The 117,952-nt window shown below is 48.0% G+C and overlaps 1 protein-coding gene and 1 long non-coding RNA gene across 2 annotated transcripts; one reads left to right on the forward strand and one right to left on the reverse strand.

The window, feature by feature from the left end:
* Window positions 1–23,432: 23,432 nt before the first annotated feature.
* Window positions 23,433–24,492, forward strand: LOC118605556. Its single transcript, XR_004952205.1, has 2 exons — window positions 23,433–23,684; window positions 23,868–24,492. It is a non-coding gene; the product is annotated as an uncharacterized LOC118605556 (long non-coding RNA).
* A 9,052-nt stretch (window positions 24,493–33,544) lies between these two features.
* On the reverse strand, window positions 33,545–98,751 carry NOL10 (nucleolar protein 10). Its single transcript, XM_016127106.2, has 21 exons — window positions 98,595–98,751; window positions 96,667–96,712; window positions 94,695–94,793; window positions 92,726–92,803; window positions 91,495–91,532; window positions 90,486–90,622; window positions 89,706–89,771; window positions 88,411–88,471; window positions 85,524–85,609; window positions 83,595–83,673; window positions 82,230–82,379; window positions 79,758–79,824; window positions 76,944–76,996; window positions 52,688–52,814; window positions 49,454–49,533; window positions 49,170–49,268; window positions 48,076–48,165; window positions 40,960–41,133; window positions 40,450–40,697; window positions 34,853–34,955; window positions 33,545–34,353 (listed from the first exon to the last, which is right to left on the reverse strand). The coding sequence occupies exons 1-21, from the start codon at window positions 98,658–98,660 to the stop codon at window positions 34,234–34,236; spliced, it is 2,067 nt and encodes a 688-aa protein (XP_015982592.2). The 5' UTR covers window positions 98,661–98,751; the 3' UTR covers window positions 33,545–34,233.
* Window positions 98,752–117,952: the final 19,201 nt, after the last annotated feature.

Raw genomic sequence — 117,952 nt, forward strand, 5'->3', positions numbered from 1 at the left:
AAAACAAATGACCAACGAAGAAACAATTAAGAAAGCAGTTCCTCACAATGGCATCAAAAAGAATAAAGTACTTACGAATAAATTTACCAAAAGAAGTACAAGTCTTGTACACCAAAACATTATGAAACATTTTGACAGAAAGTAGAGATTTAAATAAGTGGAAAGACTTTCCATGTTTATAGCCTGAAAGACTCAGTACTGGTAAGATAGCGATTCTCTTCAAAGTGAACTGTAGATACAGTGCAATCCCCATCAGAATCCCAGCAGGCGTTTTTTGCAGAAATTGACATGTTAATCCTAAAATTTATATGGAGATGCAAAGAATCCAGACTAAGCAAAACAGTTTTTAAAAAGAACAGAATTGAAGGACTCATGCTTCCTGATTTAAAAACTTATAAAGTTATAATAATTAAGATAAAACAGTACTGGAATTGGCTATGTATGTTAATATCTAGATAGATAGATGGATAGATAGGTAGATGATAGATATATGGATAGATAGATGATAGATGATAGGTAAACAGATAGATAGATAGTTAGATAGATAGGCAGACAGACAGACAGATGATAGATAGAATGGAACAGAATCAGAAGCCCCTAAATAAATCCTTAAAGTGCAATCAATTTATTTTCAACAAAGTTACCAAGAGAATTCAGTGGTTGGAAAGAATTGTTTCTCAACAAATGGAATAATTATATATACATATGCTAAAAGATGAATTTAGACCCTTAACTCACACTTTATAGAAAAATTAACTCCAAATAAGAGTCTAGACATATGGAGCTTAAACTATAAAGTTTTTGGGAAAAAACACAGGATAAATCTTTGTGACTTTAGGCTAGGCAGAGTTCTTAGATAGAACACCAAAAACACTAGTAGTAAAAGAAAAAAATTGATAAATTGGACTTCATCAAAATTAAAACTTGGTGCTTCAAAAGACACCATTGGGGAAATGAAAAGACAAACCACATACGAGTAGAAAATATTTGTCAATAATATAGTTGATAACGGACTTGTACCCAGAATATATAAAGAACTTTTACAACTTAAGACAACCCAACTTACAAATAGACAAAATATTTGAATAGCTATTTCACCAGAAAAGATACACAAATGGCTCATTAGTAATTGGAGAAATGCAAATTAAAACCACTTCACAATGTGATAATGACTTCACACTGACTAGAATGGCAATAACTTTAAAAACTTGAAATGCTAAGTGTCAACATGGCTGGTGGGAATGTAAAATGGCAGAGCCACCTCAAAAACAAGTTTGTCGGTTTCTTAAAAAAGTTACACGTAATTTTACCACACAACCCAGGAAGTACCCTATGGGAACCTACCCAAGAGAAATGAAAAGATATGGCCATGCAAAAAGTCGTGTGCAAACTTTCGTAGCAGCATTATTCATGATAGCCAAACATGGCTATTACAGCCCAAAATCCAAATGTTCATCAGTTACTAAATCAGCAAACAAAATGCGGTATGTCATAAACATTGAGGTAAGTGCAATAACCAGATACGGAAGACTCCACTTCGTATAATTCCATTTACATGAAATGCCCAGAAAGGACGGATTGACAGGAAGCAGATGAGTGACTCCCTGAGGTTCGGGGCGCGAACGGGGCTTGATGGCAAACAGGCACGAGGCCTCTTTCGAGGGTGACGGAAGTGTCCCAACAGGATGGTGGTGATGGCCGCATGACTCCGTAAATTTACTGAAAGTCATTAAATTACACACTTAAAAGAGGCGACTTTCACTGCGTGCAAATTATACTTCAATAAAGCTGTTAAAATGTAGGAAATGTAAGAGTGTAAAGAAAGACTGGAAGAAAGCATGTCAAAATGATAACTTCTTCTGTCTCTGGGGCGTAGGGTCACGGATCATTTTGATGTTCTCTGCTATGATGGGCCTGCTCGGATAATTAGAAAAACAGCAGGCGTGCCTGTGTGTGTGTGTGTGTGTGTGTGCGTGCGTGTCACAGGATGTGAGGCAAACTTGCTGTTGTTTGTTTGCTCTGGTGAGAGAAGCTGTCATTTTATGATTACCAGATGCTTCTCCCGCAGGAAAAGCAAAGCACATCCTCGTTACTGAGCGGAGGCCCCACCTGCGGAGCTCTGCACACGGAAGGGTCACGGGCACGCCTCGTCCCGACAGGGGCTGCTCCTGGAAATAAGCCTTGAAACGTGGAGCTCGAGGGTCACCAAAGGGGTGAAGGCTGAGGGGGCGGGCACGTTCACAAAGAGTGGGAGACTCTCCTGTGGCAAAAAGGGGCGAAGACCTTGACCTTTCATATCTTTAAGAACTATTTTCATTGACCATGACCTACATCAGAACTGTGCACAAGCTGTAAGTGAACACAACTCGACGAACTTTCACAATGGGAAACTAGCACCCCTGAGCCAGTAGCAGAATATTCCAGAAGCGGCGCCATGGGCCCCCTCCCCCAGTCGCCTCGTCGGCGTTTTGCGCTTTGCCCGGAAGGAGAGCGGGTGGCACGACCTTGGCGTCTCTTCTTTGGCTCAGCGTGGGAGTCTCACGCACGATGTTTCGAGAAGCAGCAGTTGGTCTCGTTCCTGGGACCTCCCGCTCGATCACGGGACGAGACCTCGGTTTGTTTCCTGATAGACGTTGGGGTCGCTTTCAGCTCCGGCTCCGTGACTGCTCTGCCCCGTGCGTCCGCAGACGCGCCCTTGGTCAGAGCCACGCATCGCGGGCAGGTCCCCCTGCGCGGCGCCTTTCGCCCTCCCCACGGCGCCTCCGGGGGGTGGCGGCTCCTCCTCCTAACAAAGCCCGACGTCCTCGTTGTCTCCCTTTCCAGTCGGCGCTTTTCGTGTTCCGGTTGAGACATCCTTGCCGACCCTCAGGCCACCAGGACGTTCTCCTACTGTTCCCTGCTGAAGGTTTTGCTGGTTCTCCGTTCACACTTAGATCTCCGGTCCCGCGGGCACTGCGACCCGAGGCAGGGGAAGTTCCGCATCATCGGAGCTGCGGAGGTGGGAGAGACAAGGCCCCACACGAGGGGGGCGCTGGCCTGGCATGGCCGGGCAGGGAGAGCTGGTTCAGCTCTACACGGGCCTCCGACTGGACACAGCCTTGACCTGGCCGCTGCCCCGTGGGGCCGAGGCTGCGAAGCGGTGGGGAGTCTGGGACCCGGGGAGCCAAGGGGCGCTGGCACGGGGCACCCTCGGTCTGGCGTACCGCTGGGGGAGGGGCTCATCCTTCGGTGGCTGCAGGGGCCGTGTCAGCAGAGAGCGGAAGGTGGTCGCAGCCTGGTGGACATAGGCGGAGACCCCTCCTCCTCCCCAGCACCCTGCCAGGCCAGCTGCAGCTCCTCATGATGGGGCCCGGAAAAGCACCGGACGGCGTGACGCCTGCGCTTGATAACGACCCTTCGAGCCCCCGAGGTAACTGCTGCGGAGGGAGCAGGGCCGGCCCGTCGCGCCTCGGCAGCCGGAGGCAGAGCGGCTGGCCCTTTCGGAGTGAGCCTCCGAGGCCCTCAGGCAATGGGATGTATGCGCGTTCGGCTGACTGATTTGAACATTAAAAAAAAGTACGTGGGTCATACCCGAGTGGATATAAATAAGTGAATTACTCTTCAGGCCATCAAGATAGCGCGTTTCTGTGTGGCTCAGCTGGAACTTCCTGAGGAAGAGGTAGTTCTCCCCACCCCGCCCGCCAGGGGAGCAGCTGTTTTGAAAAATATTATTCTGGTTGAGTTTCCACTACGTGGTACAGGCCCGAGCAAGGGATTGGTGGGAGACCGCATGCAAAGTGCTCTGCATCTGTGTTGAATAAAAGGTTGCCTTCTAGAACTTTCCACATGGTCTACCAAAGGAGTAACAGATAGATTAAAGCCCTGTGGTCCACTGAACAAAAAGCTATTGTCCAAGAGCTGTGCCTGGTTGGCTCGGCTCGTCTCAACGATTCTAATCTAGAGAAGGGGGATCCACCCACCACACAGCCGGGAGAGCAGCTCCTCTCCGTTCCCTCTCCCCTCTTCCCTGTGACGACCACTGCCGGGGGCTCTGCCTCTCCCTCCGGTCACAAGGGCCGCGGGAGGCCAGAGGAGGCCTTCCATCCCAGTAGAAAGAGGGCGGGCTGTAGGATGGACTTGCCTGAGATGAATCCTGCCTCTGTCAGTCTCCACTAACTGGGAGGCTCTGAGCAGGCTCTTAATCCTTCTCAGCCTCCTCTCTGCCATCTGCAAAATGGGACCGTGCCTGTCTTCTGAGTCGTTCTGCGGATTAATCCGCATTACAAATCTCGAGAGTTCAGGTGACTTTGTGGAACACGGGAGGCATTCGATAGCATTATTATTACGCCCGAGCTCTCGTCTCCCTTGGGTGCAAGTGCCGAGCCCACCCAGTAGAACAGTCCAGAGATGGAGCACGAGGCTTCGGTCCAGCCGCCTTCGGAAATTTACACCGCTTGTGAAGCTCCGTTGTGCAATATCAAAACATTGATGTGGAAGACAAAGCCCAGACTCTGAATCAGCCGGGAGGCGTAGCGTTCCAGAGACTCGGCGGAGGGCGGGCCCGTGACTCACCACAGCCCGCCTTTCACTTTTCCTAGTGACCAACCTGATTTTTCCATCACGCTGCGATGATTCACCATTTGCTGTCGTGGTTATGTAACTGGGGTTGTTTTGATCTGTTGGGGTGTCTATATCTGTGTTTCTATGTCACCCCTGGAAAGCTCTGGGGAATCTTCTTGTTCACACACCCTGCTATATGCTCTAACAAACGATGGTTGCAACGCCATCCCAGAGAATGGCACAAGCCGCCTCCTCGTTCTCTGAGAGCAGCCACATGGCGGGTCGCGCCCCGGGAGGGGAGTCAGGCCGGCCCTGATGCGGGTCCCCCCGTGTTTCCTACGTTCTCTGGCCTCGGTTTCTCCATCCCCAAATGAGACCCTCAAAGAATTTACAAGATCGGACTTCTCCTCACGAGTCTTTTCTCTAGGCACGAGTTCCCAGAGTGTATGCCATCAAACCCTAAAGTGCAGGGCGCTACAAAAGTGGACGTGGAGACTGATTATAGGGCGAGTTGGGGAAAACCATGGGTTTCTGCCTGGCTTCTTAATACTAAACCAATATAGCCTCGGAGGAGCGGGGTTTCCGTCATGCCCTCCACCCCTCTTGTGCTATAAATAGTAAACAGAAAGAAGATCACATAAACCGGCACCTGGGCCCTCACCTTGACCATGGCCCTCGGCAGCACGAGGCCGGCACAGAGGGGGTGGGCTTCGCGGAGGCCACGATTGCCCTCGCACTTGCCTTGCTCATCTCTGGACAGGAGTTCCGCGCCCCGGGACTGATCGAGCGAGATCAATGTCGTGCGTGTATTATGGGCCACCCACACCAGTAGGAGAGGCCCGTGACGGCCGCGCAGAGTCTGAACGGCCTTCGCCCTTTTTACTCTTCATCCTCGGCGTGCGCTGGGCTTCTGATGTCTGCGGATGGGCACTTTTCATCAGTTCTGAAAAATCGTCAGACGTGGTCTCTTCAAATAACACTCTGGCCCCTTCTCTCTCGCTGCTCCTTCCGGAACCCCCCTGAACCATCTGTGGACCTCCTCACTCTGCCCCTCAAGTCCTTGCACCTCTTTTTCCATGATTTTCATCTCTTTGTCTCTTTATGCTGTCATTTGGGTAATTCCTTCTGGCCTATCTTCCAGTTTGCTTATTCTTTCTTCGTCTATATCGACTCTCCTATGAAACCCATCTACTGAATTTTAAATTTCAGTTAATGTATTTTTTAATAAAAAATATATTTGATTCTCTCTAAAAATCTGCCAGGCAGGACAGTGTTTTTTATAGTTCTCTGTTTCTTGCAGATATGTTTAAGCTTATATATTTTTTCTTGGAAAATAGTAAGCAGTTTTATAATTTGTTTCCTATTATTCCCTTATATTAAGTATTTGGGGATCAGCTCAGCTGTCTAATTTTTTCTGCTTATTCTTGCTCTCGTTGCCTTATTTCTTTGCGCATTTCTTTATATTATTTGTGAAAAGTTTTTGAGGCCTGGATGTGACTTCTTCCAGAAAAGATTTACCTTTGCTTCTGCCATGCACCTAGAAGCACTTCAGGATCTCCTTAATCTAAACTCAATTTTCGATGTTTTCTGGCCCCCTGGGGTGATGTGAATTGGGCTACCAGTCTGTACAAGGATTAGCATGTGGTTACAACGGCCGAGAGATGAGCCTTTCCCCAGACACTCGTGGTGCCGACAAACCGTTGCTTATAGTCTCTAAAGCGAGGAAAGAAGGACAGGTTTACTTCTGGTCACATTAATCCCAAGTGTGTTGCCCTTCAGAGCTACAGCACAATGGGCTGAAGATTCTCCAGCAGGTTCCCCACCTGACATGGGTCCTGGGCTTTGAATTCCGATAGGTTAACTTCTTCCAAGCGTAGTGATGAATCTACTGGTAATGCACGAAATCTTGGAACATTACGGAAGAAGACCAGGCTCTTTGAAATAAAACACATGACATTCTTTCTGCCGCGGCAGTTATGAAACTTGCTCAGATTCAACACCTTGGAACTCTAAAAGCTACACAACTAACTTTAGGGAATGTTAGGGGTTTTAGACATATACGATAAATCAGTTAAGAACGCTTTCAAGACATGTAATAGCAACTTGACTAATAGGAGCTTGTTTTTCCTAAAAAGTCTAGAGGTAGATGGTTGGTGGTGCTGGGTCATCTGCTCGAGATGGTCCAGGGGCTCTCTGTATTTATATTCTTGTACGTTGACTTTTTTCCATGCCGATTATCTCATTCTTATAAAACGGCCACCATAACTATAGACATCATCATATCTATGTGTAAGGCAAGAAAAGAGGGAAGAGACGGCATCAGTCTGTTTCTATCGGGGAGTCCAGAGCTTCTCCGGCAGACGCCCCATGCCCCTCATGGCCCACGACGGGGTCTCTCCACGAGCCCCGGATTGGAGGAACCTTGAAAACCCAAGTATCTAGCAAGGAGAATGGGACTGTCGTGCTTACTGGGACCCGTCCTGAGTCTCCCCTCTCGCGGAAGGCATTCCTGCTCTGACTGTGGCAGAGGCGAAGGGGAGCCCGGGCGCGGGAGGCAATCTAGCCCTTGCCACACTTGCTGCCCACCATGCCCACCGTCCACCTTCCAGCAAAGCAGCTCGGAGCCAACCTCCTGAGCTGGCCAGCCGCAGAGGCTTCAGAAGTGGGCTTTTAGGCTAAAGGACAGTTCTCCCAGTCATCGTTTTTATTTTAGATCCACAAAGTGCCCGGGAGAGACAACTGCCTTGGGAAGGGTTTCCACTTGGATGCACCTGAAGGGGAAGGATCCACATGCCAGGGAGACACAGCGTGGTTTCCAGGCCAGGCCTCTGGGTGATGAAACCCATTAGGGCTTGCTCGGTGCCAGAAAGAGGTGTAGGCAGTGATACTGGGACCAGGGAGCTTCCTTTCTCTTCGTGGCCCCTTCAGCAAGTCACACCCAAGCATCTTCTCTCTTAGCATAAGCATCAGATAGGGCAAGGGTCCAAGGGGACACACCCGCCATGCTTTGAAGACAAAGACGGATAGGCGTGGGTCCCTGTGTTCACCTTCTGGGTAAAGTATGGGGCCCGCCTTTTACAGCAGGGGTCCCCAATCCCCTGGCCTCAGCCCAGCACCCTCCCTGGCCTGTTAAGAACTGGGCCGCACAGCAGGAGGTGAGCGGTGGGGGTGGGGGGGCGGGGGAGCAAGTGAAGCTCGTCTGTATCTGCGGCCGCTCCCCAGCGCCAGCATCACCGCCTCAGCTCCATCTCAGATCATCAGGCGTTAGATCCTCGTCGGAGCACCGGTCCCTGGTGCCACGAAGGGTGGGGACCGCCGTTTTACAGGATGTATAGCTGGGCCCATCCTCAGAGACGTAAAGCTGGAGCCCACTGGGCAAAGGCACAGCAATGCTCCCTGTTTTGGTACAGGCTCTTCGGCCCTAGGGGGCTGGCGAGTGACGGCGGGGCTTCCCCGGGTGGGCGAGTTGGTGGTGCAGGGCGACGGGGTATGCGGGAGAGCAGAAAGTCCTCCTCGCGGGGCTGTTCTAGGAGGAGGAGCGGGCTTCTCTGCGTTAACCATCATGGCTTCCTTTTTACTTCTCTTATGTGCCCCGCACTTCCCGGCGAGACACAGGGCCTTCGCACCTGCCACTCTGCCTAAAACGTCACCTCCCAGTCGCAACCTGGTTCGGATACGTCCACGAAGTCTTCGCTTTCGACATCAGTTCCTCACAGAACCTCCTGACCAGGTAAGTGCCCCCCCCCAGGGGACACCCCACATTTCTCCTGTTAACACTTGTCATCCTTCAAATGACTTACCGACCACGCAGCTTTCCGGTGGAGGGGACCCTGTCCAAGGCCGGAACTACATTTGTCTTGCTTGCTGCCGCTTGACCAGTGTTTGGCACGCACCTGGCTGGCTCCGAACATGCACTCGTTAAACGAAGGAAGGAGTGAAAAATCAGAACCCACGAATGGAAGAACGGTTAATGACACGCGAGAGGGCTCTTCCACCACGCTCGGCTAAGCAAACCGACGAATGGGAGGGCACGACGTTACAGAAACGGTCCTAGGGCGGGTGCCCGCAGGAAGACGCCAGGAGCACGACGGAAAGAAAGGCGCGAGGTGCTGACCGCGGTTGCTGCTGAGTTGTGCGGCTACAGCGATTCGAGTATTTTGTAAGTTCTAAGTGCTCTGATAAGTGCATTTTTATCCTCAAAATAAAAATTTTAAATAAAGGTGTTTTAAATCCTTCAACAGGCAGAATACAAGAAGACTTGCGGTCACGCCGGCAGCGTTGGGTCATGGTCAAAGTCGCGCTGGGCAGGGGAGCATCGGCCAGTGGGGGGCGGGAAGGGGCGCTGGGCGCCCATGTGACAGCCGCGGGGAGAGAGGGCGCGGAAGCCTCGAACGGTCCCTGACTGTGGTGGCCTTTATGGTCCCCAGGACACGGAGATTCTTCTGCACGGCCGGCCCCGGTCAGTCGCTGACCTGGTCCAGCGCCCTGGGCACCTACCGTGGACACGTGTCCCAGGCGTATCTGGGGGTGCGTCGTACACCCCGAGCGTGTGGGGCCACCTGTCTGCCAGCAGCCTTGCAGCCTCTGTGAGGCTGTTCTCTCCGCCAGGGACACCTCCCCCAGGAACCCGCTGGGCCCCCTCGCCCATCACACGCCTCTGCTCGGCCTGGACCCCTGCGCGCCCACACTGCCCCCGCCACCTTCCGCGGCAGGCCCCAGGAGAAGCGGCGGGCCCGCCCTGGTCGGGCCCTTTTCTCTTCTGGAGTAGTCACTGGGCATTTTTCTGGGGTCCGCCCCTGCTGGAATGGAAGTCCCCAAGGCAGGGACCTTTCTCTGTTTCATTCGAAGATGTAGCCCTGGCCCCCAGACACTGCCTGGCCCGTGATTGGCACTGGTCGAATGAAGAGTCAGGAGACGAGTGATGATGAGTGTGTGGGGCCTCGGCCTGGCGGAGCGGGCGGGATCAGTGCCCTGGCGGGCAGACGGAGGAGCAGGAAGGAGGAGTGAGTGGTGTGGCAGGGGGGCCAGGAAGGGGCTGCACATCACCCAGGGAGGGGCTTCCGGGCCGCAAGGGCAGGAAGGGGGAGAGGACAGGGAGTTGGCAGAGGGAGAGAAGGGGAGTGGAGAGGTAGGGGTCCTGGACGACTGTGCAGAGGGTCTGCCCTGGCCTCAGGGAAGAGAGGCCCCTTTGAGGTGAGTGGAAAGAAAGGTTCCAGGGCTGAGGTCAAAGGTGTCACGCTGGGAGGGCCTGGCCCCTCACAGACGTGCTAGGGACCTCACTGTGGCCCATCCTGCCGGGTGGAGGTACCTTTTCACGCCCAGCTCAGCCTGCCCAGGGGCTGTGGCCAGCTCCTGGCCTATTGCATGCAGCTCCTTGGGCACGGGGTCCGGGTGGCAGAGGGCAAGGCCCCGGAACAGGGGTTCCACCGACGCGGGGCAAGTCCCCGCCCTGCAGCCTGGCTGTGTGGTCCTAGGTGAGTCAGCTTCGCCTCCGGATTCGTTTACTTGTTGCTGCTGTAACAAATCACGACAAGCTCCGTGCTTCATAACAACCCGGTTTATTCTCACGCTGTGGAGGCCAGAGGCGCCCGCGGCGCGGGACGGTTCATTCACGAGCAGTCGTCGGGTCTGGCTGCCTGCCAGCCCATGCTGGCCTGCGCCTCACGCAACAATCACCCGCATCTCATACAGGTGAGAACCGGGCTCAGAGAAGCCGGTAACTTGCCCGGAGTTACATGGAGAATAAGTGGAGGGGGCGGGATTTGAACCCAGGGCAGTCTGAGGTTCACACCCTGCCCCTCTGCCCTACAGGAGCCCCTCAGTGGCCAGGGGACAGCCGTGCCCTCTGGGCCGACACACACTGGCAGAACTTGAGTTTGCATCTCTGTGAGTCCAGGACACCTGCCTGTCCAACCCCGCCCCCGCCCCCGCCCCGCGGGACAGGGACGTGGCAGGCCGGGGGTTCGCATGGAGATTCACATCTACCCAGAGCTTTGCCGGAAGTGCTCCCCACGTGTGGTCCATGCGAGCCACGTGACAGCAACTGTCCACTTTGAGGGTGGGGAAACCGAGGCGCTCCACAGCCCAAGGCACGGGATGGTGAGGACTGTGACCTCTGAGTCCTCATCCTGGCCGCCTTCCTCCGCACCCCCTGACCCTTGGGCGGACCTCCTGGGGGCCGTTGCACAGCAAGTCGAGCCGCCAGAACCCAGGCTGCGGGCACACTGCTGTCACAAGCGCAGGGGTCTGTCCTGGCGAGACGCGGACCCGCGTGGGGACAGCCGCGCAGTGACCGGTGGCCCAGACGGACCCAGCAGCACCGCCTGTGGCACGGAGGGTGGGCTCGGGGGCTGGGCTTCCCCGCGCCGAGCGGCAGTGCGGATGGCGCCTGGATTCCCCGGCCGGCCGTTAAAGCCACATTTCAGCTCCAGTAAAACTGCGTCTGGGTTCCCAACCTTTGAAGATACGGGTTCTTAATGAAAACACCGGGAGAAGCCAATTAGAGTGGCATGAACGGTAATCACTATAATAAGGGTAATTGAGGTGGATTTATTATAGCTGACGATGGGCTTTTTTTTTTTTTCCTTAAGCAGAGAAAAAAAATAATTTACCGATATTAAAACATTTACGTTTTCCTCCAACCCCCTGGGAAATGGCTGGGTTTCCAGAACTTCATCTCAAATGTGAGACCAGCAGAAAACAAGAAGACAAAGTCACCTTTAGTGACTTGACCATCTCAGGTGGGAGCTTGTCTTGTGAGAAGCAAAAATCAAATGAACCCGGAAGGATCTGGGAAGCAGTGAGGGCCGCTGGGAAGGTCAGAGTCGAACTCCGTCATTCACGGTGCGACTTACGTTCCTCAGCCTCTCCGAGCCTTAGTTTCTTCATCTGTAGAATGGGAATAATAATATTAACATTGCAGGGTTGTTGGGGAAATTAAATTAAGCTAATTTATGTGAAATTTAATTTAAGAAGGTATATCATATGCCTGGCAAGTGGTAGGCACTCAGTAAATGTTAACAACGCTCCCTAATAGTGGAGAGAAAGCCCAGGGCCCTATGAGGCCTGCCATGGCTTTTTTTTTTTTTTACATAAAATTCTAAAGTAAGCAGTCCCAGGCCGGCAGGGTGATTCTGTAACCTGCAGGGACCCAAGCCACATCAGCAGGAAGCCCTTACCTCATGGTCCGACACGGCTGCCGAGCTCCAGCCTCTGCGCCTGGTTTCCAGCCAGCAGGAAGGAGTAAAGTGCGCTGTGGCGTTCTCTTCAAGGGACGCTTCCTGGAAGCCACACGCAACACTTTGACTTACAGACCTTGGGACAGAATTTGTCACATGCCCCCTGGGCAACGGGGAATTCTGAGCAAAGTGGTCTTCCCTTATTCCGGCAGCCTCGTGTCCAGATAAAATGGGGGTCCTTATGCTAGGGAAGAAGGGGGAAGGGCACTGGGAGGAGGTAGGCCGTCTCCGCCCCACTGGGCCAGTTGCCGTGTGGGTTGACAGGATGATGACCGCGGACTCCTAACAGAGCCTGCACGACAGCCAGGCTCTCCTCCCCATCTCTGTGCCAGGAGTCAGGCCTCCCGCCTTCTGGAAGGCTCTCTCCCCGTTCAATACGGGGGCCTCCGAATCTCCCGTGTACAACCTGCTCGGCCCACGTCGGACCCTGAGTCCAGCTCTGAGGTCGCGACTGCAGGGACAAGGCCATCTTTATTCAGATGTTTCCTTGGCACTGAGCACTGACCATGTGGACACCTCACTGCTCTAGAAACTTACGTGTAAATGAAAGTGAATTAAAAATTTTGCTTTTGGATGTTTACCGATGTGGGAAAACGCACAGAACATCATATTCGGTCTTTACGAACCCAGCATATGAAGCGCAGGCGGAGCGATCCTGGTCATACAGACTTTCGGAAGTTACATTCACACACCAGGAAAAGCCCAGAAGGAAACGGACCGTGAAACATCCTCTACGCTTCTCAGACGTGTGACTGGGAGGGATTTCTGTCTTCTTCATCTACTTTTCTCTATTTTCCAAGTTTCTCCTGAGTGCGTATTACTCTCATAATGATAAAAAGCAATTCGATTTACAAGGACATGTCAGCGTTTGGTTCCTGTATGTAGGTGGTGGCCAGGTGGGGCAGGTGGGGCAGGTGAGGCAGGTGGGGCAGGTGGGCCGGGTGGGGCAGGTGGGCCGGGAGGATGGGACCCGCACTTCTCTGCCCCGGGCTGACTTTCAGGGCCTGGGACAGACCCTGGGTGACCCCACTAGCCTCGTGCCCGCTGGAAGAGGAACCCAGCTCAGAGGCACCAGCCCGCGGCCGGTGAGAGTTAACAGCAGACCCTGTTCGCACAAAGTCCTAAAGATAAAAACAGCACGATGCCAGTTCAGGGACAGACGAAGCCAGCTGCTGGAACGAGGTGGACAGCTCACGGACGGTTCCGTGTACACCTGGGGACTTGCTGCTCAGGAAAGATGGCCCTACAAAACAAGGGGAGGAGGGCGTGTCTAGTAAAGGGGGCCGAGAAAGCTGGCTCCTTGTGTGTACAAAATTCAGCTGGATTCCTCCACCTTACAGCGCACGTGAAAGGCAGACTCCAGAGGAATTAACGGCTTCAATGTGAATGGTAAAATTACAAGCCTAATAGAAGGAAATGTATTCGAGAAGCTACAAGACCCAGAGATCGGAAAATGCTTCTTAAACCGGCCCCTCAACGCATAAGCCATAAAGGGAAAAAAGAGAAGAGCAGACTCTGCTTTCCAAGCGCCCCCGCCCCCGGGGCCCCCTCCGACCGTCCGTCCGTCCCCCCGGCCCTCAGAGGCCCTCCGTCCAGCGCGCCTCATCCCCGAGCTTCCTGTTCCACACATTCCCACAGTGTCCTCTGCACGACGGGCCTGTGCCACCTCCTGGGACCGGCCTCCACACCCTTGGGACTCCTGAGAGACAGGAGTGTCTTGCGCATCACGGCGAGCCCCTCCGGCCACGCCTGGTCGTTTGTGCGAATGAGGTGACTCGTGGTGGAACCCTCATAGTTTATGGAATCAGGCGACTCGGGACGGGCAGGTGGCTACACCAGAAAGACCCACCATGTGTTTAGGGGGTTGGGGCCTGAGCCACACACGACGTCGGACCCGAGCTGGGGGCAGGGCGACTGATTAGAGATGGGGATCGACTCCCCGGCCAACGAAATCCCAATAAAGCGCTGGACGCCAGAGCCTGGGTGACGTTCTTGGCTGGCCGTACTCTTGGCAAACTGCCACGCTTCCACGCTGGAGGAACGGCGCGCCCCTGAGGATGATGGGAGCTTCGAGTTCGAAACCCACCCGACTCACTCTAGGCTTCTCCTGCGTTTGCTGGTGGTAATCTGCACCGTCTGCAGTAATAAAACGGTAACGGTTTAGCGTAGCACTTTCCTGAGTTCCACGAGTCGTTTTAGGGCATTATCGGAGTCTGGGGGACCCCGAATTTGTAGCCAGCTGATCTAAAGCGAAGGTGGGGACCCCTGACCTTCCTGTTGGTGTCTAAAATGAGAGCTGTCTTGTGGAGCCCCTTAACCTGAGCCCCCATCCTCTCTGCAAAACCCCACAATTCCGGGGCCCCTCCACGGGCTCCCTGCCTCCTGCCTCTCCTCTCTGTCACCCTCCGGCCTGTGGAGAGATCGTCCCCAAACTCAGCATCCCTGACGCCTCCCTTCCTCAGCCCTTCATCGCCTTCGTTACCCTTTGGGTAAAGTCAAATCTCCCTGGCCCTGCACACAAGGACCGGCGACATCACCGTCTCTCGCCGACCTCTCTTTGGCCCAACTCGACCTCGGAAAAGTTCCTTTTTGCCTCATCACGCTCCTAGTTCTTGTTGTCATAACCCTACTTTGACCTTCACAAGAGCCTCTTCCTGTGAGTTTATCTTCGACTCTTTTCCTGTGACTCACGCCTGATGTAGGCGTCCTTGCCCGGCTCACGGCACTGTCGCCCCCGCCACAATGGTCTGTTTGCCCTTCTGGGCCGGTGACCAACCAACCGTGTGCTTCTCAAAGGCAAGAAGCTGATCATTCGACCCCGTGGCTTCGGCAGACCCCCTACTCCCCTCCCCCACCACACACAGCGTCTGGATCCTGCTCAGCTCCCAGTTCATGCTTGCGGGATGAATGGCTGAACGAATCACCGAGACAATCGTCTTCACTGGCTTGGTTATCTTAGGAGAGTAAGGTTTACAAATATTTGTCGGTGGAATGGACGCCGGTCCCCGGGCGGCCCATATGTCAGAAGGTAGCTCTCCCACGCCAAATACGGGGAGCCCTCGCCCACACTTTGTTCCCTCGTAGCTTTTGCCCAGAGGATTCATTACAGATATGTGGATTATATTATACGATTTTCACGAAAGGAACTGTTTTCAAATGGAGCAACATAGTTCCAATACTAAAAAAAGATTTGGTCTTTGTCCTGGTTTCTGGGGCAAAGCTGCAAAAACTCTTGGAATCTCCCGAGTGATAAGAGTGTCCTTTGCATGCTAATAAGATAGCTCACCCGGGAAGATAGGTGTTGAGGTAGGGGCCAGGTAGTTGTTTCGGGGTGGGGGCTGGTCGCTGGAAGGACTCAGCCATGATTAGGGGGTGGGAAATTCTAGCTCCACACCCTGAGCTCCAAGGAGCAGAGGGGGCTGGATATTGAGTTCAGTTGTCACTTGTCAGTGATTTAATGGATCCTACATCATGGAGCTTCTTTAAGGGGTTTGGCGGCAGACTCATGCCGGCAGGGTGGCCCGATTCTGTGGGGACAAGGCCTCTGTGCTTTGGGGCCTTTCAGACCCTGGCCCCATGTTTATATGTACCCATTATAATATACTGACTGTAGGTAAAGCACTTTCTTGAGTTCTGAGTCATTTTAGTGAATTGCCCAACGGGACGGGGGGACGTCTGAATTTGTCAGCAGCGGGGCAGAAGTGTGGGCCACCTGGGGTGCGCACTCGGGGCTGGCGTGTGGAGGGGGGGCGGTCGAACAGGACTGAGCCTTTAATGTGCGATCTGATGCTGCCTCCAGGTAGATGGCGTCAGAATTGAACGGAATCGTTGGTCACCCAGCTGGTGTCAGAAAACGGGAGAGTTGGTGGTCGGTGTGGAAAAACAATGCTCGTTTGGAGTCAGCGAGCACCACGCAGTAGGCTAAGGATCTGGGAACCAGCGATTAAAAACAATGCAGACCTAATGCGGCACGCCAAGAAGCCAGGCATTTAAAAAAAATCTATCAAGACTCTTTGAAATGTGGATAGGAAAATTCCTTCAGAGAATCTTATGTGTCGGGTTGCCTGGTGGCTCTTCGAGCAGCAAGCAACACATTTAAAACTAAGTAAACATCAAGAACCCAAGACAAACCTCGGCACTTGTAACATTTACCACCCTGTTCAATCCAGTTCTTCACAAACTCTTGGACGTTTAACGAAGTGTTTGGAGGCGTCTGTTAAGGTTTGCTTTTTAATAGAAAAAATTCGAGAGGCATTACCATTGGGCAAATGCTTAAAGGGATTCAGTAATGGAATAGAAGATGGTAACACACCAGAACATTCCGTTGTCAACAAATACTGTTGGAAAATGCCTAGAAATCACTAGTGACTATCTGAACGATCCATTGGAACAAATTGTTCAGTGGGAACTTTGCGATACAATTGGATAAAACTACGGATACTGTTACTGGATCTGGAAAAGATTGTATTTCAATAATAAAGTGCACAAAGAACTGTTTTTTTCTTTTTTAATGAGTTGGTAAAGGAAGGACTCCCCAAGAAGGTACTTTCTCAACTGTAAGTGACCTCTTTAAAACAATGCGTTATTGAAAAGCTCTCTTTGCTACTGAAGCTGTATTTTACTTGGAATTTTCTAAAAAAGAAAGAATTCGGGGTCAGGTTACAAAGACAGCCACGCAGAGAGCTCATTCCTTTCACGGCTGAGAAGGGTAGAGGATGACCCCAGACGCGCCATGGACCAGACGTCGCCGACTTTAGAAGACGAAGAGCTTTAAACATAGTAGGATCTTTTCGCTTCTTTGCAAAGAGATGGGAGTGAAGAAAACCTTTTGTTCCACACAGATCCCAGGGCGATCTTGTGACAGGAACTTAAAAGACCCGGTGAGCTGAAACCAAAGGAAAAAAATGAGTGTTTCGAGCTGCGATCCTTTCTCTGATGTAGAACTACTGCCCGGCGGGTACCACACGCAGACGCACGCACACGCACACACGTACATGCACACACACGCACACACGCATACACACACATGCGTACACATGCACATGCACACACATGCACACACATGCACACACATGCACAGTACGCACACACGCGCACACGCACATGTGTACACATGCACACACCCTGAAGACTGGGCGTTGCGTGTCCCTGGCACCCCTGCCAGGCCCCACAGCCGGCTGTGCACTCAGCAGGCACCTGCGAAACAAAGCCGAGTGCGTGGATACTGACACCATCCGTCCTAAGCACGAGCCGCAGGTCGGGCGAGCTCGGCGGGCATCCACTGTGCCCTGCGGCGTCAGGACTGCCTCAGCCTGGGCGGGCACGGCTCGGCTCGAAGCCGCAGAGGCGCCAGGTCAAACTGCAGCTCGGCCACTCAGCGGCCGTGGGACCTTGTCGGCTCGGTCCCTCCATCTGTGAAAGGGGCAGACGCCGTGGGACTTCCAGGGCGCGTGTGGCAGCCGTGGGTCACCACGTATGCAGGGGCCCTCACTCTCCGGCTCTTGGAGGGGAAAGTTCCCTGTGGGCGGGGGACTCGCTAGCCTGAGAGGAGGCACCCTTCCCCGTCCCCCACTACCTGGGGTCCCCCCACGAAGCTCGCCGTGAGGCTCTGCTGTGTCAGCCGTTTGCGATGCAGCCCGACGCCGTGGCCAACGGAATAAACGGAGTGCGGGAGGAAACGGAGCTCGTCATTCTCTTGAGTCTTCTGACTACGAGATGTCCGCGGAGCTCTTCCCGTGGCCTCCACCTGGCTTCACCTCAGGCCCAGACCACGTGGCCCGCCCTGCCACCTGGCTTCGATGTCACGAGAAGAAAAGATCTGGTGACGAAACCGAGTACAGGGCCGGGGGCCTGGCCGTGGGACACCGAGGGAGGGGGTCGGGACGGGGGACCCGCCTCCGGCCAGCGGGCGGGGACCGGAGGCCCTTCCCGTTGGCGTCCACGGCTCCCGCTTCCATTCTGACACTCCCCCGTCCCCCCAAAGTCAAGTCCTTGGGGCAGCTGGAATTCCCAAAGCTTTTCTCACCCGTGACCCTTGCCTGGCTGACCCCGCAGCTGAAGGTAAGCCCGTCTCAGGGGAGGCCGTGGGAGACGTCCCTGGGTTTTTTCGTTTGATAGTTAATGGTTTCTTTCTTAAGACTCTAGTTCGAATGTTTTCTTTTAAATGGCAGAAGTAGGCAAATAGGCTTGAAAAACTAGACACACTAGAAATAGTACAGAGGCGTAGGAAGGAAAATATAAATGTCTCTCTCTCCCCCATCGTCCCCCCCGCCCCCGCGACCCCTGGAGAAGAAGCCCCGGCCCGGACGGAATCGTGGCTGTCAGGAAAACCCACTGCTTTTCCACCCGAACGAGGGCAGCCTTGCGGCCCCCATGCCTCCTCCCTCTCTCGTTCCTGCCGCCTGCATTTCCCCGACGAGGGCTGGTCCAGCTTCCCAGCACTCTCAGCTCTGCCGGGGCGGCCCCCGTCCGCAGGACACACACAGTCCGTGCGCCAGAAGGCCGGCTCGGGCTGCCACGGCCCTGCGTGGGACAGCGGACCCGAGCCCTTCCCTCCAGGAAGCTCTTCCCCGACTCCACCCGCACGTGGCCTCAGGCCCAGGCTCCATCCCGCAGCACGAGGGAACGTCCCCTCAGGAAAGCCCGGGTGTGAACAGCGACACTCCAGAAATTTGGCCCCAAGGGAGCTCAGCATCCCTCAGAAAGGAGGTGGGACCTAACGGAGGCGGCTGTCCAGTGAGCAAGGGGAAGTGTTACTGGACACCGCGGAGGGTCGCAGTCCGGGTTTCGTTCCCGTCCGAGTAACAGGACTCTAAAAGGTTGGATCGAGTCAAATCAAAACATTCACTCAATGCCGAAGAGAACACGGAGAGATCCGGACCGCGATCCGTCTCTCCGGGAAACGCAGTCCTGGTCATTGCTGCCATCGGGTGTATCTGTCTGTCAATCGGGCATCCCTCGGGGGCGTCGCTTGTCCTCACACCCCAAGGCGGCTGCTGGAGCCCGAGCACTGTGCTGACATCCCAGCCGCCGGGGGTGGGGGGAGGCAGGAGGCTGGCAGGGGCGGTCCCTGCTGGAGGAACGCCGGCTCCCGGAAGGGGCGCTCACCGCTTCCTCTCGCCCCCGTGTGCGGAACTTGGCGACTCGGTCGCGGCAGCTGCAGGGTGGCTGGGGGCACAGGCCTCGTCCCAGGGGGCCGTGCGCTGGCATCAGGGATGGCTGCGGGGGGAGCGGGAGCCGAGGCACTGGGCGGCGCGGCCTCGAGCGGCAGCGTCGGGGACACACGGGCGCTCCGGGGGCAGCGGCGTCGGGGAGAAGCCGGCTGTCACGGCCCCGCGTTGCCACGACCACGGGCCCGTGCGCCCCACCTATTACGGAGACCCCGGAGGCTCGGGCTGAAAGGCCCTCAGGGCCACCGCCCCCACCGCTCCGGCCCAGCGGGATGCCCTGTCACGGGGCTGCCGTGTTCTGTTTGGACCGACCCTCCGACAGGCAGCCGTCACCTCCAAGGCGGTTTTCACTTCCTTGACTTTGGTGGTTCTTTGGCTCGGACTTAAACCTGCTGGAACCTTCTACCCAGGCATAAGTCAACGCAGCAGTGCACACCGAGGGCGGGTTCCGTGTGGCCGACCCCTGGGACTGGACGCCACGACTGCCACAGGGTTGCGTGGAGCTCCGGGGCGCCCGCGGGGCCGTGAGGACGGGGCGTGGGTGGGGACGGGCTAAGGGGCCGGGGCTTTGTCCCCAGGGCCGCTGGCTTCCAAACACTCTTAGTAACAGAACCCTTTCCTCAGCCCCAGAGTCAGCCTGAGTGAAAGCCCAACGTGGCAGCTGCTCTGTGAGGGTGGCGGACAGGTAGGGCCCCCGCTTTCTGCGAGCAGTGGGGACCCCTAAGCCCCCTGAAATGATGCTGCCCTTCTCCTGTCAGGCCCTGTCTATAGGCCATCCGGGCGCAAAGGCCCCAGGCGGGGGGCAGGACACCCTCAATATCCCTGCAGAGAAGAGGGTCCCAGGTCCCTGGGGAGCTCAGGCTGCGTCCAGGCCAGTGGCAGGGCGAGCCACACCTCCCAAGGCCAGGCCGCACCTCCTGGGGGGTCAGGCGTCCGCCGCCCGCACCCAGCTGGCTTTTTCCATATTTACTCCCGAGAGTTCCTTCAAACAATGAAGAGGAAACGCTCCCGAGCCCAGCTGTCCAGGATGCACGTGTCTGCAGCTTTTTCCAGGGATGGGGGGCTGCTCGCGGGAAGGAAGCCCGCCCTGCACTGTCAGGAAGCAATTAGGCGGCCCCGCCGCGCGGCCTAACGCAGCCCCCATACCCCCATCCGCGCCTCCACGGCCGCCTCGTCCTTCCGGTCCGTGAGAGAGACGTCCCAGCATCCCCCTCAAACACTGGGCCGGTGGTGGTCCCCGGGCTGCCACCCTGGTCCACCTGCCCGCAAGCAAGACCCAGGCTGCATGCCAGGCCCTGCCGGGCTCCGGTCGCCGACTGCCCTCTGAACCCACGCACAGCCCTGCTCACCCCCACCGTTGGGGGTTCAGACTCCCTCTTGCCCCCGGGCCCTCTTTTCCGCCCTGATCTGTAAAGCAAGCCTCAACCAGCTGTGATCTCTCCTTCCGCTACCCCTGAGGGCCGAGGGGAAGCGGCCACCTGAGCCTGGAGGACCTCACTGCTGAGGCCTGTGGGTCCCTAACGAGGGCTGGCTTCCTGGGGCTTCAACAACAGGAATTCGTCATCTCACAGTCTGGGGGCTGGAAGTCCAAGGTCCAGGTGTGGGCTGGGCGGGTCCCTTTGCGGTCTCTCCCCCAGCCGCGGGGGCTTCGCTGACCGTCTTCAGGCTTCCTCGGCAGGTAGATGCCCCGCCCCAGCCTCTGCCTCCATCCTCGCAGGGAGTTCTCCTGCGGATGCATCTACGCCACATTCTCCCTTGTTATGAGGATACGGTCATGTTGCGTTGGGGCCCACCGCATTCTAACCTGATCATCTGCAAGGACCTCGTTTCTAAATGAGGCTCCCTGCGCAGGTCGGGGGTTGGGGCAGGACTCAACATGTGGCTTTGTGGGGGACACACTTTGACCCACGATAGCAGATCAACGACAGAGTCCTCGGACCCACGCGAATGTCAGTGTGCGGTCCAGAAGCTGGGACGTGCTTATGCTGGGGAATTGTTCGTCTGAGATTCAGACTTCCCTGGGCGCCCTGGACTCTTTCTACGTCCAGGGCTGGGGCACTGCGCGTCAGAGCGGGGAGGACGGATGCTGGAGCCCGTGTGGACGTGTGGTCCCGGAGGCGTGAGGGTGCCGGTGGGCGAGTAGCCCTGCCCCACCCATCCACTCTCCGAGCCTGGGTTTCCTCACACGGTCACCGCTCCGTCCCGAGCCAGGCCGGTCCAGCCTGGCCCCCGGCATTCCGAGCTTTCACTATGGTCCGAGCGAAGGTGAAGTATGCCCGAAATTCAGATTTTCTATTGTGGTGAGCAGCCCTCCAGGGATAATGGCGGGAAGTTATTCGAACAGATGGTGTCAGGTGCGGTCAGAAAGCGCCCCAAGTTCCTTTATGCCGAGGAGCTGAGCTCCGCCACAGCTGAGGTGATATTAAATTGTGGTGTCACTCTAAGGGGCATTATGCAACGTGACTCACCAGCAATTAGACAAGGGCCAATTAGCCGAGGCTTTGAGAGAACAGGGTCCCGGCACCCACGCCTGGTGGCTCAGGGCTGCCTCAGCCCTGGCCTGCTAACGCAGCAGAGGGACGGAGCTGCCGTTGGCGGCCCTGTCATGCCCCCAGGCCGCACTAAGCAGCGCCCTCGGTCCCGGGGCTGGGCCCTTTACGTTTGGCTTGCATCTTCCCTCTGACGCGCTGCTCACTACCTAGTGCTTCCCAGTTCCCGTGGGGTCTAAGGTGAAGCTGAAACCCACTCAGTGACAACAAAGGCCCAAATCCCTGGAGCCGGACTGTGGGTGGCAAACACCCATTAGATGAGGAATTAGGATGTTTGCACAATTGGAGAAATCCGACAAATAAACGGGGTATGACTCACACGGGTAAGCCTCCCATCTCCTTCAAATGCATCATAGCTTGTGTCGTAAGACTGGCGTGGGCTTTGTTCTCCCTTTTCCTAACAATTATTTAATATCACAGTCATTGCTTCCCTGAGTGATGAAACTGCGCCCGCAGAGACCCATCCAGCGTCCCGCAGAGACCCAGCCAGCATTGCAGACAGAGCTCCGGCCCCAGAGCTGGTGGGTGCTGATAGGCACGGGGTGGGGGGCCTGCAGGACGGGGCTGACCCGGGGGTGGGGAGGTAGCTCGGGAGCCCGGGGGGGAGGACTGTGGTGTGGCCATGTCCTCCCTCACCCGCCTCGGCCACACTGGACAGGCCTGAGGACACGGGGGGGGGGGGGCACGTGCTCCAGTCAAACCGTGGAGACGAGCCCCACCACGGGTGCCGAGAGGCAGGGAGGTCTGTAACGAATACCCCCAAACGTGGAAGCGGCCCTGGGACCGGGCGATCGGTAGACGCCGTCAGAGTTTTGAGGTGCCTGCTGGAACTCTAGACGCTGTGGGCGACTCTGGTGAGAGCCGGGGAAGTCTCGGTCACCTGAGAGGACGCTGAGGAGACCACGAACGGAACCCGAGAGGGAATACGGAGGGCGAAGGCCCTTCCGACGAGGTCTCGGATGGGAGCAAGGAGCACGGTGCGGGAGACTGGAGGAGAGGGGACCCTCGCTGAAGGGCGGCTGCGACCGCGGCTGAACCGTGTTCGCGGGCTAGCGTTTGGGGACGGCAGGCCTTCCGGGCCAGGACCTGGGGCCTCAGCCCTCCGCGCGGCGGGGAAGGCGAGGCCCGGCTCCTCCCGACTGCTTTCAGTACCGTGCGAGACGAGACGCATGACTCGGGCACGGCTTCATCGAGCAAAAAGGAACCAGAGCTTAAAGATTTTGAAAATTTCTCAGCTTCTCTGTATTGCGAAAAACGGAAAAACATGGTTGGAAGGCAACACGAAGGGCGTGGCCGAGCGACAGATAAAAAGAGTAGACGAAGAAATTAAGACAGACTGGGGTCTTCTGGAATGTTCCCTTGCGAATGAAAGGCAGAGAGACTTCTGAGGCTGGTTTTTGTCATATTTTTGTTCCTCGGCTCTTGACGTGGTGCTGCCAACGAGGACTTATTATTCAAGCACCTTCAAACCAACCGCGAGTAAACAGAGGCCGCGGGACTCTGAACGCCCTGCTGCTAGGACCTCGCTCGGCCTCTGCACTGGGTCCTTCGGAGGAGCAGGCCGAGGAGGACTAGGGGAGCTCATGCCCAGCAGGGCGACCCGCGCGGCCGAAGCAGCATCTTGGCGGGAAGTGTCCCACAGCCCCGCGACTCTGCGGCGGTGACGGAGCCCCGGCGCCTGCCGCGTCCAGGTGGCGCGTGCCGTGGGCACGGCGTGGTCCTTGCTGGCGGTGCTGCCGGGGTGCCGGCCGAGCACTGAGACTCGTCGCCGGGGCTGCGGGCAGCGCTGCAGGAACAGGAAGACCAGAAAGGCCAGCGGCTTAGAGCAGGAGCCTTTTCTCCTGCATGATGGTCTGGCAGGGGGCGGCCTGAGCCGGCGAAGCGGCCCGGCTGCAGAAAGTCCTTTAGGAGCCGAGGTTCTGCACCCCCAGCGGCTCCGCCACGTCTCCCCGTGCGTGGTCAGAGCTGAGTCACGTTTGCACCACAGTGAGAGTGTGATTGTTGCCATTGGACTACGCACTTAAACGTTGTTAAAACAGCCGAGTCATCCGCCCCCCACCCCCCCATGCAAAGGTCATCGATACTTGTCTGATGACTGGCATTTCTGGTTCGGCAAAAGCCTCCGTGAGCAGAGGGAAGCTGGCTTAGCACGGAGGCCGGGGCCTGGCCGGGGAAGGGCCGGGGTTGTGGTGAGCACGAGGCTGGCCCGGGGCCCCCGTCTGCTGCCCCTTCATGTGCGCAGACCACGCCAGAGAGGACGATGGGGCGGGACGCACGAGGCGAGTCGTCTGCAGGAGGGACAAACCGGCCGGGGCCTCCACGCTTGGCGCGCGTGAAGGAAATGATCTTAATTTTTTTTTTTTTTTTTTTAGACTCTCACGTAACCTGGACACTCAGCTGGGACTCTGTTTCCTATCTCAAGACGTTTCCAAACAGTCGTGTTTGCACAGACCTTCCTAAACACAGGCCCAGGGGAAGGAGCCCGAAAGGACAGAGCTTCTCCGGGCCTGCTGGTCCCCCTAATCTCGCCAGCTTCTAGGGCTCAAGTGTTTTAACAGGAAGGAGCAGCCGAGGGCAGCGTGGACAGGGCCGGCGGGGGGCTCGCAAGTCGCTTTCTGGATCTGACCGCCAGCGATTAGAAAGCAGTAACAGGGCATGTGACTCGAGAGCACCTGCTGAACGCGGAGGCCTCGCTCACCTGGAATGGGGATGGTGGGCGGGGCTCGCCCCCCCACCCCCCGCCTGCCCCCCACAGGCATTGGGGGCCCCTGCACCGCTCTCGGGGGGCTGTTGTTTGCAGCAGAAACTCCACCGTGGTACCACCAGGCTGGTGACTGCTGTGTGGGCAGAACCCACGCTGAGCTGGGTCTCCCTGGGGCCGAACATGTTGGCCAGATGGGGCCAGGACGGGGTGACGGGAACCCCCACCGGGAAACCAGCACTTACCAGGCACTGTCAGGTTCTTCCCACGCTTCATCTCATTAGATGCCCCCAAGCTGTGAGGCAGAAAAAAAAAAGCCCACTTTATGGGTGAAGGAATCCAGGAAGTTTTAGTGACGTCTCCAAGTTTTCGGATGTAGTAAACCCGGTGGTTCCCTGAGCCGCCGTTCGGGCCCCGAGCTCCGCAGGCGGGAGGCCTGGAGGTGGCTGTGGTCCTCGCAACCTGGGGGTTGCTATGGTTACCCGTCACCTGGACGGCACTCCCAATCCACACGTTTGATAACGTTCACGAGGGTGCAGGCCTGCTCGAGGGCCTTTAAGGGCGCTGTGTCCCACGGGAATGAGACCTGTCCCCATGCTTTCCCATGTCCCCTCTGCCTACAGAGGGGGCGGCAGGAGCCAGAACAGGGCAGACGCATGAGGAATTCTGTCCCGCCCCCCTTGCCCTTACCTGTAGGGCTCAGCGGCCTTCACACCCGGCCCCCTAGGACCTGCCGGGGCAGGAAATGGTTCATGGGGTTACCGGCAATGGCTGGCCTCGGGAACTGAACAGCTCAGGTGTAGGATACAATAATAAATGCTGAAGGGCGGAGAGCCAGGAGGCGGGGGAGAGCCCTGGACTCCGGGGCGAAGCGCCCGCTGGTCAATTTTGGCCCCCGAACCTGAGCTTTTTCATCTGATCGCGCGCAGAGCCAGCCGCCCTACGGGAAGGAGCGTGCGCCGGTCTCCTCGCGTGCTGAGCTGGACGGCATGAAAGGCGATGGCCTCCTTGCTCGGCCAAAGCCTGAGGGAAGATAATTACTTTCCAGCAGCTGCTTCTTCAATGACTCTTCCAAGACCCACCTCTACCACCCCCGCCCCCGGCAGGGGGAAATGCCCCTCGGTGAGTGAAGCCGCAGGTCTGGAAGCGGCTAGCGCTGCCTGGCGCTGGCGGGGCAGCCCGGCCCGAGGCAGGAGCGTCCTCCACTGTCTGTCCCTCCCCCCTCTGCTCACGTCTTCTGGCCGCTCGCCGCTGCCTCAGCTGCTTCTCGGCTGCAAGGAGCATCGGCCGGGGAACGCTCCGGGGCTTCGGTCGGCCACAGGGATTCCCTCCCGCGTCCGCTCCGGCCAGCCCAGCCCGTCCGTCTCAGCCCCGTGACCCCCAGGGTGTGGTTATCCTCCTCCCCGTCCTCACGTCCCGGCTCTGCCGCTTACCAGCCAGGTCTCTGTCCCCACCGGAACCTCAGTGTCCTCACCATAACCACCTTCGCAGGCGGGGGCCAGGGCCGCGTGGAGCCAGGTCCCCACGCAGGGCTCGCGCTCGGCACCCAGCCGCGGCCCCCACCTGCCTCATGCCCTGTCTGGCCTCCGTGCCCCTCCAGAAGCCTGTGCCGGTGCGCCCGAATCCTTTCCTTCCTGAGAATTCGGGGCATGTCCCTAAAGGCTTACATTTTTCCAGTCGGTTTATATAAAGTGTGAGCATGAGGTCTGCACCCCCACTTCCCAGAGCACCCTGCTGGGGACTCTGGGCTCTCCCCTCAGTGACACGAGGGCGGGAAGGGCGGAGGCTAAGCGGCCATGCCCGCGGGAAGCGGCCCCCCGGCGTCCTGCAGAGGCCGGGGCCGGGACGGCCACTGCAGCTTCTGTCCGTCCGGGCGCTCTGGGCGGGGACAGCCCTGTGGTTCCGGTCACAGAAGCACGGAGCCCTGCCCGCTGCCATGGGGGCCTCCCGGGCTTGGAGGGGGTTCGCTTTCTCCTTCGAAGTTCTGGACAGACAACACATTTCTTGTTCAAGGAGGGAAGAGAAACCCCGCCAACCCCGAACCCGATTCTCAGGGCTGGAATGCGCCTTGGCCATCTGCTCGCCTCAAACCCGACCTCGTCACATCTCTCCTTACGAGCTGTGTCCTTGGCCACAGTCTCGTCCTCTGATCTGAAGTTTTAGTATTTTATTCCCATCCGCTCCCTGGCCTCACAGCTGGGCCCAAACCTGAAGCCATGCCCAGCGTCTGTGAAGCATTTGGCCGGATCCAGCGGGCTTTCCCATGTCCGTTTGTTCACCGATCCGTTCGACAAGGCTGGACCAGGAGCCCACTGCACGTGGGGTTCCGAGCCTGGCACGTAACGAGGGACAAATATCCACGCGACGGTTAACTTCATGTGTCCACTCGACTGGGCCACGAGGCACCCAACGTTCGGTCAAACGCCACCCTGGCTGTGCCGGTGAGGGGTGTCTCCACAGACCGAGTGGAGCGGAGGGCTGCCCGGAGTGGGTGGGCCTCGTCCGGTCAGGTGACGGTCTGAGCAGCACAGAAAGGCTGCGTCAGGGGCCCCCGGCCTTCGGACTCAGATGGAAAAACTGGCTCTTCCTGGGTCTGGATCCCGCTGGTTCTCCGAGTGGAACCGTCGACTATCCTGGGGTTCCAGCTGGCTGGCCGCAGATCAGGGGGTCTGGGGACCGGCCTCCATGTCACAAGCATGTGGGAGGAGTCCTTGCAGAAATCTCTCTCTCGGATCTCCTGCAGGTTGTTCTCTGGAGAACCCTCATACGATCAGGGTTATGAGTACAGCAGGTCCCCCCTTATCCGTGCGATATGTTCCAAGATCCCCAACGGACGCCCGAAACCGTGGCTGGCACGGACCCCATCCGTTTCCCTCTACGTACGTACCTTTCACTTAGCGAAGCACCTCACGGCTTCTCCGCGGCATATCCGAGTTGCCACAATCTGGGTCCGTGATTAAACAGGATCGGGGTGTCTTGAACACAGGCACCGTGACCCCGTGGCCGGCCGGCCGATAACCTAGTCGGCCACGAAGCGACCCACAGGCAGGGCGCGGGGCAAGAGGGCGACGAGCGCGCCGGGTGGGACGGAGAGGGGTGGCGTGGGCGTTCATCTCGCGACGCAGGACGGCGCTCCGTCGGAAACTTCCGGAATGTTCCACTGACCATTTTCAGCCGTGGGTGACGCCGGGAACTGATGCCACGGGAAGGCGAGACGGCCGGAAAGGTGGGGCCGTCCTGGGACCACGGCCGCCCGCGGCCGGCGGCGTGCCGGGCACTGAGCGCGTTCGTGCGAGCCGCTCACCGAGGGCCGCTCACCGAGGGCCGCTCCGTGCTCGAGAGAAGTAAGAGCACCGTCCCAACCACGCCGCCGCTGGCCCCCCGCGCGAGGCGAGGCCACCGGTCGAGGCTCCTGGTTGCGACGGACATCAGCAAAACAAAGTCGACTGATTGCTGCGAGATGGACAGCCACGTCTTTTCCGCATGTTTTTCAAACAAACCTGTTGTCATGGTAACCCTCTTAAAACAAGATGCAACCTGGTTTACAGACCCTGAGAACTAATTACCACAGTGCTTTACACTTTGTTACGCCTTTTTTTTTTCTGGGTTTAATGGACCTCACTCATTAAACTCCACAAACACCCTCTGAAGTCTTCACGGGACAGATATTATTAAACCCATTTCACAGACGTAGACACCAAGGCACGGATGAGTTAAATGACTTGGCCACGGACCAGCAGCTCAGCCGCGAGCAAGTCTGGGCCGGACCCAGGCCTCCTCGTCTCCTGCTGCCGCCTGCGCTCGCCAGACTCCGTCCTGGGGTCTGGACGCCCTTCGTGAAAGGCCGTTTGCCAGTGCGGTCTGGGGACCCCAGACGCTGCCGCCGGCTGTGTGCAGAAGAGGCTGCGGGGCCAGGACGTGGCAGGGGCAGGGGGTTGGGGAGGTGGTGTGGAGGGCGGGCCGTGCGGCTCCGCACACACCGGGCCTGCAGGGCCAACACGCGGGGGCCTCGGAGATGTTCCCAGGAGAGGGGGGCCGCCGTGGCAGACAGCGGACACCAGGCCTCCATCACGAGAGTCTGCCACTCGGCGCGGCCACGGTGGCCGGCAGGCTGTCGTTCGCACACCCAGGCAGCCTCTGCCCAGGGCCTCTGCTCCGGCCCAGCGGTTCTCAAAGCAAAGCCCTGTGCTGTTAGAATCACAGTTCCTGGCCCCGCTTCAGAAGCTGTTTTACAAGCCTTCCGGGGGCTTCTCCAGTATCTCTGCCCAGAATGTTCCTCCCCCAGAAATCCCGGCCGACTTCCCTTCCTTCCCTCCTTCACGCCTTCGAGCGAGGCCGATCCTGACGCAGCCTGGGTAGTGCAGTGACGGGGCCTCACGCGGCGCTCATCGGCCCCGCACGCTCGTCAGATGCTCCGTCCCCCCGTGTTGGATGCTGCCTCCCCCCCAAACGTCAGCCCCGCGAGATCAGGGCTCTGCTCAGTCACAGGCATGAAGCGCTCAGTGGATGTGGCTACGAACCGCGATTCCTGGCTCAGGTCGCTGGATGAAGGATGTGGTGAGGAACGTGTATTTGGGCGGGTGGGGGCCGTGAGCTCTGTTTTGGGCACGTGGGACAGATGGAAGGTCCAGAGGCTGCTTGGTAGGTGGCTCTGGAACACTGAGCAGAGGCGGCACGGGGTAAGGAAGAGGAACGAGAGGTTTAAAGAAGAAATCTCGGGCCACGTCAGCACCTGCGTGGGGGGCGAGGGGAGGAGCCAGCAGCGAGGCCAAGGGCAAGTCAGTGCCAAGCCGACCAAGGTGCCAAGCAGGGTGGGAGAGGGCTGGTCGTAGCTCTGGCAAAGCGGGGAGACGCGCCTGCCCCCGAGGGTCACGTGCACGAGGGAGTGGAGGGTCAGAAGGTGGGCGCCCACAGGGAGAAAGGCCTGCGCGGGCGGAATGCAGACACTCGCCTTGGGAGGCCCACCCAGCGAGGGAGGCAGGGGGAGCACTGGAGAGGGAGAGGCGGCCTCTCGGCAGCTGGGCGAGCGAGCGGAAACCGGACTGGGTTCGAAGGGAGATGGCGGGGGCGTCCAACCACGTGGGCGCTTCGGCCAGCTGAACTTGCAAGTCCCTTTCAACCCCGAGGGCCTAGGGCTCATGGTTGTCCTGAATCCGAGAGAAACCCCGAGGTGCCGGAGAACACAGCTGGCCACCCTACCGCCCGACAGGGAAGCCTGCGGCCCTACAGCGCCGCAGCAGCTCCCTTTGGGTTTACAAGGCAGGCGCAGAGCCTGGAGCCCACCGCCCTCAGCGGTAACGGCTTCCTCCTCTAAGCCTGCGTACGGGACTCTCGCCACAGGACGGCCGGAGCAAACGCGGGCTTCCGCCCCCCGCGGGACGGCTGGGCGGCTGGGCGGCCGGTGGCCACACCGGCACAGGTGCGCCGTGTCTCCCCGAAAACTCGGCTCTAGGCCATCAGACCTCTCGGGGCAAGAACGGGACACTTTTTAGTAAATTTCCACTCACCTAGTTACATGCTCATGATGACGGCTCCACGTTTTGAGAAGGTAGCACCCCAATTCCCCAAATAGTTCATTCAAATATAACCGTTAAGACTTTTTTTTTTTAATGGCACTAATTAAGTCTGTAAAATGTACATACAAGTGGATGAAAATTGAATTTTAAGATTAAAAATTATTAGGACTGGAATTTTCCCTACATGTTCAATAAGATGTGTAATAGCCTAAATCAAGCTACTATACATGCCTAAATAGCGGGACACTCCAAATATAAGGCAACTTCACATTTTCCCAAGGAGAAAAAGGTAATCCACACCAACTTGGATATATAAACTTATTAGGGATGTCAAAGAAATAATCAAGTATCTACTTGTAGTATTTACTAATATGAATACTTTAAAAATCACATTTTCTAGTACTTTGCTGTCCTCTTTCAAAAGTTTTACGTAGAATTCACTCCAAGACCCAACACATTCGTTACCTCTGGACTCTGTTTGAACTGCACTACATTCCTTTTAGTCTTTTCAAATGCAAGAGACGGACTTCCTACTGAATGTGAAACATGGGAGACAAGACGAACAGTCAAACAAGGCATGTGACTGCCATTACCTACCTTCGCTTAAAAATAATGACAGCGTAAACTCCGAGATTTTGTTTCAGCTTCATGGCTGCCCGGAGAAAGTGAGGCTTGAAAGTCCTTTCAAAACCAAAATCAAGCAAATAATAATAAAAAAAAAATCCAGATTTTTAATGCATTGAAAGTTTACCTAAGAATCACAAAATCTTTTAACCTTCCTGATAAAACCACTAAATCTCTTCTTCTTCTATAAAATCTATTTTATACTTAATTTATGCTGAAGATATAACTTTGGAAAAAAGGGGAAATACCCATCATATGCATTCAGTCAAAAAAAAAAAAATTCTCATGGAAGCTCCAGCAAGTGTCTCACTGTACTCGTAAGTTGTTCGTTCACCTGAACAATTCAAATTTGACTGGCTGTCCTGTACTTAGTCCGGCAGCCCTTCTCGATACCCCCTTCTCAAAGACGGCACCTCATCTTCCGCTGAGCGTCGGCCTGCTTAGCGACTGACTGCGGCAAACTGCAGGAAGGGTCCGCGGTGGCATGTCGCCTCGGATACTAGGTGATACAAAGCGGTGTCTTCGCTCCTGGTCTCTCTCGCTCTCTTGGATCCCTGGCTCTGGGGGGAAGTCAGCTACCATGTTGTGAGGACACTCGGGCCGCCCTAGGGAGAGGTTTACGTAGCAAGAAACTGAGGCCTCCTACCAGACGGCCACGTGTCTGAGCTCGGAGGGGAGCTTCCAGCTCCGGTCCGGCCTTTAGACAGCTGTAGCCCTGGCTGACTGAACCTTCATGAGAGGCCCCGGGTCAGAACCACCCGGCTAAGCTGCCCCTGGACTCCTGACCCACTGGAAGGGTTATTTCAAGCCGCTGAGTTCTGGGGTAACTCGTTGCGCAGCGGTGGAGAACCCCTACGCCTCACGACGTCCCACGCCTTCTTGGTATCACTCCGGGGACTGTCCCCCGACAGTCACTCCCTCCTCTCCCGAGTTATTCCCAGCGGCATGCGGACGTGCTGGGATTTCTCTCCCCCCTCCAAAAAATTCTCTCGGTCTCGTGTCCTACTTCTTGCTCCCCTGCATTCGGAAGCTCCTCCCAAGCGTTGTCTACATTCGCTGTTTCCAACCCCTCTCCCTACTCCCTCCGGACTGCCGCGGCGGGGCCTTCCAGCTGCCCGTCCCCTCCGAGTCCGCTCTCGTCAAGTAAGAACCACTCTCTGGTCTTCAACCCAAAGTTCAGCCTTCAGTCCTCATCTTATTCACTTAATAAATATTTGTTGACTAGCTGCTGTGCTAGGCATGATACTAGATGCCGGAGGCAAAGCACTGAACAGAACAAACCCCTCACCCCCCCCCCCAAAAAAAACTCCCCACCCTTATGGAGCTGATATTCTGGTGTGGGGTGGAGAGACAGACAATATAACAAAGACGTAAAGCACTATGAATATTTATGGATGATATGTCTGAGCTCAGAATACTTCAAAATAACAGGACCGACGGTTAGGAGCAAAGATGAAACAACACGAGATTTTGCTGTTAGTTTTTGAAGCTGGGCAGGCGAAGCGCACACGTCCTCCACTTTGGTATATGTTTGGGGTTTTTCACGATAAACAGTTTTTCAAAGCCCGTTATGTCGGGGATCGGTTGCAGTAAGGGCACAGGGAGCGCTGGCAGCTGGGGTGTGACAGCCTTTGACAGGGCGGGCCCCGCCTGGAGGGGCTGAGAACGACTCGCCGAGGTGCCCACGGCCGAGCAGCCGCAAAGGCCCTGGCCGTCTGCGGAGCGTTCTGGAAGAGCGAAGTCAGGGCGGCGGTGACCGGGCGGGAGCCAGATCACGCCGTGTCCTGGAAGCTGCGAGGACCTGGTTCGTTTCCTAAATAAGCAGGTGACTCTGTGAAACGCCTTCATGCAGTAAAGCGACCTGTCTCTGGAAGAAACCACTGCCCCGAAGGCTGAAAACGATTTTTTTTTTAGTTCGAAAAAATTTCTTAGGCACCAGGTAAGAGAACGAGGGGTGTCTGGAGCAGGGTGCAGGGAGAGGTGTCACTCAGGAACCCCGAGGAAGGTGCTGAGGTAAAGAGCCCCCAGGTCGGGCTGCGCCTCCCCCGGGTGCATGGCACCTGTGTGCTTCCTGGCGGGGAAGCAGGGCCCAGGGCAAGAAGTGACCTAGGGCAGACATGACGGAGTCTGGCCTGGGCAACAGCTTTAGGACAGGAGACTTGAAAGAAACGTGAGGATTGTAGCAGCTGCTCCAAAGATCTCAATCTTGAAGAGACGAGGCTGTTTCAAGTGATCCCCGGGGAACGACGGGGCCTGGAGGCAGCTTCCTTGTGACGATCTTCTCGGCTAGTTTGCCTTGAATGTCTGCGCAGACGGAGCGCAGGCCCGCCGCCTGCCCTCTCACGAATGCCCCAGAAGGAAAGCTGAGGGCGCCGCTGCTCCAGTAACCTCGGTGTTACAGAGCACGGTGAGCTGAGGGCCGTGCGTGCAGAGGGGAGGGAAGGGGCTGGGGGAGAGCAGCTCTGTCCAGCACCCACGGGCCTCGCTGTGCTAGGTCCTCGCCTGATGTCGGCACCCAGTTGACCATCGCCCGAAGTATCAGGCTCATGTTATAGGGTCAAAGGGGTTAAGCAGCCACAGCACTCAGAGCCGGCAGGCTGCAGGGCTGGGATCCGACCCCGAGCCAGGCCGGCCCTGCTGCCCGCGTCCCGGGGCCCGGATGGACTGAGACCCGCTCCCGGACCTGGCACTGCTAACTCCGTCTCGGAAGAGTCCCCGTCTCGCAGAGCGGACGCCCTCCCTCTGCTGGCCTGGGGCCCTGCTTCTGGGGCCTGACGCCACGGTGAACGGCTCCCCAAGCCACAGGGGGGGTCCTCCCCGAGAGAACAGGAAGAGGGGCCAGGAGCGGAAGCGGCTTCCGGTGGCCCCAGGAAACAGGTCTGGAGCACGACCACTCAAGCCCTGGGGAGGAGCTCCAGCCAGCAGCGTCCCTCTGACCTCTCCGCCCTGACGAAGGAGACGAGGGAGCCAGGCAGGGGCCACGGGAGAGCCGGAGCCTCTTCCTGGGGCAGAGGGGCCTCAGCGGGAGTTTAAGGGACAAGACGCTGCAGAGGGAGAGAGCTGGAACCTGCGGCCAAAACAGGTGGCAACCCTTCTGGTGCCACGGCACGAGGGGGCTGGCCGCCGGGCAACGGGAGTCTTCCTGGTGACTGTGCACACACACCCAGCTGTTTTCAACTTCACTCAAGGAATGTGTCTTTCTCAAAGAAGTTGTTCAAATGAAAATATTTATTTTTATAAATGTTTTCTCCAGCCAGTTTATCTCTAATTGCACTTCAGAAAAAGGAAAGCATCTGTATTTAACCTTGTGTCACATATAAAAGAATACCCAGTAGTTTCCATTTCTTATTTTAGGTTACCATTAATTTATATATTCTTGGTATAAAAATATTTTTTAAAAAAATGCCAGACACACAAACAAGCAACACCCTACCAACGTACACTTACAAACACGAACACGACCAGCGCCACCCACGGGCAGGACAGGAAAGGAGTTTCTGGGAGGCCGAGCTGTGAACGGCAGCAGGCGCTATACGGAAAAAGTTCCCGGGACACGATCGATCTTCGCTTTTAGCATCTCGTGGTACACGTGTCACGATATTAAAAAACCACCACCTGGTTTACTTATTTAAAGCCAGGGGGCAAAGGATAATGTTTTTGCGGAGCAACAACTTGCAGAAAGGGCCCTGGGGACGACGCTCTGCCCAGCGTGTGGGGGAGGCGGGGTTCGAAGTCTGACCCAGAAGGCAAAGGGACGAGGTGCCACATCTTTGCCACGTCAAGAACTGCCACGAGACCTTGGACACGTGTGGTCCCTCCCGTGTTCCATGTGCTCTAATGGTGGTCGGCCTGGGGCGGGCCTGCTCCTTCCCGCCGTGCACCGGGGCCCTCCCAGGCTCAGTGGAACGACCGTCCCCTCCTGCGTCTGGACTTCAGGTGACCGGCTGAGCGACGGAGGGCTTTCCTTTCCTGTCGGTGCAGCTTCTCCGCCTCCTGTTGCTTCTTCTGCTGTTCAGACTAAAAATGAAAATGAGAGAGAAAGAGAGAGAAAACTCCAACACCCCTTGTTTGGTAACCGACAGAATGCTGGCAGCGTGACCACCAATTGCAGCCCTGCTGCAGGAGGAATGTGACCCAGGGGCCCCTGGAATCTGCTCTGACAATCGCTGCAGGACAAGGGCCCGCTTTCATCGTCACTGTGAAAACAAGACATTCTAAACCCCGGGGTAAGAGAAGTGCCCTGATCGGCTAGTCTGAGCTACAAAGTGTGAGTCTGGCTTCTCGACCAACACATGATGCTGCCGGGGTGTCTGAAAGAGGGAGTGGTTCCTCATAAAACAGCCAGCTTCATAAGATGCGACTGCTCACGAAATGTCATCGACTTCTCTTACAGAACCGTCTTTTATTTATACGCCAGAACCATTAGTTTATTTGCCCTGTCTTAAAAACAAAACAAAAAATATCTACATGTACTGAAAGTGTATCATAACCCACCCATGACTAAAAAACCACTTACCCTCTTTAACGTGAATGTCAACTGTTTGCTGCCAACCGTGGTATCTGACACACTCAGCGTCCCATTCTTTGCTTCAAGTTTCAACCGATCTTCCAGGGTTTTACTGTAAGAAATTTAAGATAGTATCACGTTAATTAGCATTATGTTTTGATTACCATCTGAAACATGTTCTGCTTAGCACTGATTGCATGAAGGAACATCTTTCATGCACATGGTGACAAAATGGCATTCGCTTAACAGTGCATGGAAAGAATCAGGAGTGCTCAGGCGATCACTGCTTAGACTCGACAGGTGCACAGTCAAACGGTGGCTGTCGGAAACACCTACTAATTTAATACTTTACGCGATGGTTCCAAATACTTTGGTGGTCGCTACTTACCTCGCTAAACCATATTTCTGGTGCCAAAATGCGAGCAGCGATACTCCTGTACGAAGCCCGGCATTTACTGTGGCGGTCAGTGGCTCTTACGCCTCTAAAGCATGTTCTATCCACACCACGCACAAGCTGGGTGCGTGGGCATTTCAGCAACTCATTAACCTCTGCAAAGGAGTGCCCGCAAATTAAGTGCTCCACAGTGAAGTGCCAGGAGAACTCGGACTTCTCCTCCACTCGGGCTTAGCTCCCCGGACCACACTCATCACTCACAGCACGACCGACTCTGACCGTGAACCCACCCGATGACCCCACGAGCACGATGGTGGTTCCAGAGGGGGAGCTCCTGGTTCAGCCCTAGTCACTGCGGTTCTGATGAGGCTTTCCATTCAACTTCTTACCTGAACGCTCTTTTTGACACACTTTACCCAAAATTTAAATTAAGTTTCATTTCATTTCTGGGTCAAACTTCTCTAGGGTCCCCTTCGATAATCCGCGTCCCTGTTATGGTAGGCTGTGCCCTGCAGCCCGCTGTGATCTACATAACGAGGCCATCCCAACACCTCACTACAAGTCAGCGGGGTAAACCTGAGTCCTGTACCAGTTATAAAACACAACACTTCACTGTCGTGTTGTTACGATAATGTTTTATTGTAAAATCACAAGACTGGCCCTTTTTGTTAACTTAGTGTAGAGGGGAAAAATGGGATTAAGACTAAAGACAGATACTTTTCGATGAGTTTTAACGTCAGCTCTAATCCACCCGGAAAAGGCAACACCCATGTGTCCCCAGGATGAAACTGGGAGGAGAGGAGCAAGGGAAGGAAAAAAAGAAAAACATGGTTCTCTCTTCTGTTCTCCTTTCAAAATAAAAAATATATATATTTCCCCCTCCAACCTTCCTTGTACCAACAAAACTCATGTACACCTTTAAAGTTATACTCAAAACCTTGGCTGAATACAAAGAAGTGGGGGAGGGGAGGGTCTGCGGGGAGGGCGGGGAGGGCCCTCTTTCCCCTGGACTCCACCTCTGCACCTGATGCTGAGCAGAACATGACTCCCACCTGGTCAGAGGACGAGCTGTCGCTCTTCTGAGAGCCTGGAGCTCACGTTTGATGTCCACACCATGAGATCCAGCTCTAATTTATGATGGCTATAACGTACTAAACATAGCTTCTTTATATAATTTGAGACGTACAGTGGTTAGCATAAAGTGGCACTCTTTCCTAAGCAATAATGTTATTAAGAAGCACTTTTAAAGTACTTTTCATCTTCAAAGTTCTTTATGGACTAACTAATTAATCCTTTCAACATCCCTGAGACAGAAGTATTTATCCTTTACAGATGGCAAAAAGGGAGGTAAGATATTAAATGAATTGCCCCAGGCCACGTAAGGATTCAAGTTTAAAACCAGGATTCCAATTTAAGAATTTCTGGTTTCCAGGCATGTGTCACACCACACTTGATTTATAAAGTTCTGTTCAGGAAATGTGGCCATTAGGTATTCTGAATGACAAGCTTCCACAAGACAAAATGAAATTAAGATTTAGTTTAGCTTCTTTTTTTTTTTTTTTAAAAGAAGAGTTCAAAAGTAAAGTGCAAACTGACTGCAGCACTGAGCATGAATTATGTTAGACTAAGCAAATTCCTCAGCCTGTTCATGTCTTCTCTGTTCCTTATGGAGCTATAAACGCTGACGTTTTAAAGTTAACAGGAATTCTGAATAACTATGGAGCCACTGAGACAAGGTCGGACACAGAAAACACTAATTTGGGAAGAAAAAGACTTTTCAAGTAAATTGTGGGAAATTACTACTCTTTTAAGAATGACCTATTTCCTCCAGGAGAGGGGATATAAATTCTGGTTTTCTCTCAATGTGCTTTCGACGTGCACTTGTAACAACTTGCTCTGTCTCAGCTACGTGGAGAGACAAGCCGGGCTCCAGGCCGGGCCGTGGCAGCAGATCAGACGCGGGGACCGAGCGTGGAGGAGCCGACATGAAAGCGAGCCCCACTGCCCTCCCTCTGCAAGTCGGTTCACAGGACGTGGCTGCCAACCAGCCGCGGCGAGGCCTGCTGCCCGCGTGAGAGTCTGGGGAGCGGGAACTCGCGCGGCTGACAAGACACCCGAAGATGAAGCACTCTAACGGGAGAAAAGCAGAAACCCACACGCACGGCCTTCCGGGCACGGGGCCCAGGGCCGGTCAGCTGTGGCAGCGGCCCGCACCCCCTGCCTGCCCTCTGCGCCCCCACCCCGGCCCCCAGGGCCTGCTTCGTTCCCACCCAGGCTCAGGTGTGCGGGCTTCTGGCTACTTTGTAACCGGTAGTAAAGAATTTTAGAGAAAAACGTCACTGTCACAGAACACACCATCCGCTGCCACCACGCACTCGGGCTGACTCAGAAACGAGTCGCACTGCGATAACCTTCCCAATGGCCTTTTCCCCACCTTTGTTCCGTGGACCCCCAACCCTGTACCGAGCCCTTCCCTGAGACTTTCTCTCCGTACCCGGCTCTTCCCAGATTGCCTCCTACCCCTTCGACAACTCCTTAGTAATTTTCACCGCACGCCCTCTTCGCTGTCCTCTAAATCAGAATTCGGAGCTCTAAGCCATCGGTACGTTTGTGACTCTCTGAAATTATATGCGTTCCTTGGCGTGCACTTGTGCTGTTCTAAAGAGGGGCGTGTGGTTCTTATCGCAGCCTCAGAAACGTATGTTGCTCCCGAGAGCCGCGTTCTCAGCCCTCGTCGCATTCTACACACCTACGGTCCTTTTACTGCCGTGGTTTTGATCACATAATAAACGCTGCCATCCCCTAAACCGATACCTCTGGCCTGCCTCCTGCGTACCCGTCTGTGTACCAAACGTTACCCAGAAGGCATCTGGGCACCGCAGACTTAATATGCTAAACACCCGCTCAGTACGTCAGCCTTCACCCTGCTCCTCACTCTGTGAGCTTCATCTTGGTAGTGACACCGCTAGACATTTCGACACCACCCCCGACTGCTACTTTCTCCCTTGATGATGAAAGAGCGACCCAAAGGAAAGCCGCTTTCCCGGGGCTCAGCCGCACGATCGACCCAGGTTCACGTCGGTTCCCGTCCCCACGGCGCTGGCTTTCGTCACCTCCGGCCAGGCCCACCACGGCGTTTTCGTCTCCCCCTGCGTTTCCTCTCGAGAACTGATCGCCTCAGCTCTGGCCCCCGGGGCCTGGGCTGGCCCGACGTGGCTCTCCGGCCTCGGCGACGGCCGCTGCCCGCCACACGCTTCACGCGCTCGCCGCAGGACAGCAGGTCCCCGACGTCCACGCTGTGCCCCGCTGCACACAGCGCTGCCTCTGCCTACGAACGGGCCGTCTTCCCACCCGGCTTTCAGTGTGCATCTTTCCATCTTTCAGAAGACCAATTTCAACATAACCGCTTATAAAGACTTCCTTAATCTCCAAAAATTAAACCCCTCGAGCACTTTCGACACCACTCAGAGAAGCAGAGCGCTGCGCCTTCCGCCTCCGGCCCCGCTGGGGGAGAGAACAGCGCCCTGCGCCCACGAGGCCCTCCGGGACTGTTCGGTCGATGACTGGGTGGGTGCTGAGGCTGATGGGACGACTTACTGTGAGGCACGTAAGCAGGCTGACAGACATACACACTTATCTAAAGCGATGCAAAAACAAGAACTCACTCAAATATGAGTGACGATTCGCTGTGCACTTTTCTCTTTACAGAAAGAGTTTTAAAGCTGGCCAAGTCCAAGAGATCGTCTAAATGTAATGCATTCAATTTTGATGTGTCAAATTCATTGCCCCATGGTAATTCCCAGAAGAAAAAGAAAGAGTCACTTTAGTTTCTGGAAGGATCATTGTTCAATGCTTCATTAAATAAATTTAAGATACTGCAAGTTCGGGATTTGCCAAAATAATCCAGTCAAACCTAAATTCACTAAGCAGTTTGTGCCAAAATGCCAGCAAAACGCAGGCTGTTCATGTCAATGGGTTATTAAGCAACAGGATTTTTCTTTTAAGCTCATGTCAGTATTATCACTTACATAGCTCCTCTTCTCGAAAAGCATGTTTAACCTGGTGATGTTTAACTTACTAAGAATGTTTAAGGGCAGTGTATTAATCTTGCTATTATTTATTCACTAATACTAACTTTTCATCCCTTTTTTTTTACATTATATCCTGCTACAACCCATAGGCAGAAACAGAATGTCAGGGACCTCAGTCACAACTCTCACCCCAAATCACGGCCTCCCAGTACCACAGTTACACTGAAAACAACTGCTCCCCGATTTTCCTGGTCAACGGTTTGGGGGTAAACGAGTTCTTTTTCAGCAGATGGTGAAAGGGTAACTTCCTGAGCTGCCTGACATGTAGCCAAGACATGGGAGAGTCACGCTTTCACAGGGATTTATCAAGTGCCCGCCCTGGTCTACATCCTGACTCAGGAGCCGGGGATGAAGTAGACGAAGCGAGGCGGGAACAGCGGACACCCTAACAAAGAAATTCGCTCCACAGAATCAGGGTACGCGCTCTGCCCTCCGCTTCTGAGTAGGACTCCGAATTAAAACATCTGGAGTATGAGCGGCACAGAAGCGAGGCGGCGCGCACTGCTGGTAGAGGTTTGGAGTCTCTCGAGAGGTTAAGCGCAGCGCTGCCACACGGCCAGCAACTCTGCTCCTATCGATCCGCGTCTCCGTGCACCTGTTTTAGAACACCACTCATTGTGATCTCTCGAGTCTCCTGCAAAAGGCTTAAAACTGTGGCAAATTTTTCAAAAGACCTTTTCAATAATCAAGTAAACTGAGATGCAGGTAAACATAACTGAAATTCTGATTCTTTTAAAAATAACTTGTTCACAGGCAAAGTAAGTGTCCCCTCAGGAATCACTGAACGGAAGACCACTGACCTGCAGGGCCCAGAGTAAGACGCAGGTCTGCAGGTCAGGGAACCCGATGGGAATAAAACAAGGACAACAAAGGAGTGTGGCTTTTGCAGGGACAGCGTTCTAACACACGTTCACTAGCACTCAGAGGGCTCGACTTTGTATCTTACCGCATAAAAACTGCATTTCAAAAAGCTGCTAAAAATAATCATACAAAGACCAGTGTCTCCCCTCAGGCCTTGTGGTGCTGCCCCACATCAGCTCCAAAGACCAAACCGTCACCGTCTGGGCCACGTGCCGTAGAGGAAAAGCCAGGCCCTGATGCGGCGAGAGCCGGTTACTCACTTGGCCAGCTTCTGCTTCGTGGCAGAGTCTTTGAAGCTTCTGAATTCTTCGCCCGCTTTGATCTCATAGAACTGGGGCCTGAGGACCGTCTGCTGATCCTCCCTGAGCCGTTCCTGCCGCCTCGCTCTCTCCTCCTGCTGGAGGAGTCGGCGCTGCTTCCTGACCTCTTCGACCCAGTCTTTTTCATCATCTGAACTCTCAGAACTTTCTGCATCACTTGGTTTTCCTTCCGGTTCTTCCTCCTCTTCCTGAAAGTAAAAATAGTTAGAAGCAACTTCTCTCCCCCAACCAAACACTGACCCATTATTTTCTTTTAAATAGCATCGGCCCATCAGAGTACGTGACATCGTACGCATCAGGGGGAAAATGCCTTTAATTAAGTAAGACACACTCCTAAGCTGAAGGTCGAACAACTCACATCCCAAGCGTACTTGAGACCCTTCTAACTCACACAGAAAACCTAACAGTAGGGAAACAGTAGTAATTGCTACATGATCAACAGCACGTTACTTTTTCATGATGTTCCTGTTGTTCTAACAGTCGCAGTTTCTTCTTCCTTTTTTCAGTCATTTTTGAAACGAGTGGATTCAAAAGCCTAAATTCTTCACTCTCTTCGTCTACTTGGAAGTCAGGGTTCTCAAACATGACTTTAAATCGATCGTCGGTGAGAATATTAGGAAGACTCTGTAAGAAGAACATAAAAAATTTAACTTACTATCTGAATAAAATCTGACCAGAAAGATGGCTTTCAAACATTTCACTCAACTGTAAATTAATAAGCTACATAAGTCATAACGTTAAATTATTATGACATTTCTTTAGAATTAATTCCCAGAACTTTCTAATTGCCCCTGGGTTCTATCTGCTACCCAGAAACAGATTCTATTAATCTATTCTGTAGGTGATATGTATTACTTGGCCATTAGCACAATGAGCTAAGAATGAACTTTTTGGCCTAACTTCATGCTCAACATATTAGAGTTTTCTTCAATTAACATTTTTAACATAAAACCGCTTTTTCAAGGAAATACATGTTTTTGAAACATGGCTTTTTAAGCATAGTTGCAATACCGAATTAAAACTAGTGAGTCTTTCGACTTCCTCTTCCAAAGCTGGGAGGAAGCACACGGGGACAGGGAGCCGGGGCCGGCGAGGCGGGGGCCCGGGGGCGCACGTCTGCCGGCCCCCACGGAGCTCTTCTGAAACGCGAGGGCTATTTCCATCCCTCCAGGACGGTCTCGCCACTTCTCTCCCGCAGCCATTTCACTGTTCTCGACGGATATGTGTGTGTGTGTGTATATATATATGCAAACAGTGTAAAATTCTGTCATTCTGACGTTATAAAACTTTGCTATTGAGACCCATCCATGTAGGTAGCTCGGGACTAACACTAAATTCCTTTTCATTTGTATCATTTTTAACGAGAACGTTTCCAAAAAGGTATTGTAAACTGGTAAGTTCACATGAACAGATGACAATCTTACACACTCAGGGTTCTCCTAGTTGTTTCTTATCTGCTGTAGGCTTGGAAACCAGACAAATTAGATGAGCGCGGTTTGCAAAGTAAGAAGTCGAGTTCTGAATATTGTCATATTGTACTTACATACCAGAGCTACACAAAAATTTGATAGATCATGAGATATTACGGAACTTGGGCTGTTTGCTACTTGTAGGTACTTAAAATCTTAGCGAAAACTCTACTGATTCATCGCCTGAGTCAGGGCGATGAGAATCCGAGGGCGGGAACACAGGCTGTTTTAGGAAAGGGGTACTGCGGGATCCGTGTCTAAGTCAGAGTTGACAGGTTCGGCCACGGCGGAGATGGGGGGAAGAAGAGGGAGAAAACAGGGTTAGAAATTCCTCTCCCGTGTCTGGCTCAGGTGACTAGAAAGCTGGTGATGCCATGAGTTAGGGGCCGCCGGAGAGCATCAGAAAAGGGGGCGTAGGGTGAAGCAGAGGGCAAGAAATCATCTTCCAAGAACCCGAGACGTCCTCCAGTGGGCGAGCAGATGAACTGTGGTATACACGAGCAAGGGGATCTCATTCAGTGCGGGAAAGACACGCGCTCGCTCTCAAGCCACGGAAGAACCTTAAATGCATATTATTAAGTAAAAGAAGCCGATCTGAAAAGGCTACATATTGCACGATTCCAACTACATGACAGTGAGAAAAGACAAAACAATGGGGACCGTGAAAAGATCAGTGGTCCCCGGGCCTGGGGGAGAGATGAACAGGAGAGCACGGAGGATTTTTAGGGCAATGAAAACCCTTCGCACAACACCGAAATGGTGGACACGTGTCATCACACACTTGTCCAAACCCGTGGGCTGTGTGACGCCAACAGTGAACCCGAAAGTAAACCGCAGCCTTCAGCGACCACGACCTGTCCACGCAGACCCAGACTGTGACAGACGCCCCCTCTGGTCGGGGAGGTGACGGACGGGAGGGCACACACAAGGGCGGCAGGGGTCTAGGAGAAATCTCTGCACTTTCCCCTCAATTTTGCTATGAACCTAAAACTCCTTATGGAAAATCGCCTTTAAAAAAGTCTAGTGGATGAGAAAAATAAAGAAAAAAGAAATTATGTCCCATTTAAGACTGGTTCGGTCTATGGTATAAGGAAAATGTCATCTGTCTTGGGACGGACCACATTATGCGCCCGGAACAAGGCACCAGGTCTCAGCTGGCAGGGAGGGGAGTAGACTGCATGAGCTTTGGAGCTATCTGTCAAAACAGGATAGGTGATATTGCCAAAGGTCCAAAGACATTCAAATGAATAGCTATTAACCTTTACATATTTTCAGGTGAAAAAAAAAATAAAGAAGCCAGGGGAAAATTTTTCCTTTTCATCTTACTGTATTTATTAAATAACCATATTTAATAAATAACAGAAATGTTTAAAAGAATGTTGCTAGTACTCTTGAGTTTTTTTCCTTAATTTGAGACAAAAAAATTGCTTTGCCCAAAGCCAGGTATGCGTTGGCTGAGCCCCAGCTGTAAAAATATGTCCCCCAGGGACTTCTTCCTAGTCGACTGTTTGTTTTCATAACTGTCTTAAAAAAAAAAAGGTAGGTAAGATGTAGTTAGTGATGTCCTACAGTCGTTTACAAGTGTCTGGCTAGTGATCTGCCCTATAAATACTCATGTACAGATGCTAAACACTTGCTATTAAAAATTCGGGAAACATCTTACAGTATTGTTTACACCACAGACTGACTTAACAGAGTATATTTGTAGATCTGAGTAGGATGCTTTGGATGGTTTGTCCCAACGAAGTAACATGTGTGAGGAATGCTTGACATTTAAGACAAATTACTTCTAATGCTATGACATGCATGAAATTATGGCCATGGAGACTTCTGAGTAAAGATGGTTCGAACAGAAGCATTTCCTCCGCTAAAACCCCAGTTAAACAAGAGAAAAGTGGCTTAAAAAAGGCACGGACCCTTAAGGATGAGGAGGACAGGAAAGGACCCGGGAGAGATAAGGCTGGAAGCGAGAAGGCCTGGTGCCTGGCGCTCCACCCGGGGGCGTCTTCTCTGGAGGGTGGAGGTGTCGGGCTGGGGCAGCAGCACCCGGGGCCAGGGGAGCACGGGGCATGGGCACCTGGGGAATGCCGCCCACCCCTGCTTCCCCAGGCCCTCTGGTTCATAGACTGTTGGTGGCTGGGCTGTCATTCTCTGAGAGAGAGAGAGAATCTGACTAGCCAAGAGAAAGGCCAAAAAGATATTGCTATTTGGAGCATCCCCAAATAAACGGTTTGGCCAGGTTACCACATAGTGACTGATGAGCCTTGTCACTGGCCAAGTTTCCATTCAGTGTTTTAAGTGTTTCCCTATTAAATATGATCAAATAAACATGGCTCACAGCAGGGAGAAAACTACTCCCCGCCCCCCAAGAGAACTTCCCAGCTGAAGAGCCTGTTTATGGCTTGAAAGGGCCCCCAGGCGGCCTGCACCGCGGACGGGGTTTCTGGAAGACGGTCTCCAGTGTGCACGGAGCCGCCATGGGAACTGCCCTGGACCCTTCTTTGTCTTGCCTTACACTCTTATTTTGGAGGAGAAAGTCCTAAGGAACTTCCTGAAGAAAAGAAGCACGTGAGGGTCGTTTGTTGTTGTTGAAAACTCGCGTGTTTGACAATCTCTTCACTACACCTTACACCCGTCTGGGCTGGAAACGACAGTCCTTCAGAAAAGCGAAGGTCCTCAGACTTCTGTACCCGACCCTGGGCGAGGGGGAGTGAACCCCCGGGATGACAGCCGGGGACCAGGATTCCCAGACGACTGGCCAGAACGGAGCAGAACAGGAAGATGGAGGAGAGACTTTCTCACAAAAGTAAAATGAATGCATCGACTGATCTTCGTGTAGATATTTTGAGATGAGATTCTGATGATGGGCAAAGAACTGAGGGCGAGGCAGTGATAACCACAGAGAAGACATGCGAAAACTCGACGACAAAGGGAAGACGGGGCGTGTGGGGAGCACAGTCACCCGTCACGAGGTGACTCCGACTGGACGTGAAGAGCGCGCTCAGGCCTAACAATGAAATGCTGAATCCTGAACGTAGCACCGTCGACCCAGAATGTGCCGGGGAGAGGAGGTCGTCAAGACAATGCTGACATTTACCAGGCAAGTGGCAGCACTCCGGGCGATAGTAAGAGACAATGATAAATAATCGGCTATTTTAGGCAAGAGGGTTTGTCTTGGGAAAGCTGAAGATGGGGGAGCAGGACAGAGGGAAAGCCAAACTGTGCGTGTACAACGCGAATAAAGAATACGCTTTTAATGGGTGCTGAAAAAGCTTTAAAAACGAATGCTTTGGATATCAGAATCGATCTGATGCAGCCCAGTGCCTCCTTTGCGTGACGATGTCTTTTCCCTGGAGAGATGAATTATTGCTTTAATATAAACTCTTAACGGTGCTGAATAATCCCCGGGCCACTCCGACGCCTCGCCCAGGGTTTCCGGGCCGCAGGACACTCCGGAGATTCGTGCACAGCAGCGCCTGGGCGAGCTGCGGCAGGATCCGGGAGAAGGAAGTTCAGACAGACTCCGAGGCGATAATGAGAAATGGGCAGAAGAGGCCAACAGGAAGGAAATGACACGTGTAAGAAAAATGGCCCTAACCATTACTCAGACCCTTACGAATCAAACGGGTCATGGGCGCCCTGCCTCCCGAGCGCTTTCCACACACTGGGAGCTCGAAACGCACTCGTTGAAAGAATACCGATTTAGCTTTTTACTAGAATGAATACTGCCAAATTTCTAAGCCTGAATAAGGTCCTGATAATGCTTTTTGACATTATGCGGTGGGCCACTTTTCACTGTGGGTCCAACATCGAATGAACCGTAAACATCTTATTAGACGTTATTATGTTATCAGTAGCAGCAAGATCTGGGAACATATTTCACTGTCTGTCTCCATGGAATTTCAGTGGGAGCCAAAGCAGAACATAACTTTACCGCACTGACTTTCAAACCGGGAGTTATCAGTGCTATTAAAGCTCTTGAGGGTTTGAAAAGCTGAGTTCAAAGTCAAGACTAACAAACTGCTGATGGATTTAACAATTCTTTCAAGTATTCTTTACAATTATAATGAACGGTTCTTTCCTTAATTTATAAATGGTTTTTAAGGTCTTCATTTTAGTTAGATAATCCTGTTAAAGAACAAATCACATAAGCCTTGTCTAACACCTCGGATTTAGAAGACTGTATGTAAAGATTTAAGTCGTTCGGGGCGGGGGAGGCTCTGACCACAGGGCCTGATCTGGGTCCGCGAGCCACCGACAAGCGAAGCGGGGGCGACCTTGAACCACGTTCTAGCAGAAGGCCATCAGGGGGCACGGCCACCACGATGGCGTGCCGGCCTCTGGCGGCTGGAAGCAGCCGCTGTTTGATGAGGGGAGATCCGAACCCCCTGGTTCGTCCTCCTGGCCACCTGCCGAGCAGTCGGGACCTAGTCCCGCGGTTCTTTACAGGAGGGTCCTATCAATGTTTCGACGAAAAATTTGAGAGGCACAGGCGACCTGACTGACCGACGAGCAAGACCACTCCGCACTGCGTCCTGCACCCCGAGCGCAGCCAGGACGGCTGTTATAAACCCTCCGGCGGCCCCAACCTCAAGCAAAGCCCGCACAGAAAGGTGGGGGTGGGCGGAGGGGACTTTCCCCACAACTTCATACTCGTAACGGCCTCTTAGAAAGGCTCCTGAACTGAGATACTATGCTGCACAAAGATTCAAGTTACATTTCGGTTTAAGTGTCCTACCCTCTGTGACATTAAATGTGATGGTAAGGACTCACAGGCAGAAAGCACAGGAGTGCGTGCTTCTGCGGCCGGCATCGGCGCCACGCTCTTCCCACGGAAGCTTTAGGGCACGGCGACCTGGAGATCGCGCCCATTCACTCCGCTTGTAAAATGGCAGCCTGGAGCCGAGGCGGCCTCCCTAGTCGCCCCCAGGCCGCGCTGACGTGGAAGTCAGTGGAGTCCTCTGGGAAAGGCCGCGTTGCAGGAACCACATCGTAAGCACTTCGAGATTCACGAAATCAAAGGGGAAACGTAAAAGCCGCCTATTTGCTCAAGGAGGGATTCTGGACGTTCAGATTTCAGTAATAAATTAAAAGAACATAACCCGCCAGGACGAGGGGATGCAGAAAGGAGGGGGAAGCGGAGGCCAGCAGCGGGGCAGTGCGTGTGCAGCCCTCCGTCCTATCCCCGCACGTCACGGAATTGAGCAAGCTCCGCCCGGTGACGCGGAGGGTCACCCGGATGACGCCAGGGAGCGAGCGGGACGGAAGCAAACAGGCGGAGGGCTCACATCCGGGGCTCACGCTCCCCCAAGGGAGAGAGGAGAACCCGGCGGCACCCCGGGGGGGCGGCACTCCACGGAGCCAGGAGTCAGGCCTGAGACCTACCGCCCGCGGCCTAGTGAACACGCGAATCCCAGCAGACGAGAACACAGCACTGCGACGAACTTCCTCGAGGACTCACACCGCTGGGAAAATGGCAAAATCCCCCGTCCTGAGAGTTACCAGCGGATGAAGCGCTAACCTCCACTTACTTCGTGACTGATCTTTGCCTGTTTTCACATTAGCAAAGGCAGGCAGCGGTTACACGTAAGTGTGCACACTCCCAACTGTGCCAAGTCTGTATCACAATCAGTTACTTCTGGAATTACAAATAAACCTACTTTGTACGAAAAACCCAAACAATCTAAATATCTAAAAGAGTAATTATAAGCTAGGATGTGCAGCTTTCAAAAATATTTACAAGGAATTTTTAATAAAATTGGAAGCCACTGATGTTATTTTAGAGAACCAGGATAAATATTTTATATATGCAATAGTATCTTGCTATTATAAGTTATAATTTTAAGAGAAATAAGGAAAGAAAGTCATAAAAATATTGATGATGCCTTTCTCTGGGTAGAATTATGTAGGTGACTCTCTTACATTCTTTCCTATTTTACAAGCTTCCCATATTGACCATATACTATCTTTCTTATAAGCAGGAAAAAAAAATAATTGTATTTTTAATGTAAAAATAAATAATAAAAACACTTTAAGTTACTATTAAGAAAATGTAGGAACAATTTATCAAAATTTTCTCCGCATTATAAAATCTTACCTTAACTTTCTTTTTCCATGTTGATTTTTGTTTCTCCTCCTCCTCCTCAATTAATTTAAGCGCCAGCTCCTTATTAACTTTTGGCAATTTCTAGTAGAGAAAAAAAAAAAGGCTCTTAAAACACCTACATTTTAGCTTTCGAGGTTAAAGCAAAAAGCCAGGAAAAAAGTACTCCACAGCCCAGGCTCTCTTGCCAAAGTTCACACATTCACCACTCTGAAGACTCGACAAATCATCTGGACAAAGGGAAAGCCAGTCCCTAGTCTGGTACTAGTGCGTGCGTTTAAGCAACGTCCAGCCGGACACGACTATCACTGGCGGCTGACCTTACTCAGGAAGGGTCCCGACAGTCGGGAGGGCAGGACAGGGAGGCGGGACGCGGTGCCCCGCCTGCTCGTTGTTGGGTCGGCGCCACACGCCAACTCTTCTTTGCCCTGGCAGCAACAGGTGGTCCTCGAGGAGCGGGGGTCCTGGTTTGCTCCCAGAGCTGCCCTGGTCACCCCCAGGATGCCAGTGGCGGTGGCAGACCCCCCCCCCAATGCCCGCTGCCCAGCCCTGGAGAGTCAGCTCCACGCACACCCCGCCCCGCGGCCACCGCCGCCCACATCGGTGCCTCAGTGCCGGTGCCTTTCCAGTCCCCTGACGCCTGGTCCACAGGTCTTCACACGAAATCCTCTGCTGATGGAACGAGTAGGGGCCGACTGCTGTCTGGACCCTGCCAGAGTCTAATGTCTATTTCCCATGCTCCGAGCAGCTGGCCTAAGACACGGCCAAAGGTCAGCAAGAATGGGACTAGCAAAGGCCCGGCACCCCAAATCTGAACGCCCGGTTAAAAACACCATCGGATGTCCCTAGGAGGACGGACTGTCAGCCCATCTGACAGTCCCCATGATACCGTTACCACAGAGTCCGTGATGATGAGACTGTAGACTGCCCACCCTCTAGACAAATAAAATGTACCAAAAATATTAGTAAAAAATGTAAACTAAGGATGGAAAGACCCAGAGATGGATGGCAAGTTTCTTTGGAATACTACACAAAATGAAAGTTAAGGACTCTTCTCCGGCCAATCCAATAGCGAGTACAATACCCACCTTCAATTGGACTCTTTGAGCACGTGCTTCTTCGATTTTCTGCCGGATCCTATCTTTCCTATATTCTTCATAAGCAAATGGGTTTACCATCAATTTCACCTTTTCGAAGTGGAAAAAAAAATCACATTCAGCAGCACGTTTCGTATACACCATGACTACTACTATGTCAAATAGATGGATCTCTTACAAATCTTAAGTATGCCTCATGAAAACACACTAAGTAGAGAACGAATGGCCACAGATCGCTCTTCAGTCACCTAAAACGACTGCACTGTGGCACTTACCTTGTGGTAGAGCCTGATGTCCATGAAAAACCCGTGCATGTACGCCCGGAGGAAAGGTGATCCAATGAGATGGGTGAGGCCTAGGGAGAGGAGACCAGAAGAGGGCGGGCCCTTATGAAATCCTGATTAAAATTTATGTTTTTCTTGGACAATTTGATTACAATAAAATCTTACTTTTGAATAAAAATTTAAGGATTACAATTATTAATCTTTAAAAACTATGGAGAAAATTTTAATCCACTTCGGCAATATCATCTTTACTTATTTTTAATGTGACACTAAGCATAAAAATGATGAAAAAATATTTATGAATCATGACAGACTGATAAAAAACGGTTCCTTATACTGGTGGTTCTTCAGATTTTTGGATTCCTGCCCAGTAGGAACAGTGGTGGTGGCAGTGGTAAGATCACTGTCATCTCCCACAACTTCCAAAAACAAAGGACACATCACAACAGTAATGCAGAGGCATGTTTTTCCCCCTAGAAGAAGAGCTGCTCAAATTTATGCCAACACATATAACCATACATGTGAACATTAACATATATGCAAACACACTTCAGTATGGTTGAACAAAAAGTTCACTACCAATCAGCATCTGGTTTAAATACGGTTTTTAAATGTCGTTCAGAGGGTTTCCCAGTTTTAGATTACATTTACAAGTAGTGGCGCAGGCAGGCAGAGAAGGATGCTCTGCTATGTCACAGAGATTATTTATTTACTGCAAATATCTGCACAGAGAAAGGTTAGGAAGGTATCTTCAAAATAAGATGTGATACGCCCACATGAACAACAGCTTAGCTGGTATAATACCAAGTGATTATGTTTCCAAGGAAAGCATTGCCTGGATTTTCATTTATAGAAATTTTAGAAATGAACATCTGTCTGGACCTGAAAACCAGGTTACTAGGAAAAAATCACACAGATGTGCAAAATAGTACACATTATAGAACGTCAAAAGGCAAAATTAAATTTAGGATATTCTCATAAAGCAATTATAAAACTGAGTCAGACAAATACTTCTTAGAATTCACTAGGTTAGTAAAACTACATGTGTTGTAGTAATTTTTGTTTCCTCTATTAAGCGTATGAAACATTTATGTCATTGCATTATCCCCATTTCACGTTGGGTCATAAATAAAACCCAGCACAGAGATTTCCTACTGAGACAATTCTAGACACAGAACCCGACGGCAGCTGCCGCCCTGCGTTCAGCTCTGCAGAGCTTGGGTCCCAAGAGATCTGAGGAGGAAAAGTTTCTGTGATCAGTAAGTTTGGGAAATGTTTCATACTTTCCTCTCTTCCTGGAGATTTAGTATGTGATGACAATAAGGCTCAAAGAAGCCCACGGGTAAAAAAAAAACTGACTTAACTTTGCTCGACCTAGCATTTCTCATACTCATTTGCCACAAATCTTTTAAAATAATGGTTAACATTCGCATACTACGTTTAGACTGTGCTGAGTACAGTTCAGACATTATTTGATTCATTCGTCAAGCAGCCCTGTGAGTAGGTATCATTATCATCATTGCCATTTACGGATGAGGAAACCGAGGCATAATGAGGGAAGTAAGTAAGCTGGCAGGTCCTGCAGACAGTCAGAGGCAGAGGTGGGTGGGGCCCGTGGCAGTCCGCTCCAGCGCCCGCGACGTCAGCCGCTGTGCTGGCCACCAGCACTTCCGGCGGGAGCAGTGTTCCAGGAAACACAGTTTGAGAAAGGCCACGTTATACGATCTGCCAAAGGCTACGGCTGGGAAAAGTTAGAGTGTGCAAGTACTTACTGTTAATATCACTCAGATACGAAGGGAGTTAGTTACGAAGCCTTGCTTCTACTTTTAATAGCAATCATTTAAAAGGTTTTATTTATGATGATGAAATCTGTGAAAAATGATAACCAATGGCTCATTTAATATTAAAAGATATTAATAATGTACATGGAAATGATTTTTAGTATAACTTTTGTTGATTATACTTATTTGCATAGCTTTGAAAATGACCGGGATGATTATATTTTAACAAAATGCATTTTATTCTCCAATATAAAAATGTAGGTGAGTGTGACACAGCCGACTGTAAAAACTGTGCTGGAGATATTTAAGGCACTTCCGTAGAAAGACCTTATTTCCTTCATGAGTCATTTTTTAGAAAAAAGGCTGAACACCAACTTTCATTTTAAACACATTAAAATTAAAAGAAGTATTTTGATAGAAATGAGAAAATAATTCTTCCTGGATTAATAGTGCTATGACTTACTGGTTAAAAATGAAGTTTAAGAACCTTCTATTAAGCTATTTATTACATGATTCTATTTTCTTAAACGATCAGCCGCTGCTGTACATCTGTTTGTTCCGAAGATAGCTAAGTTGCCTAGACTTGTGGAGAACGGGCCCTCTGAGTCTTTCCACTCTCAATCATCTGCTATGCAGCCTTTTCCCAATAACAGAATAAGATTAGCGAAATCTACTCTCTTCATTCTACAAACCATTGCAAGGCAACTGGGTAAACATGTCCCTCCCAGGGGCCTGTACGCTTGAGTGAGAGCATGGACTTTGGCTTTAAATTCCAACCTTCACACATAGTTCCACTGAAGGCTTTGACAAGTTACTTTAATCTTTTGGTGCCTCAGTTTCCTTATCTATAACATGGAGTCATAATAGTATCCACTCCACAGAGCTGTGAGGACTAAATGTGTTGTATGTAAGACATTCAGAATACTGCCCGGCACGTGTAAGCCCTATTTAGGTGCTGAGTATTGTTAAGAGGCATTTCTGGGTTTGTATCCTTTAAACCTCAAGTAACTATGAAAGTTCTACGTATCTGAGGAGTCACTCTGTGGGTTCAAAGTGTTGTAGGCACACATAAAAGGGAGCCAGAAATCGTTTACTTGTAGGCCTTGAGATTTTTCAAAATCAAATCATATTCAAATAGTACTTGAAAAAGCAAATTACTTCTTTCTTGGCATATTTCTTCCGTACATAGATAGTCTGCTAAAAAAATTACTCCCAATTTAAAACACAAAAAGGCTTCTGTGAGTTCAATTTACCTGAACCTTTCTCTAAGCAGAGACTGATTACAAACTTGACAATATATGCTATGTTTAATATCTGATGCGACAGAAAGAGAAGATTTGGAAAATCAGATAAACGTGACCCCACCACTTCTAAAACGTTCGAAACTCCAGAACAAAACAAAAAAAGGAGAAATAAAATAATTTTATGATCATTTTATCATTACCTAAATTTTCCAGGTCTTTCTTGGTGACGAATTTGTAATCGTCATACACCGTGCTTTCTGGATTCTCTTCCAATTCTTCTGTCAAGTTGTCTAAGAAGGAACACCACCTGGGAGCAGGACCCAAAACCTGCCGGTGTTGAAAAGGTCAGTTCAGGGACAGTCTCACCAGGTCACCGCGGTCAGCCGCTGTGGACCGGATCTCCTCGCATATAACTTTTAAATCCCTGATTCTATCAGAAGTATGAAAACAACTGCAATATGCATAACCAACAAGCACATAATGGAAGAGAATAAATGGCGGGAAAAATATAGGCTCATAAGGGAAAATCTTACTTAGGCTGGGATACAAAGATATTACTAAATAGTCGTACACTAGAACTGTGAAAATACAAATAATTCAGGTACTTACAATAATACATCCATTTATCATCTCATTCATTCAAAGCAATACTAGAATCTACAAAGACATATTTAGTATACTAGTTTTTAAGCTTGCCATTCATGATGAAAGTCTAAAGTCTAAAAGGAGAATTACCTTTTTCAAGGTTTTTCAACTAATCACCTGATAATTACATGTGCTTTTATATGGTCTACTTCATTTAATTCATTAAAGATTAAAATTCTATATGAAAATTCTTCAGACTTGATCTAAAATGGGTCCCCAGGATCCACGAGTGAGTCCCAATGAAAGGCTGAGGAACCAAGGACTGAACGGAATTTATAACCAACATTATACGAACGCTTCGGTTTGTAATCCAATGACTTCCATGAAACACTGATTGCTTTTGACTCTTCTGCTCTGGACGTGAATCTTCCCCTGCAGACGCCGCTCCCTCTAGGGGCAGGGAAGGCCGTGCTGCGGGGCTTCCGCAAGAGAGAGCCCTGGACTTCCGCTGACTACCTGCGAATTCTGCCTGCGAATTCTGATGGGAATTGATTTTAGAGGGAAAAGTGAATCATAATGGAAATTATTAAATCTGGCTTAAGCTTTTTGGAGACGGAAAGGTGGGAAGAAGAGCATTACAACAAAGAGAAACAGCCTCTAATGCCCTCTTCAGTCAATCAATCCAAAAAAAAAAAATAATAAAAGATGCTAGATACAGCCATCCTAACTTACAGTCTTTTGCTTGATTAGAAAGGCGGACCTCGCCCTTACCACCAAAGGCTACAGGGCTCAGGATGATGAAAAACAACTAATGGACACAGAAGGAGTCCTATCGAGAAGTTCCACATTAGCATAATCTACGATTTTTGAAAAAAGATGTAAAGGTTTTATACACTAAGTGGTTTCACGCTAACCACATAAGACAAACTTTCAAGAAATGCAAGGCATTTCTTAAAAATTCAATGTTGAACACTTTTTAAAGAGACTGCTAAGATTTTAAGCAATTTCAGGACAATAGTTAAAGTAAACAAATGTCGGTAGCACTACTACACACAAGGCTGTGCGCTAAACCAGCCACGGACCGTGATCTCCCTGGAGTTTAAAATCTGGCTGGAGCAGAAAGACCTGTGCACACGCACACCCACTTGCACATGAGTGCACACACTCGGCTGTTTAAAGCAATGCACTGAGTCCACAAGGAAGACCAGTGAGGGCTGGAGAAAACATGGCCGGCTGGGACCCTGAGTAAGTACCTGTGGCAGAACTTCAGGTTGGAACGAACATGTGAGCAACCTAGGACAAGCACAGGGCGCCTTCTGAGAGTGACGGTGTAGGTGCTTGCAACTACAGGGCGCCTGCTTCCCGCCAGTCTTAAACCTCCAAAGCTCCGCCACGTGCTGGTGCATGACTTAAGACAGCAATCTTCTCTTCTTTTAGACAGGAAGAGAGGACAGTAACTGTCATCGCTTTTCGAGAATGTAACAAGAGCCAAGATGCTGTCCTCTTGGGAGGCCAGGAACTTCATCTGTTCTAAATGCCAAATTTCCAGTATCTAGAACATTGCCTGTCAAGTAGCAGGTGCTCAATAAATATTTCATAAATAAATCTGTTCGTTCGTAAAACATGTACGCATTCATGAATTTCATGCACGTAGGGTATTAAGACTTAAAAGGTCGCGTATGGCAAAAGTATTTTTAAACTTATCTAACTATCCTTATTCAGATAAAAATACCCAAACACCTTCCTATAAAAATACTGGATATAAGAACACTTTTTGGAAAAGCCAGACCTATTTTGCCTACGCAAAGGGGCACTGGCTACCAGAGGACCTCATAATAAAGCAGTTTCCCCTTTAAACCTTAAACCAGTCATAAACACGGGCATCATGTGTTTACTGACTTTTCTGGAGGAAGGGTGAGAGAGAGAAATATCAAAATATCAGACCAGATCTCAACTTACTTTCACACAGTCCTTTTTTGATAATGTTCCATAACATTCTTTTTTGATTAGTTATCTGGATTTTAGTGGAATTGTTTTAAATTACCTCTCAGGGACAGATCTGGTTATGGTAAATAATCTCTGCAGTCAAATTCATGGCCATTAAATTTTACAGGAGGAAATATTTCCATCAAAAACAAAATTAAACCTAATGGGTTGATTTTATGTTTCCCTAGTTCCTTTTCAGAGAAAAACATCAGAACAACCATAACAAAGTTGAAACTACTGATTTAACTGGTATTAATCTCAGGTTTTATCTGCAGTAGAGCTTTCATCAAGCATCTACCATTAAGTTGTAAAAACATGGCTGGCTCAGCCAGTGAGAGGGCTGACCATGTGCGACATCCTTGGATGAACCTAAAATGACCACAGAAATAATTAGTTAATGTGTAATAATCCCTTGCTGTCTTCATTAAACATGTTACTCTTTAAAAATATATTAATTTACTTCCTAGATTTCAAGCATTACAACTTGAAGGAAACATCCTTTTTTTAATCACTGGTAATACTATTACTACTACATCAAAAGTTTTTAGGTTTTCTATCATTATATTGCTATATTATATACTTCAGTCAAAACCGATTGTTGATTGCTTATCTACATTTTATGTACCTTAAGAGTTCTGTTTGTTACAGAAAACTGGTGAAGGCTAATCTATTTTAAACTTCTATTATCTGTTAATGACCTTCCACTTTTTATTTATAAAAATTTCCTAGTCACACGTCAGTAAAAGTAAGGAACTGGAAACTGATTCATCAAACTGCTATAAAGGGACACTGTGGGTCCCTCAGCAACTTGAATGCCCATCTCGTCAAGCAATCTAAACGGAAATACTTGGTCCTCCAAAATAGGAAAGAATCTTTTATCGACATGCTATGGGGAAGGCCTTGACACAAAGGCAGCCAAGTGTCTGCTTGCTCTAATCCATTAGGACAAAGAACCAGTTTTAAAACACATGAAAATACATGCCACGTGCCCAAGACCATCTGCCTCTATGATCAGAATCTGCCTTTAAAATGTTAATTATGTGTGCTTAATTTTAAAACTCAAAATTTCATATATTCTGGCAATGGACAAAAATGACTAAAGTGTATAGGGAGGAAATAGGATAAAATTAAAATTCTCAGGGAGCTGACAGAGAAGGTACCCCCTTCTCTTATTCTGCTGTTGAAAACTACTGTGCCACCCCCCATAGCTGCGTGGAGGGGGAAATAAGATGGAAGATCACTAGGTGGGTGGTTTTAACAGAGCGAGAGCGAGGGCGGCTAAAACAACAGAGGATTAACGTTGTTACTGGAGACAGTGGCCGGGCTGCGCTCATTCGGTAGAAACGCCATCGTTTTTCCATTCACTTATCATGCCACTGAGTATGTCAAATTTTTATGGTTTTCCTACTATTAATATTAAAAGTAATAAATGAGAACATAGAATAGCAATTAAATTAGAAATTATCTTGAATTTTTAATAATTTGAAAAACAACATAAAATACTTTAGCAACTAAGTAACTTTCTTGTTTTTAAAGAAAATTCTTAATTACTTCACTGTATCAAAAGACAAAATATAACTTTGAACCAAAATTAGCTTATGCATGGGAAACTTCAACTGATATATAATTACATTAGAACACACAAGAGTACATAATATATCCAAGTACATGTAGTTGATTTAAAAAATATTCCTAAAATTGTTTTTAAAATGTATTTCAGTACACAGTGGAAAGCGAATTGTATTTTTGAATGATAATTGCAAAGAGAATGATGATAGAACAGGAGAACATAACATCACATGGAAGGATTTAAATATATACTTTTAAGTTCTGACAATAAAACTAGACTCATTAAATATAATGTGGTAGATTTTCATTCAATTTTCATTCGATATATATTTACTGAGTTCCATATTTAATGTGTTCCAAGCGGTATACTCTATAATATTAGGTAATAGAATGAAATTCAACAAGAAAATTGTTTTACATAAAGCAAACTTGTGTGGAAGGATTAGATGACTCTTAATTTCCTCAACTTCATTCATTCATTCACTCAAAAGGTTAATTGAACATTTATTGAAAGCTAAAAGCTAACTGTCAAATATACGTAAAACAAAGTTTAGAAAACAATCAAGTAAAATATATTGTGAGTAGTACCACAGAAGAAAAATCTAAGTGGTTCTGGGAGCCTTTATCTGCTGAGGCAGGAGATCAAGACAGCGTCAGAGGAGACAACGCTATCTTGAAAAACTCTGAAGAGGTTTTATGATTCTATACTCAGTGAAACATAATTGCCATACTAAATAGTTAGAATTTAATGCTACCTAAAATTAATATACATATTTTACTTATTAATTATATAAGATCCCTGGTTAGAAAAATTGTCGACTTTACCTTTAGTGACTTTATACTGCTGTAATCCTGGAAGCTCAGTTTAAACATCGTTATGATAAGAACAATACTGACTGACAAGTAACAAGGAAGAGCTTGAATATAAATAATTTTGCGACCATGTAAATCATTTAATAATTTTGTTACAGAATTGTTTTCAGGACATTCTAAAAGTAGATGTAAATATCAGTTCTAAAACTAAAGCAATAACAAAAACAATAATAACAAAAATAATAATAGCATTCTAAAATGCATTAGCATTTAAACCTGCATCCAACCAAAAATCTGTCACCCTTACTACAAGGCCATAACTCTTTATCAGAAACTATTGGGGCCAAAAGGGTTTGAAACTCAGAATTTTTTGCATTTTAAAAGGGAATACAGTATGCGTACTATATATTACATAAACTCTTCAGTGGGGTCTGGGTCAGTGGTCCATAATCAAACACATTAATATCTCTGCAGCAAAGTGCATACATATTCGCACTGGTGATTTGGGATAAATATGAGAAAAAGCCTCATCATCCATCGCCTATCAGGTTTGGGCTCTAATGAAACGGGTCGGATAAGGTTTTTCAATCAATGTATTATAAAAAATTTTCAGGGCTTTTTAGATTTCAGAATTGCAGATCAGAGATGATGGAGGTACGCTACACTGTAAATATCATTAACCACTATTATGATTAATGATAATTTTTCTAATTGCATAGCCTGCAATCTCCAGTAGGATTTTGCCAACTTAGAAGGACCAACTCTGCATGCAGTACATCAACTCAGAGGAAAATTTCCTTTTCAAACTTTCCTTCCATTATTGGTTGAAAGGCACCACTAGCATCAGCATGCATTTTCAAATTCTGACAGCTGTGGCTTAATAATAACTGATCATAAGCATAAGACAGAGAGACAGCTGGGCGAGCCGAGGGAGTGGCCACGCATTTAAGCATGTAATTGCATTTGCAACATAACTAGCTGCCTAATTGCACACCCAGGTTTATGTGCATTTGCGTAATTATGAGTCATTTAAAGGTGCTCTACTTGTAGTGCTTTGTTCTCTCCTAAAAATCAGATTAGAAAAGAAGTAATTTAATTTCAACATTTTTAAAGATTTATTCTAAAAAGAAGAAAAAATTATTATCGGCTATGATTTCAATTTTGATTTAGTTTTTGAAAAGTAGTTTAGGCACTGAAATAAAATAAGAAAATAAGGCCAAGTAAAAAAAACAAAAGTGCCATCGCCGAGGCCACTGCCCCTCTACCAGCCGGCCGGACCTGCAGCCCATCCGCGGGCGGCTCTGGGCGTGCAAATCCGCAGAGAGGAGCCGCCGTGCTCCCGCGTCAGGGGGCCGAGGACCCCCAGCCCCGCAGACAGTCAAACACCAAATGAACACCGACAGTGAGAACACGGAGCACTTTGGGTAAATGAGGCGCACTAACTACATATTCTTGTCTCCTCTCTGTCCCAAGCCTCATAAAAATGACAGTAAATCTACATAAAAAAGTACCGACCCGAGGACGACCAGGACAGAAGGAGGAAGCACGGTAGCTGCAGGGATGCGACACGGCCGCTGCTGGGCGCTTCCGAGGCCAGAGGCAGAGAGGAAGGAGAGGAGCTGCTCCCCGGGAGGCCCGGGGGGCCTGGGGGCTCCGCGCGTCTGGGGACAGGCCTGAACGGAGCCGAGGCATCCCTCAGCTCCCACCGCCCTTCCCAGGCCAGAGGAGAGCTCTGCGGAGGAGAGGACGGGGAGCCGCTCCAGCCAGTGCGCGCCTGGCACAGGGCACCTGCGCTGTGGGGCTGGAATGAGTGGGACTAAACGGCAGTTCACAGATCGAACGCGTGGCTCTCAGCTCCTTCCCTCGGCTCCCAGAACGGCGGATGCCCAGCAGGTGCTGCTGGACTCCCCCTCCGTTGCCTAAGGGCCCAATGTTCCCAGGAAGAAACTGGAGGACTGTTCTGCATGCAGAAGGAAAGCTCCTCGAGGATGCGCTCCCAGATGTCGACATCGCAGAACCCTCCAGCAGGCCCTAGGTGAGAGTCCGCATGCAACACCAGCAGCCGAGACCATCCCGTACAAAGAGCGTCCGATCGGCCTGTCGGCGTCTCATTCTTAAATGAGAACAGCTTGCCGAGGCCCGCCATTCATCCGGTCAACAGTTGTCGCCAAGCGGGTTCCCTTCCCCGTACACACAACAGGGAACAAAACAAACGAGAATCTCTACCTTCACGAGGTTACATCCCAGAAAGCGGACAATAACAAAGGAAAGACAGTACAGAGTATGACAGACAGTGCTAATTTTTGATTTATGGGGAAAGGAAAGCAGTGAAGGGTGATGGAGAACACAGGGGGAGCGAGGGGGGTGGAGAGGGGAGCCCTGCTGAGGCGACACCTGAATGTCGACCCGGAGGAGAGGCACTACGAAAGTATCCGGCAGCCGCAAAGGCCCTGAGGTCGGAACTGCTCGGCATGTTTGGGGACCAGCAAAAAAAAAAAAACCACCTGGTAGCCTCATAGGGAGCGCCTGTTGTGGGGGAGGGGGAGGGGGCTAGACTGCAGGGGACCCTGTAGGCCGCTGTGGTACTTTACTTTTCTGCTGAGAATGGAAGCCATTGGAAGGTCCTGAGGCGGAGTAGCAGGACCTGACTCGCACTGACAAGGATTACTTTACAAAGGCTGGGAGCCTTATTGGTTCCAGGTATTTTAGGAAATTTTTATTCAATCATTAGCTGACAATTAAGAGAACCGAGTGGAGACTCTGGTGGCCACAATAACAAAGAAACCAGATTTTACAGACTTGGTCTAGGAAGAATTATCAAACAAATGGCAACAGTAACAATGAACTTGGGGTGTGTGTGTGGGGGGGGGCTAGTGGGGGGGGAATCTGTGTTTTATAACTGCCAAATTTATTATCTAAAACATATAGTTTTCAAAAAAAAAAAAAATTACAAGACATGAATGATGAGCATGGCCCAGACAGAGGAGGGAAAAAGCAACAAATAAAACCCATCTGTTGAGGAAGTTCGAGCACTGGACTTACCGGACACAGACTCTAAACAAATTACTATAGACGGGCGTAAAGAACTGAAGAAACGCATAAGAACAAATGCTCATGGAAGAGAATACCAACAAGGAAACTGAAACTATAAAAGCACTAAACAGAAGTTCTGGAGTTGAAAAATACAATAACTGAAATTAAAAAATTCAAAAGAGGGGCCTAGCAACAGATGTAAACTGGCGGAATAAATAATTAACGAACTTGAAAATGGGTCAGTTGAGATTATCCAGTCTTAGAGACAGAATGAAAGAAAATGAAACAGAGCCTCGGAGACCTGTGGGCTGTCATCAAGTAGACCAACACACACATAACAGCAGTCCCCGAAAGAGAAGAGAAACAACGGGGAAGAAGAATATCTGAAGAAACAATGGCCAAAACCATCTCAAATTTGCTCTTAAAAAAATAAGAGGCGCATCCCAGAAGCTCAACTCCAAGTAGAAAAAATTCAAAGACAGCCATACCCAGACACATCATAGGGAAACTGTGAAATGAAAAACAAAGAGAATCTTGAAAGCATCAGGAGAAAATAATGCATCACGTAAAGGGATTCTCAATAAGATTAGCAGGTGATTTCCCACCTTGTAAAAAACTCCATCATGCAAGAGTTATAAATGTAAGTTGACAGTGACAGAATTTTTAAAGATATAATTTGAAGCAATAAATGCATAAAAGAGGAGGGAAACGGGGCTAAGTAGGAATAAAGTGTTTGTATACCCCTGAAATTAAACTGGCATTACTCTGAGCCAAATTACTATAAATTAAGATGTAAATGGTAAACTCCAGGGCGACTACCAAGAAAAAAACTCAAAAATATATAGAAAAACAAGCAAAAAGGAAATTAAAATGGAATACTAGAAAATATCTATGTAACACAAAAGTCAGTAATGAAGGAACTGAGGAACAAAAATGACATAAGACATTCAGAAATCAGACAGCAAAAGAAGCAGACACAAATTCTACTTTATCAGTAATGACATAAATGTAAATGAATAAAAAAAAGCATGATCTACCTACATACTATTTATAAGAAACACATGCTAAATTCAAAGACACAAAGAAGTTGAAAGTAAAATTATATGATGTGGTAAAACATACCATACAAACATTAGCTACAAGAGAGGATTAGACAAAACAGACTTAAAATAAAAAGTAGAGAAAAAAAAGATTTAATAACAATAAAGGGTCAAGCCATTAAGAAGATATAAGAATTATAAACATATTAGTACCTAACAGTCCCAAATACATGAAGCAAAAACTGAAAGTGAGAAACAGACCATATAACAATAGTATCTGGAGACATCAATGTCCCACTCTTGACCATGACTATTTGTTCTAGATGGCAAAGACACAGAAGACTTGGACAACACTCTAACTAGATCTAGTGACAGACATCTAAAGAACCCTGTACGCAGTAAGAGCAGAATACACATTTTTCTCAAGTGCACATGGAATTCTCCAGGATAGACCACACAGTAGGCTACAAAACAAGTCTCAATACATTTAAAAAGATTGAGATCAAACAGAGGACCACGATGGAATGAAATAAAAAACGAGTAACAGAAGGAAACTTGGGGAATTCACAAATATCCTCTATGTATATCACAGAAAATCGAGCCCAGTAGCATGTGAACAGGATTAAATACAGTTACTAAAGTGGGACTTGGCTAAGGAATAGTTCAACATATGAAAATCAAGATAGTACCCCATGTTAAAAGGACAAAAAACACATTGTCTCAAGAGACACGGAAAATGCATTTGACAAAATCCAATCCCACCTGATCAATAAACTAGAAATAGAAAGGAACTTCTAAAAAAATGTCTATGAAAACCTTGCAGCTAACATCGTACTTAACGGTGAAAGACTGAATGCTTTTTCTTAAGATTAGAAACAAGACGAAGGTGTCTGTACTCTGTACCTCTCCTCAACACTGTACTGGCAGGTCTAGCCAGGGCACTTAGTAAAGAATATGACATAAAAAGCACCCAGAGGTTGGAAAAAAAGAAGTAAAACCAGCTCTATTGTCGGATAACATGATGATCACATACAGAAATCATTGAAGAATCCATGAAAAAATAGTTTGAGCTAACAAAAGAAGTTGACCAAGGTTGCAGGATACAATCAATATTACATTTCTACACTAGCAATGGACTAGGCAAAAGTGAATAGAGAAAGCAATCCCATTTACAATAACATAAAAAATAATAAAACACTCCGGAATAAATTTAATCTCAAAAATGTAAGACAAACTACGCTGTACACCGAAAACTATACAATCTTGTTGAAAGAAATTAAAGACAAATAAAAAGACATTCCACGTTCATGAACTGGAACGACTTAATTTTGTTAAGACTGCAATACTCGAAATGGATCAAAACTCAAAATGGATCAACAACCTAAACGTAAGAGCGAAAACTATACAGCTCTGAGGAGAACACAGGTGTAAACCTTCTGGTATTTGGATTATAAAATTCCACTCTTTCTAAACATGGATGAGGCAATGGTTTCTTAAACACGACATCAAAAGCACAAATAATAGAAAAAAAAAGATAAGTTGGACATTGTCAAAATTAAAAACTCCTGTGCATCAAAGGACTCGATAAGGAAAGTGAAAAGACAACTCACAGAATAGGAGAAAACATTTGCAAATCGTCTATCTGATAAAGGTCTAGTATCATGCAGAATAATAAAGAACTCGACAATAAGACAAGCCACCGAATTCAGAAATGAGCAAAGACTTGAAAAGACATTTCCCCAAAGAAGATATAAAAATGGCCATGAAATGCGAAAAGACGTCCAACATCATTAGTCATTAGGGAAGTGAAAATCGAAACCACAATACGAATCCGGCTGTTCCCGCCAGGCCGCCTGTCAAAGAAGAGGAAAGCGACAAGCCATGACAACGTGGCGGACTCGGAGCCCTCGCGCTGGGAACGTAAGTGGCGCGGCCGCTGTGGCAGAGTCTGCCGGGGCCCCACGAAGGTAAGCACGCAGTTCCCACCCGACCCGGCGACTGCACTGAGTCGATACCCTAGGGAACTGAGGACACGGTCCGCACAAAAACGTGTTCATAGCGACGTTACTTAGAACAGCCGAGGGTAGAAACAACCCGCGGTAGGCCGGCTACGGAGGAGCGGCGGGGCGTGCATGCACGCGGCCGGACGTCACGCGGCAGCACGCAGGGCGAGGCGCAGACGCGCAGCCGACAGGGCAGACCCTGCCGACGGCGCAGGGGAAAACGCCGGCCGCGGGCCGCACGCGGTCCCACCCCGCGATGAGCGTCTAGAACGGGCAGATCCACAGGCATGGAAAGCAGATTAGTGGTTACGGGGAAGGGACCGGCCTGGAACACCCTTTCCACCGTGACGGAACAGCGGAATTAGTGGTGATCATCACACAACTCTAAGAGCCACCGAATTATACACTTTGAAAGGATTAACATTATGGCATGTGAATTATATCTTCATAAAGCTGTTACTTTGAAAAAATCTAATTAAAGATCACACATTGCATTAGGTTATTATGTCTCTTGGGTTTCCTTTAATCTAGAAGAGTCCCCCGCCTTTACCGCCTTTCACGATGTTGATATTTTCTAAGAGTTCGGGCCAGCTGATTTGTGGAGGTCCCTGCGAGCTTCATCTGCTAACTGTTCCTCAGGATTAGACTTGGTGACACATTTCTGGCAAGAATGCATGGGTGATGTATGCCACAGGAACGCTTAAAACTGTTTCCATGTTAAACATTCGGCTTTGCATGATTAATGTTTATGAAGTCATGTGCTTACAGGATTTTATCTTCATGCATTTTTATACTTTTGTGTTTTTTTCACTTTTTTTAAAAAAAAATTTAAATTTTGGGTATAAAATGAGTTTCCAGGAAAGGGGGTCCAATACAGGTTTGCCTGAGGACCATATCCCAAGAGCAAACGAGGCCACAAATTCCTTATAAAGCGACCCTGGGCTGCGGGGAGGCCGGAAAGATACGAGAACTACTTAGACCTCCCCCCACACCCCCTTCCCCACCAGACACATAGATCTACTGCAAAGACGGGTGGGGACTGGGGTGGGGCACACCTTGGTTCTTTTTGGAAAGAAGCTAATACGAAATTACCTTTCAGCAAACATCTGAAAAGACCAAGCCGGCAGATGTACGAACTATCCCGTTTATTTCGCCAAATGAAGAGACACAGAAAGTCATACCACTCCTTTCCTTTTTCAAACTTTTATATTTATTTGAAGTGCTAGACCGGCAAGCGGGCCTCTGGGAAAACAAAGGAGCAGTTTCCTGAGCACAGGCTGCCTGCGTCCCCTGGCGCTTTGCCGACTCTGCGCTTAGTGACACTCAGGACGTGGAGCGTGGTGAAAGCCACCCAGCCCTGCTACGTGTAGGGACAGGAGCAGAACTGCTCTCAAACCGACCACTGCGATTTAAGAGAGCGACGGTTTCATTCGCCAAAAATTCCTTCGCAAAACAAATTTCTTAGTTTAAGAATTTAAATTGCATTATAGTTAATCTAAGTAGTTCTAATCTGAGGTAGAATGAAAACCTTTACATCTGTCTACTTTTCATGAACATTACAAACCATGCCACAAAGAGCAGGAAAAGATTCTCAGCTTCCATTTCCTTCCATTCTCAAGAAAATGGAAAAAATATCTTAATATGGACCCAATCTTCTTCATAGTCCACCGTTAAACAGAAAAAAACATCTCTTTAAAGGCCTCCCGGTCCTTCTTTCCTGCAGAGCCTGGCCTTGCACCCCTGCTACGAACCAGCACTTGGTGTCCATCAACACGTCGCACTAGGGATCCCATGCGGTTTCCAGAGTTCACAGCCAGAGTCTGCGGCTCCAGGAACTCCAATCAGGGCTCAGTCTCCTGCGTCCAGCCCTTTCCTCTCCCAATTTCCTCATTATGCTAAAAATGCCCAGCCCTGACGGCTGTATCTGCGCACATGCGCACGCACGGCTACCCCGTGGTGCTAAAGGCACCGGGCCAATTTCATCACATGGGACGTGCTTATCTTTCTGATCGCACACCTGCCCACGAGCACCCGCTGAGACCGCGTGCTGTCGTGTCACTGCTGCCAAGAGTTACACAGGCGGCTTCGGTGCACCCTCCTGGCGACCACATCAGTGGTGTCCTGGTTCTGGCCCACTTCCTCGCAGGCGAAGGAACTGATTAATAATTTCTCTTCATATCCGTACGCCCTCCAAGTCTATATAAAAACTAAGGGCATCCTAATGTTAAAAAATATCAAGGGATGGAAACTTGGCAGAAACAAAGGAAAAAAAAATGTTTTTAAATCTGTGTACACTTTCTTCTCAAGGTTCTAATCTAGGAGGGTCAAAGGATATTTTGCCACCATTCGGCAGTTACTGTTTATCTATAGGCCACCACGCATGGAACTAGGAAATCCTGAAGAATATGTTTCAAATTCAAGCAAAATAAGATTCCCGGGTATCTCCAAAGAAAGCTAAGGAGGGCTTTATACTGGCAGAGCAAATGAAGAGGGCAGAGGAACCCAATTTGACACATAAGTGAATAGAAAATGGCCAACCACTAACTGCCTAAGTCACTTTCTACAACCCAAGGCGGAATTCTGCTTTAGGGTGCTATTCCCCACTGAGGTGATGAAAAAGACTCTCGCACGTGACACTGTGCTGTGCCATCAGGGTATGTGACGTGTGTATGCAGAGCCATGAGCAGGAGGCAACGTGGATAGCGCCTCAATCTATTCTTAGTGAAGTCTCAGACTAGATTCCAAAACCTTCACGTAAAAATCTAACCATTTTCAAAAAAGAGAAGAGTTTTATAATAAAGTCCATACACATAATGAAATCTTTAAATTCAGAGTGAGAGGGAAGTTATATAGTTTGGCCGGGGGAATGACGAGAGGTAAAAGACCAATTGCTGCAGCCGAACCAAAAACTTAACTGTGGGCTCCCTGGCAACCGAGGTAAAAAGAGATGCTCAATAAGGTACGAAGAGGTCATTTTTGGTAAAGGGAGGTATGTGTACTGATATGTCTGGAAGACAAACTCTTGGAACTAAACTCACGAAGTATGTCATGGATCTTTCTTAAATTAATTAAAATGAAACGAAATTTAAGAGTCTGTCCCTGGGGCACACTAGCCACATCTCCAGTGCTCAAGAGCCACACGTGGCCAGCAGCGACCATGCCGGACAGAGGCCTAGAGAATTCCCGCCAGCGCGGGAAGCTCTACTAAACCGCACTGGTTTAGAACGTTCAAAGAAACGGATGGTGAATATCCACGAACAGGAAACTAGGTAAATGAATCATGAGATATCTGTATAACAAAATGCTATGCAACTATTAAAAAGAATGGGTTTCATTTATAGGTGCCAATCAGAATGATGTCATTAGTGACCAACAAAGCCGTTCAGAATAGTATGCATAAAGATTAAATATTAAGTCTGCGTGTGCGTGTGTGGTGTGTGTGTGTGTGTGTGTGTGTGTGTATGGTTTGCGTTGAGAGCGGGGGACGAATGAACTTAACTGTGAAGAATGTGCACCATCTCATCACGTTATAATGGTGGCGGGAGGAGTGGTTATGAACGACTTCTCATTTCTAGGTTATGTATTTTTAAAATTTCTTTAAAGAATTAGACTATTTTGTCCAAAGCAAAACAGATAATATTCCCCAAAGACAAAGACACAGATACAGATAATACATACATAGATCCCAAGGCTTAACGAGCCACTTACAACAGTGAACCGAAACGTCAATTATTTCAAGTAATTGCTATAAGGGGGCAGACGCCCAGCCCACGATTCGGGATCCAGGGCCCTGGCAAACACCTGGACTGGTCCTGGAAGAGACCTTTGGAGTAGACACGAGCAAGGTGATTTTCCCACGGGGGAAATTCAAGAACAGAGAGCGAGACTGTCTGAAACTCCAGAGTTTTAACTCATACACACGGGAGAGGGAATTTCGGGACAGGCTGACGTTTCCCAAACCGAGTTTAGCGTCTCCCCCACCTTCGGGAGCTTTCATCTCTGTGAATGGAACACGGTTCACCCCGCTCACATCCCAGGCCTTGGGGCGGGTGCATGAAAGGTGCTACCAAGTGTCTGTTTAATGAATGACCCAGCCCCACAAAATATTCAAGCTGAAAACGAAAATATTCAAACCGTCAACACAGACTACATAGTCAAACACACAAGGAGAAAAGCATAGGGTGGCATTTTCCTCAGTGACCAATATGAAAACGGTATTTTCAAATTAAAACAATGAGATACACTCTACACCTATCAGCATGGCGGCAATCGGAACACTAACGACGCCAAACGCTGGCGAGGATGCGGAGACCCAGCAAGCCTCGCTCGCCGCTGGCGGGCACGCAGAGCGGCACGGCAGCGCTGGGAGACGGTGTGGCGGTTTCTCATGAAACAGAACATCCTGCATGGGGCTCGGCACCCGTGCTCTGTGCTGTTCGCCCAAAGGAGTCGCAAACGTATGTCTGCGTGAAAACCAGCATGCGCACGTTCCCCAACAGATGTCCTTCGGGCGACTGAGTGAGCCAACTGCGGTCCATCCACACCGTGGAACCGTATTCGGCAAGAAAAGAAATGAGCTGCATGATTCCAACTGCACGCCATTCCGGAAAAGGCTAATCTAGGAGACAGTGAAAAGATGAGTGGCTGCCAGTGGCCTGAGGGGACAGGCAGGGAGAGATGGGCAGGCAGAGCACGCGAGCAGCTCCGGGGCAGCGAAACCACTCTGTCTGATCCACAGTGGTGGACACGCGTCATCACACATCTGTCCAAGCTCACGGACCGTGCTACGCCGAGGGTGAACCCTGGGGACTTTGGGGATAACGTGTCGGTGCGGGTTCACCGACTGCAACACATGTGCCACTGGGGAGCAGAGTGCTGGGGGGGGGGCCGTGTGTGCGTGTGTGACGGTGTGCGGGAACTCGCTATGTAATCCACTCGATTTTGCCGTGAACCTAAAACTGCTCTAAAAAATGCCGCCTACAGGAATGAATGCGTGATACGACGTGCCGACCTGCGAGAAGTGCAGATAAGTACAGCTAACCTTTCAACGTGCCTCGCTGCCATTGTTCACACATTGTTTTTCAACCAAGAATAATATCCTGGTCCTCAAGAAAGGAAGTATGTAACCTAATTAAAGATTTGTGCCAACGTGAAGATCGAGATCTTCCACATTTAACAATTCTCAATGACTGCCTTTTAGAGGAATTTAAAGTGCTAGTAAAATAAGCCAATCCCACCTCTGGCCTCCAAAAATCAAGGGGGAAAAGCTGATAATACTGAAGCAGAGATGGGTAGATGGGGCTCATTATGCTTCTCTCGGCTTTTATGGATATTTGAAAATTTTCTGTAAGTTTTAAAAAATGAAGTACCAATAATATTCATTCCTTCGACTCAGCATGTATTCGGTGAGGGCCTACAAAGTCCCAGACGCTGTTCTAGGCATAGGGGACGCAGCAAAACGGAAAAGGAAAGTCTTGCCTTCGTGGAGCATTCGTCCAAGCACGTGGTATCAGAAGACAAGCTTTCTTGGGATGGAGAACACTGAATCGAGGTGCAGACAGTGCAAGCCCTAGAACTTTCTTATTTTCTGTAAAGCTGGGCCTTTTAAAAGAATGCAGCCCAAATTTCTTTCCTATTTGCATAACTTGCATTCTATTTTTAAGGAAAAAAAGAAAACAAAACAATAAAAAACCAGAGCACGTAAGGGGCACATTAATTGATGAAACTGCCACGCAGCCCACGCAGTCAGGTGTACTCAGAAACTACAGCCAGTCCCTGGCTCGAACACCCTCTCGTCGCCTCCTCTGTGACCTCACCAAGAGGGCACTGGAATACCAGAGTTACTTCCCACTCTGTCTTGCCCAAAGCAAAAACGGTAAAGAGATCAACCTGGTAAGCACCGAGATTAAGGTGCCAGCCAGAGCTGGAGACAAGACCTTTGGTCAAAAATTGATTCAAACTAACTCCCATCTGAATAGGAAGTTGTCATTTATTTTCAAGAAGCTGAGCATGCCAGATGTGTAACTGTTTAAACAAAAACAAGTCTCATCTGATACAGTAACATAATAAAATGAAACAGTATGTGCATCAAATATTTCTATATGGAAATTACGTGTATTTTTACCTAGCAGAACTGAAATTAACTTTTGAAAATGTGACAGGATGCTCAGAAAATTACTTCCTGAGAGTCACACATTAATGCTTTCTGTATGTCTGCTATTCTTGTGACCCAATAAATTGTGATGGGAAGTGGAAAGGATTTCCTGTCGAGAAAAATGCCACAGATACTGTGTTACTGCTGCAAAGTGTTTAGATTAAAATAGGAAGCCCACATTTCCCCTTCATAATGACACAAACAACTTGTTTGTATTAGAACAGAATACTTTAGTAGCCACCTGACTTTTGTGCCTTACTTCCCATTTGATATTTATGAATATATAACTGAAAAATTACAAACAGAACACCAGGCCTTATAAAGCAATTTCATGCAAAAGATAAAATTCAATTATGACAGATTTGCTGTGAGCTTGGGTTAGAAAGGAAACTCACTAGAAAGAAATGTATCTGCTTTGCATCACTCTCTGTGTTAATTAGAAAAAGGTAATGAAAATGTACAGTTTGGAATTCGACTCTCCTACTACCTGAAAGTTCTGTCTGTAAGTGTTTTACATTTTTTCCTTCACAAAATTGGGTCTTAATTTTCATAGGATATCCTATCCTTCCAGATCTTTCTTATAGGCTTGAGTTGGTCTTTAAAATGCTTTTCTTGATAGACAATGTCCCATTTGCACTATTACGAAACAAGGCGTCTAAAGAATACACACCTTTGAACTTAATTGTGTTTTCCACTCGAATTTACCTTTTTCTTCCTTTTAGCAGTTCTGAAAGGTCAGTCCTTCACACCCTCCCATATCCTGATGCTCCTCCCGCACTTTCGACGATGAAAATGTTCTTCTTTAGTCCGATGCCGCATCATTTTCTCTACCTCACATAAGGGGCCCTTCTTCCACGATCCCATTCTCTTCCTACCTCCCAGAAACAGGCCGCCTCCGGTCGGTGCCTGGTGACAAAGCCCTGAACCCTTTCCTGCGCTTTCTCCAACCCTCCCCCTGAAAACTACTTCGCAGTGAGCACTCACATCGGGAGCCCCCAAATCGCCCCTTCGCATCATGCCGTGCCCTTCCCCACTGTCGACACTGTATGATACTCCCTCCCGTGACTTATGGCTGAATGAACCCCTCAGATGCTGCTGTCAAGCCGCAGCTCACCCATTTTTAACTTGCTCGCTACATTAAAAACCCTTTCCCTTCCCCCCCCCCCCGCTATCTGTCGCATTTAACATTTCTGAAGTTTCATCTCATTGGTTTAACCTCTTATATAGAGATCAGGTTGTAAAGTCAAGCAGGCAAGATGAAACGCAACACTTATTAACTTACATTTGAACCCTCCGGGTGTCCTTCAGTGAATCTAACAGAGCACATTTTCCTAAATGTGCTAAATGAACTTAATTATAAGGTTTCACTGTAAATCGAACCAGAAGTGACTATAGTATTCCTAAATGCAAAGAAAATATAACAAAAATATTAGAAAGTCTGACTAGTAAGACTATAGTTGGTTTTTCGTCTTTTTCTGATATTTAAAAACTAAAAAAGTAACTATATATTACTTTTATAGTCCCACACAAAACCCACTTTTTTATGATCTCCAAAAGTCGTAACAACATGGGGAATATTAATTAAGTGGGAAAGAAGCAAGATATAAAACCACAGAAACAATGCTTCTGATTAAAATGATGGAAAAATACAGCAAAATGTTAATATGTTTACCTTTGGGTGATAGAAAGGTGATTGAGTTTTCTCTTACTCGTCTTTATTCGCCATTTTCTACAAAAGGCGTGCGTTGATGATAAAATGGGGGGGGGTAATGGACTTCGCTTTTAAAAATCAGATTTCTTATTTTAGTAACTAGATTTCATCGCTGCTTTCTGTTTCAACAGTTAACAGCAAAACCAGCAGTGTTCAACAATTCCCAACCTACTCTGCATACGACCTATAACAGACTGCACTACCCCATATTGTACTTCTGAAACCATTTTCCTTGCTCACACATATGACTTTGTCACAACCTCTTCAGTGTATCTTTATTTTGCTCAGTAACACAAACCTCCTAAGGCTACAAAAAGGCCCAAGCCCATGTAACGCTAAATACTCCGCCACCGGACCCCTTGAGTTTTGCTCATGGCGAGAAAGTGTAACAGCAATTATCGGATGAACACCTACCACGGACCAGGCGCCACAATGAATGGCTGAAAGAATCCATCTATTGCACGTGACTGCCTCACAGCACCATTTCTCTTCTGTAGTTCAAGAAAGTAAGACTCAGGGAGAGTAAATAACTCATTCAAGGTCAAGAGATTTATAAGTGGCAAAGCTGGTATTCAAACTCAGGTCAGACCAACTCCAAAATCTAAGCTCTTTCCACGACGCAATGAGGAATGAAGGAATGCCTTCTGGATCTAGCTCTGCCACCGACTTGGCGTTCGACCTTGAACAAATAACTTGATTCTTCAGCTGTAAATTAAGGGGTTGGACTAGATAACCTCAAATTCCCCTTCTTGCTATATAATGTTTCAAAAGCTTCCACTCTTCCTTACAGCATGTTGAAAAATCCTTTGGTGTGAAAACATTTTAGCAACTCCTTGTTCAGTTTATGTTCCGTTTGGTAAATTCTTTGAATGCTGGCAGATTCCCCAGCGGACTGTTTTCTTTGCATCTGGCACTACCTCCCTAAACCAGGAGAATGTGTTGCTACTGGCACTGTAAAATAGGAATTTCTAACAAAATTACTCTGTCACTATGTCTAACAGCTCTCTGCTTAAATGAGCATTTTAGATGAACATGTGATCATCGCTTTCAGCATTCTACAGACACTAGTCTGTTCAAGTCCATTTCAGCATACATTAGTGGGCCAAAGAGCTCTCATATCTGCGGAATTCAGTGAATGTCAAATTAGTAGCCATAAATGAGTCTTCAATATTGGCTTTGAGAAAGCTGAACTCTTACCTCTAGACCACCACAAAACATGTTGGTTTTGAACTGAAACGGATCAACTGGACCAATCGGGGTCCAGATTCAAACCCAAATCTTAGGAGGGACCATACACAGCCCTTCCGGAAACCCCAACTTAAAAGCACAGGTACACACAGGAAGAAAAGCAATGGGATTGTTTCCAACCTCTAAGACAGGTGGTCTGTCCCTTCCTAGATGCTAAGCTAACTTTTGGACAAATTTTAAAAGTGGCCCAACAAAAGCTAAGTGTCCTTATTTTCACATTCTCCCTTCATATTTTTCCAGGAAAGAGTTCAGCCTGTTAACAGGATCATCATTAAATCTTTTGGATGAGGCATTACTTTCAGAAGCCTGCCAGCACTCTCAAACACAATGATTGCATCATGCCAAGATTATCTGATCTGGCTGATTAGAATGTACTATCAGAGCAAAGGAACTGATTCTTATCTTACTGCCTAAAAATTATACTCTGGCACATATCTAATAAAGCAGGCAAGCGATCAACTACCAGTGAGTGGTTTCGGGAGCTCGCTGATACACTGGGGCTCGGGGCTCAGCACGCTCCCAGCAGAAACGCCGGGAACCACGCTGGCAGGGTTTTGGGCTGGGTGCCCACGGAGACTTGGGGTCCCTCTGGAGTCCACATAGTTGCCAATGGTGTTAATTATAAAGAACTGACCTAAGGTTAAATTATGTGTCAGAAAAACTAAACTTGAGGAACAATTTCTGGCATTAGTCTCAGGAGCTGCAGTTGAATTAGGCCCCGGAATTTAAAAATCAAACAAAGAAATAAAATAAGGGATTCTGGTCTCTGGTCACTGAGAAAATGTGAAAAAGGCTGGAGAAAATCTACGTGGTCATAAAAGCCTACAGAGAGCACGTAAATCAGGAATTGCATTTAATCTATAAAGAGTTCAAGTACTCAAGAAAGATGCTATCAGAAAGGCAAAAATCAACAAGCTACAGGAACATTAGGGTGTCTTCATTTTTAGCATGGACCCAAAGGAGGGAAAAGAATTTTCATACCTGATTTATAAGCTGTCAATACAAATCACGGTCCAAATCACCTATGTTTGGCATGAATCATATATTAAACACACTCTTTTCTGGTTCTGCAGGTCTCAGCTAAATCTTTGTGCCAAATGTCAGCTTGGTAAGTTTGATAAAATCTTATGGAAAATGGCAGGCTTTCAGACCCCTGGGCTCCCTTTGCTTTGAAGGAAAGAGTATCATACAGAGCAGGTTCTAAGTAAAGACAGTGACACTATACACAGTGTCCAGCGCGAGGCAGCAGGGGACAAGGCGGGTCAGGAAGGAACACTCTCAGTTCCAGCACAATGCTCAGCTGAGCAAGAGTAACTTAGGCTCTAACTGTCCCCACACACGCGGTCATCTGGGAGTTGTCTCTGTGGATTTTTTTAGTTTTTTGTTACATTTGAGTTAAAAAGTTGAAATGAAAGTCTTATAAACGAAGCTAACGTCTGTCACGAAGGCAGTTTCCCATCACCTGGCTGGCACCCAGCCCCCACTCACGCGTGCTAATTAAAGTCCCCGTTACCTAAGAAACAGATCCAAAGAGTGCTAGGTGAATAACGAGTTTCCTACAGTAGTAAGATTCTATAAGAGAGATAACTAAATATGTTGTAAGTAATTTTAATGCCTTAGAAGTAACATTTCCATGGTTAACTGAAGAAATCAGGATACGAATTTATATATAAAACATGACTTTGCACATGTAACATTATAAGCATAATTGAAAGACAATACATTCAAATATTAATAGTGCTTAATATCCAGGGGAAAATGGGGGGGGTCTTTATTTTCTTTTATTAACACTTGGAATAAACAGGAATATGCATACACTGTTTGCATAATCAAAAAAGCTGTGTGTTTGTTTCTTTAAAAGGTCACTGTATGATGTAGAACATGATACCAACGGGAAATTTTTAATACTCCCCTTTCTCTTCCTGCACTCAGGAACTGACCTCCTCGTCAACACACTACCCACGCAGAAGCCGGCTGTCATTTTTGGTTTTCTCCTCTTCCTCCCCATATCTAATCGATGACCCGGCCTGTCTCACAACCTTAACAATCCCTCCGGCTCTATGCCCATCGCCACCAACGCAGCACAAGCCAGTAAGCCGGCCTTGTGGCAAAAGTGTCCAGGACGGCCCCTGCCGCCCCCATGCCAAGGGGCTCTCCAGCCTGCGGGTCCTCGTCCACGGAGCAGACTCCCAAGGCGGCCCCCCATGCTCTATCTCTAGAGTGCTTTCACCTCCCCGCTGGGAGCTGGGACACACTGTGACCCGGGGAAAGTGCTACGATTCAAGACATCAGCACCTCACGGGCAGATGCGGAAGATCGAAACACAGCAAGCGCTGCGACGAGGAAGATGGGAGGAGACCTGTCCCGGGACGAGCAGCAGAGGCTGGGGGGCAGGCCGGTTCGTTCCGCCTCTCCTGACAACGTTCCCTGAGGCGGCCGGCACTGGGAGACGGCCGTGTGACGCGGGAAGGCCTTTCTCGTGATTCTGTACGAGTCTCCGCCAGTGAACACGCTGAGACGTGCCATTTGGCCATTCGAAGATAATAAACCTCTGAAGTTACTGCCTGCCGGAACGGCCTTCCCTCAAATCATCCCAGAAGCCCAAAGCCTCCACCTACTAAAGCAGGAGGCCTGGTCCGGGTATCACAGGTACCATCATCTCTCCAGGAGACAGCTCCAGCCTGTTCTCGTTGCTTCCAGATTAGATCCTATCGAATCCACTCTCCTTGCGGCAGAACCAAAGTAATCCTTCCAAAATGCAAATCTGATCACATCATTCCACCGCTTAAAACTTTTCCGGGACAGCCTGGCCTGTGTGCCCCACACCCGGCTCCTCGGCTCTGCGACGTGGCTGTGGTCCCTTCCGCCTCAGGTCTCACCCCCATGCCTCTCGTTCTAACGCTCGGCCATGAGGATTTCTTTCTCCTCACTCTCCGCACACACCGTTCCTCGACGTCCAGGTCCCTCTCCCATTCTGCGCCCACCTCTTCATCCGCTGCACAGAATCATTTTCAGGTCCCTCCTTAGACACCAGTCCCCCTGGAAGGTTTCTCTGGGCAAGTGCCCTCCGCACTTCCCACCGGCCCCGTCTGGGTTAAGGGTCTCACCTCGGGAGTGCTCTGAAGTACCCTTTCTTACTTCTGCCATTCTGTCATCACACTCAGCTGAAACTGCCTACTCTCCTGTTTCATTCCCTAGCGACGAGCTCCTTGAGAAAAGGGGCAGTGTCCTCCACGCTGCCACGGCGCCAGCATGTAGCACTGCGCCTGACACGGAGTCGATGCCATCGATAGATATTTACTGGACAAATGAAGACAAGGAAAGACGGATAAACTAAAAGGAATACGAAAGCAGTATCTGTGAGGTCCAAGGAAAAGGAACAAATGACAACTCAGGAAAATGGAAAAGCTGCTGTTTGAATGGCCTTCATCCTGCTTTAACCAACAGAAACAGCGCAAAGTGCTCTGAACAACAAAGCAGTTTCCTGAAACCGCAGAGTGTCAACATCAACCAGAATACTTTTTTTTTGGTGTGTGTGGGGGGGGGGGGGAATACACACACAGTTGAGCTACTATAAAAGAACCATCATAAATATAAAGAATCTTCATAACCGGAGGCTGAAGCGCAGAGAGCTCACCACTCCAAAGTTCTGATCTTCAACGCCCCTCACCCCTCACTCTCTTCCCCCCAAATCTCAGAAAAGGGAGAGTCCGCCGCCCGTAAAGCGACTGGCTGCCGGCTCCGGGCCGCGTGCTGTTCTGTGAAGAAGACCCTGCTTCCCGACATTCCCCTCCTGCTGTCAACCAGCAGGTGAAGGTGGGGAAGCTTCCGGCGTATGCCAAGGAAGAATTCTTTAAGAAACAACAGCAAAGCGGACAGGACTGTAAGCTGCACGCCGGCACCAGTCATGTCGATCTAAGACAGTTTGTTTTGTACGTGGCTCATTTTCAAAAGAAATGAACTCCAGTGAGATGAACAGAAGAGTATTAGCCTTTTATTTTAGAATTTGATCTTTTGATCACTAATAGCTGAAAGTTTAAGATTCTGAAATACTTTGAAATATAAAAAAAAAGTAAATCAGAGGAACAAAGGACAATTTCTAACGCCTATTTTAAGCGACATTAAGGAGTCTCCCATAAAGGAATGGTGAGGCATTGTTTTACTGGCTCCGGGAAGCAAAGTGAACCTACGAGCTGGTCCACTGTGTGTCATTTACACAGCCACATGCGGACTCAACGTCTCTCAGCAGATCCAGTTTACAAATAAATGATCTTTGCCTGTCCTGTTTCCATAGGAAACACTTGTATTACTTACCGGAATGTAATAGATGCCCATCTTGGGGGTCTCACTGGCAGTCAGAAGCATTCCTAAAGGTAAACACAACGGAAAGGTAAACACACGGGAAAAGACCAGGCCTCTTTCCTATTAGTCGTCGACTCTGAAATGCCCGAGGCGCTCAGAGCACAGTGCGCGGCAGCGGGCCCCGGATGCCAGGCGGTGCGCGACCGTCCCTCGCTCGCCCAGATGGAGCGCCTTCGGTTTCCGAGAGATCACCTGGCCCGGCTAAGCGAATGAGCAGTGTCCACCATAAAGCGCTCAGGTCTACAGTTTGCCATCATTTTTAAGGGGGAAAATATTAAACTTCAGACACATAGACAAAATGTAGTTTCAATGCACTATTTATAAATATAATAATGACGATGATGATGACGACGATGATGACGAAATTAAGAAGGGAGGCTTTTTTCTGCCAATCACCAATCAAAGAACTAAGGTAAAGTAGTTCCTAATGTCTGAATTACAACTTCACACCTGAATGGAAAACACGACTTATGGGAAATGCCATGTGGAGCTATACCAGCCAAGACCTTCACAGAATCTAATACCCGTTACTCTGCCAAAATAATTCACTCACAGACTCAACCAGCAAAGTGGTTAATAATTTAGTCTTCTCGGGTCAGCATTTTAAGAAATCAAAATTGAAGTGAGGGGCGACTTTCTGGCATTCAATAAAGATTTCCCAGTAACCCCAGTAGGAACTGTCACCCGTGAATCGCTTACTCTTTGGTACAGATGCGAAGTGTTCAGGGGTCTCAGTCAGGTTCTGTTCTCTGCCACATCTGCAACCTACTCCTCCCCCAGAGTCTCCTGAGGCAGCTCCAATCCTCACAGGCCCCTTCCAGAGCGATGCATTTAAAAAAAAAAACTGAAACCAGCCACTAGGCGGGGAGTCCTGTATAACTTACTAAGCACTTTCCCGTGTATTATCTTAGCGACCATGCAACAACTCTCTGAAATGAGAACTATCATCACTCCATTTTACAGATCAAAAAAAACAAAGCTCAAAGGGGCTGAAGTCCCGTCATAAGCTAGAGAATTTTAGAGGTAAAGTTCAAACTCAAGAAGATTTCTTGTTTTTAAAGTTTTACAAATCGACCAAACTACATTCAATTTAAAGATCTATTTGTAAAATACAATAGAGGAATCCACAGAGGGAGGACGTCGGGATGATCAGACCACAATCAATGAAATATACCAACTGTCAAGGACAAAGAGTATTTAAAAGTATTGAAAAGTATTTTTTACTGCTTTTGTTAATACAAAAGCTTGTGAAAGGATATTTATGTTGTTACAGAAACGGAATGCTGAGATAGACGAGGTCAACGAATAAGCAGAAGGCAGGCTGTCTCAGCAGAGCCGCGCCTCGCACAGGACTCCAAGGTGGGGGCCAGGCACGAGCCACACGCGCGCACCACGAAAACATCCAAAAGCACGTGGTGAAGTCGAGAAAAGCGAGACTCGGCGACACCCCCATAGCCCGCAGCCCCTGCGGGTTTCCATCCGGGGCCTTTTCTGGCCCTGGACACGAAGGTTCCCCGAGGTGGCGACGGGAGGGCACCTGTGCTCCCCCAGTCTCGCGAGCAGCGCCGCCAGCACTCCTAGACCCGCGAGACGCGATTACAGGCGACTGCTGAGGACGGACGCGTTACAGCCACGAGGCTCCTGCTGAAGACGCCCCTTCCCCGGCTCTGCGGGCTCACCCTGGACGCCGGCCACTCGGCAGTGAACGGCCACGTCGGCCCCACACACCACACAAGGGTGCCGCTCTGATTCCGTGACAGAATTCAGACGGGACGCAGGGCACATGGCACAGGGCACATGGCCTTACGTGCTCAGCGAGCACGTGTGATGATGATGCCACCCAAGTCCCAGAGCAGTGCAGCCTCGTGAGCGCCCGGACCCACGGATGCTGCCTGACGCAGAGCCAGCTGAATGGGCAACCCGAGCGGGAGCTCAGAGGAGCCAGGAGTCTGCGGCCACGCCACCCTGACACGCCCGGTCCCGCCTCATCTTGGAGGTGAAGCAGGGTCAGGCCTGGTTAGTGCCTGGATGGGAGACCACCTAGGAAGACCAGGCGCTGAGGGGGGCGGGGGAAGCCAGGGGGGCGGAAGCACTTCCCGACATTCTGAGCAAGCTTAGTGTTAGAGAAACATGACAAAACAGTAACCGTGATGCGACTTTAATCACTTCAAAGTGAGTAAGTGAGAAGGTAAAGGAGGAAGAACGTTTTAGCTTTTCTAAAACATGATTAAGCTCATGATTAAGCACGAAACATACGGAGCGGCATTACAGGCGGAGGGAGTGGTAAAGCGCGGGGAAGAGAGGAAGCAGTGGGGTCAACCGCGCTCGGATCCGAACCCCAAAAGCAGTCGGGGTGCTTGTCTTACTGTGCTTGCTAAATAAATTATTTGGCTAGTTCCGTGTGGTTAATCTCTTGCTAAGGCCGCTGGTACAAAATGGCACTCTTCACATTTCTACCTCTCAGAAGCCCGGGCCTCGAGTTCCACACACCGTGACTAATCACACAGGAGAGCTAACGAGCACATGAGCACAGCATCTCACCTGCCACCTGACTACATGCGGTTACTGGTGTCTACAAAGAGCTAGGCTGGCTGAGGACTGTCACCGAGGGGGCCACTTTCTGAATCATCCAAGCACTTCCCGCTCTTGATTCTCCAAGTAAATACAATATCCTGACCAAGCCGAACCTTGCCTTAAGAAATAAAATGAGTTCAAAACCCAATAAAGCACAGTCTCACTGCATGACCATGGCTATGAACTACATACCTGAGTTGGGATAGAGGCAGACATCATTAATGTCATGTTCTGGCTCCAAGGAGGTAAAGATTTTCCCCTAAAAGAGTAAGCAACAAGGAATTATTAAAATGAAGACAGCTTTTGGCAATGCCACATAAACAAAACATACTGGAGACATAACCACATACTGGTATGTAACGTAATAAAATCACTGAATTGAAATCACAGATTTTCAGTTTAAAAAATCTCAGAGAACTCATACTATCAATTTATCGAATGCTCTCATTTTAGAGACAAAGAAACTGAGGCCAAGAGAGGAGAGCTGACTTAACCAAGAAAACAGACACAAAGTTCTAGAGACAACATCTGCACGACAGGGCAGGGCCAAGTTGAAGATAAAGTTGTATGTCAACTCGAAAGCTATTCCTTTGATCTGGAAAACATGCCCCAGTTAAACTTGTACTCAAAGGAACTACAGGAGAGATGGTCCACGTGGTGAAATGACGACGACACCTGCCATACCTGCATCTCGAGGTATTGAGGGGGATCGAATAAAAAAATGGGCACAAAGCAACTCACAAAACGAAATGTTATTCATAAATGAAGCGTCAGTTACATAGTTAAACCTAAACCATTTTTATTTTAAATGCGAGGGGAAGTGTACTCTTTTTTAAAATTGAGAAGAAAAGTAAGAGAGAAGAAGATGGACATGGAAAAAGGTAACGAGGAAGAGAGACGACGGAAGCAAGTGAAACGAAGCCGAGAGACGTGGGTGTCGGTCCCGAGGGCGCGTGCGTCACGCCAGCATTGCCGGATACAGCCTGCGTGGCAACTGCAGAGCGAGCACCCCAAGAACTGGCGTCGAAATGTCCACCAGCTCCTGCACGCAGCGACTCACGGTCAGGGGCTCCCACGGCGGGGAGGTGATAGTTACAGTCTAGGAAGGATGGTTATCTGTTCGGCGGAAAACGGCAGCCCAGTTCTAATTCAAGACAATGACGTTCACACAGCTACCTCCCTTTCTTCTCAAATTCCACTGAAACAGGGAGGGAAGAGGGAAGAAAAAAGGAAGGGGACAAAAGGGAACTACAATTGTATGGAATGAAAAAGAAAAGGTGCCCCAGGTAGCGGAAAGCCACACTATGGAAAACCGTGCAGCAGTTAAAGGGCCTGGGGGGCACAACCAAACCAGCTGCCGCCGTGACCCTGAGGCAGGATGTCAGTCAGGTCAAGGATAACTTTTACTTTACCTATATTTTATGAATTTTTTAAAATAAAATGTCTGCATTTAAAGTATTAAAAATAAATACTGCTTTAGAGTAAATTAACTTGGGTTCTCAGGAAAGCAGCAGAGAAAATTCCAGCCTAAGACACCATGAATCGTCCTGAGAAAACCCTGGAAACCCTCCCCAGTCAAGGCCAACACATGCAAGCAGCGTGGTCAGTTCCCTGGTGACCGGCCATCAGGGCAATTCTTCCGAAATGGAGACAAGCTGGAGGCCCTTCCTCCTCGCCCCTAACAGAAACAGTCCCGGGAGCCACGCAGGGCTGGGCCTGAGGAGCCGGACACACCCGACGACCGCTCTCCGTAATCGATCCGGAGGGAACAACAGAGTAAGCTCCGTAAGCTCAATAATTTGGGAGTGAACGAAATGAAAATTAAAAACAAAAGTGATGGTCAGAGCAGCCAGGGCCTGACAAGAGGCTGAACCGTGACGGGGCTGCTGGCGGCGCCTCTGGCCTGAGCACGGGCAGCTCTCCGGGGTGAGACTGTCACCCGCCCTCTCGCCACTAACGCCGAGGCCACTAGACTCACCGCCCCGTTCATCTCAAAATGAAAAGGAAAAAAAAGTGACACTTTTTGTCTAAAGGTGCTAACTTTGTAATTAATTAAATGCTAAGAACTCTTTAAAGCCATTGCTAAAGTGAATGAATTTTTTCCCATTTAGTTGCTAAACTAACGTTTTACTTCTCTCACAATACTTAGGTTTTAAAGTGAAAAGCAAAAGACAGATTAAACCAGCAATACAAAATTTTGTTCTTTTCTAAATCATACCTGGAGCTGAGAGAACATCAAATATTTTTAAGAAAACAGTTTTTGTCCTTTCTAAAATCTAAGATGAGGAAACGGTATGAAATGGAGATGTGCAGTAACACCGACGTGGATAGGTAACTGGTAGCTCCCCCGAACTTCTCTAAGGCTGTGGGAGAGCCTCAAGATCTCGGGGGGTTTCTTGTGGATCAAGATTTTTAAATAATGATTTACTCTCTACCTAACTGTCCAGGTAAAGACGCATGCTGGTTCCAGCAAACCAGGAAATCTTCTAAACACGAAGAGAGCAATCTTGACGACTCTATCTAAATATGGATGTTATCTACCCCGAAGAAACTGACTTCCAACTAAGCTCCCCAATGAATACTTAATCTGTTTCTCAAGAACTTAGAGTATTCAAAAAAGGCAAGAGAAATATGCAAATAATTTCAACAAAAGAAAATACATACTGAATTCTTATTCCACATTTTGATAATTCGTGAGTCGGCGGACAAAATCAAATCTAATGAATCGTGGAAATGAACTGACTTAATGGGCAGCCCATACTGGTGATCCTTCACTAGCAACGGCTTATCAGATCGAAGATCATATAACAAAACCTAAAAGAAAAAAACAAATTATTTCTGTGTAAATAAACAAAATATTTTACATTAAATGGCAACTTTTAGAATCTAGAGAAGTGGCTGCCACTTGCCTCATTACCTTTTTGTGAACACAATGAACACCCTTACCCAGGTACAAATTCTAAAGTCAGCCAACAAAACTGCTCTAGAAATACCTGTAAATTACCTCAGCGGGGCAGGGTCTTATGAATGCACCCCTGAGAGTAATGTTTAAGCACACTATGGTTAAAAACCACGGGGCCATTCTAAGAAAGCAGCAGAAAGTCTGTACGAACGTGCGTCATTTGTTTATTCAACAAATATGCATACTGAGGGCCTGCCATGGACCAGGCGCCGTCACGGCAAGAGACGGAAACAAGAATGAAAGGTACAAAGAAGTCGGGCCCGGCAGGTCCGAGGCCGCCGGCAGCAGCAAAGCTGGGACTACGGGCGGGTGGGGGTGGGAGGGTGGGTCAGCCCGGCTATTGGAGGCAAGGAACCTGGGGAAGCCAGAGCGTCATCCCAGGTGACAGAACTTCCCTAGACCATGGAGACAGAGGTGGTAACTCTACCCGGAGCAGGGTCTCAGGCCTGTTCCAGGGGAGAGCAAACTTACGAGCGTGTAGGCTCTGCCTTGAAGGAAAGAGAAAAGATGGACTTCGGCCTCTGAGGTCATTTCATTCACACTCCTCAGGCCAGCACTGGTGGGGGCTGCGCCCCTGGCCGCCACCGCCCGGGGTTCGGGTAATGGTGCTAAGGGAAACAGGTGCCCGGGGCAGACACATTTTGAGAATACTCATTGAAAACATTTCTTGTCTAAGGGAATTCGCAAAGCCTTCGATACATATTCAGACGCACTGTGACTTTCTCATAGCAAGAATCTGGTAGAATTCCAACCTTCTGTGACCACAGAATTCTCTTCTGCACATTGCGGAAAGTGATGCTCTAAACCGGTCGAGAGGACGCAGGACACGTGCCCACAGCAGCTCCCTCGGGAGCGTCCCGGACCAGCCGCCCAGGCCAGATCAGAATTCCTCCAGGTGCTGAGAGAGCACAGCCCTCTGGAGTACTCACCCATCTCTGGCCCAAATGATGATGCCTCAGTGTCTGCTCCCACGGCAAAAACGTGGGTGGGTTTCCCACAACACACGCACACTGAAACGCTAACTTAAGTGTGAAGTTTCTGACCGAAACATATTTAATATACATTACCTGCCCTGTGGATGTTCCAACTGCCATGGTCAAAGCACCGTTAAACTTCAACGCAGAGATTGTTGGTAAGCTGTTTATCCTGTAAGGCAAGATAGTTATCTTCCGTGTACATATAGCCAAGCCTTCCAAATAACAAACTCAGTAAGCTTCACTTCAATTTTAAAGGGGAAACTCATATTTCTAGCCTTCTGCTTAAAAGGCAACTGTAGTCACACTTTCTTAATCAAAATAAAAAGTAAGCTTCACATACAATCTACCTTTAAAAATCTGTAAATAAACTTCTTCAAAAACTATAAGAAATAATCTCAAAGTATCTACAAACAAACAAAAAAAAGTTTCTGAAAATATAAAACCAATGAAAAAGAATCAATATGACAATATCTTTTAATTAAGCCAGGATAAGTTATTTACAGAAACATCCCCTTTTCTGCTTAAAAGAAAATATTATTTTACATTCAGGCATGGGCAGACCCATTCCCCTTTTTAAACTCAGCTACGTCAAAGTAAAGTAAAAGACATGGGTCCAGATAGGTACTTAATTTCTCAGTATTTTACAATTTTTGTTATAAATAAGAACTGTTTCCATCGTATCTAATTGGATATTACTGATAAATATCAAAGCCACTGATTTTGTACATTTATCTTATAACCAATTTACTTAACTCTCATATTAGTTCCTATAGTTTTCCAATTGATTCTACTGGGTTTCTTGGGCAGATAATCATGTCATCCACAAATAATGAGAGCCTGCCCTCCTCTTTCCAATATTTACGGTTATTTTTTTCTCTTACTATATTGGCTCTGCCTTCCAGAACTCCAGTCTGTCAAATAACAGAAGTGACACCTTATAATGTTTGCGTAGGAAAAAATTAAGCTAAACATAAAAAAATAAAATCACCTGAAACTAAATCAGCAAGAGAAACTACTTTTAACATTTTGGTACACATTCAGATTTTTTTCCCTACATGTACATTTTTTTTTTAATGAAAATGTGATAAAACCCTATAGGCAATTATATGATTTGCTTTTCCACTTAACGGTATATCCGGAATATCTTTCCCTAGAAATAAGTATGCTTTTGCAACAGAACTCTTAATGGCTACGTATGCCATTGGTCGGTATCTCCTCATCTGTAAGATAAATACAATTACAGTACCTACATCAAAGGCTGTTGCTTTGAACATTAAGTAAGCTTATTTATGTAAAGAACTCAGAACGCCACCTCGCAAAAGAAAATACTATCTGTTAGCTATTATTTCTACCAAACTGTATTTAATCAATATCCTCAGGCCCGCTCTGATTATAGCAAATAACCCCAGGCCAGGGGTCTGACCAGGAGCTCAGGACTTTGCATGCACGTTAAAATGCACATAGAAAAACGCCTGAGACGGATGTACCAACGCGGGCAACAGCAGCCACTCTGTGCGGGGTAGGGCAGGGGGCTTATACCTCTCGTCGATTCAAGCTTCCAGAGGGTTTCATCCCTAAACGTGTACTGCTTTTCTAACTGTTTTAAATTAAGAAGTGGCAAAAAGGAACAAGAATATACGGAAACACTTGCTTCTCTCTACCTGAGAATTCAAGCACCTCTTTTTGCTCGTTAACTGCAGTGGTGGACGCCTGTTTCTGTCACTCGAGCCTACAGAACTGAAATGTAAATTCCTACAGTGTATGTGTTTTAATAAAACTCCACAGCAACTAAATAAGCACAGCACTCTTTGTAGTACTTTAGAAAAGAATCCCATACGGCTTACGCATCTAGTGAGCTTCTACAGGAAAGGATTTTTACACTAAACAATCACAGAAACTACAACCTCAGATGTAAGCCTAAAGAATTTTATCCTGAAGCAACTGATTTTAATTAAAAATGGAAACATGTTTATATCAGAAGCTGATGAATATTTAAACTGCAAATGATCTTCTACTTACTCTGAATCTGCTGTGACGCTGCTTAACGCACAGTCTAAAAGGCCAACTCTACTTCGAGTTCGTGGGTCCCAGCACTCCACTCGACCCTAAGCAAACAACAGTAACAACAAAAAGCGTTATTAACACTGATGATCTTCTGGGGAACAAGAATTTAACATTTTACAGTATACTCCTTTTAAATGTTAAGTGTTTCACTATGAGATGAGTTTCTTTTATAATAAAAAAAGAAAAAAAGAAAAAATAGTTTAGGAAAAAAGTCCAGAATGTGAAGGGTGACTCTTGACTGGACCCTGGTTTGGTTGGTGGGTGGAGGGGGAAGAGTTGTGACAGACATTGTGGAATAACCAGAAATATTTAAACAGTTAAATATTATTGTATCAGTGTTAAATATTAATATGTGAAACTCTATCAATGTTAAATTTCTTAGGGATGATAACAGTATTATGATTTAATAGGAGAAGTCCTTGTTTTTAGGAAAAACATTTAGGAAGTATTTAAGGCTAAAATGTCATGTCTGAAACTTATTTTCAAATGGTTCAAAAAACATACTATACACACACATCTTTAAAAAAAAAGAAAGCAAATATACAAAATGTATATAAGTGATCAGTGAACTAAGTTTTAAACTTTTCAGAAGGTGTAAATTTTTTAAACATCTGAGGAAATATAAAGCAAAAAAAATAAAAAAGAAACCTGCAAACAATGGAGGATTTAATCCATTTAACAGATACTACACAGTCATTCGAAAGAATGGCGCAGATACACATGTACTAGGCACATGTCTACAATCCGTTACATAAAAAAGTTTATTAAAAAACAGGATGATCCTGTTGTCTTTTTAAAAAAATGTCTGTACAAAAAAAAACCTCTGCAAGGACACAGAATAAATTATTAACAGTGTTTACCAAAGGAAAAGGTTTGGAGTAGGGCAGAAGAGACTACACTTCTCACTTTTTACCTTCTGTATTGTTTGATTTTGCAATGATAAAAAACCATAAACATACACAAAAATTAAAAAAACTATTTACTATCTTAACCAACTCAAAAGCAAGATCTCAAATACACTTGGAAGGCTAGATCTCACTAATCACTTCCTATTATTATAAATGTATCTGTCACAAAAATAAATAAAAAAGATTTCTCATAAATCATATAGCAAGTAATTCGAAATGGTCAAATATTCCATGTCTTCTCAAAACAAGTTACCAGACTTTATGGACATATAAAAGCCACATTTAAAAATTTAAAAATGGGTATGCAGATAAATTCCAGAATAAATACAAAATGGTTTCATAAACCATACTGATTTTCTGTGATCAAAATGGAATATCACTATTGCTAAAGCCTGCCCTCTAACGTACTTCAAAACACATAAAAAGCGAGTCCTAAGTCTTTGATTTTAACAACAGCATTACGCTAACTGCCACAGAAGAAATCAAAATCCAACATATCATCAAAATTGATATTAAACTGAATTTTTAAAGTCTGGCCTGCCTATGCATATCAAATTTCAGACCCAACAACCCAGGCATTTCAGCAGGGCCCGCCTTGGGGCTGGGCAGGGGTCTGGCCCCCTCGGGCCTCAGGGCTGACCTTGCAACAGCCGCTAGAACAGCCTGCTCTAATAATACACAGCTGCCCTTCTGGAGCACATCTCCAGGTACCCAGCCTAGGCTGCTCTGTAAGGACTCTATTTAAAACCCACTTTTTAAAGAAAACTATTTTAAAGTTTCACCTTGGTAATCTCAAAAAACGTAATTAACAAGAGCTTCACTGGCCCGATTTAGACATAACAGTATTATAACATATCAACATAGTTTTATGTATTTCCATTAAATCAACATCATGTGTCCCATTTCACATCTTAATCTCTTAACATAAAGATATTTTGAGTAAAAAGACCTAAATTTCATCCACGTGGGATTGGTTTAATAAACTATAGGGCCTTCAAACAATGAAATCCTGTCCACCTGTTTGAAAACATTAGTTTAACATTATACAAGTAATTATAAGCACATTTATATACCATATTATGTTAAAAAAAAAAAAAGGCAAGTGGAGAACCATGGTATAATTTCATTTTTGTAAAAATCTTTAAAAAATACGTTACTAACATATATGCATATCCGCATATACATAGAAAAAAACCCGAAAGGATAAATGTGCAAACCATTACAGAGTTACCTCTGGGGCAGAGCATTTGGCGACTGAAGGGCACAGAGGACACATTTTTAATAATACATTTCTGACATACTTGTCTTTTGTTTTTCTATGAGTAGTTAATAACATTGTAATTTAAAGTGCAAATCTAGAAAAACAGTTGACAAATCTGAAGAACACTGATTGAAGGTATAGTAGTTTAAAAGGAAAACGTTGTGTATTTATTGAATGCTACTATCCGGGATGTTCGGATCACAAGCCTACGCGCCTTTACAGCTTACAGTGTGTCCACACAGGTTGTTTCACGTGACTCTCTCCAACACCTCTATGAAGTTGGCGAGGTAAGTAAGTCTCCAGCCACAGGGAAAGTAATTCAGTAACGAGCAGGAGAGAGCTAAGACTCCGACATGTTGCCTCCTATTAAGAACAAGGATGGCTGTCACACTGCTCCCCAGGAGCTAGGATCCAGCAGTGACTTGCATCAGGCTTCCCACGGTCAATGTCGATGCGTGCCACATCAGACGCTTTATGGGGCACAGCTGCAGACATGGAAGAGCCGAGTCCTGTGTGCCCCGCTATCGATGTGCTGCCAAAAAAGCCAGCCGGAGTTTCCTGTTGCTACATGAGCACTCTGCTCCATGAACCGAGCAACTATCTTTAAATAAAACTCCATTCATCATCAACTATAAGACAACTATTTAAAAAGAGAACGTCAACGTATGCTTACCTCTACTGTTCCTGTGGCAAACAAGCCATGCACTGAATTTATGTCACATACATTATTCTCCCTAAACGGTAAAGCAATGAGGAAGAAAGTATTAGCATCGACTTGAAGGGGAGGGATAATCTAAACTTTCTAAATAAGCAGTCAACCCACTTCTGCAGAGAAAGGAGACATGCAGATGCAGATTCTTGCTTAACTGCATATGAAAACTACCAAGGCATGAAAGGGTTAAATGCTTGGTATACAGCCATCAGAGTTTCTGCTCCTCAGGGTGACATTTTTATCTGCCAGTGGATGTGACAAGGAAGGCCTTCCTTCTGAATTTCTATTTCAGGTTCATTCTACTTCCTCAATGTATCTTCTCCCAAGGCAAAAAGGACACAAGCTGTAACACTGCCAAGCCTGAGGCTTAACTAGGCGAGGCCTCACTTTCTTTTACTGTGATGTTCCGCACAGTGTCCAGTTTACAAGAAGCTCAATTACGGCTGTTGTTATAAACAGGAAACAATGCGGCTAAAAAGCAAACTCTTATTCAAAAATGCATCATGAAGTTAACATTTTTTAAAGAAAATAAGAGCATTTTATGCAAATATGAAAACAAAGACCAAGAATTCACCTAGTTTTGATCACTACTTGTTCTTTGAAGCTTTAAAACCCTTCCAAAGAAATAAGAAAAAGTCAACAAGTTCTTTATGTACATGGATGAGAAGTGTTCCACCTTCCACCCCTTACTAGCTGTGTGACCTTGGACAAGCTACTTACCCTGAGTCTCAGCTGCCCTATCTGTAAAATGGAGATAATAATGGTACCTACTGTAAAAATTTGTTATAAGTTTAAAATGAGTCAATATATAAAAAATAATAATGCCTGGCATAGTGAGCGCTTTCACTATTACTGTTGTAATGTTATTACTTAATATTATTATTATGACATTCATTCCTGAAGAATTTTTCTTTAAATAAAAGTGTTGACTACTATAATGTATGATAAAAGGAAAACTTGAAAAAAAACTTAAATTTTTGCCACAAGAAAAAAATATCACAAAACAAAATCATTGAATGAAAATCTAAAGAACACACAAAAAATAATGAAAAAGTGGATTTTAATAATTAAAAATTGTAAGACATTACCAGGTCTTTTAGAGGAATTTTTAAAGAAAAAAACTGAACAGGGCTCTTTCTATTAAGCAGCCCAGGGCGTCGCTTGAATGCAATGCGGAAGACTTGATGACAACTTGAGCTTCTGGCTCCATCTCCTGGCCAAAATAAACACAGCGGCAATCTTTAAAAGATACTCACGCAGCATCAGTTTGTAGAGGATTTAGGTAGCGTCCTTGTTCCAAGTTTAATCTATAAACTTCAGAGCTGCAAAGTAATGCACAAAGTTAAAAATCTGGTTCAAGTAAATATAATTTTTAGAAAAATATATACATATATCACTCATAAGGCATCACTTCCCTTTGTAAAACTAACAGAAAAATGTACTCTAAACCTAAAAAATAATCACCTTATTTGTGACTTTGTTCATGTATAAAAGTTAAACCACTCATGTGCCAAGAAATTGGTATACTCATTAGGTAGACTATTATCTATAAATAACACGGATAGACTACAAGATCAAAAATGTATCTATATGTGTATATGAGAAAAGACTAGAAGGAAATAAAATCAAATGCTAATAAGGGCTTCCTTTGGGTGGCATAATTATGTTTCCTTCCTTTAATCTTTTTTATATTTTCCCAATTTTCTAAATTGATACATATTATTTTTACAATCATGTAAGAAGGTAGCATTTAAGAATGAAAAGTTTTTAAATGCCAAGTAATGAGGCTAAGAAACCGACTTTGCCACCAGTGTGACCCATTAGGCTCCCCACGGCTCTCTCTAGATTTAGAGCAACATGCAAATATGAGTCAAGGATGCAAGTCCTAAAAGAACCAGTCGCCTTGGAACCGCATCCTGTGAGCAAGAGAAAGGCAGGGATCATGTGTCTTAGTCTCTTAACTGTTAAGAACAGAAGTTGTGTAGGGAGGTGGAAAGGAAAAAGAAAAAGAAAAAAAGGGTGATTAGACCCCATACCTTGCGCCAACAAAGTACAAGTCACAGGATGGATAATGGTAAGAGAAATCTCTCCCGAACTTTGGTATTCTGGTTTTGTAGTAAAAACCTGATTGTGAATGGAATTCAATGTATCTGTCATTATGTAAGAAGACGATCTGAAAATTAAATGAGAAAATTAGTTTGCCAGGTTTCTAGGTAAAGTGTTTATTAGGTCATCACTGAAACTGGCAAAATAAGAAAAACTCTGATCTTTCTCTCTGTAAACACACACCTGTGAATACACAACTTTCCATCACGATTAACAATTGTGATTAAGAACCGAACCTCTCCAGTGGTTGGTTGCTGCCTTCCTGGATCCCGGATAGTTTTTCAGCAAACCTTACTTCTAACTAAAAGACTTAAAATCAATGCCTTTCATTTATCTGGCACCCACACTCAACAACCTAGAGCTCTGTTCAGTAACCGATGAGTAATTGCCTATTTTACTTAAAAATACATTTTAATCATCTCTCACAGGGAAAGAAAAACTTGTATAAACTGAACTTTAAATGCATTACAAATGTATCTTTAAACTCTGTAGATGGTGTTTTAAAGCAAATTTATCAATATCTAGGTCAAATACATTATAAAATTACATGTCACAAAACACATGACAAATTGCTACCATGGGCAAAAGGATAAAATGTTCTCTATAGTTTCCAGAACTGAAGACAATACATAAAGCCATCAGCTTAGAAAATTTTCCTTCAAGATGACATCTGACATCACTATAAGGTTTTATATGTGATATGGAAAATTAATTTTGATGTTAGACTGATCAATGGCTCTCACAGTTGTTTTAAAAGATACAACATATGTATCATATATGTAACAAACTAAAAATATGCTAATAGAAAATGACAGATTTTATTTTACTAATATGTACCCATTTTTATTTTAACGATAGGAACACCATAAAAATAGTTATAAAAATAAATTCCATTCATTCATATCTTGAAGATAGTTAGTACAGACTAATCACACATACCTTTGAATAGTCATCAGACAAAGTTTCAAAGGTGACAACTGAAAAATAAGAAATAGTAGGAAAAAATACAATTATCGATCCATGTTTTTAATAAAACTGCAAGCTTGATGCAAAGATACTAATTCAACACAAAATTATATAAAAATGCTGGGTTTTTCTTCTTTTTTTTTTTTTTTTGGCCCCTATATAAAACAAGAACAAAGTTGCCATTTTATGTTGCCCACAAAACACCAATTGGAAAATGAAAACCTTTATAATTTCTTAATACAGATCAACTAGATTAATGCAGAACTGAAACGAATTAAAAATAGATAAATTCACAAAACATAACAATTTCTAAATTTTGCCATGGTTTTTCTGAGAAGTTCAAAATAAAAGACATTAAGGAACATTCAAAAATTGCTTTAAAAAGGTAACAGTAATTTTTTACTCATTCACAACATATTTTCTAAACAAAAATAGTGAAAACAGTTGTTATTAGCAGCACGTGGAGTTTTTTTTAAGGGTGAAACAACAGGCTACATATCCTACTGCTTTTCTACCCCCCCACCCCCGATCTCAATCGTGAAGTCCCCTGATAAAAATACCTGAGCGTTTCCATTTCAACCTGCCCTCCGTGGTAGGCAGAATTCTGAGAATGACCCCCACTGACCTTCCCCCTGTGTAGTCCCCTCCTCTGGAGAGTGTGGGTGGGAATCTGTGAACGCGACGCGATACTGCTCCCGTAATTATGTCACACTGCATGGCAAAGGGGAGATTTATAATCACGTGCGTTTTCTCCGGCTGGCAGGAAAAGGGGAAGTCGGAAGGGGAACAAGGACCCAAAGACCTGTTGCTGGTTTGAGGGTGAAGGGGACCTGGTGACAGGGCACATAACAGCCCTGAGAAGCTGAGAGTGGCCCCAGGCTGACAGCCACCGGAAGTGGGACGGGAGTCCTACGACAGCAACAAACTGCCTCCTGCAGACAACCTGAACGTCTGCAAGTGGATTCTCCCCCAGAGCCTCTCGTAAGAGTCCCACTGCGCTGACACCTTGAGTTCAGCCCTGAGCAAGAACACAGAGCCTGGACGGACTTCACCTATGGAGCTGTGAGCTAATAAACGGATGTTTATGGTAATTCGTTACACAGCAAAGAAAACTAATACATAACCCATTCCCGTTTTAACAAGCAGAAAAGCAGCCAAATATAAAAAGCTATTTTCATGAATTCAAATTGAACTCCTTACTTACCTTCTGAATCTAAACACCTTTCAAACTTCAAGGATAATTGATAGGTGTCATAGCATCGAACCCGAGGTTTGTATGTTCCTACAAAAAAATTAATGTGTTGTAAAACCTAAAGGACATACTTTTTCATTGTCAAGATTCTGCAGGTATATTGAGTATACTTTTTGTTCGAGGTAAGTAGGACTCACTAGAACCATATCGAAGGAGAAGAATCTAGAAGCAGTCCTCCCCAACATCCCAAGGAGAAAATGAGCAAGGGATATAAACAAGCAATACATAGAAAATGAAATATAAAGAAATAATATACCTCGCACTCTAACGAAGTACATTAAAACAAAATGGTTTTGTTCATCAGAATAGTACAGGTGAAAAGATGGTTACCACGGTGTTGGTGAGGGAGTTAAGTACGCTCACACACTGTTGGCAACCAGTGTAAATTGTTACAATGTATGTGGAGAACAATCTGACAATATCTGTAAACTATACGATGTTCACACATCTTGAATCTGGATTTCAACTTTTACAAATTTCTCCTAAAGAAACACACACACAAGTGTACCAAAGACATGAAGAATATTGGCTGCTGTATTGTTTACAAATGGCCAAAAATTGAAAGCAAATAAAACGTCCACTGATAGGAAATGATTAAATAAACGACGGTGGATAGTGTTAATACTGAGACCACTGTTAACACAGAATAAGACGCTGGCATGCAGATATATAAAAATTGTCAAATAAGAGAGGAGTTGGAGAAGGGATACAAATGGATAACGTTAAGCCAGCAAATTAATGTGGGCGATACGCAAGATGCATATATATATATCCATATATCCATATATATTTGGTATGTGTGTGTGTGTGTGTGTATATACACACACACACACACACACACCAAAATCACAACCAAAAATGGTTGAGTAATGCTATTCTAAATTATGACACATTGAATGTTCCCATATTCATGGCTTGATACTGATGAATACTGCTAATATAAAATGTTAGTGACGTATAAAATACTAAGTATATGATACCCAAAATCATATATGAAAAGTGACCTTTCCCAAGACTCCCATTGTTGGCAGGAGTGTAACATGATCTGGCCACCGTGGAAAATGGCTGGGAGCTTCTCCTCAAACTCAACACCACACTCACCCACCCTATTTCCTAGCAGTGTCCTCAGAATAGACTTGTACATAGCGCTTTATCAATAACAGCCGAAAAGTGAAAACGGGCCAGGTGTTCGCCAAAGGGAGAGTGGACAAATTAACTGTGCATTCCTACGAGGAAATACAATTTGGTAATTAAGAAGAAAACACTGACACACCTAATACTGTGCGAGTCTCAAACACGAACCCTAGGGGAAATAAGTCGTACACAAAAAGAATGCACAGCGTATGATGGGATTTACGTAAAGTTCTAAAACAGTGAAAAGAAGTCAGAGCAGTGCCAGCCCATGGGTGGGTGCAGGATCGACCATGAGGGGCGTGAAGGAAGTTTCTGGGTACAACGACTATTCCCTATCTTGATAGGGGTTTGGGCTAGACAGGTGTATGCACTTGTCAAAATGCATCAAACAATAAAGTTAAAATCTGTGCATTTCCCCATGTGTAAATTCTCCTTTAAAAAAGCCATAAATAAGTACTGAACTCTAGTTAATGATTTACACGCTGAGGCATTTAGGAGTGGACTATACTGATTCTGTAAGTTGCTCTGAAATACATTCAAAACCAGGATGGACTGACGGATGGACAGAGAGATGAGCAGACAGATATGTGAGGAAGTGAATACAGCACACTATTGCAGAATCTAGGTAGTGGGTACATGGATGGTCACTGTACAATTTTTTCAATATTTCTGTATGTTTGAAATCTTTTTATAATAAAATGTTAAGGTAATATTAAAAAGTGACCTTCCCCACTACAGCATTTCCTGCTATGAAATATATATAAATCATAACCAAAAAGATGCTTACCGGTCGCTAAAATATATTGTCCATCTTTTGACACCTTAATAGTGGTACAAACAGTAGGCATTTCAAAATCCTGAATAAGTTCAATTCTCCTACGGACGTCTACAAAGAGAAAAAATAAATAGCTGGTTTAATTTTGTGCTTCTTCCGTATGGCAGGAGGACGTGCATGCAGAGCAGTCACTGGACACAGGTCACAACTCCCAGCGAGCCCTGGGAAGGCACGCCAGCACGGCCCCGCCCACGACACACGGGTTTTCTTCTGAGGTAATATTTGTCTAAGCTAAGTGTCTTATTTTTACCTTTCCAAAAGGAAAAAGTGCCATCATTAATTGAAAAAAAAAAAAAAAGTCCACAATAATGCATCAAACGTCCAGTTTTAAGACGTGGATTAAGAGGGAACAGAATAAACACTAAACCATTACCATTACTCAATCATGGCTAAAACCCATATCTTACCATGTTTTTACCCTCAATAATAACAAGTTTAAACCTTCAAAAGCTTAAGTATGTATAAGAAACGGCCACCAGGCTGCCTCTGCCGGCACCACAGATCTGCAGTCACATGGGTCCAGGCTGAAGGAAGACTTCGAGATCTTTCTGGGTCAAAACATCTACTCAGACTCTCACAAAAACTGGCTTCTTCCCACAAGAAAGTGTGGATTCTTGCTGGCTGCTGTCACAACAATGTGCCTATTACAAGAGCTGTTCATGACTCTATGGCACATTACTGCCTTGCTGATAAAACACAAACATAAGGTTCGGATCAAATGAGCAGAAGGGGCCCACTCAGTCTGGGAGACATATAATAGTTCTGAGATGGGCTGGGAGAAATAGTCGGTGAACTATTCTTTCCTCTAAATAATCTGAATCTGTTTTCTTATGCTCTAGAATACCGGAGTGGAATGGGAGAATCCGAAGAAATCAGAATCCGTAAACAATACTAAAGTAGCAATGTTTTGTTTTCTTTTGATTTAAACTTTACTTTTCTAACTTCAGTACTATATAAAGCCTACTCTTCTAGATGCATGCCTTGGGTTATTTATCACATATCCAGAAACTCCTTCAATATCTTTGGTCTTTGATTTTTAGAGAATAACTTAAATAAAATATATGAGAAGTCATCTTTCATATATGACAAGTCATAATGGGAAAAACATAATGAAAATTTGTCCAAAATGATTTAAGTTAAAAACTGATCTTATACCCTTATCTTCTCTGCTGCCATAACTTAAAGAATGAAAAATCTTCTGCAATAATCTTTTATTGTTCATGTTCATACGTCCTGTACCTAAAACTACTCCATTCAGAAAGAAAATGTTCATTGTCTCTGTATCTCAAAAACTGACAGATTTAACAAATGAAAAGACTTTGATATGCTGGAGGGCGAAGCACTTGTGGGACTAGTAGGAGACAGTCCCCCTTGGGTCTCAGCGCTGCTACACATCTTGCTGGGTATGGCAAGACTGCAGGGTCCTGGCCACTCCTTTACCTGACCATTTCTCAGGCTATCTATGCAGCTGGGATCCCTGCCGTGTCTCCTCCGGACAAAGGGCAGGCTTGCTTCCGGCCTGCTGTTACGGCATGGACTTCCCAGGCCTGGTGTTCCTCAGCCGCGACACAGCATCCACCTGGGTCACGCTGCGCGTGCCCGTGGGACTGAAGCGCAAGGGGAACTGACGGAGATACGCTGCCACGGCTCAGACCAGCTGCTGTGCCGCCAGGAGTCTCACGTCTGCTGCTCTTACCCATGGAACAGTAACGGGCCAGCTTGTTAGGTTGTAAGCAGGTGAAACCGAATCCCACGCCCACCAGAAACATATCGACCTTAAGATTTCTTAAGAAGAAAACGGACGAGAAGTTTATTTTCCACTGCATTTGTGTGAAACTTCACCTAAATATGATAACGATAAACGAGTGAAATCTTTATAACATGGACCACGAACGTAACCAAAGTGGGAAAAAATAACACTCACCGACATCTTTCTTCTGCAGTGCTCTCTTCTTCCTGTCAGAAAGCCACTAAAGAAAATGAAGAGACTTTATTTTAAAATGTATTTACGTGAACTGTTTTTCTGTTGGCAAAAATAACGCATGCTCACATTAAAAAATTTTTTAAACTTTATAGGAATGTACAACATAGAAACCGAAAATATTCTGTAATCCTAACCCAACAGTTAACATATCTTCGGGATTTTTTCAACTTTTGATCTTTTTTGCTACCTTCCCTCTCCCCACCACTGTACCCAGTTATTCAGATCCCAAACCCAAGGATTCTCTCAATTCCTTCCTTTTCTTCACCTTAACTTCTCCTCGCCACCATACAATCCATTGGCAAGTCCCATCGGCCCACCTTCAAAACACCTCCCGAATCCCACCGTGTCTTAGCATCTCCTTTGCTACCATTCTAGCCCAGGCCCCTGAAGTCTCTCAGCTGGACTGACTCATCCCCCTCATACCCCGTCCCCTCCCAGCCACCCTCTCCAGCTACAGTAATTTGCCACACAGCAGCCCAGTTTAAAATCCGACCATAACTTCCAACAGCACTCAGAAGAAAACCCTAACTTCTTACCTTGGCTTACGAGGCCTGCTGCTCTCCAGCCTCACCTGCCCCATCCCCTCACTCAGCATGCCACAATCACACCTGTGCCTTGTTTGTTTCTCCAACTTGCAAGTCTGTCTATTCCGACGGTGAGACGTTTATGCTTTCCATTCAGCACTGAAAACTCTTCCCCGTACCTTCCCACGACTGGCTCCTTTCCATCACCCAAGTTTCTGCTCAAATGTCACCTCTCGTAAAGAGGCCTTCCCTGAAGGCTTTACCCAAAACACTTCACTGGCAACAGCTATCTTCCAGGCACTCACCACTCAAAGCACTTATCATCTAAAGTTTTCTTATTTGCTCACTTAGGAATCTTTTCCCAACGGAAAGGTACCTGGCATGTTCACCATGTATCCCAACACTCAGGGCAGAGCTGCCTGCACATGGTCACTTCTCAACGAATGTGTAGAATGAACAAAATGAGAAAGATCACGTGTGAAGAACAGTTGAAGGACAAGGAGTTACTTAACCTTGAATTCTTGGGAAAGAATCTAATCATTGGCTCCAAATCTTTCAGGGGTGGACACATGGAAGAAGAGCTAAATTTATCCTGATCTCCAAGGGCAGGTCTCATATAAACCACCATCTAACAAGTAATCTCAAAATGGAAATGAGCTTGGGAAAAAAGCTTCGTCTCACTGTAAGCACGAACAGAGGCTTGACCACCAATTATAAGAAATAAAAACCAAACTTCAGAACCTATGTCCATGAAAAGTCAGCCTTCTCCTCATCGGATCTGTTGCATATTTTAGGCATGAGAAGACTGAGAATCACTGATTTTCTCAGCCCCAACGCTGATGTCCTAAGACTCAACGAAATCAAGTTAAGTTCAGCAAGTTTCAAAAATAGTGCCATCTACACCATAAGTTCTGCAGATGCAAAGTCTGCATTTCCCTTTCTCACTACTGTACTTCCAACATTTCGCATATAATAGGTACTCAACAAACAACTGATGGACCGGCATTAAAACGAGGGAGATATGTCTGTGAACCACCCTGCCCAGGTTTTCCTCCTCGGTGTGGCACCGTTTGTGAACATCCATAGAAATCCAAAGGGACGCGTCCTCGGTCTTAGAGAACTTCACAAAAGTTCAAGCAAAGCTCATCGACCCTGATCGCCCCTCCGCCCAGCCTCTGGCGCGGTGACAACAGTGTCCTCTTCTACCGGCACCGACCAGCTCCGCTTGACACCAGCACCCGGACCTCCCCGAGTCGGGGGCAGATCCGGTCCCAGCTAAAACAGGCCAGGGACAGAGCCGAGGAGAGGGGCGGCTGCCCCGCGAGAACCGCGGGGTTGACTCACCTCAGGAAGGGACTTGCCGCAGCTGAGGCTGTAAATCTTCACCTCGTTGAGGCTGGAGACCTGCATGGTGGCGCGGCGGGGCCGGCGACCCCCGTTCCGCTGCGGGCGCCTCTCCCCGCGGTGCACGCGAGCATCAGCTCCCAGGCTCCGCGGCGCGCGGCGCTGGCGCGGGCTGATGACGCACTTCCGGGTCCCAGACGCCCCGGTTCCCGGAAGCGAAAGTAGCGAGAGAAAGGAAAGGGGGCGGCGGGGTTGGTGGAGGACGGTCCTCCGGCTGGGTTGCAGGGCTGGTGGCGACCCCGATACGGGAGGGTCAGGAGTCGCTCGCTCTCCCTCTGCTCAGTGTCCCCAGCGGCAGGAAGCCCGCAAGCGTCTCTGCTCAGGATGAAGTGTCGCGGTCCCCGGCGAGCTGGGCTGACCCAAGGCCTTGCGGGCTCCGCGGAGGGGACCCAGCGAGCGAAGGCGGCCAGTGAGCGAACTGAGAGTGGAAGTGATTCTTTTCTCTCCAGTGTTCTGCAATATTACATTACAAATAAATGCTGGATTTATTTGACATTCATCAACTAAGGAGGGTTATACATGAAAAAGCGTACTTAAAAAAAAAAGAAAGTAGTAAAAGAAGGAGTGGAGATCAGGGGAGGAGTGGATTGAATCTGATCTTTTTGAGACGGGCATGTGGCAGCAATGACAGACACAGACCCTCACGTACGCATCGTTTCCCAAACTCTGTTGACCTTCTAGTTTCTTAGTGAACTGTTTTTACTGTTGCCCAGATCTGAGGACTTGAGAATTCTTGGCTTAGATGAAAACGAGGGTAAAGTGTAGGTTAACGGCAGTCAAACGGGCCTTATTGAAATTAGAACATAGTACTCATGGGGTAACGGGAGGGTCATTTTGAGCACATGCTATATTAGCTCATGGCAGGGTGAGGACTCCTGGGTCTAATAATTTTGTTCCTATTTCACCTGTCCTTATAAAGTCCCAGTCCAGATTCTACCCTCTTCCTGAGACGTTCTTGGAGGAAAGGTGCAGGCCTGCCATCTTCCTTGGGGAGGCAGTGTGGCACGGTAGAAAGATCATGGGCTTCAGAGTGATAATAGGCCTCTTAAGCAAGTCATAAAACTGGAATATGTTTGTTTTCCAAAATAATGCAGCCTGACTTTCAAGAAACCTTTAATAATTTTATACAAAAATATTCCTTTTATTATTTTCAAGAATATTGAAAAACCCATCGCCTGTAAAGCACAATACTGTCACTTGTGCTATGTATATGATACATCTTACCCCTAAGCTTGATAATTAAGGGCTCTAGACCATTTCACTTTATTTTATTCAACCCTGTTTCCCACTGGCTGTTAGATTTGTCTTCTGTGTCATTAGCATTAGTTTCATTATTCTCGTTTTGAACCTTAGCTTATGCTAACCTGGACTCCCCTTCTTATATCCAGATCCCACCAGCTCCTCAAAACTTGCCTTTTGAGTATTTTTTTCTCATTCTATGCTTTCACTATACTGTGTAAATACCTTTATGGCAATTATATCTTTATTGGTATATAGCACACTTTCGGTTAATATTTCTTAGTAAAAACGAATCAATTTTCACTCTTCGTCCTGACCCAAAGTCCTAATTCTTTGTTCCATACATTCTGGCCTTTGGTAATATTGAAAACAGCATAGCTCTGTGCCAGTCCATTTATAAATCTTGTCTCTCTAACAAGAAATGTCAGAAACCGCATGCGAGGGAACACTGTATTCTGTGAGATAAAGCAAGCTGTTCTTGGTCCTCGGAGCCAGAACGGCTCCCATCACGTGGTCATGGCCTGGGGGCTTGACCTACTGTACTCCAGGGTTGCTTTCCACTGAGGACAGTGTAGTCTCTCCAGTGTTCCTAGGATCACAAGCATTCAGTCCGTGGGATGCAGTGCTGTGTTAGATGACTAAGCTTGGATCCACCAGTAGTGCCTGGGTCCACATCCTGGCCACTCTGATCGTGCCTGGATAGAGCAAGTGAATTTAATCTCTCTCTGCCTCTGTTTCCTCACTTGTCAAACACCCTCTGAAGGGTTGTTGTAAAGATAATTGAGCACATGCCCTAAATCACTGAGTCCAGGACCTCTATTTTTAACATCCTTGAAATTGGAATGGAGCTTGTGTACCATGCATGGTTAATTGACTGTTTTTCCCCTCTAGTGGTACAAGAAGTAATGGTGGATCTGAGAGTTAATGGACTTTTAGATTCAGTAAAATGCAGTACACATGAAGGAGGTAGAACGGCGCCTGATAGAGCCACACTATGTAAGCATCAGGTAGTAGTATTTTCTCCCAGTAACCAAAACATTAAAAAATTGTTTAACCCAACAAAACAAAACAAAAAACCAGTTTAGTTGTAAATTCCAAACAATCTGAAGTGTTCCGTTATTAGTTGCCATTCCTGGAACCTTCAAGTAACGTTCAAAATTCCTCTCCCAGTTCTTTACCTCCGTAGCCAATCCATCTCCAAATCCTTCTGATTCTACCTGTCAGATGCTAGATTCCTTCACTATGTTCCCACTGCCATAAGTGCTCAAACCCTCATCCTCTCCTACCTGCCCCACTGCAATCCTTTTCATTTGGTTTTTCTGCCTCAAATCTGTCTCTCACAGGGAACAAAGTCATCTCTCTAATGGGCAAATCTGATCATGTCACACTCCAACTCAAAACTGTAGTTCTCTCAAGACCTAAAAGAACACATCTGAACACATGTGTTGGCTCCTGACTTTCCCAGTCACAGCGGCTGAGGCCGCCCCCACTCTCCTCTCCCATCCTCCGCCCCTCATTCCCTAGACTCTCGAAGGTCGAAAAATCCCAGACCCTCTCTCTCCATGTTGGCGCCTCTGCACCTGCTCTTCTTGTAACCCCCGCCCTCTGCGTTCCTTGGTAATTCCCATTCATTCTTCTTCATGTCTAGGAGACCTTATATACCTAAGTTCTCATCATACATTGTGTATAATCTCTGTAGTGTACGTTAAACTGAGACTTCCTGTTGTATTCGCAAAAACAAACAAACAAAAAAACCCTTTAGGGTTTTTCCTATTTTCAATGATGATCTTTTTAACAATCGATATGAGCATATCTGGTCACCCAGTTGGCCATCTTCTGAAAAGCACCACCGTTCTGTATGAGCACCAAGTTTGCATTCTGCAGTTCGCCAGTGCCACCCACGTGCCACTGCTTCCAACGTCTCCCCTCAGAGATTAGAAGGAGAGGGGGGATGGTGTGAAGAAATACGATAGGGACAAGTGTGACCCAAGCGAGAGTCCAACGACATCATGGCCTGCTGTGTGAAAGAGGTTTTGCAATTGATCAAATAGAAGGCGGTGATGGGAAAAAGTAAATCAACTTGATCGTGTAAAGATAGAGAAGGCAAAAGGACTCGTGCCATAGGTCAGCACCGAGCTGACCGAGAAGGGAAGGTTCCTGTGGTGAGATGCCCAGTTGGAAGAATGCATGAGGGGCTGACATGAGAATGAAATGACAGGTACCAACTTTATTGCCGGGAGCATGGGATTTATATGTCAGAAAACAATAGTGGTATTCTGCCGCACATGCGTGATACAATAAGCTGAATCACGCTTACACGTGTCAGGCACAGGTGCCGTGCTTCTCTAATGTAACCTTCTGGATCCGGGTCCTATTCCTAGCCGGGAGCCTGGACCACGGCTGGACCTGGGACCCACACTGTAACAGTGCCATGTGTTCATTCAGCAAAGTAGCAACTGATTTTCATCAAAAACAATATTAATCGTGTTAAATTAATTTGAATTATATTGGTTTGAAGTTCTAAAGTTTTGCCTGAAGTTAACATATAAATTTGTTTTGGTGTATTGTAACGCAACAGCTAAATGCATAATAAGCTCATAGCTAGGTTTACGTTTGTATGTCTTTACGTAAAACACTAAAAAGAATTAAGACCTAACTTCAACATGATGGCCTCGACTGGATCCTGGAAGAGACAGAGAACATCTGTGGAGAAATTGGTAAAATCTGAATAAAATCTGTAGTTTAGTTAAAATATTATACCAATGTTAATTTCTTAGTTTTGATAAATATGCCATGGTTACGTAAAATGGTAAGAATAGAGGAAGGTGGGTGAAGTGTATATGAGAACTCTCAATATTTATAACTTTTCTATACATCTAAAATTATTTTTAAATAAAAAATCTTAAGAGGTAAGTCAACATTGAAAGTCCAAGATTTTTTTTTTCCGCTTATGTGTTTGAACATGATTCAAGGTTGAATATTATTGTCTTATATTGTAATTATTGATTTACTTATTCATGTCCCGAGAGATTCCCAAACTGCAAGATACACCATCTGATCTCTGATGCCTCCAAAATCTCACCCCACATAGATGTTCCGTAAGTGTACATTGAGGGAATTCACAATAATAAAATCACCATACTTTACTGTATGCACAGTAGGCGTTCTGAAGTAGATTTTTTATGCAAGTTACCTTTTTAAAGATTCACCAAAACCTTACAAGAAAGGCAGTATTAATTTTCCAACATTGCAGATGAGAAAAAAGAGAAAAATAAGACTTAGGTTCACAAAAAAGAAACTTGCCCTAAGATGTCTAAAGATTGTTCAATCTGTGTAAGTGATATGTGAGTTGTTGGACATACTATTTTCTTAACTTTTCTATAGATTTGAAAGTTTCAAAATAAAAACAAAATCTGCCCCAGTTTGCTTGAGAGAGGCAAGATGCAAATCCCACCTGTTTGACCTCAGGTCACTTCCTCCTATTCCTCCTCCTCTCCCCTCATCCCCCTCCGCCTCCTTCCCTCCATCCCTTTTGCCCTTTTCCTTGTGGTTATTTATAGCCCATATCTTCCAGGGTTCCTCATTGCCAACAGCAGTCACAGACGCTGGCCAATCTAAAAGGAAAAGGCATTTGCAGAAAGGCTGTTGAGAGGCTCCCAGAATCCTCAAGGAAGCAAGGAAGCCAGCTCAGAAACCACACAGGTATAGGGAGGCTGGACCCTGTCTAAATCTACCCTGTGAGGACCCACTAAACCCAGACTCCACAGTTTGTTGCCCCTGCAAACTGGACATTCCTGCTGCCATTGCAGCCGCCTCTGAGGGGATGGGGCCGCTTGCTTTTTTCTTCTTCACCTGACTTACTCCCATCTCAGCACCTGTTCTAGATCTGAAAGGTCAAACCCAGGTCACTGGCCCATGCCCAAGCTCCACGGGAGGCTGAGAGGAGACGCCTGATGCGCTCGGCCTCTGTACCAAGCCTCGCTCTACAAACCTCAGAGGAGGATTCAAATGCTGGGCAGGGAAAGATGACAAATGTCCACGCCACAAGCGTCCCAGGCCTCCGGCCTGTGTGAAATCTCTCGATGCCTTTCTTCTGGATGATTCTGTTGTAGATCCTCCTAGTTCAGCATATTGACCTGGGAGCCATGGGCTAAGACCTCATGGGTGGTCTTCAGGGAGTTCTAAAACCTCCACGACTGATGCAAAATATCCATACACGACATTTTCCTATGGAGCAGACAGTTGTAATCAGATTCCTAAAGGGGCTGGGACCTGAATAAGGTTAGAATCAACCGCCTGGATTGTGGGCCTTGGAAATGAGCCCCGCCCAAGCTGGCCAGCGCTACACACGGACCAGGCAGTGCCACCCACCCTGCAGCAGCCAGCCTTCCAGTGGCCCTACTCGCCTTCTAGAATTGGCTACCTCATTTTCTCTCCATGAAGCATTATGATAGGCTGTGGGTAGATTTCCCACCTTCACCTAGAAAACCAGAACCTCATCCCCTCATCCCTGGCCTTCCCTGTTTCCATAAATGGGATCATCATCCACCAAGCCGTTCACCCTGCAAATCACACCCCCCAGAAAGTCTTATCTGCTTTATCTCAAAGAAGGTTTTCTAGATTTCTCCATCGCCACTGTCACCCTCTGGTCCCACCTACCGCCACCTAGTGCCTGGCCACCTGAAGAGCCTACGGGCTGGTCCTCCCAGCGTTTATTCTTCCCTTGCTGCGGTCAGTTCTCCCCTTCACCCCCCAGAACAGTCTTAAAAGCAGTGCACTAAAAAATAAAAATAAAACAGTGCACTAGATGGTATCACTCCCCTGCTCAGCACCCGGCCGCCCACATTCGAATCCCAACTCCTTCCTGATGCCGACTGCAGCCTACACAACCAGTCTTGGCCTATCTCCCTGACCTTATCTGAGAGCCCTGGGCTCCAGCCACGCTGCTTTTCTTGCTTTCCTGGCCTCAGGGTCTTCGTGCTCGCTGTTCTCTCTGCCCAGAATGCTCTGGCCTCAGTTCCTTTATGGCTGGTTACTTTGTACCATCCAGATCTCGGCCGAAATGTCACCCCCTTTAGGATGCCTTCTCTGACGACCCATGGTGACCCCTACCCCACCCCCGCAGCCTTGATCACGTGCATGTGCTATATTGTTTTTATTATCTGAAATGGCTTGCTTCACTCTTTGACACATCAGCTTTTTTACACTCTGATTCCTCCATGCTCACTAGAATGTAAGCCCTGTGAGGACAGGGACCTTACCCATCTGACCGCTATATATGTAATTACGGGCAACACTGAGAATAAAAGGAACATAAATAGTTGTCGGATGAATGAAAGAGGAAGACGCTACTCTAAGGGATCACCAAATACTATGCCTCTGTCTCGCAGGCTCTTGCTGATCTCGTGGTCTTCTTGCTTGTCAGAAGTGTCTGTCTGCTGTATCTGAGTTTCCCCAGAGGACTGAAATGCCTGATGACTGGTCAAGCCCTTCCCAGCCCAGCACACAAAGCCCACCCATCTCTCTGTTTCCTTTAATCATTGCTAAGGTTTGCCTATAACCTGTGGAGGAATTTTCCACCCTTCAAAACACCATTACCAGCTGGATTCGTTTTCTGTTGCCGTATAACAAATCACCATAAACAACATAAATATTAACTCACAGTTAATATTTATGTCTGGCAGGCCACGGCTGGGTTCTCTGGCTCAGGGTACAATGAGGCGGAAACAAAGCTGTCAGCCAGGCTGGGTTCTGGCGTGAAGGCTCTGAGGGGGAAAATCAGCTTCGGAGCTCATTTGTTGTCTGCAGAACTCAGTCTTCCACATCTGTAAAACTGTCGTCCCTTGTTTTCCTTTCGTCTGTCAGCTGGGGCCACTCTCAGCTCCCAGGGGCTGTTTTGTTCCGAGGTCCTTCTCACGTGGCCCCCAGAGGATGCTTGCCCTCTTTCAGGCCAGCCGGAGTGTGTCTCTCTGACTTCCTCTTCTGCATCTAGAAAGAAGAAGGTTCAGGGAATATTAGAAAATGCAGCTAAAAAGGTAGAAAAGGGCCAGATCATGAACATGGTACAGTTCAAGTTAAGCCCATCAGACTTCGTCCTGGAGCTAAGGGACTCCCGGCCAGAGGGGAGGGTCAGATCCGCACAAGCAGTCTCCAATGCTCGCTCATTTGCAGCTAGATTTGTGAGGTCCAGCTAGGTAAGCAGTGATTGCAATTATCTAGGTGAGTGAAAAGGAAGGCCTGCTTTAGCCTAGTAGGAACAAAGAGGTGAGAATGGATCCAGGAAATATTTAGCGGGGGAAACCAGCAGGCCTTGATGATTGTTACTAGGGCCAAGGAAGAAAGCAAAGTTAAGGACGCCTCCCAGTTTCAGAGTCAGACGAGGAAGCAGATAGATAGTGTAAGAGCAGGGGTTTTTTTGTTTGTTTGTTTTGTTTTGTTTTGTTTTTGAAGGGAGGGATGGGGAAGTAAATAATTCAAGATGAAATGTATTCTTAAGATGCCATTTTTACCACATTAGAGTCCATGTTATACCATTAAAAATCCCAGCATGCTTTTTTTACTTTTTATTTTTATTTTTTTGGTAGACATTGACAAACTGATCCTAAAATGTGTAGAAGTGCAGAGTGTTTTTTTCAAAAACACTTTTGAGGGAAAAAAAAACAAAGTTAGAGGACTTATACTACCTGATTTTGAGTTATACTATAAAGCTACAGTAATCAAGATAGTGAAATTCAACACATAGTTCATGGAAGAGAATAAAAAGCCCAGAAATAGACTCCAATTAATGTAATCATCCGATTTTTGACAAAGGCGCCAAAACAACACATCGAGGAAAGGAAATTCTTTTCAACGAATGATGCTGGAATTAGTGGATATCCATATGGGAAAAAAAAATGAGTCTTGAGTCCCAATTCACACCATACAAAAAGTATGCGCCCTGCTAATTCACCCCTCCCTCCCCACTACACCTCCATTTTTAAAAGTTACAAGGAGCACATAGTACTGTGAGAGTGGGTGAAATCTCTCTGGGAAAACATATAGACGAGGCTTCTTAATCCAGGGTTGAAGATAGTAGGGGGACCAGCAACCTCCCTATTATATAATATGAAAAAAAAAATCATCCGTGTGTATAATGTGCACTTATTATTTTTTTCCAGGAAGAGAGAGCAGCAATCACAGAGATCTGTGACCTTAAAAAAGTCATGAACCTCTGGTGTAAAGGTGGCCAAGAAAGGTCTCAGGGATACCAAAAATAGAGGGAGGTCAGAGAAAGGACTCGTGGGAAGGAGCCAGGAAATGAATGGTCACAGGAGCGTATGGAGCCCCGGAAGTCCCAGGTAGGGGTGGTTCCCGAAGAGGACGTTACACCGGGAGCACTGCCCAGTCTGACTGCACCTGTCCCCTGGGCTCGAAAGTGAGACAGGAAAGTCTCCAAGCCGGTGAGGGTAGAACCAGATTCAGGTGGACTGAGGAGGGGGTGCGCCGCCTGCACCCACCTTCCCCGACGCAGCCGCGAGCTTTCCTGCCAGCAAACATTGCACTTCCCGACCTCACAGCCCGCATGCTCTGCCCGCTGCTCGTCCGGTGTCCGCTCATTCTGAGCTCTCAGGCCTGTTGCTTCTTCAGAGAGAACGCTATTCGAAGTGGATTTTCCTGGTTGCTCTCGGTCTCATTACCCCTTTCTTCATAGAACTGTAAAAGATATGTGAATTTCTCCTATTTGCTTACCTGTTGACCTGTGTGGGGAAGGGGAAAAAACCTCCTTTCTCTCCCCTGGTTCCTTGGGCTGGCCGAATAACCGAATCGACAAGAGACAGATTGACAAGAGAAGATCAAATTTAATTTTGTGTGTGTGGGAGCCCCACATACATAAGAGAGTCAGAGAGCCCACATACATGAGAGGTTCAGAGACAGAAAGGGAATGTGGGTTTATAAGACATCTTGAGCTAAGGATGATGTCAGGTGCCTCGGGGGCCTCAAAGGGTGATAAGAAGAGATGTCCCTAATTAGTAGTTCGCCCTGCCCTGTAGATAGGTAGAAAAAAGGTTATCTCTCACAATCTCTTACAATGGGCGAGGCTTCTTACTCAAATTCCTCCAGATAGTTAAGCCGGAGGGGCGGAAGTTTCTCTTTAGCCTACAGGGTCTTTCTTGTCTTACACTCAAAATAGTCCGCATATTCCTGAGGCACTTCTCGGGTTGACTTGTTCTGAACCCTCACAGGTGCATATGGCCTGCCTTCCACACCAGAACGTCGGCTTCCTGAGGTCGGTGGCCTTGCCTGTCGTGCCCCTGCCCCAGTTGTTACTCCAGCAGCCAGCACAGACACGAGCACACAGTAGGTCCTCCACTGCCAGGTGAGCGCATGTGTATGCTGCAGTGAGGGCACAAAGACTGTGCCGGAGCCGTCCCTTCCGAGAAGTTTAGGAGGGAAAAAGAGAGATCAGGTGGTGGCTAGGGAATGAGGGTCCAACGAGACGGTTTTAGGACAGAAGACGGTGGGAGGGAAGGATGGGAAGGATGGCCGGTGAAGATACAGGAGAGCGAGGTGATAACCGAGGGGGAGATGGGAGGTTTCGGTAGCGAGCCCAGGAGAGGAGGTGACAGCTGGCCTTGCAGGGGAACCTGTCCCACGCCCCGAGGCAAAGGGCAGCAGTGCGGAGGAGTTCACAGGGAAAGGAGGGTGTCACTTCTGAAGTAGGAGGCAAGGTCATCTACACAGTGAGGGCGACCAAGGGCGGGGAAGGGATGTCAGCGGAACAGCCAGGCTAAACCAGCTAACGCACCGGGATGGTTCTTTGTCCATTCATTGTCTCTCCCCGTCCCCCCCCCGCGTCCCCCCCCCCGCCCCCCCCCCAACGGCAGGCAGGTCTCCTGAGAGCAGGAGTCTGGCCTGTCTTATTGACGACGCGGTCCCCACACCCCGACCAGTCCGGGCCCCTGGTAGGTGCTCCACGCGTATTTGCTGAGCCCGTGAATGAGCCAGCCAGCGAGGGAAGGGAAGGGGCCTCTGGAGCAACAAGGCCACGCGCCAAGGCCAGTGCCAAGGCCAGTGCCGGTTAGTGCCTGAGGGGCCTTTTCTGTCCCCGCTTAGCTGCCCGAGGTGTCGGTGGCGAAGACATTCCGAGGCCGATCTGGGTTAGGGTTTTGCTGAAGCGAGGTGGGGGCGATCTGTGGAAGGAGCGCGGCCCGGGAGAAGCAAAGGAGCTGACGAGCGGGACGTTCGGACGGTCCGGCCCGGCAGGACCACAGGCCGGATGGGGAGGCGGCCGCGCAGGACCAGGCGGGGCGGGGCGCGCGCGTGTGCGCGTGGCCCCGAGCAGGCCGCGGGCGCCGTGGGCGTCGGGCCCGGCGAGTGGGACGGACGCGGGTAAGAGAGTGGGATTTTGGTATTTAAGCTTTCGGGGGTGGAGCAGTTTCAGGTGATGACAAGGTGCAGGGTGTGGCCGCAGGAGTGGGCAGCAGAAAGGACGAGAAAGGGAGGCTCTGCTCGGCGCGGAGGAGGTCCAGGAGGAGATCCAGGAGCGCAGAGGGAGATCCAGGAGGAGATCCAGGAGGAGATCCAGGAGGAGATCCAGGAGCCACGAGGAGATCCAGGAGGAGATCCAGGAGGAGATCCAGGAGGAGATCCAGGAGGAGATCCAGGAGCCACGAGGAGATCCAGGAGGAGATCCAGGAGGAGATCCAGGAGCGCAGAAGCAGGGCCGAGTGTCGTCCGTGGGGACACTCGAGCGACCCCTTCTGGGGCTGGGGAGAAATACTGCCGCAAAGCCGGACGCCGGAGTTGGCCGGATGATGCCATTTCGCTCATTCGTCATTCATTCACTCATTCATTCATTCATTCATTCAGAAAGCACTCATTGTTGGTTAGTTTGACTCCACGGTGAGCTAGACAGGTCTTTCCCGGATGGGTCTTGTCACCTGCGAGGACCTATCAGCAAGGACACACGTCTCCGCTTTCTCTGTCCCTTCCCAGGGGGGCAGATGCCACCAGGTCAGCTGGGGGGCAGGAGCCTCCGAAGCAGGGCTTCTCCCCGGACACGGAGACATCTGGCCTGGCGCCCGCTGTTCCCATGGGTGTCCTCAGGGTACAACGGCCCGGTCAGGAAGCGAAGGAAAGCGGACCGGACCGCGAAGAGCCTGCTTGTCTTGGAAGATGGCTCCAGGGAGCCCCAAGGCTTCGGGATTAGGGAGACGACGCAGAGCACTCTGGGGCGAAAGAGTGAGGACAGAAGAGTGGGGAAAAGCATGGGTGGCCCAGAAGCGCACAGGGTGGGATGGGTCACAGAAGCGAAGTGTCCCTAGGGACCTCTCCACACTCACAGGCTTGTGCTCGGAGCCATGCGCGCCCCGGACCTGCAAGCACTCCGCCAGAGACGTGAGCCCTGAGGTTCACTAGCGCCTCGCCAGCCTGGCTGGGCGCGTGGGTGTAAAGGAACCGCTTCCCTCTGCCGACAGTGTCCGCAGGTTTCCGCCAACGGAGACACGCCGGCAATCCACGCTGCCCTTCCACGGCCTTCGCGCGTGTTGAGAACCCCTGTTCCTTCAGAATGTTCTCATTCAAAATCCCCTCTGAGCGCGTTGCTTAGGGATAACCTTAGAAACAGCGGTGTGCTACAGCAGACGCCGTTTCAGTCCATTCTATTCCATTTCACCTACCAGTGTGTCTCTCGGCCAAATAGATCCACGGGGAGGGAGAAGGTGGTCGTGCCGGTCCGCGTGAAGGTTCGGCGAGTGGTTCTGAAAGGCACCTGCAAAACCCCTCCGATGGACAGGAGGCTCATGCGCGCCCCGGGGGACCGCCGCCGCTCTCCTCCCCGGGTGCTGGGGCGGAGGGGTGTGGACGCTCCCCTCCCCCGGCGGCAGGCTCTCACGTAGAGGGAAAGGAGGAGGGTGACCGTGGTCACTTTGCCCTCCTGCCTCTGCCTGCAACTTCTGTGCTCTAGCCTGCCGGCTAAGCTCAAGGTTCCTCTGTGAGGTCAGGTCGAATAACCCACAGCCCAAGCCTTTCCTAAGGACCTGCGCTCACATCAGGGGCACAGCATGATTCAGAAACAGGATCAGGATGACCTGGACCATCAGGATGACCTGGCCCATCGGGGAGGGGGTGAGCAGCTGGGCTGGAGAGTAGAGCACTTCAAGGCTCAGCCACATTGGCTACCTACACAGTGACTGACTCCCCCAAAATGTTGGTTGCACGGTGTTGAGATCAAAACAGAGGTGACGCGTTCAGAGAATCTGACATTCTCGACCTCCGAGGTTGTTAAGCACAGCGTGGTTCTCAGAATCTTAGTTTCAGCAGTGTTTAACAGCTGTTACGCACCAAGGATACATTATTTATGACAACGAACAACACATATTTACCAAATAACGAAACGCCTGATTGATGTATGTATTCAATGTCACAATATTTACCAAGGTTAAGTATGAGAACTCACTTCCTAAGCAAACATTTCCTGGCACGCTACCCTGCACCGGGCGCCGTGCTGGGTACAGTGTGGGCGAGTCAGAGACGTGTGAGGTGTGCTCGCTCCGGCGGCACACGTGTGGAGAAGTGATGCCCGCCCTCTACGTAACGCACAGTCCAGCGATGGGGACGGATGAGTACCCCAGAGTCACAGCGTCACTCCCTGACAGCTGTGACGGGGGTGATGGCAGATGCCGGGGTGGGAATTCCAACAAGGATCTGGAAAAGTTTCACAGGCACATCATGCTTGAGCTGACTTTTTTAAAAATTTATTTTGGTAGATGTGGTAGCTTGTTTGCTTGCTTGCTTGCTTCCTTCCTTCCTTCCTTTCTCTCTCTCTCTCTCTCTCTTGCTTTTTCTTCTTTGTTTGTTTGTTTGTTTGTTTGTTTCTTTCTTTCTTTCCTTCCTTCCTTCCTTCCTTCTATCCTTCCTTTCTTTCTTTGTTTCTTTGTTTCCTTCCTTCCTTCCTTCCTTCCTTCCTTCCTTCCTTCCTTCCTTCCTTCCTTCTTTCTTTCTTTCTTTCTTTCTTTCTTTCTTTCTAACAACTTTATTGAGATAAAACTCACGTACCATACAATTCACCAATTAAACGGTACCACCCGTTGTGTTTTTAGTATATTCACAGTGGCGCAATCATCACCACAGTCAATTTTACATTCTTATCATCCCCAGATGAACTCCACATCCATTAGTAGTCACTTTTCATTTTCTTGCAGCTCCTCCCGCCCCATTCTCTGCTCTCCCTGCAACTCCAGGCTACGACTAATCTGCTTTCGGCCTCAATGGATTGGTCTAGTCTAGATATTTCACATAAAGAGAATCGTGCAAGGCATGGCCTTCAGCGACGGGCTTCCTTCAGTTAGCATATTGTTTTCAGGGTCCACCCACCCCGAAGCATATATCAGCGCCCCGTTCCTTTCTTTTGCCAGATAATATTCCATTTTATGGCTACGCCACATTTTATTTATCTATTTATCAGCCGATGGGCATTCAGGTTGTTTCCATTTTGGAGCTAGTATGAATAGTGCTGTTTAACCTTCATGTCCAAGTTTTTTTGCATGGAGATAAGGTTTCGTTTCTTTGGTGTATGAGTAGGAGTGGAATTGCTGGGTCATCTGATCATGCCGTTTAACATTTAAGGAATTGCCTCACTGCTTTCCAAAGCGGCCGCGCCCTTTTCATATTCCCACAGGCCGTGTGTGCATCAGCTCATCTATATCCTTATTGATATGTCCTTAGCCATTTTAGCGGACATGAAGTGCCATCTCGTCGTTTTCATTTGTGTTTCTGTGATGACTGATGATGTTGAGCCCTGCTCATATGCTTGCTTGCCATCTGTGCATCTTCCTTAGAGAATGTCTGTTCGCATCCACTGCCAATTTTTAATTGGGTTATTTTTCTTTTTATTATTGAGTTGTCAGAATTCTTCATAAATTCTGGATACAAGTCCCGTAACAGATTCATGCTTTGCAAATATTTTCTCCCATTCTCTGGGTTGTCCCTCTACTTCCATAATGGTGTCCTTAGAAGCACAAAAAGTTTTTTTTTTAAATTTTGAGGCAATTCCATTTACCTATTTTTCTTCTGTTGCTTGTGATTTTGGTGTCATATCCAAGAAAATTTTTCCTAACCCAAGATCACAAAACCTCCATGTTTTCTTCTGATAATTTTATAATTTCAGGTCTTTTACTTAGGTTTACAATCCATGACAAGTTAATTTTCTGTGTATGGTGATGGGAGCTTGCAGAAGTTCTCTTTCGATTGTTTTAGTTTTCTCAGAGAATTAGCAAAGTCCTCTGCTGAGGGTGAAGATGAGCGAAGAGGAACTGGACACACCAAGAGAGAAAGAAGAAAGTTTGAGATAGTTGTCTGGGAGAGCGAATAGATCAGACAAAAATATAGTAAATTACTGGACAAGGGCTCAACTTAGGTTCCTCGTCAAAAGTAAAGTGGAAACACTCTCCGCCTTATTCGTGCCTCTGGCTGGGGCTAAGAATTAAACAGCTATGAGACAGATTGATAGAAGAAAAGCACGAACTTTGTATCACACTTTCACATGTACATGGGAGACTTCACCGGAGAACAAAGACCCGAAGAAATGACCAGAGCGTGCTCATACCATGATTAATTTGTCCAATTCCCTCTTGCTGAGCATATAGGTTGCCTCCAATTTTCAGCCTTATAAACGTAAGTTAACGATGATGCACGTCACTTGTGTTTAATGTACATGCCCAATACTTATATACACAGGGCTACATCTTCATGGAATTTACAAACCATATGAAACTCCTAAAACAGAATAGATTAAAGAAGAACAAAAAAAAATTCTCACTCATCTTCCCCTGAGTCTCTAGGCACTCTCCAGCATTGAAATTCCTTTCTTTAGAGGATCCAAAAAAATACTCACTGAGCATCTACTCAGCACTAAGAACCTGATGGTGAATGAAGCACACATAGTCTCTTTGCCTTCCTGAAGCCCGCGACCTAGAGTAAAAGGATGGATATACCAGGATCAGATGCTTTGGGACATTTCGCATGTGTTACCTCGTTCCATTTTTATTAGAACTCTCCAACTAGATGTTGACATCCCCATTTTATAGGTGAGGAGACGAGGGAACAGAGAGATTTGGTACTTGGAAAGGGTATGACTGGGACATGGTTTCATAGTGGAGCAGTTAGCACGTCTGCTTTAAGTGCAGAAGGTCTTGGGTTCACGTCCCAGTGGAGCCACGGTCCATGGTCTACGGCCACGCCACCCTGAACAAGCCCGACATCTGATCTGAGAAGCTAAACAGGGTCGGGTCTGGTTAGTACTTGGATGGGAGACCACTTAGCAAGACCAGGTGCTTTAGGCATAAATAATAATAAATAATAAAAAAATTAAAAATAAAGGGTACAACTAATAAATGACAAGACTGGTCCTTAAGTTCAGATTCTCTTGACTCCAACACCAGAACTCAAGACCCCAAGACCCCTGTGGGGGCTCTTTGCTGTACCCCAAAGACTTTCTGCAGCCCTTACCTCACTCTGCTTCCTATGAGCTCAGCTATGTCAGAGACGTGTTTGAAGTGGCTGAATGCATGAGTGACAAATGGGCCACGTGTTTACCCCAGGGCGGAATCAGTATCTGCCGAACGAACTCTGCCGAAAGAACCCCGTGAGGGGGAAAAGGAACTTGGAGAAACAAAGTGGAGTCGAGCCTTCCAGGTGGCTAATCCTCGCGCATGCCGAGACTGGGTACTTAGCATGACTCGGTCGCTCTGCCATGTCATTTAATCCCCAGAAAAACCTTATGAGACAGCTCCCATTATTTCCCCATCTTACAGCCACCGACGTTGGGTAACTTCTTCGGGTTCCCCCAGCTGATGAATGGAACTGCCAGGAACTTAGCTACCCACAGAGCGCTCGCGATTAGTTCTTCAGACAGGGACAGGGCGAGGAGGAGTGGTTCAGACCCCCTTGTGCAACGTGCACTCAGAAGCAGAGGAATGAAGTTCAAGTCCCTGCCATTCATTACCTGGGCTCTAGATGGGATCACTTTGTCTCCTGGGGCCTGTTTCCTCATCTGCGAAATGAGGGTCATGGCATGTCTTGAATGCTTTGTCCTTTTATGCCGGTATCACACCCTGCTGGGTGTTTCGTGGTCACACCTCAGTGAGTTGAGATGGCTCAGATTTCTGGTTAGCATAATTGCTTTGCTCTATCACTAGTCTGAAAACTCTGATTTATTTTTGCATACCCCACACTACCTTGCAGACGCTGAAACACACACACACATGTGCGCACGCACACTAAAAACTTGTTAAATGAGGAAATAAACAGAGGAGGCTTCTCCCTCATGGTATCTGCCTGGGCGAATAAATCATGAGACTTTTCTGGACTTTGTTTCTCCAACAAAAAAGTGAAAGCCATCACGGCAGCTGTCCTGAGATCATGAGGGTATTGGCTGAACGAGAAAACGTAGATGAAAGTACGTCGGGCCCTCGAAGTAAGATGCTAGTGATATCGAGGTGTTATTACAATGTGCCACACTCACTGTGAAAAACCCTAAAGACCATGTAAGAAAGGAGAGGGAGTGGGAAGTGAAGGGTCCCAGAGCCCGTCCAGGGTCCCTCCGGTGCCATTCACTCTTGTGCTCAGAATGAGCCTGAAAGATGGGCACGATTGCTCTCCTTTTTTTTTTTTTTTTTTAAGGTGAACCATCTGCAGCTCGGCAAGAGGAAGCAGCTTATCCAATGGTCTGCCTCCAAAGCCTAATCCGTTCCTCCAACACCAAACTGACTCTCGAGGCATGAGTCCACTTACGTTTTTCTCCTCCAGAGAGCTGTCCCTCTAGAAGAACTTCCCTGGGTTCTTCTCGGCAAAGCCTAGAAAAATTCACCTGAGCCACGTGTAGGCGGAGTGACGTGTCTGTGCTAATTTGGATGGAGGAGCATCCTCCTCTCAGGGCTGTCTCCACGGAGAAATAGTTAAAGAGATCCAAAAGGACGCTCTCGGGAGAGGCCGGAGAACGACAGACCAGCTAGGCCGGCCCGGTTCTTCTGGTTCCCAAACCTGACCGGACGGTTCGATCTTGCACAGATGTCAGCTGGCTCGATGCGGAGCCAGTGCCAACTGCGGTTGTGACATCTCAGGCCTATCGAGCCACAGCCAAAATCACAACCAGCTAGAGATGACTCAAGGACGGCGCTTCCTCCTCGGCCTTCATTTGCAGGAAGAGATGGTATTCTTTATGACCCGGGTTCTTTCAGGCTGTGTCTGTGAAGCACTTTTCATAACCTGGGGGCATTTTAAAAGCAATGGTCAAGGCGAATAAACTTGTAGCCATTTAGCTGCAGATCTGAGAGACTTTAGGAGGGTGGGGGAAGTTGGGGGGCGGGGGTTGAAAATAGATTGATAAATGCTGCTTCGGGCTGGTACGTGGGAGGGAACCGCTGTCCTTCCAGGATGGAAATGCTGTTAGATATCCTCCTTGTACCAAGGGGTGAGGCTCCGCAACTTTTGGTTGATCTCTCCCTACTTCTCTGTGTTAAAGGCTGATCTCACTTTCTAGGGAGACTTGAGAGAATAACACAAGTCACCTCAAAACTGACAAGTACCTAAGTGGTTGCCTTTGACAATTGCAAATCAAAAAACCCTTGGGCCATTGAGTGCGGTTCTCCTCTCTCCCTCCCTTTCTCTCTCTCTCTCTCTTTCTCTCTCTCTTTCCTTGAAGATGTAAGTCGTCCAACAAGATCTCTTTATTTGCCTTTGAAATCAAATGCCTCTGACTCAAGCTCTGAGCTGTGGTAAATTGGCGGTGACATTGGGTTAAACTTCACTGATAAGATAGATTTGATAAATTTTTTGATCTTTAAAAAGCAATCAACAGCAGGATGCCAAACATCATGTATAAGGTATTTGTAACCTCACTCATGCCAGAAAGTCCATATGACTGCATGAATATGCATGAAAAAGTAACAAAGAGAATTTGAATGTGAATGGTGCTTCTTTTCAGATTATGCAAACACAGGTGATATTTTTACTTCTTTATACTCTTCTGTGTTTTTCAAATTCCTTATAAGGAGCATAGAATTACCTTTACAAGCAGGAAAAAAAAAAAGGCATTTGAAAAACCTCAAGCTACTCCTACAGCGGTAGTCATCAATAATTCTGAATTCCAATATTTAATGAGACGTTTAAGATGTGAAAGACCAGGAGGTTGAACGTTTTGAGTAAGAAGCTTTTAAGTAAGACAAGGGACGCCATAGCTCCTTACTATTTTCTTAATCAGATGTCCAGGAGTTATTTTGTGTCCGACTCTTGTTTTATTTTAATGAAACAAGCTAGTCAGAGGAAAACAATATTTACAAAAAGAATGGCACCCTGTGCAAAGTCGGGGGCATTTCTCAATGTGTTGCCCAGTCTCGGAGAAGCCAGGTCAGGGGTTCTGAACGCTGAAGGCTAGAAGAAGATTGACTGCAGTGGAGACCATGGGCTCTCTCTCAGAGTCACGACCCAGTCCTGCAGGCCCCCTGGGAGCAGCGGGACAGACACGAGACTTGGGTCAGAGGCCTGAGTTCCACTCACAGCTCTGCCATTAACCAGTCGTGTGACACCAGCGGCTCTGGAAGCTTCCGTGGGCATCCCTACGCTCGTCGGTGAATGAGGGCTCCCCCCCACCCCTGCCGCAGGGTTCTATTTTCACCGGCTGGAAAGAATGGTCTTCCCTGGGAAAAGCCCACAGCTGGAGAGTCCACATCAGTGTCCAAGCCGGCCACTCCTTCTCTGGAATTGCCACTGAACTTCCCTGTCCCGCTGGGTTTCCTCATCCCTGGGTTTCAGGTGTCCTCCCTCAGGAAGATGTTGCAAGGACTGACTAATGCACACGAGTGTCCCAATGAGGAGGCGGCGGAGCGCAGATGCTGGGAGTTTCAAACTGCCAATCCCAAATCCTCAACAGGACTGCACTGTGCTCAGTTATGACCTTAAAAGCCACCTCCTCGGCCCAGCAGGTGGGGTTACGCCTTACTCTTCCCAAAGATCTGAGCGTGCTCACAATAATAGGCTGCCGGTTTTAGGTCCATACAATAAGGGGGAGCGACCATACCTTC

The sequence above is a fragment of the Rousettus aegyptiacus genome, unplaced genomic scaffold (genome assembly GCF_014176215.1).
Source record: "Rousettus aegyptiacus isolate mRouAeg1 unplaced genomic scaffold, mRouAeg1.p scaffold_m13_p_7, whole genome shotgun sequence".
In the NCBI taxonomy this organism is placed as follows: Eukaryota; Metazoa; Chordata; class Mammalia; order Chiroptera; family Pteropodidae; genus Rousettus; species Rousettus aegyptiacus.

Bases quoted from the DNA above. Each gene is read 5' to 3' on its own strand.
- NOL10 (XM_016127106.2), bottom strand. From the start codon at position 98,660: ATGCAGGTCTCCAGCCTCAACGAGGTGAAGATTTACAGCCTCAGCTGC. The intron at 82,380-83,594 runs GTAATGTATATT...TTTTTCTTTTAG, and splicing joins TTGGAACATCCACAGGGCAG to GTTTTGTTATATGATCTTCG. The intron at 34,354-34,852 runs GTAAGTGGTTTT...TTTCATTTTTAG, and splicing joins TGACATTCACGTTAAAGAGG to TCTGAACAGCAGAAGAAGCA.